This window comes from Anser anser (assembly GCF_964211835.1).
Source record: "Anser anser genome assembly, chromosome: W".
Classification (NCBI taxonomy): Eukaryota; Metazoa; Chordata; class Aves; order Anseriformes; family Anatidae; genus Anser; species Anser anser.
The window spans coordinates 8,201,833-8,346,011 of NC_139731.1; the positions used below are offsets into that span (position 1 = coordinate 8,201,833).

General features: G+C 46.6%; 2 long non-coding RNA genes across 2 annotated transcripts; one reads left to right on the forward strand and one right to left on the reverse strand.

Annotated features, from left to right (window-relative positions):
- Positions 1–2,536: 2,536 nt before the first annotated feature.
- On the reverse strand, positions 2,537–69,245 carry LOC310888737. The gene is made up of 3 exons (XR_014576111.1): positions 61,215–69,245; positions 10,564–10,724; positions 2,537–9,729 (listed from the first exon to the last, which is right to left on the reverse strand). It is a non-coding gene; the product is annotated as an uncharacterized lncRNA (long non-coding RNA).
- Positions 23,944–61,285, forward strand: LOC310888738. Its single transcript, XR_014576112.1, has 3 exons — positions 23,944–27,293; positions 58,916–59,020; positions 61,150–61,285. It is a non-coding gene; the product is annotated as an uncharacterized lncRNA (long non-coding RNA).
- Positions 69,246–144,179: the final 74,934 nt, after the last annotated feature.

The following is a 144,179-nucleotide window of genomic DNA, read 5'->3' on the forward strand; positions in this document are numbered from 1 at the left end:
TAGAACCCTGATCCACCGTGGTACACCATGGGCTGCAGGGGGGCAACCTGCTTCACCATGGTCTTCACCACAGGCCGCAGGGGAACTTCAGCTCCGGCGCCTGGAGCACCTCCTCCTTCTTCACTGACCTTGGTGTCTGCAAGGCTGTTTCTCACTCCTCTCTCTCTCCCAGCTGCTATTGAGCAGCAGTTTTTTTCCCCTTTCTTAAATATGCTCTCACAGAGGCGCAAACAGCATTGCTTATTGGCCTGGCTCTGAACAGCGGCGGGGCCCTTCTCTAACACGGGGCAGCTTCTGGATTCTTCTTGCAGAAGCTACCCCTATGGCCCCCCGCTACCAAAACCTTGCCACGTAAACCCACTACAGACCTAGGAGTATTGGTCAATAGCCAGTTGAATATGAGCCAGCAGTATGCTCAGGTGGCCAAGAAGGCCAACAGCATCCTGGCTTGTATCAGAAATAGTGTATCCAGCAGGACTAGGGAAGTGATTGTCCCCCTGTACTTGACTCTGGTGAGGTGTGGTGGTTTTACTCAGGTGGGTGGCCGAGCTCCACCACAACCGCTCTCTCACTCCCCCTCCTCAAAGAGGAACGAGGAGAAAATACGATGAAAAGGGCTCAAGGGTTGAGATAAGGACAAGGAGATCGCACAGTAAGTATCGTGGCGGGCAAAACAGACTCAGCGTAGGGAGATAGTAAGATTTATTACCAATTACTAACAAGCTAGAGAAGCGAGAAACAAAGGAAAGAAACCAAAAGCACCTTCCCCCCCCAACCACCCTCTTCCACCTCCTCCCCCCGAGCGGCGCAGGGGAACGGGGGAATGGGGGTTATGGTCACTCTATAGCGCTGCTTCGCCGCCGCTCCTTCTCGGTCACTCTCGTCCCCTGTGCTGTGGGGTCCCTCCCACGGGATGCAGTCCTTCCCGAACTGATCCAGCGTGGGCTTCCCAGAGGCAGCAGCTCTTCAAGAACTGCTCCAGATATGAGTCCGTACCATGGGGTCCATCCCTCAGGAGCAAACTGCTCCAACCTGGATTCCCCCACGGGCAGCAGCTCCTGCCAGGTCACCTGCTCCTGCGTGGTCTCCTCTCCACGGGCTACAGGTCTGGCCCGGAATCTGCTCCGGCAGGGGTCTTCCACAGGCCGCAGCCTCCGTCGGTGCAGGTCCACCTGCTCCACCGTGGTCTCCTCCACGGGCTGCAGCGTGGAACCCTGCTCCACCGTGGTACTCCGTGGGCTGCAGGGGGACAGCCTGCTTCACCATGGTCCTCACCACAGGCCACAGGGGACTTCTGCTCCGTCACCTGGAGCACCTCTCCTCCTCCTTCTTCACTGACCTTGGCGCCTGCAAGGCTGTTCCTCCCTCCTCTCACTCTCCCAGCTGCTGTGTGGCACAGCATTTTTTTCCCCCGTCTTAAATATGCTCTCACAGAGGCGCAAAACAACATCGCTTATTGGCTCAGCTCTGGTCAGCCGTGGGGCCCTAACCAAACATGGGGCAGCTTCTAGATCCTTCTCACAGAAGCCACCCCTATGGCCCCCTGCTACCAATGCCTTGCCACGTAAACCCACTACATGAGGCCACACCTTGAATGCTGTGTTCAGTTTTGGGCCCCTCACTACGAGAAGGACACCAAGGTGCTGGAGCGTGTTCAAAGAAGGACAACGAAACTGGTGAAGGGTCTAGAGAACAAGTCTCATGAGGAGTGGCTGAGGGAGCTGGGGTTGTTTAGCTTGGAGAAAAGAAGGCTCAGGGGACACCTTGTTGTACCTTACAGTTACCTTAAAGGAGCTTGTAGCGAAGTGAGGATTGGGCTCTTCTCCCAGGCACCAAGTGATAAGATGAGGGGAAATGGCCTGAACTTGCACCAGGGGAGGTTTAGGTTGGATATTAGGAAATCCAGTTAGCTCTCCCAGGCTATCTGTCCTTGCTCCCTCTCTCTGTAGGCCTTCTCTTTCTGTTTGAATGTTGACATAGTTTTATTGCTTTAATCATCTTGAGATTTAAACACCAAAATATCTATTTGCCCTGGTTTTATTTTACTGATTAAAGCTTCTCACAAAAGAAGAGCCAATCTGCATTGTTTCTGAAACCGTTTAAATATTCTTTGGAGACATATGCATTCACATCTCCTTTCACTCAGTTATTTTGCTCAGGTAACCAAACTAGCTGGTGCCAGGAACATGTGAAAAGATGCAAATCTAGTTCCTCCTGCCTTTGACATCTCAGCCAGGCATGTTGCTGACCTTGTCTCGGTCATCCTGAATGCTGTCCAGCATTTCCATATTCCTGGCACATCCCCCCTCAACTCTCCACATTTCCACCACTTTTGCTGTGATATATTTTAGGAATCGGCATATACATGCATATACAAACTAATTCCTGGGTCCCCCAGCAAGTGCAGACAAAACAGAAATATAGTCCTTCAGTCTCCTAGCAACAGAGTGGCTCAAAATGAAAGCCAGAGACCTGTTTCCCTGGCAGTATTCTGTATGTAAGATGTGCGTTTTGCTTTTGTTGCACCTGAGTGCTATTTCTAATTTGGCTCTTTTTTTTTTTTTTTTAAGTGAGTTATTTTCAGCAATTAAATTATTTTATTAAGAGCACTGCTGACATCCCCAGTTTCTATAATTAACATTTTAAAAAATCACAGCTGGGAACTGCAAGTCTTTTGGAGACAAAATAGGATGAACATATGGAACTCATATTCCCTGCTCCCCTCTTTTTCCCCATCATCCCCGAACCAGAGTGTTGGGAGGAATGGGTTAAAAACCAAAGATTGACAAGGAGGGTGGGAACAGAATGGCGAGGAGAAAGCCAATTCATCCACCGTGTGTTCCTCTCCATCTTTCTCACTCATTACTGCCAATGAGTTGGCATATGACGATGGTGCACTCTGTACAAACTTCTGCTACATGGGTCATATGCACTTGACTTCATTAATTAATTAATTGCTGAAAATAACTCACTTAAAAAAAAAAAAAAAAGAGCCAAATTAGAAATAGCACTCAGGTGCAACAAAAGCAAAACGCACATCTTACATACAGAATACTGCCAGGGAAACAGGTCTCTGGCTTTCATTTTGAGCCACTCTGTTGCTAGGAGACTGAAGGACTATATTTCTGTTTTGTCTGCACTTGCTGGGGGACCCAGGAATTAGTTTGTATATGCATGTATATGCCGATTCCTAAAATATATCACAGCAAAAGTGGTGGAAATGTGGAGAGTTGAGGGGGGATGTGCCAGGAATATGGAAATGCTGGACAGCATTCAGGATGACCGAGACAAGGTCAGCAACATGCCTGGCTGAGATGTCAAAGGCAGGAGGAACTAGATTTGCATCTTTTCACATGTTCCTGGCACCAGCTAGTTTGGTTACCTGAGCAAAATAACTGAGTGAAAGGAGATGTGAATGCATATGTCTCCAAAGAATATTTAAACGGTTTCAGAAACAATGCAGATTGGCTCTTCTTTTGTGAGAAGCTTTAATCAGTAAAATAAAACCAGGGCAAATAGATATTTTGGTGTTTAAATCTCAAGATGATTAAAGCAATAAAACTATGTCAACATTCAAACAGAAAGAGAAGGCCTACAGAGAGAGGGAGCAAGGACAGATAGCCTGGGAGAGCTAACTGGATTTCCTAATATCCAACCTAAACCTCCCCTGGTGCAAGTTCAGGCCATTTCCCCTCATCTTATCACTTGGTGCCTGGGAGAAGAGCCCAATCCTCACTTCGCTACAAGCTCCTTTAAGGTAACTGTAAGGTACAACAAGGTGTCCCCTGAGCCTTCTTTTCTCCAAGCTAAACAACCCCAGCTCCCTCAGCCACTCCTCATGAGACTTGTTCTCTAGACCCTTCACCAGTTTCGTTGTCCTTCTTTGAACACGCTCCAGCACCTTGGTGTCCTTCTCGTAGTGAGGGGCCCAAAACTGAACACAGCATTCAAGGTGTGGCCTCATGTAGTGGGTTTACGTGGCAAGGCATTGGTAGCAGGGGGCCATAGGGGTGGCTTCTGTGAGAAGGATCTAGAAGCTGCCCCATGTTTGGTTAGGGCCCCACGGCTGACCAGAGCTGAGCCAATAAGCGATGTTGTTTTGCGCCTCTGTGAGAGCATATTTAAGACGGGGGAAAAAAATGCTGTGCCACACAGCAGCTGGGAGAGTGAGAGGAGGGAGGAACAGCCTTGCAGGCGCCAAGGTCAGTGAAGAAGGAGGGGGAGAGGTGCTCCAGGTGACGGAGCAGAAGTCCCCTGTGGCCTGTGGTGAGGACCATGGTGAAGCAGGCTGTCCCCCTGCAGCCCACGGAGTACCACGGTGGAGCAGGGTTCCACGCTGCAGCCCGTGGAGGAGACCACGGTGGAGCAGGTGGACCTGCACCGACGGAGGCTGCGGCCTGTGGAAGACCCCTGCCGGAGCAGATTCCGGGCCAGACCTGTAGCCCGTGGAGAGGAGACCACGCAGGAGCAGGTGACCTGGCAGGAGCTGCTGCCCGTGGGGGAATCCAGGTTGGAGCAGTTTGCTCCTGAGGGATGGACCCCATGGTACGGACTCATATCTGGAGCAGTTCTTGAAGAGCTGCTGCCTCTGGGAAGCCCACGCTGGATCAGTTCGGGAAGGACTGCATCCCGTGGGAGGGACCCCACAGCACAGGGGACGAGAGTGACCGAGAAGGAGCGGCGGCGAAGCAGCGCTATAGAGTGACCATAACCCCCATTCCCCCGTTCCCCTGCGCCGCTCGGGGGGAGGAGGTGGAAGAGGGTGGTTGGGGGGGGAAGGTGCTTTTGGTTTCTTTCCTTTGTTTCTCGCTTCTCTAGCTTGTTAGTAATTGGTAATAAATCTTACTATCTCCCTACGCTGAGTCTGTTTTGCCCGCCACGATACTTACTGTGCGATCTCCTTGTCCTTATCTCAACCCTTGAGCCCTTTTCATCGTATTTTCTCCTCGTTCCTCTTTGAGGAGGGGGAGTGAGAGAGCGGTTGTGGTGGAGCTCGGCCACCCACCTGAGTAAAACCACCACACCTCACCAGAGTCAAGTACAGGGGGACAATCACTTCCCTAGTCCTGCTGGATACACTATTTCTGATACAAGCCAGGATGCTGTTGGCCTTCTTGGCCACCTGAGCATACTGCTGGCTCATATTCAACTGGCTATTGACCAATACTCCTAGGTCTGTAGTGGGTTTACGTGGCAAGGTTTTGGTAGCGGGGGGCCATAGGGGTAGCTTCTGCAAGAAGAATCCAGAAGCTGCCCCGTGTTAGAGAAGGGCCCCGCCGCTGTTCAGAGCCAGGCCAATAAGCAATGCTGTTTGCGCCTCTGTGAGAGCATATTTAAGAAAGGGGAAAAAAACTGCTGCTCAATAGCAGCTGGGAGAGAGAGAGGAGTGAGAAACAGCCTTGCAGACACCAAGGTCAGTGAAGAAGGAGGAGGTGCTCCAGGCGCCGGAGCTGAAGTTCCCCTGCGGCCTGTGGTGAAGACCATGGTGAAGCAGGTTGCCCCCCTGCAGCCCATGGTGTACCACGGTGGATCAGGGTTCTACGCTGTAGCCCGTGGAGGAGAACACAGTGGAGCAGGTGGACCTGCACCACTTGGGGGGAAGAAGTGGAAGAGGGTGGATGGGGGGAGAAGGCGTTGTTGGCTTCTTTCCTTTGTTTCTCATTTCTCTAGCTTGTTAGTAATAGGCAATAAATTTTATTATCTCCCTACTCCGAGTCTGTTTTGCCCATCACGATAATTCTTGCGCAATCTCCCCATCCTTAACTCAACCCTTGAGCCCTTTGCATCGTATTTTCTCCCCCTTTCCCTTTGAGGAGGAGGACTGAGAGAGTGGCTGTGGTGGAGCTCGGCTGCCCACCCGAGTAAAACCACCACAGATCTCCATTTTAGAGAAAAAAAAAAAAAAGGAAGAATAAAAAAGAGCCTAACAAACCACATTCATATTGGATATTTCTTTTTTTTTCTATTATTAAGGGACTCTGCTTTCCTCACCTAGAAATTGTGACCTCTTTTTTTAATCAGGGTTTTGGAGTGCGAATATGTCATCTTTCTAAGCATACTAAACTATCCCTTATTTTCACCCTTTCCAAAAGGAATGGAGGTAAACAAAGATATAAAAAAATAAAGAGGTCGTACAACGCTTCATTAAAATTGTATGTCTTTTAAAGTAACCATTGTATCTTTCTTTGGGTTTACACTGTTTATTGTAAGACGTCATTTTTATTAAATACACTATAATACAAGAGACTTCCCATGTCATGTCAAGAGAAGCTGGTCACAGGATTCACAAGCAAAACTTTTAATGCTAACACCTAGGCATCATTTCAAAATCAGCCAAGATGCAAAGTTTTAAAGCAATGACTTGCTATAACAAACTGCAAAACCAGGACCAGTAAATGTTTGCACGAAAATATTACATTAAGAACAGAAAAAGAAAAAAGAAAGGAGAACAATAGTTCCACACACCAGGTCACAGTTTGGTGGCAAAATGGAAATCTATATTTATATGAGATAGGAATGGAAGACATGTTTTTAAGCAGTAATTTGGGGAAAAAGTTCTTGTTGTTATTTCTTTGGCATTCTAGCACTTCCTCTGCTGCACACCAGTTAAAGAAGTTGAATTTCACAAACACAGAAAAATAAATATCAAAAGAAAAAACAAATGTTTTGGTTACTCAGCAGACTTTATATATTTATTAATAGCACTCTAATTACAATTTGTAGTAACGTAGGTTTATATAAATTTATACATATACACACAGCTCATACATAATGTGCATACATCTGCACATATATAAAGTACAACAGACATAGGCATACATGTATATGCTATGTGTATATATATCTATACACACACCATATGTAACCACTATATAATATATATTTATGATCACCTCATAGCATAGTCTAGAAAGATTTTTTTTAAATGAGCCTGATTGTCATATTTACTCAGTATACATGATTTAACTGACAGTGCAAGTATGATGAATATGCACTTTGCTGTGATTGGAGCATATTTCTTCCCCTTCTCTGTTCATTCTACAACACTTACCCACCTTTTTATTCAGTACTTGCAACAAAACCCACATGCTTACTTTCAGGCTGGAACCTGCTTAGAAACAGAAGCATTTCAGTTGCTTCTTTATTAAGTTCATAAGAAACTAATACAGAATACACCAGGCAGAAGCTTAACTCCTCCCCTTCCACCACCTGAAACCCTCTCCCACTGCACAGTATCAGCACACTGACACCATCTTTCTCCACCACTATGACAAAAATGTTTTTCAAATTCCTTTAAAACATACAAATCAGATTCTCAAGAGAATGGATTTCAATGGATGTAAATCTTTATATAGCTTTATATGTGAATTTCCAAGACAGTCTAGATAAAATCTTAAGGCCTGTTTTGTGGGAATCTTCCTCAGACTTTTTGTGTGTTTCCAGTTCAGTGCTAGTTAAGAAATAACATTTAGTTTATTAAAGAAAAACTGAGTATGTCTTTATAGTTATAGTATCATGTATATTTGTAATACTGCCTTTTCAATGACATTGAGAAGGGTAAAAATCCACCACTGTCCAGTGAAATGTTTTCTTTTAAAAATGTTCAAAATCTTTATGAGCTAGCTCTAAAAGCGTCTGTAGAAAAGAAAAAAAAAACACAAACAAACTAAAGTATCTAAATAAATAATATATGCAAGTACATTATATATTAAGACTACTATGGGAACATTTGCAAAAACAAAATGATTAATTTATTAAATAAAATACTCCCAACACAAAGATTATGGGCCATTTAGATCTGGATCATGTCAATAAGAAAAAAGAAAAAAGAGAATAAGAAAAGAAAGACTGTTTTTTTTGCAACAATGTCCCCTCACAGAGGGAGGCAAAAGTCTTGGGACCTAGATAAAGTAGGTTTCCATTTGTAAGAATTCATATTAAAAATAATCCTACCTCTGAATTTGAAAACTTCAACTTCCAGTTTGAAAAAATAACAGATATGCCCATGCATTTGTAACCAACACAGTGGCCATGCAAATACTGTACATGTACAATGCCCATCCAATCCAAAAGAATTTTTAAAAGAGTGGATGTTGGGAGTGACAGCACTAGTACCAATATAAACATGATACTGAACTAAGGGTCTTTGCACTCCAAATAGGAAGCCATAACCTCAGAATCATATTTGTTTTCTCCAGGGATCTCACTCCATCCGCCAACATGGCTCAAACATAGCCAGTGATCTCTGTGCTTTAGATTATTCATGTAATATCAATCTATTCTATCTGTAGCACTGTATATATATCCTCCATTAGCCCCTTCCAATTAATTATAAATTATGCTATTATGAGTTAGCTATGCCTACAAGGCTGTACTACAAGATGAGAGATTAATTTCTGCACAAAGGCTATTAATCAACACAGACCACGTACAGTTTTGCTTGCACAATTGAAAAAAAAAGTATTGAGGAAGGAAGGAATATGCTTCTGGACAAGCACAATATAAGATACGCCTACTCCAACATCTGTAGTTTATTCTATCTTATCATTAGTTTAAACATTTAATCCTGAAATTAATCTTGCACATCAATAAGTTTAGCTTCAGCCTTTATTACCAAAAACTAGCTGTAGAATATTTTTTTACTAGTAGCATGGCAATATCCTACCAGAAGATAAAATAGGGGTATGTGTTTTGTTCATCATTTTGTAACGTAATTCTGTGTAGTACCAGGGATATCTTTTTCCCTTATAATAAACTTGTATCTGGCAATGAAAAATGCTGGCCGTGCACCTCCTTGAATAATCCTTTCACTCCTCAGAAAGGTTCTCCAAGGAAAGTACTAAAGTTCCTCTTGCCTTTCATGTAATTGTTTCAGTTTTTTGTTGTTGTTGTTGGTGGTGGTGGTGGTTTTTTTGTTTGTTTGTTTGTTTTTTAGTGGGGTTAGATGCCATCTGATCCCATAGTTCCTCCAGATGGTGGAAAACACAGTTCTGTTTTCATTCTATCTGTCTTTGACTCTGCAAGAAATATGCTTCATGTAGAGAACACTAGCCTTTTTCCACCCACATGCTGAAGCAAAAAAAATAAAAAATTGAGGTGAATACAAAGAGACTCCCAGTATCCGTACAGCAGAAATCACAAAGTTTGAGTCAAATATATTTCTCCCTTTTTTCATCCACATCAAAGGTATGAATACAACAAGGCATTGTTAGTTGTGGTGGATTAACTGGAGAGTCTGCTGATATAACAAAGCAGGTTTTTAAGACCTTTTTCTATGCAGAGATACAATAATGCAGAAGCCAAATTGATTGGAAAGAAAGGAGAGAGGAAAAATTGAGAAACTGAGAGCGAAGATACATTTCAGTATTGTCTAAAAAGTCAATACTGTGTCTGCAGATGGAGAAGTGCTCACTGCTTACCCTTTGAAAGCTTCTCCACATCTTTGTCATTAATACTGTCAAAGTTATGAACACATTTTAATGGAGTTCAGTGGCAGCGAACACATTAATTCACATAGACCATAAGAAGAAACACTAGGATGATTTAGCCTAAAATATCCAGGTAGACTGGAGAAGTCCTGGCCAAGTTCTGGAGGAGGGAATGGATTTCTCTGATGTTGAGCCTAATGTGAGGCTCCCTTTGCCAACAGCCCAGCATCAACTCATATATTTCCTTGGAGCACGTGCGAGGTCGCTGCAGGACTCGACCCTGAGTGATGCACTCAATCACCTATGAAAAATCACAAAGAAAGGATAATTGCAGCCATGCCAATTACATGGGTCTCACCCCATCTGCAAATAGCCACAGCAGCCTCGCTGGCAGCAGTCACCTGGCCACCTCTGTAGAACTGCCTTTCTAGGTAGATGCATGGGCAGTGGGATGTGATCTGGAAAAATTGCCATAATGTAAGATGTCAAGGAGCAATACCTTCACTGATGTTGTATGTTGACCCTTGTTACTCCTTCCATTCATAGGGGAACGGTGGTAGGGAAGTCATTCCATACCTCCCCTACCTGTCTATCAAGCTCACCTCTTCTCAGAAGCAAGCTCTTTCAATTGTCTCAGAGCACCCTTCCCTCCCTCCTTACACTTTATGAGTATGAACATGGCTAATCTCTGGAAAGGGATTATTTTCAGTTTCCTGGGTTTGAAGAGATCTCCTGATTCCTTCAATCTATTCAAGGATGATTTAGAATAATCAATTAATGACAATGACATTTCCTAATATGTAACTGAAATCACCCAATGCCAGTTTGGGAGACAGGTAAGCTCCTTTTCATTTCCTCATGATCTTTCTCAACATCCAGAGCGGACTATCCTATACAAAGGCAGAAGCTACATCCCAGCTTGGTATAGTCCTAATTGGATAAATTCCATCCACCTTGGATAGAAAAGAATGAAAAAGAATTTCAACCACAAAATTTTCAACAGTACCATAAATACTTAATATCAGGGTTATTGCTTTTACTAAATATGTTTGCTGCTGTCCTTTCCCCAAAGAAGCCATGCCATCAGTTGAAATGCCCCCCTCCCTTATGCAATTTGAAAAAATATTACACACACCTCATTGTTTGAGAGCTGATACCACGGCTGTTTGCCATAGGTAAAGATTTCCTATAATACGACCCCTAGGCTCCACGCATCGCTTTCTGTGGTGAACTTCCTGTACATGATACTCTCTGGAGGCATCCAACGAATGGGCAGCATTGTGTGACCCCCCCAACCTGAAGAAAAAAAAAAAAAAAAGAAAAAAAAAAAAAGAAAAAAAAAAAAGAAAAAAAAAAAAGAGAGAGTCAGAAAAAATTCCTCCAGAGCTCCAGGAACAGTACTCAGATGCTAAACCAGGTGAATCCACAATTTCTTTTTGCCCCCATCTGCTGCCATTCACTTAAAAGAGCTCATAAGAACTAGGGAGCCATGATCCAAACTCCTCTCTCCCAAATGACAATCACTACCATGATATATTTCTCAATAGAATCTCCAAAGAAATTGTTTCTGAGGTATAAGCTCATCTTTGACATTTATTTGGCATCCCCTACCCAAGTAACTGAATGCTCTATAAAATTAATAATTAACTAAACCTATCAACCCATTTTAAATTAGACCAGTTTTACTTTTCATTTTAAAACTGAGGAACCTGTAAAAGATTCATGCAATGAAAATCACAGTGATGTTTCTCCTAAACAGTGATATCAGCTGAGATCCATGAAGACACAGCAACTGCAGGACACAGTTGGATCAGTATCTATATGGTTTAAACTCTTAATTTTGAATGCAGCTTTCCAAATTTTCAGTCCTTTGAATATATACGTGATAATAAATAACTTGCAATACGTGGACTCCTGTCTCCAGTCATCACATGTTGAATTCCCTGGGAACCTTTTCCTGAACGAACGCCTTTCTGAAGGTCTCTAACACGTTTTTTGTTTTCCCCAAAATGTTATACTTTCTTAAAATTGGGTTACTTAACCTGAATGTAAATAAATAAATAAATAAACCCTTGCTTTTCTTTCTAGTTTCTAAACAACTTACTGTTCCTAATACATCACATTCTGACTGGATCACATCAATGAATAAATCCACTCAAGTGCTTTTAAAATAGTCTAACCAGCTGAGCTACTGCGATATAGATATATAAATATTCTGAATTACTTTTGCATTGAGGCAGCTGTAAATATTTCCCAAGGAAGGGGGAAAAAAAAAAGTAAACTTCTTCAAGGACATATAAATTTTGGTTAATTCCCATTTTCCTGTCTAAAATTATATTTAGTTATGAAACCACGCTTGTACTTTCAAGATTCTGTCAATTCAAAATATCATTTTTCTTTGTGGGACTTTACATATCTTGTTATAAATAATACCCTCCTTGTTCTAATGTTGAAATAGGAAATGGAAGGAAAACCCAATAGAGGTTCAGTCAGCGTTCACATTATTTCTAAATCACTCAACACATCCATTTCCAACTATCTGTCAGTAATTCAGTGTTAGCACAGCATACCAAAAATGCAGCTACTGCTGTTAGAGCTCAGTCTTGTTCTGTACATTGCCAAAAGTCAACTCTTGTTACCAATTGCATAAAAATAGAAAGTGATGCTAAGATGCTCATAGATGTCGTCTATTACTAGCCATTTCTTCTCCTCTCCCTACCTGAGATGTTGTGTTAACGAACAAGGAGTGCTTTTGTCAGAGACATTGACTGAAAGGCATGACTCAGTTCAATTCCTGGCTACCTTGTGGATTTGCTTCTGACTTAATATAGGTTACTGTGCAAAGGTTGCTTTGCCATTCAAAAGAGGATTCAATCCCTGCAGCTTTCAGCCTAACTTAAAAATATTCACATAAACACACTGCTGATGAAGGATGGATGCATGTTTTTAAGTGCTTTGCTCAATTAGACCATCCATTTGTGTTAATTTACCTCTCTAGCAAGAAGAATTGCTGTAAGGCTCTGCACATCATTTTTTTAAATGATCTTTGACTGAGAAGTCACTCAGTGATATGAAGAGTTTGAAGTAACATATGAATATGTTGAGATGCAAAGAAAGCTTCAGTTTCCCACCTTATCATAAACTAAACTGACACGGCAACCTGTTGTGGTTTAACCTGGCAGGCAGCTAATCACCACACAGCCCTTCGCTCACACTGCCCAAGTGAGACAGAGGAGAGAACTGGAAAGGTAAAAGTGAGAAAACTCATGGGTTGAGATAAAGGCAGTTTGCTAGGTAAAGCAAAAGCCGCATGCACAAGCAAAGCAAAACAAGGAATTCATTCACTGCTTCCCATCGACAGGCCACTTCCAGGAAAGCAAGACAGAGAAATGAGAAAAGTAAAAGAGTAAGAACTCACGGGTTGGAATAAGGACAGTTTAATAAGAAAAAACAAACAAGCAAACAAACCAAAGAAAATAAAAGAATTAAAAAAAAAAAAAGTGATGCACAATGCAATTGCTCACCACCAGCTGATTGGTGCCCAGCCAGTCCCTGAGCAACGGCAACAACCCCCTGGCCAACTCTCCCATTTTATTGTTGAACATGACATCTTATAGAAGAAACATCCCTTTGGTCAGTTTGGGTCAGCTGCCCTGGTTGTGTCCCCTCCCATCTTCTTCTGCACCCCCCAGCCTCCTTGTTGGGCAGGGCAGTATGAGAAGCAGAAAAGTCCTTGACTTAGTGTAAGCACTGCTCAGCAACAACTAAAGCATCAGCGTGGTATCGACATTATTCTCATCCTAAATCCAAAACATAGCACCATACACTTTTATTCCTGTCTCAAGTATAATTTCATTAGAAAGTAAGAAAAGATATTCCCTTAAAAACATGCAGCAACATATCACAGAATCACAGAATCGTCTAGGTTGGAAGAGACCTCCAAGATCATCTAGTCCAACCTCTGCCCTAACACTAACAAGTCCTCCACTAAACCATATCACTAAGGGCTACATCTAAACGTCTTTTAAAGACCTCCAGGGATGGCGACTCAACCACCTCCCTGGGCAGCCCATTCCAATGCCTAACAACCCTTTCAGTAAAGAAGTTCTTCCTAACATTCAACCTAAACCTCCCCTGGCGCAACTTTAGCCCATTCCCCCTCGTCCTGTCACCAGGCACGTGGGAGAATAGACCAACCCCCACCTCTCTACAGCCTCCTTTAAGGTACCTATAGAGAGCGATGAGGTTGCCCCTGAGCCTCCTCTTCTCCAGGCTGAACAACCCCAGCTCCCTCAGCCGCTCCTCAGAAGACTTGTTCTCCAGACCCCTCACCAGCTTCGTCGCCCTTCTCTGGACTCTCTCGAGCACCTCCATGTCCTTCCTGTAGCGAGGGGCCCAAAACTGAACACAGTACTCGAGGTGCGGCCTCACCAGAGCTGAGTACAAAGGGACAATCACCTCCCTAGACCTGCTGGCCACACTGCTTCTTATGCAAGCCAGGATGCTGTTGGCCTTCTTGGCCACCTGAGCACACTGCTGGCTCATATTCAGCCGACTATCAACCAGTACTCCCAGGTCCTTCTCTGCCAGGCAGCTTTCCAGCCACTCATCTCCCAGCCCGTAGCGCTGCTTGGGGTTGTTACGCCCCAGGTGCAGGACCCGGCACTTGGCCTTGTTGAACTTCATGCAGTTGACCTCAGCCCATCGGTCCAGCCTATCCAGATCCTCCTGCAGAGCCTTCCTTCCCTCGAGCAGATCGACACACGCACCTAACTTGGTGTCATCTGCAAACTTACTGAGGGTGCACTCGATCCCCTCATCCAGATCATCGATAAAGATGTTAAAGAGGACCGGCCCCAGCACTGAGCCCTGGGGGACTCCACTAGTGACCGGCCTCCAGCTGCATTTGGCTCCATTCACCACAACTCTTTGGGCCCGGCCATCCAGCCAGTTTCTAACCCAACAAAGTGTACGCCAGTCCAAGCCACGAGCAGCCAGTTTCTCGAGGAGAATGTTGTGGGAAACGGTGTCAAAAGCCTTACTGAAGTCAAGGTAGACCACATCCACAGCCTTCCCCTCATCCACCAAGCGCGTCACTTGGTCATAGAAGGAGATCAGGAGAGCAGGACCTACCTTTCATAAACCCATGCTGACTGGGCCTGATCGCCTGGTTGCCCTGCAAGTGCCGCGTGATGACACTCAAGATAATCTGCTCCATGAGCTTCCCTGGCACTGACGTCAAACTAACAGGCCTATAGTTCCCCGGGTCTACCCTCCGGCCCTTCTTGTAGATGGGCGTCACGTTTGCTAGCCGCCAGTCGACTGGAACCTCCCCTGATAGCCAGGACTGCCGATAAATGATGGAAAGCGGCTTGGCCAGCTCCTCCGCCAGTTCTCTCAGTACCCTCGGGTGGATCCCATCCGGCCCCATCGACTTGCGTACATCCAAGCTCCGTAGCAGGTCGCCAACCATTTCCTCATGGATAGCGAGGGCCACATCCTGCTCCCCATCCCCTTCCACCAGCTCAGGGTACCAATTATCCAGAGAACAACCGGTCTTGCCGCTAAAGACTGAGGCAAAGAAAGCATTGAGCACCTCAGCCTTTTCCTCATCTTTTGTGACTAAGTTTCCCCCCGCATCCAGTAAAGGATGGAGATTCTCCTTAGTCCTCCTTTTGGTGTTGATGTATTTGTAAAAACGTTTTTTATCTTTAACGGCAGTAGCCAGATTGAGCTCCAGATGAGCTTTGGCCTTTCTAATTTTGTCCCTGCACAGCCTCGCAACATCCTTATAGTCCTCCTGAGTAGCCCGCCCTCTTTTCCAAGAGGAAAAGGCTGCAACATGCAGCCACATATGCTCAGCCAAAGGGAAAGTGCCGTTAAAAGACGTTAAGTGATGAAGTCTCATTAAATATTAAAATGACTCTTTTAAATGACTTATCATATAGACTCCACAATTGTTTTTTTTCAGCAATTTCTTTGAACCATTCCTTAAAAATTAAGGAAAGATATAAAAAAGTCTCTCTTTTTTATTTGTCACAAGAAAGATTAATAAAAATAAAACCAAACAAATAAATAAATAAAACCCAAACCTCACTCTCTCGGTCTTCTTTTCCAAGGGTTCCTTGATACAGAATCACAATGTGCTGTGTTTTCTGTGTCATTCATTCATTTTTGGTATGCATTAAGCATAGCATAGCCAGCCAGTCAAAAGAGGTGAGTCTCCTGCTATATTTAGCATTGGTGCAGCCTCACCTTGAATATTGTGTGCACTCCTGGGCTCCACAATATAAAAAGGATGTTAAGATACTTGAAAGCATCCAGAGGAGGGCAACAAAGCTGGTAAAAGGGCTAGAAGGCATGTCCTATGAGGAGAGGCTGAGGACGCTTGGGTTGTCTAGTCTGGAGAAAAGAAGGCTAAGAGGTGACCTCATTGCTCTCTACAACTTCCTGAGGAGAGCAAGCAGAGAGGGAGGTGCCAGTCTCTTCTCCCTGGTAGCCAATGATAGAATGCAAGGGAATGGCACAAAGTTGCATCAGGGGAAGTTCAGACTGGACATCAGGAAAAATTTCTTTACCATGAGGGTGGTCAAACACTGGCATAGGTTTCCTAGTGAGGTGGTTGATGCCCCATGCCTGTCAGTGTTCAAGAGGCTTTTGGATAATGCCTTCGGTAATATGTTTTAACTTTGGGTTAGCCCTGAAGAGGTCAGGCATCTGGACTAGATGATCTTTTAAGGTCTTTTCCAATTGTACTATTCTATTCATACAGTAAAATAAATACCCCTAAGAAAGATGTTGATAAGATGATGATAAATGATCACCAAATTATGGATGTTGCAATGAACAGAACTGGAACGTCACAGATATAGTTGTATCTACTTGCTACTGTAATCATAGCAAGATTAACTTGTCACCACTGACACCCAGAACTAGATTTACAGGTAAGCACAAACCACAGGGCTGTTTGGTGTTCTCCAAAGAGCTGCAAAATCCAACACTGCCTTGGCTGGGTTGTGGCCATTTCTGTTCCTGAAAGCAGAAGACTTTACTGGGCAGAGTACTGGGCTGGGACTGAGAAGTCCCAACTCTATCATTTCTCTATAATCTTAGACACGTTACTTCCAATATCTCAGAGTTTTGTGAAGATAATATTTAGCCCCTTTGCAAAAACACTGATAAAAGGTATTAGCTGTTATAATAAGGGGTTCTCCTCTTCCCACATGGCACTGCGATGAAGACAGAAAACCTGTGAAACACCTGTGGCAGGCTGATCATCTTCCATCCTTCCTGGTTCAAGAGTACCTTGAACTTCAGCTCAGATTTCAGTTCAGCCACATCAAAAACACGGGTTAGGGCCTGGCCAAAGGCATTTTTTCTAAATACACATTTCTTTTTCTATTAACAATCAGTGGTTACTGTGAGAAACTAAGTTGTGTTTTTGCAGTAGAGAATTACTTTTCTGTATTCCAAGGTAGTTGTGTAGTCATAATAAGGAGAAATGCTAAGTAGATAAGTGGACAGTAGAAGGCCTCACTGTTCCAGAATAAGGTGGAAGCTTGAGAAAAACAGGATGAGCACTGTGGGAACAGTAAAACAAAGATCACAGGTTCTCAAAACATAAGAAAGGGGAAAAAAAAAGGAAAAGGGAGAAATTAAAGGGTTGGGAAAAAAAGAAAAATTGTACATATATGGTATAGAGGAGCGTCGAGTAGCTTGTGAACCTGTAGTACTCAGCGAATGAGGAAACAGGGGAGGTGATCAGGTGTCAGGTAATAGGGAATATAAGGTTATGCTTTGTTTACTAAAATGCGCTCCTGATTGACAGGGCATCCGCCATTGCAATCACAAATAAAATAGCTTCACAGAAGATCCTGTCTGAAGAAAACTATTTGAGATTTTTCTCACAGTTACCTAGTCAACAATTACTCCATCCAGAAAAGCACTAAAGGCAGTGTTAGGTACATGTTTAAAATGAAGCACGTGCGTCAGTGCTTTCATAAACCAAAACCTAGGACTTGACATCACAGTTCTCAGTATGTCTGAAACGAATCTCCAGTCAGTTGTGAGCTTCCTTTGGTGTTTATTGAACTGGTGAGTCCAAGGACCCACAGCTGTGACATAATAGTAGTGAATAGAGCTAGAGTGCATTTTTGTTGCTGTTTCCAACCTCGTAGCAAGGTTAAGGGGAGTTTCCCAAGAAGGATAAATGAAAGAAAGCACAAGTACACTGATCAAACTTGAAAGGTGCTAAGTGCTTCAGAGGGATGCTTTCTGCTCATGCTTTATTAAGAAATGCAAGTATTACACAACTCTCAGCTATCAGCATCCTGCAAGATGAAGTCCCTATTGCATACATTGTAGTGCTGCTTGATACACACCGTTTTACAACGGCCATGTGCTAAGCAGACTATTGCAGGTAAAGACCTTTAATAGTCAATCTAGCTAAAGTTATGACAGGTTTAAAAGGATTGCAGCTTTAAATTACTAAGCTATCACTTTAAAATCTGTATTGTAGTTGTAGCAATGCTGCAAAAATGATAATTTTATGTATACAAATTATGGTATAGTTTCTTGATGCTTACTTGAAGGCAGTTGTGTTATGATGGTTCATTTCCACAAACCTTGGTCCTCAGGGGGGAATAGAACCACCTTGAAATCTGTTGGAGGGACAACACAGCGGGGTACAGGCAATCCAGGAGGTTCCTGGAATGCATTGATAACATCCTTCTCCAAGTGATAGAGGAGCCAATGAGGAGAAGTGCTATGCTGGACCTTGTTTTCACCAAGAAGGAAAGGCTGGTAGGAAACGTGAAGCTCAAGGGCAGCCTTGGCTGCAGTGACCATGATCTTTAGGGCAAAGAGGAGAGCACACAGCAAGCTCACTACCCTGACCCTCAGGAAGGCATACTTCGCCCTCTTCAGGGATCTGCTTGGTAGAATACCATGGGATAAAGTCCAGGAGGGAAGAGGGGCCCAAGAAAGCTGGTTAATATTCAAGGATCACCTCCTCCAAGCTCAGGAGCGATGCATCCCAGCAAAGAGGAAGTCAGGCAAAAATCCCAGGAGGCCTGCATGGATGAACAAGGAGCTCTTGGCCAAAATCAAACGCAAAAAGGAAGCCTACAGAGGGTGGAAGCAAGAACAGGTAGCCTGGGAGAAATACATAGAAATTGTCCAAGCAGCCAGGGATCAGGTTAGGAAAGCTAAAGCCCTTTTTGAATTAAATCTGTCCAGGGACATCAAGGGCAACAAGAAAAGCTTCTATAGGTACATCGGTGATAAAAGGAAGACTAGGAAAAAAGTGGGCCCTCTCTGGAAGGAAACAGGAGACCTGGTCACCCTGGATACGGAGAAGGCTGAGGTACTCAATGACTTTTTTGCCTCAGTCTTAGCTAATAAGCCACACCGCCCAAGTTGAAGAAGCTCACCGGCTTCACTCACCAGCTCTGTCAGGAAGTTATCTTCCACACACTCTAGAAACCTCCTAGACTGTTTCCTCTCCGCTGTGTTGTATTTCCAGCAGACATCTGGGAAGCTGAAGTCCCCCATGAGAACAAGGGCTAGTGATTGCAAGACTTGTCCCAGCTGCTTGTAAAATATTTCGTCTGCCCCTTTGGCCTGGTTAGGTGGTCTATAACTGATGCCCACCAGGACATCTGCTTCATTGTCCTTCCCCCTGATTCCTACCCATAAACACTCAACCCTGTCATCGCTATTATTAATCTCAAGACAATCCAAACACTCGGTAACATATAGGGCTACCCCACCACCTCTCCTTCTTAGCCTATCCCTTCTGAAGAGTGTGTAGCCATCCATTGCAGCGCTCCAGTCATGCAAGCCGTCCCACTGATTTCGGTGATAGCAACTGTCATAGCTTTCCTGCTGCACAATGGCTTCCAGCTCCTCCTGTTTGTTGCTCATACTGCGTGCACTGTAGATGCACTTCAGCTGGGCCAGCGATCCTGTCACACTTCAGCTGGGCCAGCGATCCTGTCACCTTTTTGGGGGGAGAAGCCCTAATTCCTACATGACAATTCCTGGGCACTTTTGTGATTTCTGACCCATCAATGTCCCTTCTGCCTTTGCTGCTGCATAGTTCTCCATCCCCTACCTCAATCGGGATGGTAGACCGATGGACCTTGCGAGCACACCGTCCCTTAACCATTGCCATACCACTGCCAGGCTTGTCTCTGTCAAGCCTGTTTTTGTTGTTGTTGTTGCTGTTGTTTTTTCCCTTTCCCCCTTCAAAACTAGTTTAAAGTCCTATCGATGGGCCCTGATAAATCCTGAGCAAAGATCTTTTCCCCCCTTAGAGACAAGTGAACCTCATTCGTTGCCAGCAGGCCTGGTGTCTTGTAAAATGGCCCATGATCAAAAACCCAAAGTTCTGCTGGTGACACCAGGCTCTGAAGTCTCTTCTGATTGCCCTCAGACTTCTTGGAGCTTCAACACTGCCTACCTGAAAAAACAATAACAGGTAATAATCCAAGGGTCAAACTAGGGCAGGAAGCTTTCTCTTCATGTCCCTAACTCAGGCCCCAGGAAGGCAGCAGACCTCCCTATGAAGTGGGTCCAGTCTGCATATTGGGCCTTCTGTTCCCTTCAGAAGGGAGTCTCCCACGACAACAACCTGTCTTTTTTTCTTGGTGGGAGCTGTTTTAATGCAGGGCACAGGTCGACGTGATCTCAGTGACACCTCCAAGCCAGATGTACCGTGCTCCTCAATATTTTTCAGATCAACCTGCAAAACTTCATACCTATTGCGCACAGGCACCTGGGAAGGTGGGGAATTCCTTAAGGGACGCGCCTGCCGCGCTGGGCAGGGACTTGTTGCCACTGCCCCTTATCCCCTAGGTCAGTGCTTTCAGCTGGGTGGAGAGAGGATAGGGAAACCCCTCTACTGAGTGTCCCTTCTGCCTGCTGGGCCTGTCTCAGGGAAGGTAGGGAGCGACTCCAGTGGTTTATCTCCTTCTCAGACTCCCTGATACTCCTCAGCCTAGTCACCTCTTCCCAGAGCTCTGTCACTAGGTGGAGGAGTGCCTCAACCTGGGTGCACCTCCCACAGGTGTGCTCACTCCTGCTGTCCTGAACTGGTGTAAGAGTAGGGCACACTCTGCAGCCTGACACTTGGGTGGCAGTGTGTTTCCCCCAGGGCTCTGTCTGGGAGGCTGCGTCACTTGTGGGGGGTGTTGAGCTCCGAGAGGCCATAGCCTTCTGTTGGGTGGATACCATTGCTCCCTAATTGAGCTAGCCAAGCTTCTGGGCACTCCCTGTGCCCTCCCACGTGAGCTGCCGCACAAATTGCCATGCCACATCCTGACTGACGCGCCACATCTTGTTTGCCCATCCTGGTATCCTGGTCGCTGCGCTCCTGGTTGCTCGTGCTCCCTAGGGACTGCCTTTGTACAAGAGGCCCACTCCTGGCTCTGCCCAAGCCTCATCAGCCACCCTTGTGAGGGCTGCCGGCTCCTGGCCGCTCCCTTGGCTGCCTCAAGTTGCCTCGATGAAGGAAAACCCTTGCACACTGCAATCCCCCGCTCCGCTGCAGAACGTGTCTGCCCTGGAGCCGATTGCCTCTGGACTGGACTGCTGTTCAGGGATGGACTGGTCATCAGTCAGCGAGTGGTGAGCAATTGCATTGTGCTTCACTTGTTTTGTACACATTATTATTATTACTATTATCATTATTATTATTTTTCTTTCTTTTCTGTCCTATTAAACTGTCTGTATCTCAACCCACAAGCTTTTAATTTTTTTCCTGATTCTCTCCCCCATCCCACTGTTGGGGGGGGGGAGGGAGGGTGAGAGAACAGCTGTGTGGTGCTTAGCTGCCATCTGGGTTAAACCACAACACCACTGTAAGAGAAGATCAGGTCAAGTCCATCTATGGAACCTGAAGTTCCATGGGACCTGGTGAGATGCATCTGAGGGTCCTGAGGGACTAGGCAGATGTAGTTGCTAAGCCACTATCCATCATATTTGAGAAGTCATGGCAGTCCGGTGAAGTTCTCACTGACTGGAAGAGGGGAAACATTTTCAAAAAGGGAAAAAAGGAAGACCTGGGGAACTGTAGGCTAGTCAGTCTCACTTCTGGGCACAGCAAGGTCATGGAGCAGATCCTCCTGGAAACTATGCTAAGGCACATGGAAAACAAAGAGGTGATTGGTGACAGCCAACATGGCTAAAAGGGCAGATCATGCCTGACAAATCTGGTGGCCTTCTATGATGGGGTTACAGCATTGGTGGATAGGGGAAGAGCAACTGACATCATCTACCTGGACTTGTGCAAACCATTTGATACTGTCCCACACAACAGCTTTGTCTCTAAATTGGAGAGACAAGGATTTGATGGATGGACTACTCGGTGGGTAAGGAATTGGCTAGATGGTCACACTCAAAGAGTTGCAGTCAATGGCTCAATGTCCAAGCAGAGACCAGTGACGAGTGGTGTTCCTCAGGGGTCAGTATCGGGACTGGTGCTATTTAACATCTTTCTTGGTGACACGGACAGTGGGATTGACTGCACGCTCAGCAAATTTGTGGATGAAACCAAGCTGAGTGGTGCAGTTGATGTGCTGGAAGGAAGGGATGCCATCCAGAGGGACCTGGACAGGCCTGTGTGAACATTGTGAAGTTCAACAAGGCCAAATGCAAGGTCCTTCACCTGGGTCGGGGCAATCCCAAACATGAATACAGGCTGGGTGATAAGTGCATAGAGAACAGAGCTGCGGAGAAGGACTTGGGAGTGCTGGTGGATGAAAAGATACTCCATTCCCGTGAGAACTCACGTGGAGTCCTGCATTCAGCTCTGGGGCCCCCAACATAAGACAGACATGGACCTGTTGGAGTGAGTCCAGGGGCAGGCCATGAAGATGATCAGAGGGCTGGAGCACTTCTCCTATGAAGACAAGCTGAGAGAGTTGGGGTTGTTTAGCCTGGAGAAGAGAAGGCTCTGGGGAAACCTTATAGCTGCCTTCCAGCACTGTACTGGGTCTGGCTGGGATGGAGTTAACTTTTCCTGCAGCGGCCCATATAGCACTGTGCTCTGTACTTGTAGCTAGAACAGCATCGGTATCACACCAATGTTTTGTCTATTGCTGAGCAATACTGACACAGCATTGAAGTTTGGAGCTCCCTCAACCTCCCCCCCCCCAAGAACCAGGTGGCTGGGGGTGGGCAAGAGGTGGGCAGGGGACATCACCAGGGCAGCTGACCTAAACTGACCAAAGGGATATTCCATACCATATGACATTGCACTCATATGGTGGAAAAGGGGAAGGGGGGGGGGGCTCTCATTATGAAGTCCTCTGTCCTCCCAAACAACTGCTAGGCCTTGCTTCCCGGGACGTGGCCGAACACTGCTCGTTGATGGGAAGTAGTGAATAATTTCTTTTTTCTCTCTCTGTGCTTCTGCTCGGCCTTTGCTTGTTGGTTTGTGGTTTTTTTTTTTTTTCTCCCCTCTTACTTTTCCTTTTAATTAAATTATCCTTATCTCAGCCCATGAGCCTTTTTTTTTCTTTCCAGCATACTTTCTTTTCCCCTTCTTCTTCTGAGGAGGGGAAGTGAGAGAGTGGTTGTGGTGGAGTTCAGCAGCCCAGCAAGGTAAAACCACCACAGTCCTTTTTGGCACCCAACGTGGGACTCGAAGGGCTGAGATATCAGTATATTTGATCAAAATGCTTACAATTAACATGCTTGCTAGTCACCATGTCGTCTGTTTTGCTGTTAATATTTTCTATGTGGTCCTGTTTTATGCGATCCGTGCCACATTCTCCTTCTGCTGTATATCAGGTCGGAGAGCTTGTTAAAGACTGTGTTTGGATTTTTTAGTTCACTGTGCTGTAAAGCACAGGCCTTGAGCCTGATCTGGTATTCAGGCCCTGCATTGCTATCATTCCTATCCCCTGGAAACTATCTCTTTGAGAATGTTAAAAACTACACTCTCTTCTTTTCCTCCTCTGGAAGTCAGTTTGTGGACAATATCAGGAATGGTACCTCCTTCTTCTTTTCCTGTGGGCTAATTACAGCAGATTTTGAGTACTTTGAATATCCATGGGTAATCACATGCTCCTATTGCTAGGTCTGCAGAATGTATTTTCTTTTCTTTTCTTTCTTTTCTTTTCTTTTCTTTTCTTTTCTTTTCTTTTCTTTTTTCTTTTCTTTTCTTTCTTTTCTTTTCTTTTCTTTCTTTTCTTTCTTTTCTTTCTTTTCTTTTCTTTTTCCTTCTTTTCTTCTCTTCTCTTTCTCTTCTCTTCTCTTCTCTCTCTTCTCTTTTTCTTTTCTTTTCTTTTCTTTTCTTTTCTTTCTTTTCTTTTCTTTTCTTTTCTTTTTTTTTTCTTTTCTTTTCTTTTCTTTTCTTTCTTTTCTTTTCTTTTCTTTTTTTCTTTTCTTTTCTTTTCTTTTCTTTTCTTTTCTTTTCTTTTCTTTTCTTTTCTTTTCTTTTCTCCTAAGGTTAAACAATTAGTTAAGAATAGCACCCAGGAATCTGCCCTGAGACTGTGTGGTGGTGGGTTGCAAGGTGTATGGGAGGATATGGGCAGGTACCTGTCACGGTTGTCTCCTCCAATGGTTTTGCACTTCACCTCTGAACAAATGCCAAATCCTAAAAAAACGATAGAATGTTTGAAAGATGTATGCCCTGACCCTGGCAGTGCCAGAGAACTCCAGCTTGCTGCACTGTGCTGGGGCCTGGCCTGTGCCTATCAAATGGTAGTTAACACTACTCAGCACCCTCAAGGGGAGGAAGAGGTCTCTGAATCTGATGATCAGATAACACACACTGTGGCTAACCCAGAGGACCAACCATCAGTGGTATCAGTCACCCTCATAGTCAAAACAAAACAATGGAAGCAGAAGTCAGCTCATTTAGTAAGGGAAGAAGCTCCTCCTGAGAAGTCCCAGGAGGGAGAAGTGGAAGGGGCAGGGAGCTCTAAAGCAGAGCCATCACAAAAACAGGAGGAAGAAGAGACGGAAATCATAAATGAGTCAGAAACCACCCGATCCCCATCCCTGAGTGAGTTGCGAGATATACAAAGGGATTTCAGTCGTCACCCAAGTGAGCACATTCTCACCTGGCTGCTTCGATTCTGGGACACTGGGGCCGGTAGCCAGGAACTAAGAGGCAAGGAAGCCAAGGGGCTGGGATCCCTCTCTAGGGAAAGGGTCATTGACATATGGGATTTTCCATACCATGTGATGTCACAGTCAGCAATAAAAGGTGGGAAAGGGGAAAGGGGCTCTCATTATGAAGACCTCTGTCCTCCCAAACAACCGCTACATGTATTGAGGCCCTGCTTCCCGGGTTGTGGACGAACATCCCTCGTTAATGGGAAGTAGCAATTTATTTTTTTTCTCTTTCTCTGTGCTTCTGCGCAGCCTTTGCTTTTTTTTTTCCCTCTTCCTTTTCCCTTTAATTAAATTATCCTTATCTCAACCCGTGAGCCTTTTTTTTTTCTTTCCAGCATTCTTTCTTCTCCCCTTCTTCTTCTTCTGAGGGGAAGTGAGAGAGTGGTCGTGCTGGGGTTCAGCAGCCCAGCAAGGTAAAACCACCACAAGTACTTAAAGGGGGCCTACAGGAAAGCTGGAGAGGGACTCTGTCAGGGAGTGCAGTGATAGGGCGAGGAGTAATGGCTTTAAACTGAAAGAGAGTAGATTTAGCCTAGACATTAGGAAGAAATTCTTTACTATGAGAGTGGTGAGGCAGTGGAACAGGTTGCCCAGAGAAGTTCTGGGTGCCCCATCCCTGGAAGCGTTGAAGGCCAGGTTGGATGGGGCTTTAAGCAACCTTATTTAGTGGAAGTTGTCCCTGTCCATGGCAGGGGGGTTGGAACTAGATGATTTTTAAGGTCCCTTCAAACCCAAACCGTTCTATGATTCTGATTCTATGATTTTTATTCAGAATTGCACTTCTATAGATCATTCTGTGACGTAAATACTTCCAAATGTCAAGTTATGCAAGCTAGCAAGCAAGCACTCACTAGCCCTGCTGTAGTCTTATATTATTTTTACTAGTTATATTTACTAGCAATACTGGGCTACAATCTAAAAGAGAAGGCTTGATAAATTATCTTCTGCAATGTGCAAACTATCTACAGGGAGGAGACTGCTATGACAAACCAATGAACTATAACGCTGCTCTCCAAAGAAACATTTTCAAGGGGAAACCACCACACTGTTTCACATATGATGTATTGTTACTTTTCAACAGTGCAATGTGCAAGGGTATGTAGAAGGAGAGTTTCTGCTCCTTTAAGGGTATCTGGTCAAGGACCTTTTCCAGCGCAACAAAGGGATAATAAGAAAGGGAAGAAGTGATGGAAACCAAGTCTAGTCAGTTCTACTAATTGATAAGGAAGGTGATGGAATATGGAAATGTTGATTCAGGCAAGGTTGTCTCAGTGAGGATTTCTGGATCGGAATGATAAGAAGTAAAGAAGGGGGAACAATAAGCAAAATGCTGAGATACAGACCTGACAAAGCAAAAATAGAGACAATGACGAGAAACAAACCTCTCAGTCACACTAGTTGATGAGCTATCAAACTACAGGCACCACTTCCAGGAAGATCAATCTGGACTTTGAAGTTGATAAGACTGTGAACCAGGGGGGGACCCCAGACTGGGAGGGTGCAGGAAACTGCAGAGCTCTGCAAATCCATGGGGGTTGTGCAGGGGGAAGGGGGAGCAAGAGGAACAAAGAGGGGATAGGTAGTAAGGGGTATAAAAGGGCCGGTCACGTGTAAAACAGGGCTGGTCAGTATGCTTCTCTGGCTGAGCTCTGCACCTTATCACTGCAGTCTGTCCTATCTTCTTATATTTCCTCATTAAATCTTTTCTTAACTAGCTCTCTGCATACTCACACTCTCTCTCCTGTGTGCATGTGTGCTGCAAGGACTAAGTGCCAGCTACTAGTGAGACCTGTTTGTGTGTGAGTGAAGATTGGTGCCAGATACTGGAGTCAGGGTGAGGGAGCGGGCACCCCTGGCTTGTGGTGCCAGCTAATGGAGCGAGTGAGGGTCCTAGCATCAGTAGTTGCAGGGGCCATAGCTCTGGATCTGAAAGGGTCCTACAGACTTTGTGCCCAGAGTGCCAGCTACTGTGGGACTGGCATAAGCGAACTGTGTGCCAGCTACTGTGGGACTGGCATAAGTGAACTGTGTGCCAGCTACTGGAGCATGTGGGGGTCTTCTACTCCCAGCCACTGGGGCAGGAGCACAGCGTGTTCACAAACCAGCTACTACCTGGAGGGGACTGGCATGAGTGAGGCGAGTACAGGGCTCCGCACTGGTGGCTAGAGAAAGGCCGCAGGTCACAGCCCATGTGCCTGGTGATGGATGCTGGCAGGGGCCAAGCCAAGGCAATTGGCTCTGGGGCAAACACGTTCTGCAGTGGAACAGGGGATCACAGGGGGTTCCCTGTGGGAAAGGAATTCGCAGGTAGCTTTGTGCTGTTTCACACGTCCCTGAGTTAGAGATAATGAGGAAAACAGCGGTAGAACCAAAAACTTGAGCAAGGGCGAGATAAAGTAAATTGGCTACAGTGTTAAAGATGAGCTTTGGGCAGTGGCCAATTGCTGGCTGGCTCGAGGCGCGTGTCTGAGGGTCTCTAACCAATTGTATGACAGATTCAGGCGCGTGGACAGCACGTGGGGCTACGGGGAAAGTATATGTAGTGGTGAAAAATGACAATAAAGGTCTCCCGTTCAAGAGCCATCAGGAGTCCGTGTCTTGCATCCCTTCAAATGGTGACCCCGACGTGATAGGGGAGGAGCAGCGCTGCACGAGTGTCCGAAGGGAACCCAGCCGAACGAGTCAAGCTCGCAGCTGGACTGCAGCTTCAACCCCGGGACATCACCTGAAGGACAGGTGAGCGGCTGGGCATTAATCGTGGGAGCTAGCCTTTCGGCAGAGGAAGAGGCTATAGTGAAACTGCTAACGCAACTCCTAATAGACAGGGGAGTAAAAAATATTCCGTTTAAGATAAAGCTATTATTGAAATTTTTGCGAAAACAAGGGCTCCCCTCAATGGCTTCCACAGTATTTGATGTAAAAACTTGGGACCAAGTGGGGGAAAAAATATGGGAAGCAGCGTCCAGTGGGGATACTAATGCTGCTGAGGTGATGACTACGTGGCGGCTGGTGACTGAGACTTTAAGATCGTGGCAGGCAGAAAAGGAAGTACAGAACGTTGCTGCCCAGGCAATAACAGCAGCCGAACTGAGATCAGAGCCTGCAAGGTCACCAGAGCAGTGCAATTTGATAGACCTGGGGGATGACAAGGAAGAGGGCCGCGGACCGCCGCCGCAGAGCCCCTCCCCGCTGACCCCCTCGGCTCTCGCCTTGCCTGCCCCCGATAATGCTTCCCTGCGGGCCCGAGCTTTCGACCCGCGGGAACAATGGGAGCTGGTGCGCCGGGAAGCGCTAAAGGACGGGGACCCGGTAGGAATGGCTTTCCCGGTGCAGGTGCGACCCAACGGTCCAAATGAATATAATGCCTTCCACTGTGACCTAATTAAAGAATTAAGAAAGACTGTGACTACATATGGATTACACGCACCATTTATTCAGTCACTGTTAGAAAATGTTATGACTGGTCAATTGTTGGTGCCGTACGATTGCCGCCAGCGCCGCCGCCTGCCCCGCTGTCAGCTTCGGGCAGCCGCCCGCCCGCCCCGCCGCCGGCTGCTGCGTTTCTCCGGTTTGAGCGCCCGCCCGCGCACACCGGGCGCTGCCATGTTCCGCCTGCCGCTGCGCCCGGGCCCGTGGCCCCGCGGGCCCCCGCTCTGTCCGTCCTGCGAGGCCGGGCAGAGCCGCGCACCGCCCCCGCTCCGCGACAGCCGGCACGGCCGCAAGCGCCGCCGCCGCCTCCCCGCTCGCCGCCGACCGCCGCCGCTGCTGCCCACCCCCCCCCGGGCCGGGCCCCCCCCCTCAGCCCGCCGGCCCCTCTGCTGGCGCTGCGGGCCGCCGCCGGCAGCTCGGCCAAGGATGGGGGTGGATCCCCTGAAAAGGCAGCCACAGATCTCAGCAGTGAACACAAACTCAATAAATCCCAGCAGCTGAAAAAAGTTTTCAAAGAATATGGTGCTGTAGGAGTTTCATTCCATGTTGGAATTTCATTAGTATCTCTAGGAATCTTCTACCTGGCTGTGTCAAGTGGTGTGGATATGACTGCAGTTCTCTTCAAACTTGGTTTCAGTGAATCATCGCTGCAGTCTAAAAGGGCTGCTGGTACAGGCACATTTCTGTTGGCATATGCTATTCACAAATTGTTTGCTCCAGTACGAATCAGCATTACTAGAGTTTCTGTGCCATTTATTGTCCGATACTGCTGGAAGATTGGTTTCTTTAAACCTCCTACCCCAAATCCGTGATAACTTCTTATGGTTTTTTATTCGCCCAACATGGGGCTCAAGGAATTTGAGATAAGGATGATAGTCGAGAGAAGTAACGGGCAAAACATGGACTGGATTTTTTTTTTATGAATGTAATAGTTGTGAAGAATTTAAGAAAGCAGCAATTGTGAGGAATATGTTTCATATTAGTGTGGTGAAGGGACAAGGGGTGGTGTGTGTGTAAATTGTCCACCTCGTCGGTGTCGTGATGATGTTATGTTTATTTTGGTGTGGGGAATTCTTTTTTTTTTTTTTGATTAAGTGAAGTTTGTGAAGATCGTGATAATTGTAAATTAAGAGTATATTGGAATGTAGTGGGTTTACGTGGCAAGGTATTGGTAGCAGGGGGCCATAGGGGTGGCTTCTGTGAAAAGAATCTAGCAGCTGCCCCATGTTAGGTAAGGGCCCTGGTGCTGACCAGAGCCGAGCCAATAAACGATGTTGTTTGAGCCTCTGTGAGAGCATATTTAAGAAAGGGGGGGAAAAAAATGCGATACACAGCAGCTGGGAGAGTGAGAGGAGTGAGAAACAGCCTTGCAGGCGCCAAGGTCAGTGAAGGAGGAGGGGGAGAGGTGCTCCAGGCACCGGAGCAGAAGTCCCCTGCGGCCTGTGGTGAGGACCACGGTGAAGCAGGCTGTCCCCCTGCAGCCCATGGAGTACCACGGTGGAGCAGGGTTCCGCGCTGCAGCCCCGCTGCCACGGTTACCACGGTGGACACCCTCTCAGCAAGAACCAGAGGGAGTGCCGGAGTGGATACCTCCACAGTAATAGACGCCACCTTGTGCGGTACTCACGTTCATAAAATTCCATTGAACATCAAAGGACCAATTGGGAATGACTGTAGTGTATTGCTGCTAGGACGATCAAGTGCAACTCTGACCGGATTGTTTGTTTTGCCGGGGGGTAATTGATGCTGACTACAATGGACAAATCCAAGCTATGGCTTGGACACCATCTCCACCATTGTCAATACAAAAGGGAACTAGAATTGCTCAATTGATTCTTTTCCGAGCAGTAGTCTGCAGGAGTTGGTTCAAGAACAACTCCAACAAGGACATATTGTTCCGACAAACAGCTCATGGAATTCATCAGTGTTTGTTATCAAGAAGAAGAGCGGGAAATGGAGATTACTGCATGATTTGCGACGAATCAGTGCAGTTATCGAGGACATTGCAGCCAGAAAACAAAAAAAAAAAAAAAAAAGAGAGGAAAAAAAAAAGGAAAAAAAAGAGAAAAAAAGGAAAAAATTAAAAAAACAGTACCTTTGAATACTGTATCGGACTCGCAATATGCTGTAGGTGTTGCTCAGCGCATTGAGAGGGCACATTTGAGACATCCCAAAGGAAAACTTGTTTCTAAAATTTAAAGAGCTGTTATTTTTGGTAGAGCAGCGAGTGCACCTGTATTGTATTATTCACATGCAGAGCCACACCATGTTACCTGGTATTTTTGCAGAGGGTAACACACACGCTGACCAGCTAACTAATATGACCCTGACTGCCCCGGTGCCTAAGGTGCTGGAGCAAGCTCGGTTATCCCATGCCTTTTTCCATCAATCCGCCAAAGTCTCGGCGAAACAATTCGCTATATCGATCATTGACGCCAAATTGATTGTCCAAATATGTCCTGACTGTCAACAACATGTTTCGACCCCGTCTTTAATGGTAAACCATAGAGGTCTACGGTCCTTACAGTTATGGCGGACCGACGTAATGCATATTCCAGAATTTGGTCGCTTGAAATATGTTCACTTATCTGTAGATACTTTCTCTCATGCTATTTGGGCGACAGTTGCGGTGGGTGAAACTAGTCGCCATGTCCAGGCTCACTTCCTGGGTCTCCATCCAACCACGCCGCAACATCTGGGTCACCCTCGCCAACATGACAGGATAAGAAGCGGTGTGCCTGTCCCGGGCTAGTGCTAACGACCCATTCACAACATGTCTGGTGGGGAACCCGGCAGATAACAAAGACTGGACTGTCTACTTGCCGCAAGCGCCCCTAGAGCCAGAGGAATTAGATATCCTGGGATGTGAAACAGCAACAGCATGTGTAAGGTTTAATTGCTCAGGCAAAAAAACAAATCGTGAAACGAATGGTCAACGCCACACTTGCTCCTTATCGCAATGCATCTCTTTGCTGTAATTATACAAAACTATAATAGCATCCTTCCTTGTGCCAGGAGCTGCTCTGCTCGGCTGTGGGATCGACTGTGGAACGGACGCCCCTAGGTGCACCCCGAGCATTTTCCTCGGAGGAGTCTCCACTCTCAGCCGCTCACCGCGGGAGTAGACAAGGACCTCCTGAAGCCGCAGACAAATTATTTTAAGTGATATTTTCTTGTGGTATGAATGAGAAGTGCAAGAGGCCTCTTTGCATGATCGTGTGATTGTGCTGTGTGAGTGAGAAGCAGCATCACTGCGAAGCAACATCCCTAGCGCTTAGTGGCTTGTTGACTGATGTAGATTCTAGTAGGCACGCTACTTTACAATCGTAATTCTGCTTGTGATTTTCACCCTGTTGCTTATTGTATCTTGCTTATTGCAGTGTCTGCGGTGATTGATAGAAAAATCTATAGAAAGCGTTTGGTTGATTGATTGAAAATAAAAAAGGGGGAATTGTGGGAAAGGAATTCGCAGGGAGCTTTGTGCTGTTTCACACATCCCTGAGTTAGAGATAATGAGGAAAACAGCGGTAGAACCAAAAACTTGAGCAAGGTCGAGATAAAGTAAATTGGCTACAGTGTTAAAGATGAGCTTTGGGCAGTGGCCAATTGCTGGCTGGCTCGAGGCGCGTGTCTGAGGGTCTCTAACCAATTGTATGACAGATTCAGGCGCGTGGACAGCACGTGGGGCTACGGGGAAAGTATATGTAGTGGTGAAAAATGGCAATAAAGGTCTCCTGTTCAAGAGCCATCAGGAGTCCGTGTCTTGCATCCCTTCAGTTCCCTACATCGAGGCCGATCGAGGAAGCTGAGGGAGCCGCCAGGACCCGGCAGCCCTCTCGAGGGCAGCCGACGAGGCTTGGGCAGAGCCAGGAGTGCCCCTCCTCTGTTGTACAAAGACAGCCCCTAGGGAGCATGAGTGAGCAGGAGTTCGACAAACAGAGGGGGCAAACAGGGCATGGCATGGCAGTTTGCACTGCAGATCGTGCAGGGAGGGCAGAGTATCCCTCCCCACTCAAGAGACCAGCTCACCTATTGGCTGCCTCCCAGACAACAAGTTCAGCCATGGTCTCCACCAGACAGAAAACTCTTGCCAAAAATAATGTGGCAACCCAGACCGACTGCCTGCCCAAAAATGTGGCTGTTCAGGTCTCCAGCATTGGAACTGTTTGCCCAGGGAGGTGGCGGAGTCATCCATCCCTGGGGGTGTTTAGGGAAAGGTTGGACATGGTCCTTAGGGACATGGTTTAGTGGGTGACATTGGTAGTAGGGGGACGGTTGGACCAGATGGAGGTCTTTTCCAACCTTAATGATTCTGTTTCCTAAACCCCGGTGTGCGTGGGGTGTGCATTTGTATTCACAAGCAAGCTTTAAGTTGGACTAGCTGGCATGTAGCGGGAGCCTCAGGTCCAGGTCGGGTATCAGGCAGGTGGGGGCTCCATGGTGGTGTAAGGAATGGTCCAGCAATTCGTGCCACTAAGGGGTTTGAAGGGTTAACATTGAGGCCTGGGTTTAGGCGAGAAGAGAACAAAGGGATTTCTTCAGAGAAAAACTGCTGACTTTGCACGGACGTGCAGTAACTTCTGACAGCCGGCCAAGAGACCACTAGATAAGGAGGAAGAATATGAGCCTCCCTGTCCAAGCGGCCCCCGAGAAAGTAACAGAGACTGATAAGCAGGCGCACCTGGGAGGACTTTGGATTCGGGAAACCAATTATAATAACCCTGCCTCTTCTAGAAGTAGTAATGAATATGTATTAGCCTAGGAGCATAAAAACCAACCGCCCTACGTAACAGGGGTGCGTCCTGGTGAAGCAGAGACTCCTGGCACACCCAGCGCTGTTTGCTTGCCTCTATTCGTTTAATAAATTGTAAACTTTGATTGTAATCCTATTTGGGACTCAGTCATTTATAACAATTGGGGGCTCGTCCGGGATGGTCTTGGTTCCTGAATTCTGACTTGATCTAGAAGGGGCGCCCCCACCATTTGGTGGCTCCTGTTCGAGTCAGGTCGGGGCTAATGCCATCTCGAACCTGAATAAGGGCAAGCAAAGATTTAGATTTTTTTATGAGCTCCCTTTGCCGGCTGCAGCACTATATTTTGCCCGTAGTTCTGCACGCGAAGATCCAAACGAAGACGATGGAGTATACTGTTCGGTTGGGTGGGATTCGGTTGCCTGTGTGTGTGAGAGTGTGACTGAGACGGAACGTAGTTCCGAAGCGATTGTGGAGGTCTTCTAACCGCGGTTCCAATCTCCCGCGAGGGACTTGGCCGGTGAAGGACCGAAGCGATTCCTATAGGATTGGTGGGTGGGTGATAGGTCCTAAACCCCCTGCAAGACACTCTCACTAAGGCAACCAAGGGCTGTAGGAATTGCCACAGTAAAATTCCTAGATGGGTCAGACAAAATTGAAGACCCGGGACCAGAGAAAAGGGAGCAAATTACCAGACATACCACCAGAAAGTCCATTAGGGATAATGATTAGAAATTGGAACGATAGGGGCCCCAGAAAAGGAAAAAAGTAAATTAAAAATGGTTCAGTATTGTATGACAGAATGGCCGAAGGAGCCTTTAAGACCACATGTCTTTTGGCCCGTTTTCGGATCCTTTGAAGACTGGGTTTGCCAGGCCTTAAATATACATGTTAATTCAAAGGAACCTTTTAGCCAGGAGGAAAGTGATTATGCAGGATTATGGATCAGGATCTCACGTCCTTTTCCAGCCTCAATATTTACACTAAAAGCAGACGAGAAGTTTGAAGAAGAAGAGAACAAAAAAATAAAAAATAAAAAAAAAGGAAAAAGAAAAAGATGATGAATGGGAGTCATTGGATAACCTACCACCTCTATATCCTAACAATCCACCCCCGGTGGTGCATCTTGTAATCCTGTTTTGTTCTTAAATGTTTTGACTGTGTCAAGGAGGAAGGTGGGAGCATTATCTAAGTAACAGTTTAGAAGTTTTGGTATATTCGCGGTGGTGTTTGGTCAGTTTCCCAAGTATCGGGGGAGAGGGGCTGACTGATTATCAAAATGTTAGAACGGAGAGTCACTTCTTCGGTGGTTCGGGCCTGAGCCCTGGGAATTTGGTAAGAAGGGGGAGAGCGAATTTATTTAGGCCTCAATACCTTTTTAAACCCCCATCTTGACGGATACACAGGAGTGATTCCTTGTTTTGTGTAGGCTTACTAACAAAGTGCATGAGAAAAATTAGCATTCGGCTTGAAATTCGGTCTTGTTGAAATGTAAATTTTGTGAAAAAGGTGGTATTGTTTGTCTAGAAGACAGAAGGCTGAGTGCTTCTGGTGTTTTTCCGAAATCCTGTGGATTTATGATTGGAACGGGGCTCATCAATAATCTGAAATACTGAAGTTTGTATGTGGAAAGAAGAGTTTAATCCCAGAGAACTGGGACATTTGGGAAGAAGATTAGGAAAAGATAGTAAAAACCTTCAATAAAAAGGTTTGCGTGGAAATTGAAACAAGGGACAGTAACTAATATAAATAAATAAAAGGGAATGGGAAATCGAGGAAATGGGTAAAATCCAAAACAAAGACGTCCTAAAAAAAAAAAAAAAAAAGCCTCCTTGGGTGCATATTGGCACATTGGAAGGATATTGTTAGAAATGGGGGCACAGAAAGCAAGAGGACTTTCACTAAGTATTGCAATCAATGGTGGCCACTATATAAACTAAATGGCCACTTTATGGATCAATCGACTATAACAGTGTCTTGCAATTAATGTTTTTGAGGAGAGAAGGAAAATAGGATGAAATGTTGTATACTGATATGTTGTTTCAGCATCTTGGAGGGAAAAGGTTTGGAATTAAGTTGGCCCCTGACTGAGCCTTTGGTGTTGGCATTAGAAAAGTACAGGCTGGAGAAAGATAAAGGAAGTGTTAAAAGGGTTGTTGAAGGTGTTAAAGGTTGTGTGGCATGTAGTATTTAACAGAGCTGTTTGAAGTTGAATGAGCAGGGAAAGAGGATGTAGGAATGTTAATAGTTCCGTCTCAACCCGAGGCTGAGATCTCTAAATCGCGGGTGTGAGCCCTCTGGGGCAGAGGGACCATGATGGGTCCGAGAGAGTTGTCATGGAAACAGAAAAGCAGCTAACTCTTAAAACAACCTGAGTTCCTGTGTGAGCTCAGATTGCCAATGGGACCGCTCAGGGAACTTTCAACGATTGCATTCCCCTGACCGACCCCCTCACTGAGACCCTAATCACCCCGGAAATTATGTAAATACCAAAATCTGGTTAAATTGGCTATTGGGAATTGAGAATCTGTTCCAACAAGGTCCAAAAGAAACCCCTATGGAATTTATGGAATTTTTGAATTTTTGGACCAACTTTGAAATGCAATGAGAAAAAAAAATGGACCTGGCTTTAAAAAAAAAAAAAAAGAGAGAGAGAGAGGCAACTGGCTAGCCTCTTTCCAGGGCAATCGGCCCCTGATATCAGAAAGAAATTGTCTTAGGCTGCAGGACAAACTTACAACTGTAAGAAATGGTCCAGCAATTCGTGCCACTAAGGGGTTTTGAAGGGTTAACATTGAGGCCTGGGTTTAGGCGAGAAGAGAACAAAGGGATTTCTTCAGAGAAAAACTGCTGACTTTGCACGAATGTGCAGTAACTTCTGACAGCCGGCCAAGAGACCACTAGATAAGGAGGAAGAATATGAGCCTCCCTGTCCGAGCGGCCCCCGAGAAAGTAACAGAGACTGATAAGCAGGTGCACCTGGAAGGACGTCGGATTTGGGAAACCAATTATAATAACCCTGCCTCTTTTAGAAGTAGTAATAAATATGTATTAGCCTAGGAGTATAAAAAATTAGATGCCTTACGTAACGGGTGTGCATCCCGGTGGAGCAGAGACTCCCGGCGCACCCAGCGCTGTTTGCTTGCCTCTATCCGTTTAATAAATTGTAAACTCTGATTGTAATCCTATTTGGGACTCAGTCATTTATAACACAACAGTCAGGAATGATGGGGACCTGGGGCATCTACCCTAGCAGGTCCACTAGTTGAAATAAAGCTAGGAAACGAAGACAGAGGCTTGAATTTTTTGTTTGAATTTTCTGTTTGTAGATGGCTCCTCCTGAGTAGTGGAAGGGAGGAGGAAATCAGGATATGCAATAATTAATAAGAACTTAGAACCTGTGGAATCCGGACCTTTGAGCCCATCATGGTCAGCTCAGGCTTGTGAGCTGTATGCCCTATGTAGGGCCCTGGAACTATTAAAAGGGAAAAGTGGGACGATATATACAGACTCTAAATATGCATATGGGGTGGTCCATACTTTTGGAAAAATTTGGGAAGAAAGAGGTCTAATTAATACTCAAGGGAGGAATCTTATACATCAAGAGTTAATAATAAAAATTTTAAGGGCATTAAGAGAACCAAAGGAGATAGCAGTGGTACATGTAAGAGGACACCAAAAGGGATTGGATTATCGAATCAGAGGAAATAATCTAGCAGATAAGGAGGCCCAGGAAGCAGCCCTGAGGACTCAGGTTGTTAAAATCAATGTGATACGAGAGGAAGAAAGGCGAGAAAGAGAAGAAAAGAAATTTACCCCTGAAGAACAAGCAAAATTGGAGAAAATAGGGGCTAAGTTAGAACAAGGAGAATGGACACTGCCTGACGGGCGAGAGATATTGCCAACAGCCTATGCGAGGCAAATACTGGAACGTTTACATGCACAAACACATTGGGGTATGAAGGCATTAAGCGATCATTTCCTTAAACAATTTGGTTGCATTGGAATTTTTGAAATAGCGAAACAAATTACATAAGGTTGTTTAACTTGTCAGAAAATAAATAAGAAAGTGTTTCGACAAGCAGCTATGGGAGGGAGAAAAACAGCTTATAGGCCTTTCGAGAAAGTACAAGTTGATTTCACTGAATTGCCCAAGGTAGGGAGAATGAAATATCTATTGGTAATCGTAGATCATTTAACACAATGGGTAGAAGCTTATCCTGTAGCACGAGCTACTGCACAGACAGTGGTAAAAATTTTATTGGAACATTTAATACCAAGGTATGGGATAATCCAGTACATTGATTCTGATCAGGGCACACGCTTTACTTCTAAAATAATAAAATTGTTGTGTCAATCATTAGGTATTCAGTGGGAATACCACACTCCCTGGCACCCACAAAGCTCAGGGAAAGTAGAAAGGATGAATCAAACAATAAAACAACAATTGGCTAAGTTAATGATCGAGACACAGCTGCCCTGGACGAAATGCTTACCATTGGCACTTTTAAACATAAGAACTAAACCACACAGTGAGACTGGATTATCATCATATGAAATGTTATATGGTATGCCTTATTCTCAAGGGATGCCCCTAGGGAACAATGTAATTGAGGATCATAGTATCCAGAAATACATAATTACCATTGGAAGGAGATTACAGGAGCTAAGAGAAATTGGGATGATGACTCAGACACCACCTTTAGGATTTGCTATTCATAAAATACAACCAGGAGACAAGGTCTTAATAAAAACCTGGAGAGAAGAATCATTGAACCCCCGATGGGAGGGACCGTACCTTGTTTTACTTACTACTGAAACAGCTGTGAGAACAGCAGAAAGGGGTTGGACCCACGCATCCAGAATAAAAGGACCAATAACTACCGAAGCCTGGAGGGTTGAGTCCACTCCTGGGGAACTGAAACTGAGACTAAAGAGGAACTGATATCCCAGCAATGAGGTTCTGCATGAATTAAGGGCACTGGATAAAGAGGACAAGGCTGAAGGGAGGAAAGGGAGAAGGCAAGACCGGGGTAGGACCCTCCACTGCGGTGTGTATGGTCTACCGAGGGAGGCAACCCCTATGGGTATTGACCGCCGAGTGAGAGGGCCTCGACCGGACTTCTCCCGCGCTAAGATCAGGTTGTCCTGAGAAAAATAACATGAGAACCTCTTAAACCCATAATGAAATTGTGATTAGTTTTTCCAGGAGCTGGATCACTCCGAAGGGCTGAATGGTAACACAAGCTCTGAAAGCGGGCCCAACCTCATGATTAAAGGCGTTTCCCACACTCTCAAGATTGGACGACGAAAAAGGATAAGAAATGCTATACTTTCTGGTATTGTTTTTACAGGGGCAATTGGGCCATGGGCAAGAATGGAGGAATAACTTTTTCACTTTGGGGGAGGAAGTGGCTAGGGCCTTTAACCTTAGTAACTGCTGGATTTGTGGAGGACCGGGGGGAACTGAAAGTTGGCCCTGGGTAGCAGGCCCAGTTGAACCCAAGTGGTGGGTCAGTAATCTGAGCGAAGTTCATAATGGGACGCAATTTTGGAAAGAGGAAGGAGGCCCATGGCAGTTGCACTCGTCAGCTCGGGGTGTATATTGCTTGAACAGAACAGGAACAGTGGCGGTGGGAAAAAGCATTTGCAATTGGACTCTGTCCCCCGGATATGATTGTACCGATCCTGGATGTAGTCCTATAAACTGTACAGCACGTAGTGGGAAATGGAACACCACACATGTTCAGCTGAGAAATGGGACTTGGCTGAAATGCTCATATTGAGAATTTTTTGGATCCGGATGTAAAACTGTGGCAAGAGCACAAGCGGGGGGACAATTTGATGGTCAAATCTTGAGCTGTCAGCGCGATAACACCACTAAGGAATAGCATGTGGTGCGGGTCTATCGCTGGAGATGGCAGAATGAGAATGGGAGGCGAGTGTTCTTTAAGCATTTCTGGTCAGCTTATAATATAACTGGCCACCAAGGAGAACTGAATTGTGACTGTAAGTGGAAACCCGATGCGGGAGCTTGGAAGTGCGCATATACGAGTACGAACGGGGCAGACATTGTAACAGGACCACTCGGTAACAAGGACACTGTATTATCACGCCCCAAGGGCTAAAAAGGAATGGAATGGTCCTTTTCCAAATGGGACATGGGCCCTAAAGGGACATTATTGGGTGTGTGGCAAACATGCTTACAAGAGGCTACCTGAAAATTGGTCGGGAATATGCTATGTGGGGTACATAAGACCCTTGTTCTTTTTATTGTCACAAACACAAGGAAATCATTTAGGAATAAGATTATATGATGACCTGAACAGAGTGAAACGATCTATTGATACTTCCTTAACCGGGGGTAGTGCCCAAAAATGGGGAAAGGATGAATGGCCTCCTGAAAGAATCATACAGCATTATGGGCCAGCCACCTGGAACCCGAATGAGTTGATATCAGGAGCCCGAGAACCTATTTATAATTTGAACCGAATAATTAGGTTGCAAGCTATCCTCGAAGTTGTAACAAATCAAACAGCGACGGCCTTGGATCTTTTGGCTGACCAATCCACTCAAATGAGAAATGCTATATTCCAACATAGAATGGTCTTAGACTATTTACTAGCAGAAGAAGGGGGAGTATGTGGAAAACTGAACGATTCTAATTGTTGTCTACAGATTGATGATAATGGAAAAGTGGTCAAGCAGATAACAAAGGAAATTAGAAAGCTAGCCCACGTCCCAGTACAAACTTGGAAGGGTATGGATTGGGATTTCTTTTCATGGTTGCCTGGTGAACCATGGGTTAAAAGGATGCTGTTTTTATTTTTATGTGGTATAGTGACATTATTGTTTATACCTTGTATGATACCTTGCTTTACGTTGTTGATACGGCGGATAATAAATAGCACCCAATTTGTGATGACTTCGGGAGAGAAAAGGTGACGTGTCGATAATGATGCTTAAGAAGTGGACACCCCGAGAACTGACTGATGAAATCCAATTGTTACTGACAAAGGTTGAAGGAGAGACACGAATTGATGATTAAAAAAAAAAAAAAAAAAGGAGGAATTGTAAGAAATGGTCCAGCAATTCGTGCCACTAAGGGGTTTTGAAGGGTCAACATTGAGGCCTGGGTTTAGGCGAGAAGAGAACAAAGGGATTTCTTCAGAGAAAAACTGCTGACTTTGCACGAATGTGCAGTAACTTCTGACAGCCGGCCAAGAGACCACTAGATAAGGAGGAAGAATATGAGCCTCCCTGTCTCCCTGTCCGAGCGGCCCCCGAGAAAGTAACAGAGACTGATAAGCAGGTGCACCTGGAAGGACGTCGGATTCGGGAAACCAATTATAATAACCTTGCCTCTTTTAGAAGTAGTAATAAATATGTATTAGCCTAGGAGTATAAAAAATTAGATGCCTTACGTAACGGGTGTGCGTCCCGGTGGAGCAGAGACTCCCGGCGCACCCAGCGCTGTTTGCTTGCCTCTATTCGTTTAATAAATTGTAAACTCTGATTGTAATCCTATTTGGGACTCAGTCATTTATAACACAACAGTCAGGAATGATGGGGACCTGGGGCATCTACCCTAGCAGGTCCACTAGTTGAAATAAAGCTAGGAAACGAAGACAGAGGCTTGAATTTTTTGTTGGTTGTGGGAGCTTCTTTCTCTGTGTTAATTAGGCTGTAAATGTAATAGGAGCAACATATTCAGTGTTAAATAGTTTTAAAGGACAATTAGGAGCTAAGACAACTACAATAATTGGAGCCACAGGGAAAGAGGAGGAATGGCCATTCTTACAACCCCTTGATTTGCGTTTTGGGGGTAAGGAACTAACCCATGAATTTTAGTATGTACCAGAATGCCCGATTCCACTCTTGGGATGGGATCTATTAGCCAAATTAGATGCAACAATAACCTTTGAGGATGGAGAATTAATAATGAAGGTACCTGAGTCCAAAGTAGGGCAAATCCTAATGATCAAAGATAAACCCTTTGTTAATAGTCCAAGAGAAGTTTGGGACTCAGTCATTTATAACACTGGTATGCCCAGGGGGACTTGCGAATGTGGTGTGCATGAGGGACGAGTGTGTGAGTGAGCGCGTGCTTGCAGCAAGCTTCAAGATGGACTAGCCGACAAGTAGGTGATCCATGAAGTGGGTATGAGGGCCTGGGATCCAGACAGGGATGCCAGATGGACAGAGGGGCCATGCAAGTACTTGAGGGATCCAGGCGGGGGTGCTGGATAGACAGATGGACTGTGCCAGGTATGCGAAGGATCCACAAATGTGTGTGTGATTGTGAACCTGGAGAGTACTGTGTGTGTGTGCCTTCACTAGCGAACTTCTACCTCTACCAGCCAGAGAGGGGGAGGGGGTTTCAGCTATCTATGTCTATGCTTTATGTGAACCCTTATGAAGGCAGCCCTTGGCTGGAACAACCTGTGTGACCGGTTATATTAGTGCCCTGTCTTTGTCTGTGTTTGTATGTCTCTGGGATATGTGCTCAGCTTTGCTACTGGTTGAGACTGCTAAAGGGAAAACAGCAGCCTTGTTCCACCCCCCCACACCCATCCTGAGCTGAGACTCCAGGTCCCCAGGCACTGGTCTGGGCACAAGCAGCCAGGCAGAATCAGTCCTGGGCCACAGTGTCTGGAGGAGGCAGCCATACTCTTCACCTCAACACAATGTCATAGAATCATAGAATCATTAAAGTTGGAAAAGACCTCCAAGATCATCTGGTCCAACCATCCCCCTGCTACCAATGTCACCCACTAAACCATGTCACTAAGCACCATGTCCAACCTTTTCCTTAAACACCCCCAGAGACGGTGACTCTACCACCTCCCTGGGCAACATGTTCCATCGCTTGACTACTCTTTCTGAGAAGAAATTTCTTCTAATTTCCAACCTGAACCTCCCCTGGCACAACTTGAGGCCATTCCCTCTAGTCCTATTGCTGGTTATTTGCGAGAAGAGGCCGACCCCCAGCTCCCCACAACTGCCTTTCAGGTAGTTGTAGAGAGCAATAAGGTCTCCCCTGAGCCTCTTCTTCTCCAGACTAAACAACCCCAGTTCCCTCAGCAGCTCCTCATAGGACTTGTGGTCCAGGCCCTTCACCAGCTTCATAGACCTTCTCTGGACATGCTCCAGGGCCTCGATGTCTTTTCTGTAGTGAGGGGCCCAAAAGTGAACACGGTACTCAAGGTGCGGCCTCACCAGAGCAGAATGCAAAGGGACGATCTCCTCCCTGATCCTGCTGGCTACGCTATTCCTGATACAAGCCAGGATGCCGTTGGCCTTCTTGGCCACCTGGGCACACTGTCGGCTCATGTTCAGGCAAGCATCGACCAACACCCCCAGATCCTTTTCCTCTGCACAGCTTTCCAGCCACTCTGCCCCAAGCCTGTAGCGTTGCATGGGGCTGTTGTGGCCAAAGTACAGGACCCAGCAGGACTCTATTTATCTTTTGGTTTTGTGATTAATTCTCCCATCTCAGGATGATATAACTGCAAAGAAATTTTCTCTGCTGGCTATCATGCCTTATTGCTAAAGCTGAAAACCTCTCTTCTCTTGGACAGCTTCCCATCATCCATGGTCATCCAGGCCTGATGCAATAACTGCAGGAGAAAGTCATGGTCCCAGAGACTATGTCTTGGCCCTAGAGAAAGCAGGGAAGACATTTCCTTGCTAAACAAACCTAATATGGATTACCCTCCCTAACAGGCACTTACACAAATAAGGGCATATTTAGGCTCAGTAGGACCACTTTAATGAAGAAACATATAGTAGAATAAGTAACAATTCAACTGCCTAGCCATGGGGAATGGGGAAAAGGAATCAAGATGAATACTAACAGAAGAGAAAAAAGAGGAGATGGGGGGGGGGGGGGAGTTGGGGGGGGGGGGGGGAGAGAGGGAGAGAGAACAGATGGTGAACAGGAGTTGGAAAGAAAGCAAAATGGTCACAAATGTAGGCCACGGCATGCAGAAGTGAATGACCAGCCAGCTTTCCATCTATTGCAAAGCATCTCCAACAAGCAAGTACACAATTGATCATCACAAGTTCTGTGTCCCATATCATAGAATCATAGAATAGCTTGGGTTGGATCATCCAATTCCAACCCCCCTGCCATGGGCAGGGACACCTTCCATGAGACCAGGTTGCTCAGAGCCCCATCCAACCTGGCCTTGAACACTTCCAGGGAGGGGACATCCATCAGCTTCTCCAGGCAACCCATTCTAGTGCCTTACCACCCTCGTAGCAAAGAATTTCTTCCTAATATTTAATCTAAATCTACCCTCTTTTTGTTTAAAACTGTTACCCCTTGTCCTATCACTACGCTCCCAGATAAAGAGGCCATCTCCAGCTTTCCTGTAGGCCCCCTTTAGGTACTGGAAGGCCTCTATAAGGTCTCTCTGGATCCTTCTCTTCTCCAGGCTGAACAACCCCAACTCCAGGTCCCTCTGGATGGCTTCCCTTCCCTCCAGTGTGTCAATCGCACCACACAACTTGGTGTCATTGGTAAACTTGCTGAGGGTGCAGTCAATCCCACTGTCCATGTGTGGTGGTTTTACCTTGCTAGGCAGCTGAACTCCACCACAACCGCTCTCTCACTCCCCCTCCTCAGAAGAGGAGGGGAAGAAGAAAAGGAAAGAAACAACTCATGGGTTGAGATAAGGATAATTTAATTAAAGAAAAAATAATTATTAAGGGGGAAATATTATTAATTAAATAATTTAACTAAAGGGGAAAGAAAAAGGGGAAAAGGAAAAAAAGAAAAAAAAGCAAAGGCCGTGTGGAAGTGCAGAGGAAAGAAATTACTCCCTAATTCCCACCAATGAGCGATGCTTGACCACATCCTTGAAGCAGGGCTTCAACGCACGTAGATGGTGTTCGGGAGATCAGACGTTTTCGCAACGAGAGCCCACTCCTCCCCTCTCCTTCCTTTTTCCACCTTTTAGTGCTGAGTGTGACATCATATGGTATGGAATATCCCTTTGGTTGGTTTAGGTCAGCTGCCCTGGTGATGTTCCTTCCTCACCTCTTGCCCACCCCCAGCCTGCTGGCTCTGGGAGGGTTAGAGGGAGTCCTGATGCTGTGCCAGTATTGCTCAGCAGTAGACAAAACACTGGTGTGTTACCAATGCTATTCTAGCTACAAGTGCAGAGCACAGCACTGTATGGGCTGCTGTAGGGAAAGTTAACTCCATCCCAGCCAGACCCAGTACACCATGTCACTGACAAAGATGTTAAACAGTGCTGGTCCCTGAGGGACACCACTCGGCATTGTTCTCCACTTGGACATATAACCCTCTTACTTACTCAGTCTCCTTATTGATGGTCCGAAGGCTGGGAAAGCCCTAGTCTTGCTTGTGTCTTTCAGTTCAGCTTCGCTGTTCCATATGTAACTACCTAGTAACATAACAATCTCCTATAGAAAGTGACATCTGGTCAAAACGCTACCAAGTTACAAGAAGCTTCAAACCTTTTCTGCTTTAGCAAAAGAATGCAATATTCTGAATGAATACTGTTGAAAAGGATGCAATATTCAGACTAAGCATAAATATCCATTCACCTCTCCAACATGTATGAAAAAAACCTGCAGTGTCTTTGCTTATTTGGTGTTAGTCTGGGAGAGATGGAGGGAGAAAAAGAGAGTAAGGCAAAATTGGTTCCTTGTCTAAAAGAATACAGCTTTAGAGCTTTTCACTACCCTACAGGAAGGACCCCACAGGCCCTTACTGGCAGGATACAAGGCCAACTTTGACTGACTCCTGAGGATTTCACAAGTTGTGAGCGGCTGTCAGAAAGCCCTGAGGGGTTTGCGCTTTTCAACTATGTTGTGGTTTAACCCGGCAAGCAACTAAGCACCACACAGCTTTTTGCTCGCTCACCCCACAGTGGGACGGGGGAGAGAATTTAAAAAAGAAACGGGCAAAAGCTCATGGATTTAAATCGAGACAGTTTAATAGGACAGAAAAGGAACGGATAATAATAATAATGATAAAAGAATACACAAAACAAGTGATGCACAATGCAATTGCTCACCACCCGCTGACCGATGCCCAGCCCCACCCTGAGCAGCAGCTCCCCCGATTTTATTATTCATCATGACGTTATATGGTACGGAATATCCCTTTGGCCAGCTTGGGTCAGCTGTCCTGACTGTGTCCCCTCCCAGCTTCTTGTGCACTCCCAGCCTCCTCACTGTCAGGGCAGTATGAGAAGCTGAAAAGTCCTTGACTTAGTGTAAGCGCTGCTCAGCAACAACTGAAACATCAGTTTTATTCTCATCAGCATTATTCTCATCCTACATCCAAAACACAGCACCATACCAGCTACCAGGAGGAAAATTAACTCTATCCCAGCCAAAAATCACCACTAGGTGATAGTTCCTCTGAGTCAGGAAGCACAGCCTCTCAGAATGAGCCTCTGGGCTCTCCCTAGGTGAAACTCAGGCAGGGGGTTGGGGAAAGGACCCCAAACACTCTGACCGACCCTGCATTTCTAGGGATCTGGAGACTATACCTGCCACCACAGGGTGTAGGTGAACATCGCAGCCACAGCCTACGATGACTTAAAAGCCGTTCTCTCCAGAACAGTTACTGCTTTTGTGTTCTACCTTGCAACAGAATTACAGCTTTTGGTCATTCTGCATTTCCATCAGGAACTGCCTCTGCAATGTCTAACATTGGGCCAATGATCCTTTACCATTATTCTTCTTCTTTCCCAAACAACATCCTTGTCTCTAAATTGGAGAGACATGGATTTGACGGATGGACCACTCGGTGAGTAAGGAATTATCACAGAATCAGAGAATCACAGAATGGTTGAGGTTGGAAGGGACCTCTAGAGATCATCTAGTCCAACCTCCCTGCTCAAGCAGGGTCCCCTAGAGCACATTACCCAAGATTGTGGCCAGATGGCTTTTGAATATCTCCAAGGAAGGAGACTCCACCACCTCTCTGGGCAACCTGTTCCAATGTTCAGTCATCCTCATAGTAAAGAAAATTTTCCTCATGTTCAGATGGATCTTCCTGTGTTCCGGATTGTGCCCGTTGTCTCTCATCCTGTCGTGCACCACTGAGAAGAGTCTGGCCCCATCCTCTTGACATCCTCCCTTCAGGTATTTATATACATTGATAAGATATGTTCTGAGCCTTCTCTTCTCCAGGCTGAACAGGTCCAGTTCCCTCAGCCTTTCCTTATATGAGAGATGCTCCAATCCCCTAATCATCTTCATAGCCCTCTGCTGGACTCGCTCCAGGAGCTCCATGTCCCTCTTGTACTGGGGATACCCAGAACTGGACAGAGTACTCCAAATGAGGCCTTACCAGGGCTGAGTAGAGGAGGAGGATAACCTCTCTTGACCTACTGGCAACATTCTTCTTAATGCAGGCCAGGATACCATTGGCCTTCTTGGCTGCAAGTGTGCATTGCTGGTCAGCTTATCATCCACCAGGACCCTCAGGTCCTTCTCCGCAGAGCTGCTTTTCAGCAGGTCAGCCCCCAGCCTGTACTGGTGCATGGGTTTATTCTTTCCCCAGTTCAGGACTGTCCTGGTTTTGGCTAGGATAGAGTTAATTTTCCTCCTAGTGCTATTTTTGGATGTAGGATGAGAATAATGTTGATAAAATGCTGATGTTTTAATTGTTGCAGAGCAGTGCTTACACTAAGTCAAGGACTTTTCAGCTCATCATACTGCTCAGACTGTGAGGAGGCTGGGGGTGCAGCAGGAGCTGGGAGGGGACAGAACCAGGACAGCTTGCCCAAACTGGCCAAAGGGATATTCCATGTCGTATGACGTCATGCTGAAAAATTAATATGGGGTGGCTGGCCAGGGGTGTGTGTGAAGGAACAGAGGACCAATTGCATTGTGCCTCACTTGCTTTGTGCATATTATTATTACTACTACCACTATTATTATTATTTCTCTTTCTTTTCTGTCCTATTAAACTGTCATTATCTCACCCCACAAGATTTAACTTTTTTTTTTTTTCCCATCCCACTCTTGGGGGGGAGGGTGAGCGAATGGCTGTGTGGTGCTTAGCTGCCTGCTGGGTTAAACCACAACAAGGACCCTGCACTTGCCTTTCTTGAGTTTCAAAAGGTTCCTCTCTGCCCATCTTTGCAGCCTGTCAAGAGCCTTCTGAATGACAGCACAGCACTCTGGTGTATCAGCCATTCCTCACAGTTTTGTATCATCAATAACTTGCTGGAAGAAACACTCTAGTCCTTCTTCCAAGTCATTGATGAATAAGTTAAACAACACTGGACCCAGTATTTACCCCTGGTGGACACTGCTAGCTACAGGCCTCCAACTAGACTGTGCTACTGATCACAACCCTCTGAGACCTTCTGTTCAGGCAGTTCTCAATCTACCTCACCATCCACTCATCCAGCCTGCAGTTCCTGAGCTTGCCTATGAAGATATCATGGGAGACAGTGTCAAAAGCCTCACTGAAGTCCAGGAAGACAACATCCACTGCTCTCCCCTCATCTACCCAGACACTCATTCCATCATAGAAGGCTATCAGATTGGTTAAACATGATTTCCCCTTAGTGGATCCATGCTGACTATTCCTCATCACCTTGTCTTCCACATGCTTAGAGATACCATCCAGGATGAGCTGTTCCATCACCTTTCCAGGGACTGAAGTAAGGCTAACTTCCCTGTAGTTTCATGGGTTTTCCTCCTTGCCCTTTTTGAAAACTGGGGTGACATTTGCTTTCTTCCAGTCCTCAGGCACCTCTCCTGATTGCCATGACCTTTCAAAGATGATCGAGAGTGGCATAGCAATGATGTCTGCCAGCTCCCGCAGCACTCATGGCTGCATCCCATCAGGGCCCATAAATTTTAAGTTATCAAGTTGATACCTCAAATGATCTCTAACCCAATCCTCCTCAACCAAGGGAAAGTCTTCCTTTCTCCTGACTTTCTCCCTGGTTTCCTGGGTCAGGGATTCCTGAGGGCTGGCCTTGGCAGTGAAGACTGAAGCAAAGGCGGCATTAAGTATCTCTGCCTTCTCTGCATTCTCCATTGCCAGGGTCCCTGCCCCATTCAGTAGTAGGCCTACATTTTCCCTAATTTCCCTTTTGCTATTGATGTATTTGAAGAAGCCTTTCTTGTTGTCATTGACATCCTCAGACAAATTTAATTTCAAATGGGCCTTGGCCTTCCTTGTTGTATTTCTGCATACTCTGACAGCATCCCTATATTCATCCCCAGTGGCCTTTCCCTGCTTCCACCTCCTGTACACATCCTGCTTCTGTTTGAGTTTTGTCAGGAGTTCCTTGTTCATCCATGTAGGTCTCCTGCCCTCTTTGCTTGACTTCTTACTCATAGGAATGCACCAATCTTGAGCTTGGAAGAAGTAATGCTTGAATATTAACCAGCTCTCTTGGACCCCTTTTCCTTCTAGGACCCATTCCCATGGAATTCTTCCAAGAAGGTCCCTGAAGAGGACAAAGTTAGCTCTGCTGAAGTCAAGGATTGTGATCTATCTTATTGCCTTGCTTCCACCTTGCAGGATCCTGAACTCTATGATCTTGTGGTCACTGTAGCCAAGGCTGCCCCCAACCTTCACATCTCCAACCAGTCCCTCTTTGTTTGTTAGTACAAGGTCCAGCAACATACCATTCCTCATTGGCTACTCCATCACCTGCGTCAGAAAGTTATTAACAGTGCTTTCCAGGAACCTCCTGGATTGTTTGTGCTTTGCTGTGTTGCTCCTCTGGCAGATGTCAGGGTGGCTGAAGTGCCCCATGATAACTAGGGCCTGTGATGGTGAGGCTACTTCCAGCTGTCTGTAGAAGGCCTCATCTACTTCCTCCTCCTAATCAGATGGCCTGTAGCAAACACCCAAAACACTGTCACCCTTGTTAGTCTGTCCTTTAATCCTTCCCTATAAATTCTTGATCCACTCATCATCCACCACAAGGTAGACCTCCATACATTCCAGGTGTTCTTTCACATAAAGGGCAACTCCACCACCTCACCTATCTGGCCTGTCTTAGAAAGGGCACAAGAGTTGAGATAAGGACAGAGATATCACTCAACAATTAGCCTCATGGGCAAAACAGACTCAACAGAGAGATTAATATAATTTATTGCCTATCACTAGCAGACTAGAACAGTGAGAAACTAAAAGCAAACTAAAAGCATCTCCCCCCCATCTACCCTCTTCTACAACCTCCCCCCGAGCGGTGCAGGGGAACGGGGAATAGGGTTTGTGGTCAGTCCATAACGCTTCATCTCCACCACTCCTTCATGGTCACTCTCTTCCCCTGCTCCAATGTGGGGCCCCTCCCATGGTCAAAAGTCCTTCCCAAATTGAACCTATGTGGACTTCCCACAAACAGCAGATGGAACAGGTTGCCCAGAGAAGCTGTGAATGGCCCCTCCTTGGAAGTGTTCAAGGCCAGGTTGGATGGAGCTTTGAGCAACCTTATGTAGTGGAAGGTGTCCTGGCCCATGGCAGGGGGGTTGGAACTAGATGACCTTTAAGGTCCCTTTCAACCCAAACAATTCTATGACTGTATGATTCTGCAATTTTGTCTTTGTTCTCAACTAAAGCTGAAATGCACAACTGTCAACATCACCATTTACTAATATCTTTATTATTTCTGCCCAGGGCTTAAATTCTGTGATCATATTTGTGCACTAAGTGTGAAATTCATCTCTGTGGGACCACTCCAAGGCCACGCCACTGAAGTCACTCACAGTGTTGTCAATTAGAAAGCAAGGGAAGAAATACCGTACACCTTCTGCTAGCTCTATGTACTGGGATGGATGCCAATCACTATAAAGTATTTGATAGACATCAATCTCCAAAAAAGTTAATGTTAAAATGCTACAATCATGGAAACATCTTGTTTTCATTAATATTGTCAAGAAAGTTAATATTTAAAGCTATTTAATATTTAACATTTTATGTTAATGTTAATGCTATATCATATTATTTCTAATATTAATTATTAGAAGAGGTATTATATACGTAGAAAATGATAAAAATGCATTTAAATGAAAGATATAAGTACATCTGTAAGCAAGACCTGGTATGCAGATAACAAAATTCACTCTTTTTCTACTATTGTGAAGACATGAAGAGTATTTTTATATTTATGGTGGTTTAACATTGGCAGGTGTATTGGGTTTACGTGGCAAGGTTTTGGTAGTGGGGGGCTGCAGGGGTGGTCTATGTGAGAAGAGTCCAGAAGCTGCCCCATGTTAGATAAGAGCCAGTTTCAGCCAGCTGGAAAAGGGACCTGCTGCTGGCCAGAGCCGAGCCAATAAGCAATGTTGCTTGCGCCTCTGTGAGAGCAGATTTAAGAAATTGAAAAAAACTGCTGTTGCACAACAGCAGCTGGGAGAGTGAGGAGTGAGAAACAGCCCTGCAGGCACCAAGGTTAGTGAAGAAGGAGGGGGAGGAGGTGCTCCAGGCGCTGGAGCAGAAGTTCCCCTGTGGCCTATGGAGAGGACCATGGTGGAGCAGATTTACATGCTTCAGCCTGTTAAGGAGCCCACAGTGCAGCAGGTGGATCTGACCTGAAGGAGGCTGTGGCCTATAGAGAGCCCCCCCACCAGAGCAGACTCTGGACCAGACCTGTAGTTCGTGGAGAGGAGCCCAAGCAGGAGCAGGTGATCTGGCAAGAGCTGCCGCCCGTGGGGGACCCATGTTGGAGCAGATTGCTCCTGATAGATGGACCCCGTAGTAATGCTTTCTACCTGCTACTCCTTCACATTCTCTTCCCCTGCTCCACCGTGGGGTCTCTCCCACAGAATGCAGTCCTTCCCCAAATGATCCAAGTTCTTCAAGAACTGCTCCAATATGGGTCTGTACCATGGGGCCCATCCTTCAGGAGCAAATTGCTCCAGCATGGGTCTCCCACGGGTGGCAGCTCCTGCCAGTTCTCACGCAGGCTCCTCTCCACAGTCTGAAGGTTCTGGCCTGGAGTCTGCTCCTGCAGGAGCTCTCCATGGGATGCAGCCTCCTTCAGGCCAGATCCACTTGCTCCACCGTGGGCTCCTCCATTGGATGCTGCGTGAAGATCTACTCCACTGTGGTACACCATGGGCTGCAGTGGGACGACCTGCTCCACCATGGTTCTCTCCAAGGACCACAAGTGAAATTCAGCTCCAGCACCTGGAGCACCTCCTTCCCCTCCTTCTGCACTGTCCTTGGTGTCTGCAGGGTTGTTTTTCTCTGCATTTTCTCACTCCTCTTTCACAGCTGCTGTTTTGCAGCAATTTTATTCCCTTTCTTAGATATGTTCTCAGAAAGGTGAGAGGTGAGATGCTTATTGACTCAGCTTTGGCCAGTGGTGGGTCCCTTTGAAGCCAGATGGAACTGGCTGTTATCTAACATGGGGCATCTTCTAGAGTGTCTCACAGAGGCCAAACCTTTGCCACATAAGCCCAGTACAATATTGTGCAATGGTATCCAGAAGCAGTTTTTGTGAAACTGATACCTAGAACCTATTTTTCCATGTTGGCACAAGAAAAGGAAGAGAGAGCTATGATGTTATGTAAAGGTAGAGATGGGTGTGTTTAATCTAGAGACTAATTGCTAAAAGAATCATAGTAACTTTTTACTATCATTTTAATACACTGTGATTTAGAAGTTTAAAAGCAGAGTGAGAGGATGGGATAAACAGAATAAGATTTAACAAAACAGAAGAAAATACACCAATTACTTATTATGGACTGAAAAGTTCTCCCCCTAAACTTCTCCTTCCCAAAAAAATCCATGCAAGCTTTTCCTTAGGCTACTGTTACCATAAAAGCTGGTCAAAGAAACTCTCTAAGACTCAATTTTGTAGTTTTAGAAAGCAGGCATTCTTTTTATTGCAGCACTGGATGCACGGGGGATAGTTCTTCCTAGTGTGCATACCTGGCTCAAAAACTCTTAAGCTTATATACACTGCAGACATTACATATGCAAAAGCTTTCCCGCAATGCATATACATATTCATTATTTTACCCCCAAATCATTTACATAGTGTCTGCCCCTTTTGGGCATGCGCTGTTATGGGTTGGTGGTCTTTAGAGGTCTCTGAGACCCTCTGGTGGTTGTTTTCTTGGTGTCCTCTAGTTGAACTCTACCTTAATGCATGCACAGTGTGGGTCATCCCAGATGGTTCATCTCTTTTTCCCATTTATATGGTCCTAAACTGGTCCTAGCGGGTTTTAATCACAAAGCTTAGCAAGGCCCAAGGCTTCTGATCTATTTGTGCATGCTATCAACAAAGCTCAAGGTTTTCTTATCCTTTTCGTACATACCAAATTTTCAAAGTTGCTCAAGTAAGCATAATTGAAGTACTACAGAGATACAGTAGAATCTTTGTTCAAAGCATCGATTCCCCCCTTTTATTGAGACTTTGTACTCACAAATCCAAAGCCTCAATATTTAAACTTTACTTCCATGTACAATTGACTGCAACAACTACAGCATTTAATCATTATACAGGCTAAGATGTGCAGACAAATTATAACTATTATAATAACAATAAGTTTATGCCATAGCTCTTCAAATCCCCAGGACATATTGTCCTTCATAACTTGATGCAAGATTTTTGTTTGCTCCCAAATTTCTGCTAAATCCAGAGAAATTCTGCTGGCTTGGTTGACATATATATAGCAGCTCATATTAATAATCTTTCAAACACCTCCCTGTAAAGCCAATAGTAAGTCAAGAGCCATTTGGTTTTGCATCACTTCCTTGGATAAACTAGATATTTCAATTTGTAGTGCCTGTGTAGCATCAATGGTTCTTTCCACTTTTCAGTTAGCGGCTCTGAATTCCACGACGTGATGTAGACCCAGTCTCCAGGTTGAAATGAATGGGCTGATGTATCCAGTTCCAAGGGCCTGCTTGTCATGTACTTTTGCAGTTCCTGTAAAGTCTTTCCCCAAGACATTAAGTAATTATTTAAATCTATTTCCCGTCTCATATGGATTGCCCCTGGTATATGTGGGGTCTGATAGTCTCATATAGCAACTCATAAGGACTTAAATTATTTTTCATAGGGACTTAAATTATTTTTACCATGAGGTTGTATTATAATTCCTAATAGCGCTAAAAGTAGTGCTTGTATCCAAGTCATCGATGCTTCCTGATGTATTTTTGCAATTTGCAATTTAGGCGTATAGCTCATTCTTTCTACTTTTCCACTTGATTGTAGCCTGTAGGGGATATGGAGGTCCTATGCTATGCTTAAGCTTTTGCTCAATTGTTTTATAACTTCAGCAACAAAATGCAGTCCTCTGTCTGAGGACATTCCTAAAGGATCACCAAACCTTGGGATAATTTCTTTTAACAAGATTTTAGTTACTTCTCTAGCTCTGTTGGTTCGACAGGGAAAAGCCTCTGGCCATCCAGTAAAAGTATCACCCAGAACAAGGATGTACCTATATCCCCCCTTTCTAGGTAGTTCTGTAAAATCAAATTTTCCCCAGTCTCCAGGGGAATTTCCTACTTTTGTAACCCCAAAAATTAACTTATTGCTGGCATTTTTTTACATATATTTTACATACATATATTTTACAACATATTTCACATTTTTTCTGTAATGGAGCAGATTATTTCTGTCATTGCCCAGCTTATAACTATTTTTCAAAGATGTTTTTCTAAATTTTCAGTTCCACAATGTACTTTATTATCTTCTCATCTGGTAATTTCTTTCATTAATGAGGGCAGGATTACTATTTGCCCTGTGGGCGTAACAGCCCACCCATCTGTTTGTTGCTGTGCCTGTAAGGCCCTTTATTAATTTGGCTTCTTTATTATCATATTTAGGTGGTGTTTTCGGTAGAACTATTTCTGGTAATAATGCCATGACACCTGTTTCTGCAGCCTCTTTGGCAGCTTTATTTGCCAATTGATTACCTATTTCTTGTGGGGCCTTTCCTGTTTGATGGGCTTTGCAGTGCATTATTGCAACTGCCGTCGGTTTTTGAATGCTCTCTAATAGTTCTTGTATTTGTGTAGCATGCTTGATTTCACTTCCTTGTGCTGATAGTAGTCCTCTCTCTTTCCAGATGGCTCCATGGGCATGTACAACTCCAAAAGCATACTTAGAATCTGTCCAGATATTAACCTTTTTCCCTTCACTTAGTTCCAATGCTTGAGTTGAAGCTATTAGCTCTGCCTTTTGGGCTGATGTTTTGGGAGATAAGGCTCATGCCTCTATTATGCCATCTAAGGTCGTCACAGCATATCCTGACAATCTCTTCCTGTCATGAACAAAACTGCTGTCGTCAGTATACAATTCCCAGTCTAGGTTTTCCAACGGAACATCTTTAAGATCTGGGCAGCTAGCGTAAGTTTCTTCCACTGTCTTTAAGCAATCATGTTCTGGTGGACTCTCCACTCGATCAGTGGAGAGAAACACTGCAGGACTGACAACTGAAGTAGTCTTAAGATTAATGTCATCTTGTTTCAGTAGTATTACTTGGCATTTCAGCATACTGCTGGGGGACAACTAATCCCCTCCTTTTTGTTCTAAAACTGTGGATACCATATGTGGTATGTACACAGTTATCTTTTGTCCTAAAGTGAGTTTGCATGCCTCTTGAATTAATAATACTGTGGCTGCTACTGCTTTGAGGCAGCTGGGCCATCCCTGGCTTGCATTGTCCAATTGTTTGGAAAAATATGCTATGGCTCTCCATTGCCCTCCTAGAAACTGGGCTAGGACCCCTAGTGCCACTCCTCATCACTCATAAGTGAAAAGTTCAAAAAATGTTTGGTAATCCCAGGGCATGGACTTTCATCAGAGTTTCTTTCAGTTGTTTAAACACAGCTCTGCTGCCATTTGTCCATTCACGAGTCCCATTTTGTGAATCTTTTGGTAATTTGCATAGAGGTTTTACCAACAGGCCATAATTTGCAATCCACAGGTGATACCATTCTGTCATTCCTAGAAACGCTCACAGTTTTCTTGGTGTATGCGGCTTGGGGAGGTTTCAAATAGCTTCTTTCTGTTCAATTCTTGTTCAATTCTTGTTCAATTTTCAATGTTTTCATAAACAATTTGGATGTAGGACTAGAAGGTGTTTTGAGTAAATTTGCTGATGATACTAAACTGGGAGGAGATGTTGACTCTGTTGAGGGTAGAAAGGCCTTGCAGAGAGATCTGGACAAACTGGAGAGCTGGGCGATCACCAACCGCATGAAGTTTAACAAAAGCAAGTGCCGGGTCCTGCACCTGGGACAGGGCAACCCTGGCTATACGTACAGACTGGGCGATGAGACGCTGGAGAGCAGCCCCGCAGAGAGGGATCTGAGGGTTGTGGTTGATAGCAAGCTGAATATGAGCCAGCAGTGTGCCCTGGCAGCCAGGAGGGCCAACCGTATCCTGGGATGCATCAAGCACGGCATTGCTAGTCAGTCGAGGGGAGTGATTGTCCCGCTCTACTCTGCGCTGGTGCGGCCTCACCTTGAATACTGTGTGCAGTTCTGGGCACCACAGTACAAAAAGGATGTGAAACTATTGGAGAGTGTCCAGAGAAGGGCTACAAAGATGGTGAAGGGCCTAGAGGGGAAGACGTATGAGGAGCGGCTGAGGTCACTGGGCTTGTTCAGCCTGGAAAAGAGGAGGCTGAGGGGAAACCTCATCGCAGTCTACAGCTTCCTCATGAGTGGGAATGGAGGGGCAGGCGCTGATCTGTTCTCTTTAGCGACCAGCAATAGGACCCGAGGGAATGGAGTCAAGCTGCGACAGGGGAGGTTCAGGCTGGTCATCAGGAGAAAGGTCTTCACCGAGAGTGTGGTCACGCACTGGAACAGGCTCCCCAGTGAAGTAGTCACTGCACCAAGCCTGTCGGAGTTTAAGAAGCGCTTGGACTATGATCTTAGTCATATCATCTGAATTTTTGGGTAGACCTGTGTGGAGCCAGGAGTTGGACTTGATGATCCTTGTGGGTCCCTTCCAACTCGGGATAGTCTATGATTTTTTGAATTCCTAATTGCCTTTGCCCTTTTGGAATTTTGAAGCTCAGGTTAGTTGACTATATCCCAGACAATTTGTGCCTTTTCCTTTGATACTTGGTATCTGCTAAGTCCCCAAAAGTTCAAGAGGTTTTTGGTCAAGGAAAAACACTGTTTCAAAGTTGCTTTAGCAAGCATAATTTAAGCACTACAGAGATACAGGGGAGAGTTCAAGGCATCACTGCTTACAGTCATCTTATTAACCTATTCCACAAGACTATAGTGATCAGAAAAAGTTGTTCTGCTTTTTGTGAGAATTATTCATGTTTTGAAATGGCTTTGACTCTATATCAGACTGAAGTACTGAACACAATTCAGAACATGAATTTTTTATTTTTTTCCAGTAAATCTAAATAAGCAGATTCTCCTGAAAAATTTCATTGTAAATGTAAATTTTAAAAAATGTATACAGATACTAAAATAAAATGTGGCAGATATTAAATTTAGGTCACATTTTCTACAGTGAATTTTTTGAATTAGCACATTTTTGAAATTGGTTCTTGTGGTGATCAAGCTCTCGATCCACTCATCATCTACCCCAAGGCAGACCTCCATGCATTCCAGGTGTTGTCTCACATAAAGGGCAACTCCACCACCTCACCTATCTGGCCTATTTTACCTAAAAAGCATGTATCCTGTGGTGATTTTACCCTGCTGGGCAGCTGAGCTCCACCACAACCGCTCTCTCACTCCCCCTCCTCAAAAGGAAAAGGGGGAGAAAAAATGCGATGAAAAGGACTCAAGGGCTGAGATAAGGACATGGAGATCACTCAACAGTTATCATCACAGGCAAAACAGTCTCAGCATAGGGAGATTAATGACATTTATTACCTATTACTAACTTGCCATAGCAGCGAGAAACTAAAAACAAACTAAAAGCATCTTCCCCCCCATCTACCCTCTTCTACAACCTCCCCCAGAGCAGCACAGGGGAATGGGGAATGGGGGTTGCATTCAGTACACAACGCTTCTTCACGGTCACTCTCTTCCCCTGCTCCAATGTGGGGTCCCTCCCATGGGATACAGTCCTTCCCAACCTGACCCTACGTGGGCTTCCTACAGGCAGCAACTCTTCAAGACCCAAATATTGGTCCATACTACGGGGTCCATCTATCAGGAGCAATCTGCTCCAACATGGGTCCCCCACGGGCGGCAGCTCCTGACAGATTACCTGTTCCTGCTTGGGCTCCTCTCCACGAACTACAGGTCTGGTCCAGAGTCTGCTCTGGTGGGGGGGCTCTCTATAGGCCACAGCCTCCTTCAGGTCAGATCCACCTGCTGCACTGTGGGCTCCTTAACAGGCTGCAGCATGTAAATCTGCTCCACCACGGTCCTCTCCATAGGCTGCAAGGGAACTTCTGCTCCAGTGCCTAGATGACCAGATGACCTCCTTCTTCACTGACCTTCGTGTCTGCAAGGCTGTTTCTCACTCCTCACTCTCCCAGCTGCTGTTGTGCAACAGGTTTTTTTTTTTTTTTTTCCTCTTTTTCTTAAATCTGCTCTCACAGAGGTGTAAACAACATTGCTTATTGGCTCGGCTCTGGCCAGCAGCAGGTCCCTTTTCCAGCTGGCTGAAACTGGCTCTTTTCTAACATGGGGCAGCTTCTGGACTCTTTTCACAGAGGCCACTCCTGCAGCTCCCCACTACCAAAACCTTGCCACATAAACCCAATACAGTTCTGAAGTGAAGCAAAACCTACATAGAAGCCAAGAAAATCCTCTGCTGGAGGCCCTGGGGAGGTGGAGGCGATTGTTATGTTTTTGTAGGTCAGGTTCCTGCAGAGTGACACCTCCTTGGGTATGAGGGAGCCCAACATCCAGAGGACTCCTAGAGTGTTTCAGGTCTCATGAAGTATTAGACAGCGAGAGGCTGGAAGGAGCATGAAGTCCAGCTCCTACGCAATACTGTTTCTCTCTGCATTTTTTCTATTTTTACTTCCTAATAGGAATTTCTGGGGGAATTCTTCCCCTTCACAAATCTTTTCCACAAACAACTCAAATACTCAAGAACTGTACTGACAGAAGGGTTGTTTTACAGGGATTCATTGGGAAAAACAAAGAAACAATGCTTCACACAAGATCAGTAAGTCATGTCTTAAAACAAGTAAATCCCAGATAAAACATTGAAATATAGGGAGCATACATATTTTGGGAAGGGGATAGATTGTCTGACAGACTAAATAAAAATAATCAACAACAAAATGATTAATAGGTGACTCCTGAAATTTCTCTAGGCAGATTCTATGCACTGAATGTGAAATGATTGGAAAAGTGATGTGCACTTCCTGAATTAAAAAAAAAAGAAACTGAAATACCAACAGTGAATAGAATAGAATAGAATAGAATAGAATAGAATAGAATAGAATAGAATAGAATAGAATAGAATAGAATAGTTCAGTTGGAAGGAACCTACAAAGATCTTGAAGTCCAACTGCCTAACCTCTTCAGGGCTTACCAAAAATTAGAGCGTATTATTCAGGACATTATCCAAATGCATCTTCAACATTGACAGGCATGAGGCATCAATCACCTCTCTAGGAAGCCTGTTCCAGTGTTTAACTACCCACACAGTGAAGAAATTTTTCCTAATATCTAGGCTGAACCTCCCCTGGCACAGTTTTGTGCCATTCCCTTGCATTCTATCATTTGTCACCAGGGAGAAGAGAGGGGGCTCATCTGGGATATCATATTAAGATACCTAGAATGTTTTCCTTTTAATAATAACTATTTAGCACTTTCCTTTTAATGATAAATATTGAGATAAATATTGCCATGGAATTAATCCCTGTAACAATCTTAGATTTATTGCATTGCATTGTTTATTCAGAAACATTACAAAGCATTTATAGCTCCTGTACAGCTGTATAAAATACATGCAGCCCTGACTGAAATGTTGTCAGTCCAGGACAAAATATTGTAACCACTTGTAGGTGAATGTCTGGCACAATGCCTTCCCTTAGTGGGCATGCTTCTGCCAGTGCAACAGGCAGCTGTTATTCAGCTCCCCTCAGCTATAGCCAAATACTGGTAACTCCATCTTCCCCTGGTCTGCCCTGCTGTCAGGACAGCCCCACCACTGCTTGCCTTTTCAGGCACTCCCTGCAATTACATACAGCCTTGGCCCTGCATACTAATTGACACATTTAAAGACTTCTTGCCCCCTCATGTCCCCTCCTGAACTACAGGTTCCAAGCAGAGAAGCCTGGTTGCCATGGAAATCGAGACTCCAAAATGCCCTGAACCCACCATATCAACATTTGGAGCAGATTCCAGCAGTGAAGTTTAAAAGGGTATGTTTGGAGGGTGTAAAGGCAGAGGCTTGGGAAGGAGTAATGCTGACCGTGGTGGGAGCTGGGCTAGGCTATTCTGTCTGTTCAAAGCACTGTACAAAACTCAGTATATAATGGGCATAAAAAACAGACATTTAGTGGACAAATAGATTCAAACTGTCATATATGCTTTTGCTGGTGTTGGCTGGAATAGCCAGTTTTCTTCATAGTAGCTTGTATGGTGCTATGTTTTGGATTTGTGATGAAAATAGTGTTGATAACACACCAATACTTCAGTTTCTGCTGAGCAGTGTTTACATAGAATCAGGGTCTTTTCTGCTTCTCATACTGCCCTGCCAGTAAGTATGCTGGAGGTTCCCCAGAAGTAGGGAGGGGACATAGCCAGGACAGCTGACTCAAACTGATGAAAGGGACATTTCATACCATATGATGTTATGCTCAGTAATAATAAAAAATAGGGTGGAAGTTGCTCTGGGACTGTCTGGATATTGGTTGGCTGGTGGTGAGCAATTGTGTTTTGCATCACTTGTGTTTCTTGTTTTTGTTTTTATGTTGTTTCCTTTTTATTTTTAAACTTATTAAACTGTCTTTATCTCAACCCATGATTTTCCTAACTTTTCATAGAATCATAGAATGTCTCGGGTTGGAAGGGACCTTAAAGATCATCTAGTTCCAATCCCCTTGCCATAGGCAGGGATGCCACCCCCTAGATCAGGTTGCCCAGGGCCTCATCCAACCTGGTCATGAACACCTCCAGGGATGGGGCATCCACAACTTCTCTGGGCAACCTGTTCCAATGCCTCACCACCCTCTGAGTGAAGAATTTCCTCCTAACCTATAATCTAAATCTCCCCTCTTTTAGTTTGACTTTTGCCTGTCCAATTTCTCTTTCCCTATCCCACTGGGGGTGGGTGGGAGGAGTAAGATAGCAGCTCTGTGTTGGTGAGATGCCTACCTGGATTAAACCAAAACAGTCCTTTTTAGTGCCCAACGTGGGGCACGAAGGGTTTGAGAGAATGACACAGTTGACCAGAGAGTATTAGAAGGAGTTTGTCATTATTATATCTGTTTAGCAGTTGTTGGTCATGATGTTGACTTATTTGTTTCTTGACATTGTTTTATTTGATTCATGCCTTTTTTGGCTTTTTCAGTTTGCTTTGCTGTGTAGCACTTGGTTGTGTTTTGCCTGGGAAACTGATGATAAAAGAACTGGCCTTGAGCCAAATCTGGTATTTGGGCCCTGCATTGCTGTTCTCCCTGTACTTTGGGAATCATCTCTTGGAGACAATTAACAATTACACTTTTCCCCTTTTCTCCCCTGATAGCCAATTGGTGGAGAAAACAAAGAGTGGCAACTTCCCCTTCTCCTGCAGGGTAGATATTTCTTGCCTTGTTACATTAACTATTCAGTATCTTAAGCATCCTTGGTTAACTTAAAATGCTCCTACTGCTATGTCTCCAGAATGTTTCCGACTTTTCCTAAAGTTAATTATTTAAGAATCCCTCAGAGATACCACAGAATCAGAGAATCATAGGTTATCTTGAGTTTGAAGAGACCCATGAGGATCACAGTCCTACTCCTGACTCCACACAGGGGAACCTAAGCGTTAAACCATTTATCTATGAGAGTTGTCCAGACACTTCTTGAACTCTAGCAGGCTTGGTGCTGTGACCACTTCCCTGTGGAGCCTTTTCCAGTGCCTGACCACCCTCTCAGTGAAGAATATTTTTCCTAATATCAAATCTGAACTTCCCATGAAGCCGCTCCTCATCCCCTCTAGTCCCTTCACCATCTTTTCCCAGAGGCAGTGTGGTTATGGGTGGCACAGTGCGTGGGAGAACATGGGCAGGTACCTAGAATGGTGAGTACCTCTGATTGTATGGGACTTCTCCCCCAAACAAGTGTGGAATCCTGATGAACATCTGAAAAAAAGAATGCCCTGACCATTGTAATCTCAGAGAGACATAACTTCTTGCACTGTGCTAGGGCATGGCCTATGTCTACTGATCCCTATTCAACACCATTCAGCACACTCAAGGGGAAGAAAGGGTCTCTGCATCTGAAGACAAAACACACACTGTGGCTAAACCAGGGAGCCAAACCTCAACTGTATCACTTGCCTTTGTAGTCAAGAAGAAACAATGGAAGTGGAAGTCAACTCATTCAGTACTGGAAGAAGATGCTTATACTTACCCTATGAGGGATCAGGAAGAAGAATTGGAAGAGGCAGCCTGTTCTGCAGCAGGGTCATCAGGATGGGGAAGAGACAGAAATAATAAACGAGTCAGAAACCACATCATCCCTATCCCTGAGTGAGCTGCAGATATGCGAAAAGATTTCAGCCGTCACCCTGGCAAGCACATTGTCACCTGGCTGCTCCAATGATGAGATAAAAGGGCCAATAGTCAGGAATTAGAGAGCAAAGAAGCCCAGCATCTGGGATCCCTTGCTAGGGATAAGGCCATTGACAAAGGGATTGGAAAAGGGGCAAAAGTCCTCAGCCTATTGAGGCAGTTCCTTTTGAGTGTGAAGAAAAGGTATCCCTTCAAGGAATATCTTGTAAGTTACTGAGGCAAGTGGACCACCATGGAGAGAGGTGAATTAATTGTTGTGGAGGTGATCTACAGCAGCCTGGACAACAACCAGGCATCCAAAGATCAGGATGAAGTCCAATGCATGTGGTCCATGTTGCAGAAGTTTGTACAGAGCGCACCGATGTTACTTATATCACATGTATTTAAGGTTTCGTATTTGTTGTTCTGAAGTGAAAGATTCCAGCAATTACAGCTTCACTGGCAATCTGAATATGCATTATGGAAAACATTTTTAATTACATGATTTAATAATATTTTTCTGCAGCACTTCTGTTTAATTCTGCATATGTGCAGGCTGTGCTCAGGAAATAAGGTAACTGTTTAATATTTCTTCTTAATCTAATCACTCAAGTGTATGGCCACCTGCCTACCTCTTGCACATCTATCTTTATGCAAACATTAGAGTTTCTCCCCTAACATGACTGCAATAGGAATTGACACTGGAAGGTTCAGAACTGCAGTGGAGACAGATGAGTCCTTGGCTATCAGACTATGTTATCTCCAAATTGTTTTCCTGTAGTATTAAACTGAAGAAAACAAGGATACCTTGAAGAAAACGGGGAGACTGGTAGCCTTGAGCTAGCAGAAGCAAGGGAGATAAGGGATGAAAGGTAAAAAACAAGAAGGGGGAAAACAGCTGAAGGAAGATTCCAGACCGACCTATGGCAACCTTTTGCTCATTAAGAGTCGCTAGCTGTCCTTGTTTCAGCTAGGATAGAGTTAACTTTCCTCCTAGTAGCTGGTAGGGTGCTATGTCTTGGATTAGGATGAGAAGAGCGCTGATAACATGCTGATGTTTTAATTGTTGCAGAGCAGTGCTCACACCAGGCCAAGGACTTTTCAGCTTCTCGCTCTGTCCTGCCAGCGAGCAGGCTGGGGGTGCAGCAGGAGCTGGGAGGGGACAGACCCAGGACAGCTGACCCAAACTGGCCAAAGGGGTATTCCATACCATCTGACGTCATGCTAAACAATATATAGGGGTGGCTGGCCGGGGTGGGGGGGCCGGCTGCTCGGGGATAGGCTGGGCATCGGTCAGCAGGTGGTGAGCAATTGCATTGTGCATCACTTGTTTCGTACACATTATTATTAGTAATATTATTATTATTATTGTTATTATTATTTTCCTGTCTTAATAAACTGTCTTTATCTCAACTCACAGGCTTCTCTTTTCCATTTCTCTCCCCCATCCCAGAGAGGGAGGGGGGAGGGTGAGCTGTGTGGTGTTTAGCTGCTGGCCGGGTTAAACCACAACACTAGCATATCAAAAAACATACCCATCAAAATGCAAATGTATGGAAATGTGGGATTTGGTGTGTCCCGTCCTGTCCCCCACCCCCGCTGGTCCTCTGTAATGCACAGGCTCGACAGAGATAAGTTAGGTGAGCTAAAACAACCCATCAAAATTAGCCAGAGAGATAGTTTCACAAGTTTTCTGTGTATAAATAATGGTGACTCAAGCCAGAGGTGTGCTTGCTTTGTGAAAGATTGCCAAGCACCTGATTCTGCAGAATAATATAATTAATTATTTAATTAAAATACCTTTGTGTGGATTCCGAGTCTGTGTGCTTGTTGTTGAGGCGCACTGGGCACAAACCTAAAGATAACAGTTTTGGTGACCCAGATGGGACCCCTAAATTAGCCTTGCCCAGTCCAACTTGTCGGCGTCAGAGGTGAGGATGCCAGAGACCAAGCACACACCAGTGATTTTATCAGGGTCTGACCTTGACCCTACGAAAGTCTGGCGCCAGTGAGCGGTACAACAATGCAACACTTTAAGGAATCCACCAAACATCAGGGGATAAAGAAGAAGTCACTGGTGAGTATGATATATATCTTTCTATGGGTATTTGGAGAGCAGATTGTCAGCCTCACACATAGGCGCTGTGGTTTGGCAAGAACAGGATATGGCCCTGTGAGCTACCTGACCCCACTGATGCATTAAAGTCAAAGACCGGTGTGAGCAACTGTCGAAGGGAGAATGAGAAGCGGTCAGTCCAGAATCGCCCCTTCCTCTCCCAAGCCTTAAAAACTGATCTAAATTTGGTGGTGAATATATGACAAAGGGTAAAATGAGGCAATATTGTAATCAAGAGTGGCCTCAGTACAAACTAGATGATGGGGAACAATGGCCAGTGAACAGATAGTTCAATTATGATACCATATTGCAATTATTTTGCCAGTGAGAAGGAAAATGAGATGAGTTGATGTTTGTTATTCCTTTTATGTCATTGTATCAGGACCTGAGAAGGCTGAGTGTGTATTGTGGGAAGATCATATTACGCATAGCACCAAAAAGGAAGGGAAGAAAGGGAGTGATTATACCCCCTAAAATTTATCCAGATCTAGAACAAAAAGAGGTGCAGTTATTGGCATCCTCAGCACCACCGCCATATAACCCAGAGGTTTCCCTTATTTCTGAGGCTTCTGTGGGGACATCAGAGGCCTCTCCCAGGGGTCGGATTTCTGCTGGAACATAGGAAGCCTCTCCTGAGGCTTGAGCTGCAGAGTTTTCTCCAAAGGTTTCTGTGAGGATGGAGACCTCTCCTGAGGCTCAGGCTTCAGAGGCTTCTGCAGGGGCATTGGATGCCTCTCCTAAGGCCCAGGATGATTCTAATTTTATCCCAATAGCACTTCGCACCTGACAGAAGATGAAGGGCGAGTTATCCAGGCTCTGCTAAGACAGGCGGTGGGACCAGAGGGAGAACCCATTTTTGCTTGTGTTCTGTTTACAACATTGGACTTGTTAAATTCGAAACAATCTGTGGAATCTTATAGGGATAATCCAGCAGCAGTGCATCAGCTGTTAGAAACTATTGTGATTTCTCATAACCCTAACTGGGGAAATATGCAAGCTATATTAAACACCTTTTTGACTGCAGAGGAAAGGAGAGTGGTTTTAGAAAAAGCTCAGGCAGAAACAAGGAAGAGGCACCCACGAGAGGAAGTAGAGGAATTATTACCTGTTAAGAAAGATCCTAAGTGGAACCCAAATACTAGCAGTTAATAGAATAATATCATCAGTTAATCCTTTATGGGATTCAACATGGGGTACCAAAATGAAAAAACCTCTCCAAATTATATGAGATCCACCAGGGCCCGGATGAGAACCCTTCTGCTTTTTTTGAATGCCTCTGTCAAACAGGCAGAAAATGGATAGATTTAGACCCAGAGGAGGAGGAAAATAGAAAAATGTTTGCCATGCTGTTTATAAGGCAGTCAGCCCCAGACGTTAGGAAAAATCTGCAAAAGATAGAGGGGGGATGGAGGAATGACGATCTCACAGCTGATTGACAGATCCTATAAGGTTTACAATAACTGAGAAGTAAAGAGAAAGAAAATGAGAGTACAGGCATCACTTATGAAAGACAGAGGTAGGAGTAAAGGTGAAGGAGGAATTTTTAGGGAGGCAAGGGCGAGAGAAGTCAGGGGAAGACTGCTCAATTGAGCCCCAATCAGTGTGCTATCTGCAAGAAGGAGGGGCACTGGAAGAAAGAATGTCTGCTGAGAAAGAAAAAGAAAGCAAGCAGTGAGGAAAGAGAGCGTGCTTTGATTATGCTGGAGGACTCAAGACTGACAGGAGCTGGGGGATGAACTTCCAGTTTCCCCAGCAGATGCCCTGGTTCCAGTGAAGCTGGGGGGAGAATTTCCTTTTAGATAGCAGAGCAACTCATTCAGTAGTAACAAATTGCAAAGGACCTTTAAGTAAAGCAAAAATCCTGATTGTTAGAGCAACTGGGAAACAGACTTTAAGACACTTTTTACAACCCATGGATTGTGAGATTGGAGGGAAGGTTTTGATGTACTGATTTTTATATATGCCTGAATGTCCTCTCTCTTTGTTGTGAAGAGATTTGCTGTGCAAATTATGTGCACAGGTAATCTTCTTTACAACCAGAATAAAATTTGAAATTCCATCTGAAAATGCATGGAAGACACAAATTTGTTTATTGACAGAGCCAAAGACAGGAGAAAGACAGCAGATCCCTGAAGAGGTGTTGAACGCAGTGGCTCCTTTCATATGGGCAGGTGTTGGGAGGAATGGGTTAAAAGCGGAAGATTGGCAAGGAGGATGGGATCAGAATGGAAGACTAGTGAGGAGGATTGTAAGTATGCTCAAGTGACCTTGCAGCTGGGAATGCGTAAAGTCTGGGGAGCAGCAATGGAGAAAAACATAAATTATGTCTTCTGCTGTTTGTGCTCTATGTGTTTGACAAGTAGCACATCTGTGCATAGATAACATAGGTGTTTGATGGACATGGAGGTGCCCTATCGGATGTGCTTGAGCTCCCGGCCATGGTACAAAGAAGATCAAAGAAGCACAGTGAGAATCACAGCATGGTGGTTAAAAACTGTGCCTGCACGAACTATTGATAAAAACAGGTGAAACCAGCAGGCTGGCGGTCTCCTAGCACAGACCCTGTTTAGTGGTTCCTGCATTCCCGCTTGCATGCCTGTGCTCGTGTACCTCTGCTCGGGTGCTGCTTTGGGGATCCCCCGGTTGGCTAAGTAACAAGAATAAATCTACTCTTTGCATTTTAGCTGCGAGTCTGTGGTTGTTCCTGTTGCTTGCCTGTGCTGACTCACAGAAGGAATACAGCCTGTGAGAGCAAAAAATTCGCTTCCAGTTCTGGTTGAGCTAAAACTAGGAGCTATACCTGTACAGGTGCCACAATATCCAATTAGCCTTACAGCAAGGAAGGGGCTGGAACCTCTAATAGACAACTTCCTATCTTATGGGCTAATCCGTGAATGTCAATCTAGTTTTAACACGCCAACACTCCCAGTAAAGAAACCGAATAGCAGTGAATATAGGTTTGTGCAAGATTTGTGAGCCATAAACAAAATAACTTAAGACATCCACACAGCAGAGCTGAATCCGTACACCCTTCAAACAGCACAATCTTAAAGAGACTCTTACTTTACAGTGTTGGATCTTAAAAACGCCTTCTTTTGTATACCCCTGGAGCCTGATAGTCCGACTGTATTTGCTTTTGAGTGGTAAAACCCCACGACAGGGAAAAAGACCAAATGTGCTGGACAGTACTACCATAAGAATTCAAGAACAGCCCCATGTTATTTGGGATTGCTGTGGGGGCAGATTTAAATAACTGGCAAAGCAAGAATGAAGGGTCATTATTGCACTATGTCAATGATTTGTTGCTAGGAGCCCCAACCAAATAAAAATGTGTACAATTGACTATCAGCTTGTTAAATTACCTGGGAACAGCCAGATACCAAGTATCCCAGAAAAAGGCCCAGATAGCCCAGGAGAAAGTGCAGTAGCTGGGGTTTGATATTTTTCAAGGACAGTGAGCATTAGGTCCAGAGCGAAAAGAAGCTATATGGCTAATTGCTGTCCCCCAAACCAAAAAGCAATTGTGAGGATTCCTAGGGATGGCAGGTTTTTGTCGAATCTGTATCCCCAAATTTGGACTAATAACAAAGCCTCTGTATGAAGCAACAAAGGGATCAGAAAATATGTTGGAGTGGACTGCTGAGTGCTGTAAAGGATTTGATGATATAAAGAGGGCCCTAATGTCATTCCCATCCCTAGTGTTGTCTTTCTTTCCTTATTTTCTCAGCTAAAAGACTACACAAGCTATAGAAAGACTACACAAGCTACAGGCCTCCCTGTTTTCTTCAAGGTTTCCTTGTTTTTTCCCAGCTTTGGGACTACACTAGGGCTGCCAAACCTGGAAAAACTCTTTCAATTGTTTGTTCATGAAACAAGCAAGGTGGCAGCCAGTGTGATGACCCAGATGTTGGGAAGCTGGAAAACACCAGTGGCCTACTTTTCCAAACAGCTAGACAAAATGAGTAGTCAAGGTCGGCCGCCTCGGAGCTGGCGCAGCCGCAGCCACAGCACCTGATCGCGAGTTACAGGGGGATTTTGGGCCCTTGCTTCGCCAGGGGTGGCCCGGGACAGCAGCATGACCAGGCAGCACCCACCAGCTCTAGGAAGAGAGGCTGACAGGGAGTGGACGTTACCAGGGCAATGGCAACTGTGCCCATGCCCTCTGCCTAGAAAAAGCCTCCAGGAGAGCAATGACTAGTTGCTGCCCACCACGAGCAGGGAGGAGTCAGCAGCACGTGCACACTGGTGTGCAGCTGGCGCGGCAGGGCGCGGGAGCTCTGCACCAACTCTTGGCAGTCTGCGAGATCGCACACCTATCATGGTGTTCACTAGGCAGAGAACTCACTCCAAAAAGACTGTGGTGACCCAGACGGAGGGTCTGGGCCTGACCAGCAACAGGGCTGTTCAGGCCTCTGGCTGCAGGGAGCGCCTGAGCCTGCCGCTGCCAGGGGAGGGCAGCAGGGAAACTACCTGTTCTCAGGTGGAAGGTCTGCTCACCATGGTGGCTGAGCTCAAGGAGGAGGTGGAGAGACTATGGAGCAGCAGGGTGTGTGAGCAGAAGATTGACTGGTGGAGTAAGTCCTTGGTGTGCCAGAGAGAAGGGTGCCGGGGATGCCCTCCAGAGGGTGGTGGAGCCCCTGCCCTGTCGCTGTCAGGCAGAGAGAGGGGACCAAAAATATGAGGAGGGTTGGAAGCGAGTCCCGGTTCGGCCCCGCAGGCAACCCCCCTACCTACCTACCTCGCTTCCCCAGGTGCCCCTCCATAATAGGTTTGAGGCCCTGGATCTTGAAGGAGAGCTAGGTGAGGATGTGGTGGAAGTCCTGCCTATGAGGTCACATTAGAAGAGGCAGTTGACACCATGCCTCAAGACTGCCTCCGAAAAGAAAGAAAGAAGGGTAATTGTAGTAGGAGATTCCCTTCTGAGAGGAACAGAGGGCCCAGTATGCAGAGCTGACCCTCATCGAAGGGAAGTCTGTAGTCTACCTGGAGCCCAGATCAGGGATATCACCAGGATACTCCCCAACTTGGTGCGCTCCACAGGCTACTACCCACTACTGATCTTCCAGATAGGTGGGGAGGAAGCTGCATCCTGTAGTCTGAGGGGAATGAAGAAAGATTTCAAGGCCTTGGGACGGTGGTTGGTGAAAGAGTCTGGTGCACAAGTCATTTTCTCTTCCCTCCTTCCATTCTGGGGTGATGATGTGGGACAGAATAGAAGGATCCGGTCCATGAATGATTGGCTATGTGACTGGTGCTACAGGCAGGGCTTTGGGTTTTTGATAATGGCTAGTTTTATAAGACACCAGTCCTGACAGTAATACACGGGAAAGGTTTATCTCACAGGGGCAGAAGGATTCTGGGACAGGAATTAGCAGGGCTCATTTGGAAAGCTTTAAACTAGATCCGAAGGGGAATGGGGAAGAAGCTGGGCTTGCAAAGGTGGGGCAGCACTCTAACAGTGAGGAAGACTGGGAGGCCTCCCACCCCCCTAGGGTGAAATCGGTGTGCTCAGCTCCCTGAAGTGCCTGTACATCAATGCATGTAGCATGGGGAATAAGCAAGAAGAGTATTGTGGTTTAACACCACACAGCCATTCGCTCACCCTCCCCCCTCCCTCTCTGGGGTGGGGGAGAGAAACGGGAAAGTGAAGCCTGTGAGTTGAGATAAAGACAGTTTATTAAGACAGGAAAATAATAATAATAATGATAATAGTACTACTAATAGTAATGTGTACGAAACAAGTGATGCACAATGCAATTGCTCGCCACCCGTTGACCGATGCCCAGCCTATCCCCGAGCAGCCGGCCCCCCCACCCCGGCCAGCCACCCCTATATATTGTTTAGCATGACGTCAGATGGTATGGAATACCCCTTTGGCCAGTTTGGGTCAGCTGTGCTGGGTCTGTCCCCTCCCAACTCCTGCTGCACCCTTAGCCTGCTCGCTGGCAGGACAGAGCGAGAAGCTGAAAAGTCCTTGGCTTGGTGTAAGCACTGCTCTGCAACAATTAAAACATCAGCATGTTATCAGCGCTCTTCTCATCCTAACCCAAAACATAGCACCCTACCAGCTACTAGGAGGAAAATTAACTCTATCCTAGCTAAAACCAGGACAAGGAGTTAGAAATCCATGTTTGGTCAGGAGATTATGATCTCGTGACAATTACAGAGACATGGTGGGACAGCTCACATGACTGGAATGTGGTCATGGATGGGTATGTCCTTCTCAGAACAGACAGGCCAGCAAGGCGAGGTGGCGGAGTTTCTCTTTATGTGAGAGAGCATCTACATTGTATTGAGTACTGTTCAGGGGTGGATGAGGAGCGAGTTGAGAGTCTGTGGGTGAGAATTAAGGGGTAGGCTGGCATGGGGGATACTGTTGTGGGTGTCTATTACAAGCCACCAGATCACAATGAGGAAGTTGACGAGGCCTTCTACAGGCAGCTGATAGCAGCCTCGAGAACACAGGCCCTGGTTATTGTGGGGGATTTCAACTACCCTGACATTTTCTGGAAGGCCTACTCAGCCAGCCATCCGCAGTCCAAGATGTTCCTTCAGTGTATTGATGATAACTTCCTGATGCAAATGGTGGATGTGCCAACTAGGAGAGGAGCGCTGCTGGATCTTGTCCTCACTAACAAGGAGGGGCTGGTTGAAGCGGTGAAGGCTGAAGGCAGACTTGGTTGCAGTGACCATGAGATGGTGGAGTTTAGGATCTCATGTGGCAGGAACAGAATACCGAGCAGAATCGCAACCCTGGACTTCAGTACAGTCGGCTTTGGCCTTTTCAAGCATTTGCTAGGGGAAACCCCATGGGACAAGATATTTGAAAGAAAAAGAGCCCAAGATAGCTGGTTAGCTTTCAATGACTGCTTCTTCCGAGCTCAAGAACAGAGCATCCCAACAGTCAGGAAAAAGAGCCAGGAGACCTGCATGGTTAAACAGGGAACTGCTGGGCAAACTCAAGTGGAAGAGGAGAGTCTACAGATCATGGAAGAAGGGGCTGGCCACTTGGGAGGAATATAAGGCTGTTGTCAGAGGATGTAGGGAGGCAACTAGGAAAGCTAATGCCTCCTTACCTTGTGAGAGGGGTGAAGGACAACAGAAAGGGATTCTTCAAATACATTGTGGATAAAACTAACACTAGAGGCAATGTAGGCCCACTGATGAATGAGGTGTGTGCCCTGGTGACAGAAGATAAAGAGAAAGCGGAGTTACTGAATACCTTCTTTGTCTCTGTCTATAATGCCAGAGGCTGTCCTGAGGAGCCCCGTACCCCTGAGTCCCGAGAGGAACTCGGGATAAAGGAGGAGTTTGCCTCGGTTGATGAGGACTGGGTTAAGGACCGATTAAGCAAGCTGGACATCCATAAGTCCACGAGTCCTGATGGGATGCACCCATGGGTGCTGAGGGAACTGGCAGAAGTCATTGTTAGGCCATTCTCCATCATCTTTGGTAAGTCGTGGGCATCGGGAGAGGTGCCTGAGGACTGGAGGAAAGCAAATGTCACTCTGGTTTTCAAAAAGGGCAAGGAGGACCCAGGTAACTATAGACCGGTCAGCCTCACCTCCATCCCTGGTAAGGTGATGGAACAACTTATCCTTGGCATCGTCTCTTGACATATCAAGGATAAAAGTGTCATTAGGGGCAGTCAACATGGCTTCACCAAGGGGAAGTCGTGCTTGACCAACTTGATAGCCTTTTATGAGGATATAACCAGGAGGATAGATTATAGCAAAGCAGTGCACGTGGTCTATCTTGATTTCAGTAAAGCCTTTGACACCATCTCCCACAGCATCCTCGCAGCTAAACTGAGGAAGTGTGGTCTGGATGATCCGGTAGTGAGGTGGACTGTAAACTGGCTGAAGGGAAGAAGCCAGAGGGTTGTGGTCAATGGGACGGAGTTGAGTTGGAGTCTTATATCTAGTGGAGTCCCTCAAGGGTCGGTACTGGGACCAGCATTGTTCAATATATTCATCAGTGACTTGGATGAGGGAATAGAGTGTGCCATCAGCAAGTTTGCTGATGACACTAAACTGGGAGGAGTGGCTGACATGCCAGAAGGCTGTGCTGCCATCCAGTGGGACCTCGACAGGTTGGAGAGTTGGGCGGGGAGAAACTTAATGAAATATAATGAGGGCAAGTGTATAGTCCTGCATCTGGGCAAGAACAACCCCAGACATCAGTATAAGTTAGGGACTGCCCTGCTGGAGAGTAGTGAAGGGGAAAGGAACCTGGGGGTCCTGGTGGACAGCGGAATGACCATGAGCCAACAGTGTGCCCTCGTGGCCAAGAAGGCCAATGGCATCCTGGGGTGTATCAGGAGGGGTGTGGTTAGTAGGTCGAGAGAGGTTCTTCCCCTCTACTCTGCCCTGGTGAGACCGCATCTGGAATATTGCGTCCAGTTCTGGGCCCCTCAGTTCAAGAAGGACAGGGAACTGCTTGAGAGCATCCATCTCAGAGCCACAAGGATGATTAAGGGAGTGGAGCATCTCCCTTATGAGGAAAGGCTGAGGGAGATGGGTCTCTTTAGCTTGGAGAAGAGGAGACTGAGGGGTGACCTTATTAATGTTTATAAATATGTAAAGGGTGAGTGTCAGGAGGATGGGGCCAGGCTCTTCTCAGTGACATCCAATGATAGGACCAGGGCCAGTGGGTTTAAGCTGGAACACAGGAGGTTCTGCTTAAATATGAGACAAAACTTTTTTACGTTGAGGGTGACAGAATACTGGAACAGGCTTCCCTGAGGGGTTGTGGAGTCTTCTTCTCTGGAGACATTCAAAACCTGACTGGATGCTTTCCTGTGTGACGTGATTTAGGTGTTCCTGCTCCGTCAGGGGGATTGGAGTAGATGGTCTTTCAAGGGCCCTTCCAATCCCTAACATTCTGTGATGTGTGATTCTGTGGAACTGAAATGCAAACTATCGCAAACCAAGTACAGAATGGCTTGGGTTGGAAGGGACCTTAAAGACCATCTAGTTCCAATCCCCTTGCCATAGGCAGGGATGCCACCCACTAGAACAGGTTGCTCAGGGCCTCATCTAACCTGGTCTTGAACCCCTCCAGGGATAGGGCAACCACAACCCCTCTGGGAGACCTGTTCCAGTGCCTCACCACCCTCTGAGGGAAGAATTTCCTCCTAACCTCTAATCTAAATATCCTCTCTTTTAGTTTAAAACCATTCCCACTTGTCCTGCCATTATCTGACTAAGCAAAGAGTCGCTCTCCATCTTTCTTATAAGTCCCCTTTAAGTATTGAAAGGTTGCAATGAGGTCACCCTGGAGCCTTCTCTTTAGGCTGCACAACCCCAGCTCTCTCAGCCTTTCTTTGTAGGAGAGGTACTCCAGCCCTCTGATCATCTTTGTGGTCCTCCTCTGGACTCGTTCTAACAGGTCCACATCCTTCTTGTGCTGGGGGCCCCAGAGCTGGATAAAGTACTCCAAGTGGGACCTCACAAGGACAGAGTAGAGGGGGAAAATCACCTCCCTCGACCTGCTGGCCACGCCTTTTTTTGATGCAGCCCAGGATGCAGTTGGCCTTCTGGGTTGCAAGCGCATGCTGCTGGCTCATGTTGAGCCTTTTGTCCATGAGAACCCCTAAGTCCTTCTCTGCAGGGCTGCTCTCAATGGGTTCTTCTCCCAGTCTGTACTCATGTCTGGGATTGCCCCAACCCACGTGCAGCACCTTTCACTTGTTGAACCTCATTAGGTTCACGTAGGTCCAGTTCCCGAGATGTTGAGCCTTTTGTCCATGAGAACCCCCAAGTCTCTCTCTGCAGGGCTGCTCTCAATGAGTTCTTCTCCCAATCTGTATTCATGTCTCAGATTGCCCCAGCCCAGGTGCAGCACCTTGCACTTGGACTTGTTGAACCTCATGCAGCTCACATGGGACCACTTCTCCAGTTTGTCTGGGTCCCTTTGGATGGCATCCCTTCCTTCTGTTGTATCAACTGCACTACTCATCTTGGTGTCATCTGCAAACTTGCTGAGGGTGCACTCAGTCCCATTATCTGTCATTGATGAAGATATTGAAAAGCACCTTTCCCAAGACAGACCCCTGAGGGACACCACTCGTCACCGGCCTCCACTTGGACATAGAAACATTGTCCACTACTCTCTAGGTGCAGCCATCAAGCCAATTCCTTATCCACCGGATGGTCCACCCTTCAAATACATATCTTTCCAATTTAGAGATTAGTATGTCATGCAGGACCGTGTCAAAAGCCTTACAGAAGTCCAGGTAAATGACATCACAGAATCACAGAATGGTCAAGGTTGGAAGGGACCTCTGAAGATCATCTAGTCCAACCCCCCTGGCACACCGTACCCTGTAAATGAATTACTGACAGAAGGGAGTCAAATGCATATAAGAGGGGAAGGTTGAGTCAGGCAATATTTGCTGTCTTTGTCTGCTGTGTTGTCCTCTCTCCATAGATATGCATAGGAGCGACTACTGATTCCATTGGACATTCCGGTATACCCATTCAGACCTGGCCATCAGGTGCTGATCCGAAAGTGGAAAGATGGGCCTCCAAAGGAAAAGTGGAAAGGACCCTATACCATCTTGCTCCACACCTACACTGCAATCAAAGTAGAAGTGATCAAATCGTGGATTCACTATACTTGTATAAAAGCAGCACCAGAAGAAGAGAAGCGAGGCCTACCATCAGGAGAAACACAAGAGATTTCGTGGCAAGTTGAACGTACTGAGGACTTGAAATTGTTGTTTAAAAGGACAAAATGATTTCTATTTTGGTTATATTTTCCTTAAAAGAGCTGACCTATGTTTCGACTTCTTGGACATAGAATTCTATAGTTCAGTTAGCTTTAAACTTAACCCATTTTGCGACTATATCATCTTGTTGGGTGTGTACCCATGTACTTGTCTTGGCACATGACAGAACTCCTATCTATGCTATACCACTCACATTGCACAAGACAGATGTATGGCAATTAGCAAATACGAGCAATGCTAGTATCTTCTCTCAGTCACAGTTTCCCTCTCTCCCTGTGTATCCTATTGAGAGAGAAACTCTGTCATGGGCATGCTCAATAGAAGTAGAGAGAATGCTGCCCAGCGATCGTATGTAGGTTCCTGGAATCTGACTGGACAATGTAAAACTATTATTACAGTTGAAACTACCAATTACGCTATCATAAGAAATTATGGAAATAGAAGTGGACCTATTGGCCACCACTGGTGGATATCTGGCATGGTTAAACAAGGAGCTGCTGGTCAAACTTAGGCATAAGAAGGAAACGCACAGACAGTGGAAACAGGACCATGTGCTCTGGGAAGAGTACAGAAACGCTGTCCGGATGTGCAGGGATGGGATCAGAAAACCCAAGGCATGGATGGAACTGAGCTTGGCAAAGGATGCAAAGAATAACAAGAAGGTGTTCTACAGGTACGTTGGCTGCAAAAGAAAGACTAAGGAAAGTGTATCGCCTCTGACAAAAGAAGATGGAGAACAGGTAACAGCAGATGTGGAGAAAGCAGAGGTACTTAACTTTGCCTCGGTCTTCACTAGTGGTCTAGCTTCCCATGTCTCTCGAGTACCCAAACATCTAGGCGGGGGTGAACAGAGTACCTCCCACTATAAGCAAATAGCAAGTTTGGGACCTCCTGACGCAACTTAACTACACGTCTATGGGGCTTGATGACATGCATCTCAGGGTCCTGAGGGAATGGGATGATGCATTCGCCAAGCCACTCTCCATCATATGTGAAAAATCATGTGTCCTGGTTCCAGTTAGGACAGAGTTAAGTAGCTCATAGTAGCTGGTAGGGTGCTATGTTTTGGATTAGGATGAGAAGAGCGCTGATAACATGTTGATGTTTTAATTGTTGCAGAGCAGTGTTTACACCAGGCCAAGGACTTTTCGGCTTCTCGCTCTGTCCTGCCAGCGAGCAGGCTGGGGGTGCAGCAGGAGCTGGGAGGGGACAGACCCAGGACAGCTGACCCAAACTGGCCAAAGGGGTATTCCATACCATCTGACGTCATGCTAAACAATATATAGGGGTGGCTGGCCGGGGTGGGGGGGCCGGCTGCTCGGGGATAGGCTGGGCATCGGTCAGCGGGTGGTGAGCAATTGCATTGTGCATCACTTGTTTTCTTACACATTATTATTGTTAATACTATTACCATTATCACTATTATTATTATTATTGTTATTATTATTTTCCTGTCTTAATAAACTGTCTTTATCTCAACTCACAGGCTTCACTTTCCCGTTTCTCTCCCCCATCCCAGAGAGGGAGGGGGGAGGGTGAGCGAACGGCTGTGTGGTGTTTAGCTGCCAGCCGGGTTAAACCACAACAGTCCTTTTGGCGCCCAACGTGGGGCCCGAAGGGTTGAGATATCGACAAATCTGACCAGAGTGTGTTAAACTAAAATTGGTATAAGTATTGGACCTGCTTAATAGTTGCTAGTCACGATGTTGATTGCCTTAATCTCCAGTCTGCTGTACCTGTATTCCAAATTGAGTTTTATGGTGCGTTACTTTCTGTATGTGCTCCCTGTTGCACTGTTTATCCTTTCCGGGCCCTGGTTTAAGATTGTTATGGTACTGTGCGGTGTAGCAATGGCTTATGAAATGATGAAATATCTGGTCACGACTTTAACCTGGTATTTGTACTCAGCACTGACGTCGACTCTATACTTTGGAACCCATATCTCGGAAACTATTAGCAATTACACCTATTGCCTGTTTTCGTTAGGGAGCCAATCTGTGAAGGGGACAGGGGAAGACATGTTTCCCTACCTGTTCACTCTCCCTTTCTCCTTCACCACCACCCTCTTATCCCCCGAGCTAGTTACGGTGGTTCTCCGAGATGTTGAATATCCTTAGGGTACTCAGACCAGCCTGCTCTTGTTGTTATGTCTCCTGAATGCGCTTCAGATTTTGTGGAGGGTTAAACAACTACTTAGGAATCTCATCCGGAGATCTGTCTTGAGGCGGGATAGTTGCGAGTGGCAGGGAGTGTGGGAGGATATGGGCAGGTTTCTAGAGCAGTGGTCACCTCCAGTGTTTTGGACATTCACCCCTGAACAACTGCAAAACCCTAAAAAGCTGGCAGAATGCTTGAAAAAAAGGTGTCATGACTCTGGCAGTTCCAAAGTGACACAAATGACTGTAGCGTGCTGGGGTCTGGCTTGTGCCTATCGAGCTGCAATTGATGCTACTAGCAACCTAGCTCCAGCTCCTGCAGCCGCTCCAGCTCCAGCTCCTGCAGCCGCTCCAGCTCCTGCAGCCGTTCCGGCTCCAGCTCCTGCAGCCGCTCCAGCTCCAGCTCCTGCAGCCGTTCCGGCTCCTGCAGCCGCTCCAGCTCCAGCTCCTGCAGCCGCTCCAGCTCCTGCAGCCGTTCCGGCTCCAGCTCCTGCAGCCGCTCCAGCTCCAGCTCCTGCAGCCGTTCCGGCTCCTGCAGCCGCTCCAGCTCCAGCTCCTGCAGCCCCTCCAGCTCCAGCTCCAGCTCCTGCAGCCGTTCCGGCTCCTGCAGCCGCTCCAGCTCCAGCTCCTGCAGCCGCTCCAGCTCCAGCCCCTGCAGCTGCCCCAGCTCGTGCAGCTGCTCCCACTCCTGTGGCTGGGTCAGAGAAACGAGCTGTAGCAGTGCAAGTTGACCCCGCAGAGGGTATTCCAACCCCTGTGGCAGACCCTGTGTCTGGGTCAGAGAAACGAGCTGTAGCAGTGCAAGTTGACCCCGCAGAGGGTATTCCAACCCCTGTGGCAGACCCTGTGTCTGGGTCAGAGAAACGAGCTGTAGCAGTGCAAGTTGCCCCTGTAGACAAGGTGAAAAAATGGTATAGAGGCTCAGGTCGTTTAAAACGCAGACAGTCTTCTGCTAAGTCTGGGCGTAGTGAAGACGAGGCTGGGCCATCAAAGGTGCAGGAGACTGAAGATGAGGATGAGGATGGCGAAAAATCAACAGTAACTACCCGGACTCCATACCAGCCATCAAAGGTGCCGGAGACTGAAGATGAGGATGAGGATGTCGGAAAATCAACAGTAACTACCCGGACTCTACACCGGCCATCAAAGGTGCAGAAGACTGAAGATGAGGATGAGGATGTCGAAAAATCAACAGTAATCACCCGGACTCTATACTAGCATGAGCTACGAGATGTGCGAAAAGATTTTGGTCGCTGTATAGGCGAGCAGCTTGTCACCTGGCTGCTCCGGTGCTGGGACACGGGAGCCAATTATGTGGAATTGGAGGGCAAGGAAGCCAGGCGGCTGGGATCCCTTGCTAGGGACGCATGCATTGACAAAGCAATTGGAGATGGAGCACAATCTCGCAGCCTCTGGAGGCGTCTCCTGTCAGCTGTGAAGGAAAGGTATCCCTTCAAGGAAGAACTTGTATGTTTACCAAGCAAATGGACCACCATGGAGAAGGGAATTCAGTACCTGAGGGAATTTGCCGTACGGGAAGTAATTTATAAGGACCTAGACGACGCACAAACATCTGCAGATCCAGATGCAGTCCGGTGTACACTACCCATGTGGCGGAAGTTTGTACAGAGTGCCCCATCATCATATGCCAACTCATTGGCAATACTAGCCTGGAAAACTGAGGAGAATCCCACAGTGAATGAAGTGACTAAAATACTCCGGCAGTACGAAGGAAATCTCTCCTCTTCCCTAAAGGCCTGTGTCTCAGCTGTGGAGAAACTCTCTGAAGAGGTCCACCAACTTAAAGAGAATTTATCTTCCCCTCCACCTGAACGAACCAGTGTCCACCAGCTAAAAGAGAATGCTTTAGAGAAACTTTCTGAAAAGATCCACCAACTTGAAGAAAGATTATCTTCCCCTTCACCTGAACGAACCAGTGTCCACCAGCTAAAAGAGAATGCTTTGGAGAAACTTTCTGAAAAGATCCACCAACTTGAAGAAAGATTATCTTCCCCTTCACCTGAACGAACCAGTGTCCACCAGCTAAAAGAGAATACCTTGGAGAAACTTTCTGAAAAGATCCACCAACTTGAAGAGAGATTATTTTCCTCCCCACCTGTACAAACCAGTGTCTCAGCTATTAGGGGTAAACGTTCATCTATGCAAGGAAGACAATATGGTGGGCACACACACCGCGCCACCCTGTGGTTTTACCTACGTGACCATGGAGAGGACATGAGAAAATGGGATGGAAAATCTACTGCGACCCTAGAGGCACGGGTACGTGAATTGCAAAGGAAAACAATTGGGAAAAAGGAGTTCTCTGAAAGGTTTGCTGCTCCAACTTCCAGCAGGCAGTCCTTTAAACACAGAAATGAAGATTCTGACCAGGACTAGAGGGGCCCTGCCTCCAGCCAGGGGGAGGAAAGGGACAATCGAGTTTATTGGACTGTGTGGATTCGATGGCCTGGCACGTCAGACGCACAGAAGTATAAGGCTTTGGTAGACACTGGTGCACAATGTACTCTAATGCCATCAAGCTATAAAGGGCCAGAGCCCATCTGTATTTATGGTGTGACGGGGGGATCCCAGCAGTTAACTGTATTGGAGGCTGAAGTAAGTCTAACCGGTAATGAGTGGCAAAAGCACCGTATTGTGACTGGCCCAGATGCTCCGTGCATCCTTGGCATAGACTATCTTAGAAGAGGATATTTCAAGGACCCAAAAGGGTTCCGGTGGGCTTTTGGCATAGCTGCTTTGGAGACAGAGGACATTAAACAGTTGTCTACCTTGCCCGGTCTCTCAGAGGACCCTTCTGTTGTGGGGTTGCTGAGGGTTGAAGAACAGCAAGTGCCGATCGCTACCACAACTGTGCACCGGCGGCAATATCGCACCAACCGAGACTCCCTGAGTCCCATCCATAAGCTAATTCGTCAACTGGAGAGCCAAGGAGTGATCAGCAAGACTCATTCACCTTTTAATAGTCCCATATGGCCAGTGCGAAAGTCTAATGGTGAGTGGAGACTAACGGTGGACTATCGTGGCCTGAACGAAGTCACGCCACCACTGAGTGCTGCAGTGCCGGACATGCTAGAACTCCAGTATGAACTGGAATCAAAGGCAGCCAAGTGGTATGCCACAATTGATATCGCTAATGCATTTTTCTCCATCCCTCTAGCAGCACAGTGCAGGCCACAGTTTGCTTTCACTTGGAGGGGAGTCCAATATACTTGGAATCGGCTGCCCCAGGGGTGGAAACACAGCCCTACCATTTGCCATGGACTGATCCAGTCTGCGCTGGAGCAGGGGGAAGCTCCTGAACACCTGCAGTACATCGATGACATCATTGTGTGGGGTGACACTGCAGAAGAAGTTTTCGAGAAAGGGAAGAAAATAGTCCAAATCCTTCTGAAGGCCGGTTTTGCCATAAAACAGAATAAAGTTAAAGGACCTGCACGAGAGATCCAGTTTTTAGGAATTAAATGGCAAGATGGACGTCGTCAAATCCCAATGGATGTGATCAACAAGATAACAGCTATGTCTCCACCAACTAGCAAAAAAGAAACACAAACTTTCCTAGGTGTCGTGGGGTTTTGGAGAATGCATATTCCAAATTACAGTCTGATCGTAAACCCGCTCTACCAAGTAAACCGTAAGAAGAATGCTTTTGAATGGGGCCCTGAGCAACGACAAGCCTTTGAACAAATTAAGCAGGAAATAGTTCATGCAGTAGCCCTCGGGCCAGTCCGAACAGGACCAGATGTAAAGAATGTGCTCTACACCGCAGCCGGAGAGAATGGTCCCACCTGGAGCCTCTGGCAGAAAGAACCTGGGGAAACTCGAGGTCGACCCCTGGGGTTTTGGAGTCGGGGATACAGAGGATCTGAAGCCCGCTATACTCCAACTGAAAAGGAGATATTGGCAGCATATGAAGGAGTTCGATCTGCTTCGGAAGTGGTCGGTACTGAAGCGCAGCTCCTCCTGGCACCCCGACTGCCGGTACTAGGCTGGATGTTCAAAGGAAGGGTCCCCTCTACGCATCATGCAACTGATGCTACATGGAGCAAGTGGGTTGCACTGATTACTCAGTGGGCTCGAATAGGAAACCCCAGTCGCCCAGGAATCTTGGAGGTGATTATGGACTGGCCAGAAGGCAAATACTTTGGGATATCATCAGAGGAGGAGGTGGTTCGTGCTGAAGAAGCCCCCCTGTACAACAAGCTACCGGAAAATGAGAAGAAATATGCCTTGTTCACTGACGGGTCCTGTCGTATTGTGGGAAAGCATCGGCGATGGAAAGCTGCTGTATGGAGTCCTACACGACGAGTTGCAGAAGCTGCTGAGGGAGAAGGTGAATCGAGTCAGTTTGCAGAAGTAAAAGCCATTCAGCTGGCTTTAGATATTGCTGAACGAGAAAAGTGGCCAGTTCTCTATCTCTATACTGATTCATGGATGGTACCAAATGCCCTGTGGGGGTGGTTACAGCAATGGAAGCAGAACAACTGGCAGCGCAGGGGCAAGCCCATCTGGGCTGCGGCATTGTGGCAAGATATTGCTGCCCGGGTAGAGAACCTGGTTGTAAAGGTACGTCATGTAGATGCTCATGTGCCCAAGAATCGGGCTACTGAAGAACACCAAAACAACCAGCAGGTGGATCAGGCTGCTAAGATTGAAGTGGCTCAGGTGGACCTGGACTGGCAACATAAAGGTGAATTATTTATAGCCCGATGGGCCCATGACACCTCAGGCCATCAAGGTAGAGATGCAACCTACAGATGGGCTCGTGATCGAGGGGTGGACCTGACCATGGACACTATAGCACAGGTTATTCATGACTGTGAAACATGTGCTGCAATCAAGCAAGCCAAACGGTCAAAAGCTCTTTGGTATGGAGGACGATGGCTGAAATATAAATATGGAGAGGCCTGGCAGATTGATTACATCACACTCCCTCAAACCCGCAACGGCAAGCGCCACGTACTTACAATGGTGGAAGCAACCACCGGATGGCTGGAAACATATCCTGTGCCCCATGCCACCGCCCGGAACACTATCCTGGGCCTTGAAAAGCAAGTCTTATGGCGACATGGCACCCCAGAGAGAATTGAGTCAGACAACGGGACTCATTTCCGAAACAACCTTATAGACACTTGGGCCAAAGAACATGGTATTGAGTGGGTGTATCACATCCCCTATCATGCACCAGCCTCTGGAAAAGTTGAACGATACAATGGACTGTTGAAGACTACACTGAAAGCAATGGGTGCTGGGACATTCAAAAATTGGGATACACATTTGGCAAAGGCCACCTGGTTAGTCAATACCAGGGGATCTGCCAACCGAGCTGGACCTGCCCAATCAAACCTGTTACGCACTGTAGAAGGGGATAAAGTTCCTGTAGTGCACGTAAGAAACATGCTGGGTAAAACAGTCTGGGCTACTCCTGCCTCAGGAAAAGGCAAACCCATTCGTGGAATTGCTTTTGCTCAGGGACCTGGATGCACTTGGTGGGTAATGCAAAAGAATGGGGAGGTCCGGTGTGTACCTCAAGGGGATTTGATACTGGGTGAGAATAGCCCATGAGTTGAATTGTAGTATGTTAATTATTATATAATAATGTATATCATCACTACCATGATTGCTATATATCATAGATGAAAATGGTGATTAATTAGAATGTATTGGACAGAGTGTAACCTGAGCATGACATAAATGGTATGGAATAAGGGGTGGATATCTGTCCTGGTTCCAGTTAGGACAGAGTTAAGTAGCTCATAGTAGCTGGTAGGGTGCTATGTTTTGGATTAGGATGAGAAGAGCGCTGATAACATGTTGATGTTTTAATTGTTGCAGAGCAGTGTTTACACCAGGCCAAGGACTTTTCGGCTTCTTGCTCTGTCCTGCCAGCGAGCAGGCTGGGGGTGCAGCAGGAGCTGGGAGGGGACAGACCCAGGACAGCTGACCCAAACTGGCCAAAGGGGTATTCCATACCATCTGACGTCATGCTAAACAATATATAGGGGTGGCTGGCCGGGGTGGGGGGGCCGGCTGCTCGGGAATAGGTTGGGCATCGGTCAGCGGGTGGTGAGCAATTGCATTGTGCATCACTTGTTTTCTTACACATTATTATTGTTAATACTATTACCATTATCACTATTATTATTATTATTGTTATTATTATTTTCCTGTCTTAATAAACTGTCTTTATCTCAACTCACAGGCTTCACTTTCCCGTTTCTCTCCCCCATCCCAGAGAGGGAGGGGGGAGGGTGAGCGAACGGCTGTGTGGTGTTTAGCTGCCAGCCGGGTTAAACCACAACATCATGGCAGTCAAGGGAAGTCCCCTGTGACTGGAAAAAGCGAAACATCACTCCCAGTTTTAAAAAGGGCAGAAAAGAGGACCCGGGGAACTACAGACCGGTAAGCCTCACCTCTGTGCCTGGCAAGATCATGGAAGAGATCCTCCTGGAAGCAGTGTCGAGTCACATGCAAGAGAAAGAGGTGATTCGGGACAGCCAGCATGGTTTCACCAAGGGCAAATCGTGCCTGACCAATCTGGTGGCCTTCTACGATGGAGTGACTGCATCAGCTGACAAGGGAAGACCGACTGATGTGTATAAATATCTCGGGGAGGGTGTCGAGAGGATGGAGCCAGTCTCTTTTCAGTTGTGCTCAGTGACAGGACGAGAGGCAACTGGCACAAACTGATGCACTTCTTTACTGTGAGGGTGACACAGCACTGGAGCAGGTTGCTCAGAGAGGTTGTGGAGTCTCCTTCTCTGGAGATGTTCAAAACCTGCCTGGATGCCATCCTGCATAATCTGCTCTAGATATCCTGCTCAGCAGGGGGGTTGGACTAGATGATCTTCAGAGGTCCCTTCCAACCTTGACCATTCTGTGATTCTGTGATGTCATTTACCTGGACTTCTGTAAGGCTTTTGACACGGTCCTGCATGACATACTAATCTCTAAATTGGAAAGATATGTATTTGAAGGGTGGACCATCCGGTGGATAAGGAATTGGCTTGATGGCTGCACCTAGAGAGTAGTGGACAATGTTTCTATGTCCAAGTGGAGGCCGGTGACGAGTGGTGTCCCTCAGGGGTCTGTCTTGGGAAAGGTGCTTTTCAATATCTTCATCAATGACAGATAATGGGACTGAGTGCACCCTCAGCAAGTTTGCAGATGACACCAAGATGAGTAGTGCAGTTGATACAACAGAAGGAAGGGATGCCATCCAAAGGGACCCAGACAAACTGGAGAAGTGGTCCCATGTGAGCTGCATGAGGTTCAACAAGTCCAAGTGCAAGGTGCTGCACCTGGGCTGGGGCAATCTGAGACATGAATACAGATTGGGAGAAGAACTCATTGAGAGCAGCCCTGCAGAGAGAGACTTGGGGGTTCTCATGGACAAAAGGCTCAACATGAGCCAGCAGCATGCGCTTGCAACCCAGAAGGCCAACTGCATCCTGGGCTGCATCAAAAAAGGCGTGGCCAGCAGGTCGAGGGAGGTGATTTTCCCCCTCTACTCTGCTCTTGTGAGGTCCCACATGGAGTACTGCATCCAGGCCTGGGGCCTCCAATGTATGGATGTGGACCATACAAAAAGGATGTGGACCTGTTAGAGCGAGTCCAGAGGAGGGCTAAGAAGATGATCAGAGAGCTGGAGTACCTCTCCTACAAAGAAAGGCTGAGAGAGCTGGGGATGTTCAGCCTAAAGCAGAAAAGGCTCTGGGGACACCTCATCACGGCCTTTCAATATTTAAAGGGGGTCTTATAAAAAAGATGGAGGACTCTTTACTTGTGTAGATAATGAAAGGACAAGGGGGAATGTTCTTAAACTAAAACAAGATAGATTTAGACTAGACGTTAGGAGGAAATTCTTCACTGTAAGGATAGTGAGACATTGGAACAGGTACCGAGAGAAGTTGTGGATGCCCCATCCCTGGAGGTGTTCAAGGCCAGGCTGGATGGGGCCTTGGCCATCCTGATCTAGTGGGTGGCATCCTTGCCTATGGCAGGGGGGGTTGGAGTTAGATGATCATTAAGGTCCCTTCCAACCCAAGCTGTTCTATGATTCTATGATTCTATGATTCTATGATTCTATGATTCTATGATTCTATGATTCTATGATTCTATGATTCTTTACCTGGGAGGAGTATATTCGTAGTGTGGTCCACAGGCACGTAAAACACTTCCTCCTGGATGGTATGGGACTTGTGTCCTGGGAGCCATAGTCCCAGATGTTAGACTCCATAAACACTCACACATAAGGGGTTGGCTAAGATCACCGGCTATCTTTATGACACCTAGAGAAGAATGAGGAATTTATAATCCCCTTTCAGATAGAAATACCTAGAATCATAGAATCATAGAATATCCCGAGTTGGAAGGGACCCATAAGGATGATCAAGTCCAACTCCTGGCACCGCACAGGTCTGCCCAAAAGTTTAGACCATGTGACTAAGTGCACAGTCCAATCGCTTCTTAAATTCAGACAGGCTTGGTGCAGTGACTACTTCACTGGGGAGCCTGTTCCAGTGTGCGACCACCCTCTCGGTGAAGAACCTCTTCCTGATGTCCAGCCTAAACTTCCGCTGCCTCAGCTTGACACTGTTCCCGCGGGTCCTATGACTGGTGATTACGGAGAATAGGTCACCTGCCTCTCCACTCCCCCTCGTGAGAAAGTTGTAGACTGCGATGAGGTCCCCCCTCAGCCTCTTCTTCTCCAGGCTGAACAGGCCCAGTGACCTCAGCCGCTCCTCATACGTCTTCCCCTCTAGGCCCTTCACCATCTTCGTAGCCCTCCTCTGGACACTCTCCAACAGTTTCACATCCTTTTTGTACTGTGGTGCCCAGAACTGCACACAGTACTCGAGGTGAGGCCAGACCAGCGCAGAGTAGAGTGGGACAATCACCTCCCTCGACTGACTAGCAATGCCGTGCTTGATGCATCCCAGGATACGGTTGGCCCTCCTGGCTGGCAGGGCACACTGCTGGCTCATATTCAACTTGCTGTCAACCACAACCCTCAGATCCCTCTCTGCGGGGCTGCTCTCCAGCGTCTCATCGCCCAGTCTGTACGTATAGCCAGGGTTGCCCTGTCCCAGGTGCAGGACCCGGCACTTGCCTTTGTTAAACTTCATGTGGTTGGTGATCGCCCAGCTCTCCGGTCTGTCCAGATCTCTCTGCAAGGCCTTTCCACCCTCATCCGAGTCCACAACTCCTCCAAGTTTGGTGTCGTCGGCAAATTTGCTCAAAACACCTTCTAGTCCTACATCCAAATCATTTATAAAGACATTGAAGAGGACTGGCCCTAAAATGGAGCCTTGAGGGACCCCACTAGTGACCATCCGCCAGCCAGATGTGGCCCCATTTACCACAACCCTTTGAGCCCTGCCTGTCAGCCAATTGCTCACCCATCGTATGATGTTTTTGTTAAGTTGTATGCTGGACATTTTGTCCAGTAGGATCCTATGGGAAACCGTGTCAAAAGCTTTGCTGAAGTCCAAAAAGATCACATCAGCTGGTTTCCCTTGGTCAGCTAGATGGGTGATCTTATCATAAAAGGAAATCAAATTTGTTAGGCAGGACCTTCCCTTCGTGAACCCATGTTGGCTGGGACCAATGACTGCATTGTCCCCCAGGTGCGCCTCAGTAACTTCAAGAATCATCTTCTCCATAATTTTACCTGGCACTGATGTGAGACTGACAGGCCTGTAGTTGCCAGGGTCTTCTTTCTTACCCTTCTTGAAAATTGGGACAACATTTGCCAGCTTCCAGTCTCCTGAGACCTCTCATGCTACCTCATGCTTTGTGTAGATTTTTAATCCCTTCATTGGGAATAACAGAACTTGAAAGGGTGATAGTAAACATTTCTGTGACACTCGAAACTACAAGCAATGCCACTAGTGATGCTCTTGGTTGAATACAATTAGAACAGGTATCTCAAATAGCCTTGGAAAACCGTCTTGCCTTAGATGCACTACTCGCAGTCCAGGAAGGCCTTTGTGCTGTGAAAAACTGCAGCTGCTGTGTCTGTGTAAATGAGAAGAAGCAAATTCAGACAGATATCAACTGAATCTGGAGAGCATCCCATTTGTTTCACCAAGTGTCTCAGGATGCAGCCATTAATAGTGGATCAGATTGTTTCTAGCTCTGGTCATGGTTGCCAGACTTTGGATGGCTGAAACAACTGTTTTTAATTATCATAGTATTTGTAGCTATAATAGGCATATGTAGTTCTGTTTTGTGATGCATGTCTAGTTATCTAAATTCATATAGTGCTTTATTCAGCAAACCTCACCAAATAATGTTAGCAAAACGAGATACGGATAATATAAAGTACTTCTTCAAATTAGCAAAAATGGACAAGAATTATGTGGGGAGAACTATGAAGCCTAAAAGTGAGGTTCATAGTCTCAAAGGGGAGAAACAGTAGTCTTAAGCTGAAGAAAACAAGGACACCTTGAAGAAAACATGGAGACTGGTAGCGTTGAGCTAGCAGAAGCAAGGGAGATAAGGGATGAAAGCTAGAAAACAAGAAGGAGGAAAACAGCTGCAGGAAGATTCCAGACTGATTTACAGTAACCTTTTGCTCATTAAGGGTCATTAGCATACTGAAAAAAAAGCACACACCTGTCAAAATGCTAATGCATGGAAATGTAGGATTTGGATTAACATAAGGCCATTTCCTCTTGTCCTATCACTTGTTACTTGGGAGAAGAGACTGAACCCCCAACGTGCTACAATCTCCTTTGAGGTAGTTGTAGAGAGCAATAAGGTCTCCCCTGAGCCTCCTCTTCTCTAGACTAAACAACCCCAGTTCCCTCAACTGCTCCTCATAAGACTTGTTCTCTAGACCCTTCACCAGCTTCATTGCCCTTCTCCAGTACCTTGCTCCCCTCTTCCTTATATCTAATCCTTATATCCATCCTTTTTTAGTTTAAAGCTATTACTCCCTGTACTATCACTACACTTCCTGACAGAGTCCCTCACCAGATTTCCTGTAGGCCCCCTTTAGGTACTGGAAGGTTGCAATGAGGTCTCCCAAGAGCTTTCTCTTCTCTAGGCTGAACAACCCAAGCTCTCTCAGCCTGTCTTCATAAGAGAGATGCTCCATCTCTCTGATCGTCTTTGTGGCCCTCCTCCAGACTCCGGACTTGTGCTGCTTCAAGAACTGCTCCGAATATGGGTCTGTACCACGGGGTTGTGGTGGTTTTACTCGGGTCGGCAGCCGAGTTCCACCACAACCGCTCTCTAACTCCCCCTCCTCAAAGAGGAATGGGGAGAAAATACGATGAAAAGGGCTTAAGGGTTGAGATAAGGATGGGGAGATCACACAGTAATTATCATGATGGGCAAAACAGACTCAGCATAGGGAGATAGTAAGATTTATTGCCTATTACTAACAAGCTAGAGAAGCGAGAAACAAAGGAAAGAAACCAAAAGCACCTTCCCCCCCATCCACCCTCTTCCACCTCCTCCCCCCGAGCGGCGCAGGGGAACGGGGGAATGGGGGTTATGGTCACTCTATAGCGCTGCTTCGCCGCCGCTCCTTCTCGGTCACTCTCGTCCCCTGTGCTGTGGGGTCCCTCCCATGGGATGCAGTCCTTGGTGAACTGATCTGACGTGGGCTGCTCACAGGCAGCAGCTCTTCAAGAACTGCTCCAGATATGGGTCTGTACCACGGGGTCCATCCCTCAGGAGCAAACTGCTCCAACCTGGGTCCCCCACGGGCAGCAGCTCCTGCCAGGTCACCTGCTTCTGTGTGGTCTCCTCTCCACGGGCTACAGGTCTGGCCCGGAATCTGCTCCGGCAGGGGTCTTCCACAGGCCGCAGTCTCCATCGGTGCAAGTCCACCTGCTCCATCGTGGTCTCCTCCACGCGCTGCAGTGTGGAACCCTGCTCCATCGTGGTACTCCGTGGGCTGCAGGGGGACAGCCTGCTTCACCATGGTCCTCACCACGGGCCGCAGGGGACTTCTGCTCCGGCGCCTGGAGCACCTCTCCCCCTCCTTCTTCACTGACCTTGGCACCTGCAAGTCTGTTCCTCCCTCCTCTCACTCTCCCAGCTGCTGTGTGGCACAGCGTGGGTTTTTTTTTTTCCCCCCATCTTAAATATGCTCTCACAGAGGTGCAAAACAACATCACTTATTGGCTCAGCTCTGGTCAGCAGTGGGGCCCTTACCAAACATGGGGCAGCTTCCAGATCCTTCTCACAGAAGCCAGCCCTATGGCCCCCTGCTACCAAAACCTTGCCACGTAAACCCACTACAGGGGTCCATCCATCAGGAGCAAACTGCTCCAACCTGGGTCCCCCACGGGCAGCATCTCCCTCCAGATCACCTGGTCCTACGTGGGCTCCTCTCCACAGAAAGGTTCTGGATTCTTCTCACAGAGGCCACCCCTGCAGCGACACTCCCCACTGGGGCTGCCACTCCATGTCCCCAGGTTCAACCAGTATCAGGGCTGAAGATGCACTACCAGCAGGCATACACACAAAAACACACATATGCACTACAGGTATATATATCAATATGACCAGCCACATGGATCACAGACAGACACTAAGAGCACTCACACAAACATAGACAGCACCAATGACCTCATCCTACTCCCCTTTCTGACTGGACAGGATGGAAGTCCACTAGTGAGAAAGTATCACATGTATCTCCTCAGGAGAGGATATTTCAAGGACCCAAAAGGGTATCAGTGGGCTTTTGGCATAGCTTCCTTAGAGACAGAGGACATTAAACAGTTGTCTACCTTGCCCAGTCTCTCAGAGGACCCTTCTGTTGTGGGGTTGCTGAGGGTTGAAGAACAGCAGGTGCCGATCGCTACCACAACTGTGCACCAGCGGCAATATCTCACCAACCGAGACTCCCTGATTCCCATCCATCAGCTAATTTGTCAACTGGAGAGCCAAGGAGTGATCAGCAAGACTCATTCACCTTTTAATAGTCCCATATGGCCAGTCCGAAAGTCTAATGGCGAGTGGAGGCTAACAGCGGACTATCGTGGACTGAATGAAGTCACGCCACCACTGAGTGCTGCAGTGCCAGATATGCTAGAACTTCAGTACGAACTGGAGTCAAAGGCAGCCAAGTGGTATGCCACAATTGATATTGCTAATGCATTTTTCTCCATCCCTTTGGCAGCAGAGTGCAGGCCACAATTTGCTTTTATTTGGAGGAGTGTCCAATACACCTGGAATCAACTGCCCCAGGTGTGGAAACACAGCCCTACCATTTGCCATGGACTGATCCAGTCTGCCCTGGAACAGGGGGAAGCTCCTGAACACCTGCAGTACATCGATGACATAATTGTGTGGGGTGACACAGCAGAGGAAGTTTTCGAGAAAGGGAAGAAAATAGTCCAAATCCTTCTGAAGGCTGGTTTTGCCATAAAACAAAAAAAAGGTTGTGGTAAATGGGGCCACATCTGGCTGGCGGATGGTCACTAGTGGGGTCCCTCAAGGCTCCATTTTAGGGCCAGTCCTCTTCAATGTCTTTATAAATGATTTGGATGTAGGACTAGAAGGTGTTTTGAGCAAATTTGCCGACGACACCAAACTTGGAGGAGTTGTGGACTCGGATGAGGGTGGAAAGGCCTTGCAGAGAGATCTGGACAGACCGGAGAGCTGGGCGATCACCAACCACATGAAGTTTAACAAAGGCAAGTGCCGGGTCCTGCACCTGGGACAGGGCAACCCTGGCTATACGTACAGACTGGGCGATGAGACGCTGGAGAGCAGCCCCGCAGAGAGGGATCTGAGGGTTGTGGTTGACAGCAAGTTGAATATGAGCCAGCAGTGTGCCCTGCCAGCCAGGAGGGCCAACCGTATCCTGGGATGCATCAAGCACGGCATTGCTAGTCAGTCGAGGGAGGTGATTGTCCCGCTCTACTCTGCGCTGGTCTGGCCTCACCTCGAGTACTGTGTGCAGTTCTGGGCACCACAGTACAAAAAGGATGTGAAACTGTTGGAGAGTGTCCAGAGGAGGGCGACGAAGATGGTGAAGGGCCTAGAGGGGAAGACATATGAGGAGCGGCTGAGGTCACTGGGCCTGTTCAGCCTGGAGAAGAGGAGGCTGAGGGGGGACCTCATCGCAGTCTACAACTTTCTCACGAGGGGGTGTGGAGAGGCAGGTGACCTATTCTCCGTAATCACCAGTCATAGGACCCGCGGGAACACTGTCAAGCTGAGGCAGCGGAAGTTTAGGCTGGACATCAGGAAGAGGTTCTTCACCGAGAGGGTGGTCGCACACTGGAACAGGCTCCCCAGTGAAGTAGTCGCTGCACCAAGCCTGTCTGAATTTAAGAAGCGATTGGACTGTGCACTTAGTCACATGGTCTAAACTCTGGGCAGACCTGTGCGGTGCCAAGAGTTGGACTAGATGATCCTTATGGGTCCCTTCCAACTCGGGATATTCTATGATTCTATGATTCTAAGTCAAAGGACCTGCACAGGAGACCCAGTGTTTAGGAATAAAATGTCGAGATGGACATCGTCAAATCCCAATGGATGTGATCAACAAAATAACAGCTATGTCTCCACCAACTAGCAAAAAGGAAACACAAACTTTCCTAGGTGTCGTGGGGTTTTAGAGAATGCGCATTCCAAACTACAGTCTGGTTGTAAACCCACTCTATCAAGTAACCCATAAGAAGAATGATTTCAAATGGGGCCCTGAGCAACGACAAGCCTTTGAACAAATTAAGCAGGAAATAGTTCATGCAGTAGCCCTTGGGCCAGTCCGAGCAGGACCAGATGTAAAGAATGTGCTCTACACTGCAGCCGGGGAGAATGGTCCCACCTGGAGCCTCTGGCAGAAAGAGCCTGGGGAAACTCGAGGTCGACCCCTAGGGTTTTGGATTCAGGGATACAGGGGATCTGAGGCCCCCTACACTCCAACTGAAAAGGAGATATTGGCAGCATATGAAGGAGTTCGATCTGCTTCGGAAGTGGTTGGTACTGAAGCGCAGCTCCTCCTGGCACCCTTACTCCCGATACTGGGCTGGATGTTCAAATACTCCCGATACTGGGCTGGATGTGGAAAAAGGAGGAAGAGGGGAGGGGTGGGCTCTCGTTGCGAAAACATCTGTCCTCCTCCCGAACACCGGCTACGTGCGTTGAGGCCCTGCTTCAAGGACGTGGTCAAGCATCGCTCATTTGTGGGAAGTAGAGAGTAATTTCTTTCCTCTGCACTTCCACATAGCCTTTACTTGTTTTGTTTAGTTTTCCCTTTCCCCCTCCCTTTTCCCCTTTCCTTTTTTCCCCTTTAGTTAAATTGTTAATCGTTTAGTTAAATTTAGTTAAATTGTTTAATTAATAATAATCTTTCCTTAATAATTATTTTTTTTCCTTTAATTAAATCATCCTTATCTCAACCCGTGAGTTGTTCTTTCCTTTACTTCTTCCCCTCCTCATCTAAGGAGGGGGAGGGAGAGAGCGGTTGTGGTGTTCAGCTGCCTAGCACGGTAAAACCACCACAGTCCTTTTTGGCGCCCAATGTGGGGCTCGAAGGGTTGAGATAACAGTAGAATTGATTAAAACGCTTACAACTAATATACTTAATTGCTAGTCACCATGTTCAGTGTCCTGTTAATATTGGCTTGTTTGATCATGTGTCATGCAATCCCTGTCATGTTCTCCTTTCTCCTCTATATCCGATCCGAGAATGTGCTATAATCTGTGTTCGTTCTTTTAAATTCGCTGTGCTGCCAAGCACTGTCCTTGAGTTTAATCTGGCATTCAGGCTCTGCACTGTTATCATTTGGGTCTCATGGAAACTATCTTTTAGAGTATGTTCAGAATTACACTGCCTTCCTTTCCTCATCTGGAAGTCAGTTTATGAATAATATCAGGAATGGTACCTCCTCCTTCTTTCACAGTGGGCTAATTACAACAGTCTCTGAGTATTTTGAATATCCATGTGTAACCCATATATTACTATTTCTAATTCTGAATAACGGGTTTCCTCTTCTCTCTAAGATTAGTCGATTGTTTAGAAAGCTTACCCGGGAATCTGTCCCGAAACAGTCTTGTGGCAGGTGGCAAGGTGTGTGGGAGGATATCGGCAGGTACCTGTCACGGGTGTCTCCTCCAATAGTTTTGAACTTCACCCCTGAACTAGTGCAAAATCCTAAAAACCTGATAGAATGTTTGAGAGTCGTATGCCCTGACCCTGATAATGCCGGAGAACGACAGCTTGCAGCACCCTGCTGGGTCCTGGCTTACTCCTATCAAACACTGTTTAACATCATCCAGCACCTTGAAGAGAGGGAGGAAGTCTCTGAACCTGATGACCAGATAACACATGCTGTGACTGACCCAGAGGATCAACCAACTATGGTATCAGTCGCCCCCATAGTCAAGTCAAAACAATGGAAAGAGAAGTCAGCTCGTTTAGTAAGGGAAGAAGCCTCTCCTAAGAAAGAGGGAGAAGAGGAGAAGGCAGGCACCTCTAAAGCGGAGCCATCACAAAAACAGCAGGAAGAAGAGATGGAAATCATAAAGGAATCAGAAACCACTCGATCCCTATCCCTGAGTGAGTTGCGAGAAATACGAAAGGATTTTGGTCGACACCCAGGTGAACACATCCTCACCTGGCTGCTTTGATGCTGGGACACTGGGGCCAATAGCCAACAAGTAGAAGGCAATGAAGCCAAGCAGCTGGGATCCCTCTCTAGAGAAAGGGTCATTGACAAAGTAATTGGGAGAGGGGCACAGGTTCTCAGCCTCTGGAGGCGACTCCTGGCAGCTGTGAAAGAAAGGTATCCCCATAAGGAAGATACTGTCTATCAAGTTGGCAAGTGGGCCACTATGGATAAAGGTCTCCAGCATCTGTGGGAATTAGCTGTGCTGGAGATGATTTATAGTGATTCGGACAATGCCCAGACACCTCAAGAGCCCGATGAAGTCTAGTGCACAACATCCATGTGGCGTAAATTTGTGCGGAATGCACCATCATCACATGCCAGTACACTGGCAGGAATTCATTGGGATGAGGGGATGGGTCCAACAGTGTATACTATGTCCTGCCAGCTTCAAAAATATGAAGACAACCTCTCTGCTCCGCTACGGGCCTGTGTCTCAGTTGTGGAGAAACTGTTCGAAAGACTTGACCACCTCGTAGAATGAGCATATCCCTCCTCATCCAGACGGAGTGATATTTCAGCCACTAAGAATCAGTATTTTCCTGCTCGAGAGAGAGAGTATCCAAGACGCACACCACATGGCACCTTGTGGTTTTATCTGCGTGACCACGGGGAAGATATGAGGAACTGGGATGGTGTACCTACTTCAACCCTAGCTGCTCGGGTACGTGAACTGAAAGGAAATACAGCAGAAAGAAGAGGGGCTCCTAAGAAAAATGCTGCTCCAGTTTCTGTTGGGCAGTTCCCCAGAGGCAGTAGAAGGGCTGATGTTATTCTTGACCCTGATGAAGGGACCTCTGCTTCTCATTTGCAAGAATTAAGTGGCAGACACTCCAACCAGGACTAGAGGGGCCCTGCCTCTGGCCAGGTAGAGGAGAGGGATAACCGGACTCCCTGATCCCCATCCATGAGTTAGTTCATCGGCTGGAGAGCCAAGGAGTGATCAGCAAGACTCACTCACCCTTTAATAGTCTTATATGGCCAGTGCGAAAGTCTAATGGCGAGTGGAGGCTAACGGTGGACTATCGGGGCCTGAACGAAGTCACGCCACCACTGAGTGCTGCAGTGCCGGACATGTTAGAACTCCAGTACGAACTAGAGTCAAAGGCAACCAAGTGGTACGCCACAATTGATATTGCTAATGCATTTTTCTCCATCCCTTTGGCAGCAGCATGCAGGCCGCAGTTTGCTTTCACCTGGAGGGGCATCCAATACACCTGGAATCGGCTGCCCCAGGGGTGGAAACACAGCCCTACCATTTGCCATGGACTGATGCAGTCTGCGCTGGAACAAGGGGGAGCTCCTGAACACCTGCAGTACATTGATGACATCCTTGTGTGGGGTGACACAGCAGAAGTTGTTGAGAAAGGGAAGAAAGTAATCCAAATTCTCCTGAAAGCTGGTTTTGCCATTAAACAGAGTAAGGTCAAGGGACCTGCACAGGAAATCCAGTTCTTGGGGGTAAAAAGGTAGGATGGACGTCTCCATATTCCGATGGATGTGATCAACAAAATAACGTCAGTGTCTCCGCCAACTAGCAAAAAAGAAACACAAGCTTTCCTAGGCCTTGTGGGATTCTGAAGAATGCATGTTCCAGGCTGTAGTCAGCTTGTGAGCCCTCTACATCGAGTGACTCGAAAGAGAAACTGTTTCAAGTGGGGCCCCGAGCAACAACAGGCCTTTGAACAAATCGAACAAGAAATAGCTCGTGCAGTAGCCCTTGGGCCTGTCCGTACAGGACCAGCTGTGCAAAACATACTTTACACTGTAGCTGGGGAAAATAGCCTCACCTGGAGCCTCTGGCAGAAAACCCCAGAAGAAACTCGAGGTCGACCTCTGGGGTTCTGGAGCCGGGGCTATCGAGGATCAGAAGCCAATTACACCCGAACTGAAAAAGAGATACTAACAGCATATGAGGATGTTCGAGCTGCTTCAGAAGTTGTGGGTACAGAAGCACAGCTCCTCTTGGCACCACGGCTACCTGTGTTACACTGGATGTTCAAAGGGAAAATTCCCACTACACACCATGCAACTGACGCTACGTGGAGTAAGTGGATAGTGTTAATTACACAGCAGGCTCGAATGGGAAAACCTAATCGCACAGGAATCCTGGAAGAGATCATGGACTGGCCGGAAGGCAGAGATTTCGGAGTGCCGACAGAAGAGGTAACCCGTGCTGAAGAGGCACCAGCATATAATGAGTTGCCTGAAGACAGAAAGCAGCATGTGTTGTTCACTGACAGATCCTGCCGTGTGGCAGGGAGCCATCGGAAATGGAAAGCTGCCGTGTGGAGTCCCACACGACGAGTCGTGGAGGCCATGGAAGGGGAAGGCGAGTCAAGTCAATATGCAGAAGTAAAAGCCATACAACTGGCCCTACAAATTTCTGAAAGAGAAAAATGGCCAGTGCTTTATCTCTACACTGAGTCATGGATGGTGGCAAATGCTCTGTGGGGGTGGCTGCAGCAATGGAAACAGAGCAACTGGCAGCGCAGAGGTAAACCTATCTGGGCTGCCACCCTGTGGCAGGATATTGCTGCTCAGGTAGAAAACCTGGATGTAAAAGTACGTCATGTAGATGCCCACATGCCCAAGAGCCGCGCAACGGAAGAACATCAGAACAACGAAGTGGATCGAGCTTGAAAAATTGATGTGGCTCAGGTGGACCTGGACTGGGGATGTAAGGGTGAGCTGTTTGTAGCTCGACGGGCCCATGAAACATCAGGACATCTGGGGAGGGATGCCACATACAGATGGGCTCGTGATCGAGGGGTGGACCTGACCATTGAGGCCATCACACAGGTTCCCCATGAGTGTGAGACCTGTGCTACAATTAAGAGAGCCATGAAGGTAAAATCTCCCTGGAACAGGGGGAGGTGTCTAGGGTTTCAATATGGTGAGGCCTGGCAAATTGACTATATCGGACCGCTCCCACAAACCCGCCAAGGCAAACGGTATATACTCACCATAGTAGAAGTAACTACTGGGTGGCTGGAAACATACCCCGTAAACCATGCCATGGCCCGAAACACAATCTTGGGCTTAGAAAGGCAAGTGCTGTGGCGTCATGGTACACCAGAGAGAATGGAGTCTGACAATGGGAGTCATTTCCGAAGCAATTTGGTCACCTCCTGGGCCAAGAGGCATGGTATTGAGTGGGTGTATCACATCCCTTATCACCCACAAGCCTCTGGGAAGGTTGAGAGGTACAATGGACTGTTAAAGACTGTGTTACGAGCATTGGGTGCTGGGACATGGAAACATTGGGACATAAATCTACCAGAAGCCACTTGGCTAGTTAACAACAGGGGGTCTGACAGCCGTGCTGTTCCTGCTGAAACAAAACCCCTACACATGGTGAAAGGAGCTAAAGTCCCCGTAGTGCATGTAGGAAAGTGGATGGGGAAGGCGGTGTGGGTTGTTCCTGCCTCAGGAAAAGGCAAACCCACTCGTGGGATTGTCTTCGCCCAAGGACCAGGGTATACCTGGTGGGTCATGCAAAAGAATGGGGATATCAAGTGTGTGCCTCAAGGAGATTTAACCTTGAGAGAAAACTAATCTATAATCTAAGTTATATGTTGTAGGAAGACACTGCAGGATCAACAACAGGTCAACTTCACAAGGAACCGGGCAAGTGCAACAAGGACTTGAGCTAAGCTGGTGCTGGCGTCCAGACATCCAACTCCGCCTGCTGTGAGTGACCATTTTGGCAGATGAAGACCAAATTGTCAACAGTTCTTATGAACATTTTCTGAGAAAGACCTAGAGAATGAAAAGACATACCTACCCATCGATCTGTTAAAGGACAAGGGACAACGGTGATGAGAATACTTATATGCTAAAGTATGGGGGACCTGAGAGTGACACAAATGTTATGGAATAAGGGGTGGAGGTTGTACTGGGTCGGGCTGGGATGTTAACTTTCCCTGAAGCAGCCCATACAGTGCTGTGCTCTGCACTCGTAGCTAAAACAGCAATGGTATCACACCAGTGTTGTGTCTGCTGCTGAGCAGTGCTGGCACAGCATCAGGACTCTCCCTAACCCCCCTAGGGGTGGGGAAAGATGTGAGAAAAGAAACATCACCAGGGCAGCTGACCTAAACCAACCAAAGGGATATTCCATACCATATGATGTCACAATCAGCAATAAAAGGCGGAAAAAGGAGGAAGAGGGGAGGGGTGGGCTCTCGTTGTGAAAACGTCTGTCCTCCTCCCGAACACCGGCTACGTGCGTTGAGGCCCTGCTTCAAGGACGTGGTCCAGCATCGCTCATTTGTGGGAAGTAGAGAGTAATTTCTTTCCTCTGCACTTCCACATAGCCTTTACTTGTTTTGTTTTCCCTTTCCCCCTCCCTTTTCCCCTTTCCTTTTTTTTCCCCCTTTAGTTAAATTGTTAATCGTTTAGTTAAATTGTTTAGTTAAATTGTTTAATTAATAATAATCTTTCCTTAATAATTATTTTTTCTTCCCTTTAATTAAATCATCCTTATCTCAACCCATGAGTTGTTCTTTCCTTTACTTCTTCCCCTCCTCATCTAAGGAGGGGGAGGGAGAGAGCGGTTGTGGTGTTCAGCTGCCTAGCACGGTAAAACCACCACACACATCCCCTATCATGCACCAGCCTCTGGGAAAATCAAGCGATACAATGGACTTTTAAAGACTACACTGAAGGCAATGGGTGCTGAGACTTTTAAAAACTGGGATACGCATTTGGCAAAGGCCACCTGATTAGTGAATACTAGGGGATCTGCCAACCGAGCTGGACCTGCCCAATCAAACCTGTTACGTACTGTAGAAGGGGATAAAGTTCCTGTAGTGCACGTAAGAAACATGCTGGGTAAGACAGTCTGGGCTATTCCTGCCTCAGGAAAAGGCAAACTCATCCGTGGGATTGCTTTTGCCCAGGGACCTGGATGCACTTGGTGGGTAATGCAAAAGAATGGGGAGGTCCGGTGTGTACCTCAAGGGAATTTAATACTGGGTGAGAATAGCCCATGAGTTGAATTGTATTATGTCAATTATTATCTAATACTGTATGTCATCAGCATTGTGATTGCTATATGTCAATATCCCATTAATGGTATCACAGTCCCGCAGATAGCAATGAATTTAGGTTAGTAGAATGGGACAAGCACAGCGGTGTAATGGAACGAGGATGAGCTTCAGTGTGCAACAATCCAACATCACACACCATCTCTTCTGCCCTGAAAGACTGCTGGGACAGATGGAGCTCCAGGTCAGTCACAGACTAAACAAACTTAGTGGACATTTTATATACATATATGAAGATGGTGACTAGTTGGAATGTATTGGAAAGTGTGGGACCCGAGCATGACATAAATGGTATGGAATAAGGGGTGGATATATGTCCTGGTTTCAGCTAGGATAGAGTTAATTTTCCTCCTAGTAGCTGGTAGGGTGCTGTGTTTGGGATTTAGGATTAGAATAATGCTGATATCACACTGATGTTTTAATTGTTGCAGAGCAGTGCTTACACTAAGCCAAGGACTTTTCAGCTTCTCGCACTGACCTGCTAGTGGGCAGACTAGGGGTGCAGCAGGAGCTGGGAGGGGACAGACCCAGGACAGCTGACCCAAACTGGCCAAAGGGGTATTCCATACCATCCGACGTCATGTTGAACAATTAATATGGGGGGGCTGGCCGGGGTGGGGGGACCGGCTGCTCAGGGATGGGTTGGGCATCGGTCAGCGTGTGGTGAGCAATTGTCTTTGCGCATCACTTGTTTTGTACACATTATTATTAGTAGTACTGTTATTATTATTGCTATTATTTTCCTTTCTTTTCTGTCCTAATCAACTGTCTTTATCTCAACCCACAGGCTTTCATTTCTTTTTAATTCTCTCCCCTATCCCAGAGAGTGAGGGGGGAGGGTGAGCGAATGGCTGTGTGGTACTTAGCTGCTGGCTGGGTTAAACCACAACAGCATGTACAAGGTGGATCCCTCCAGCGTCTGGGCTCAGATACTCAGTCTTCACAGTAACTGGTCCTTGGATCCCAGTCTCCTCAGTTGCTGGCATCTAGACATATGAGCCCCTGAAGCCACAGCCCCACTCCAATTACTGGTACAGACTGTTACGTACAGATGCAATTGGCCAGGACTTTCCATGTCCCAGTAGCCGACCCCCCTGCGTTCTTGCACTTAGAAATACACAAAGCTCTCACACCCAGAGTTGACCAGGACTCCCTTGGTCCAATAGCCAACCTCTTGTGCTCTCACCCTTAGAGACATGTGGCGTAATGACCACACGGACACCAGGGTTCTTTCAGGATCAGTAACTGCTGCTACTTTATTGATGACATAACTTCATTCTCCATGTTGCATCCCCATATTGAGGACAAGCCCCTTATGCCATTCGCCCCACAGCAGTACCTTTCCACTAACTATTCATTGGTCAATAACTTTGCCCGGCAACTGCAAACACCTAGCGACTTCCATGTCTTAATGGCTGGAGAACAACCAACCCGAGATGGCAAGGTGTCTCCTGAATCACCCTTCTTTGTTCCCTCTAAACTCTTTACATTCCTGATGGCCTCATCGTTAAGAGTCCGATGTTATCATCAACCATGGGGCTCATCGACCCCCATGGCCACACTCCCACAGAGACACAGAGAATTCTCACTCCCAGAGCTGGCCCTTAGAGATCCGTACTCCCCCTTGCTCCTAGGCCATTTCACTTACTCACCAGCTAGTCTGGTTTGATCTTCACTAGCACTCACACACTCAAACACCTTCGCTCACTCCAGTTGTTGGCACTATGGACAAATGGGCCCTCTGACCTGTGGTCTGACTCCAGTTCCTGACACTCAGACTCCCAATGACACAGAACAGAGAGCTCTCACCCAGGAAAGATCTAGAAAGGTATTTAGCAAGATAAGACAGACTGTACTGATCAGCTGCAAGGCATAGTCAAACAAGCGTACTGACCAGACAAGTATATGCAACCTGATGCAGTGAAAACTCAATAACCAAAGTTATTAAGCAGGTATTCTTTATTACGGCACCAGGTATGTGGGGGATCACTCCGCCTAACACACACACACCAAGGGTTACTGGCAGTATCACAGTATCACAGTATCACAGATTTCTAGGTTGGAAGAGACCTCAAGATCATCGAGTCCAACCTCCGACCTAACACTAAGTACTCCACTAAACCATATCGCTAAGCTCTACATCTAAACGTCTTTTAAAGACCTCCAGGGATGGTGACTCCACCACCTCCCTGGGCAGCCCGTTCCAATGCTTAATAACCCTTTCGGTAAAGAAGTACTTCCTAACATCCCACCTAAAACTCCCCTGTCGCAACTTTCGCCCATTCCCCCTTGTCCTGTCACCAGGCACGTGGGAGAACAGACCAACCCCCACCTCTCTACAGCCTCCTTTAAGGTAACTGTAGAGAGCGATAAGGTCGCCCCTGAGCCTCCTCTTCTCCGGGCTGAACAACCCCAGCTCCCTCAGCTGCTCCTCGTAAGACTTGTTCTCCAGACCCCTCACCAGCTTGGTCGCCCTTCTCTGGACTCGCTCGAGCACCTCCATGTCCTTCCTGTAGCGAGGGGCCCAAAACTGAACACAGTACTCGAGGTGCGGCCTCACCAGAGCCAAGTACAGGGGCACAATCACTTCCCTAGACCTGCTGGCCACACTGCTTCTTATACAGGCCAGGATGCTGTTGGCCTTCTTGGCCACCTGGGCACACTGCTGGCTCATATTCAGCCGACTATCAACCAGTACTCCCAGGTCCTTCTCGGCCAGGCAGCTTTCCAGCCACTCATCTCCCAGCCTGTAGCTCTGCTTGGGGTTGTTGCGCCCCAGGTGCAGGACCCGGCACTTGGCCTTGTTGAACTTCATACAGTTGGCCTCAGCCCATCGCTCCAGCCTATCCAGATCCTCCTGCAGAGCCTTCCTGCCCTCAAGCAGATCGACACACGCACTTGGCTTGGTGTCGTCTGCAAACTTACTGAGGGTGCACTGGACGCCCTCATCCAGATCATCGATAAAGATATTAAAGAGGACCGGCCCCAGTACCGAGCCCTGGGGGACACCACTAGTGACCGGCCTCCAACCAGATTTGACTCCATTCACCACAACTCTCTGGGCCCGGCCATCCAGCCAGTTTCTAACCCAGCGAAGCGTACGCCAGTCCAAGCCCCGAGCAGCCAGTTTCTTGAGGAGAATGTTGTGGGGAACGGTGTCAAAATCCTTACTGAGGTCAAGGTAAACCACATCCACAGCCTTTCCCTCATCCACCAAGCACGTCACTTGGTCATAGAAGGAGATCAGGTTCGTCAAGCAGGACCTGCCTTTCATAAACCCATGCTGACTGGGCCTGATCGCCTGCTTGCCCTGCAAGTGCCGCGTGATGACACTCAAGATAATCTGCTCCATGAGCTTTCCTGGCACTGAGGTCAAACTGACAGGCCTATAGTTCCCCGGGTCTGCCCTGCGGCCCTTCTTATAGATGGGCGTCACATTGGCTAGCCGCCAGTCAACTGGGACCTCCCCCGATAGCCAGGACTGCCGATAAATGATGGAAAGCGGCTCGGCCAGCTCCTCCGCCAGTTCTTTCAGTACCCTCGGGTGCATCCCATCCGGCCCCATCGACTTGCGCACATCCAAGCTCCGTAGCAGGTCGCCAACCATTTCCTCATGGATAGCGAAGGCCACATCCTGCTCCCCATCCCCTTCCACCAGCTCAAGGCACTGGGTATCCAGAGAACAACCGGTATTGCCGCTAAAGACTGAGGCAAAGGCGGCATTAAGCACCTCAGCCTTTTCCTCATCCTTAGTAACTAGGTTTCCCCTCGCATCCAGTAAAGGATGGAGATTCTCCTTAGTCCTCCGTTTCGCGTTGATATATTTGTAAAAGGGTTTTTTGTTGTCTTTAACGGCAGTAGCCAGGTTGAGCTCCAGATGAGCTTTGGCCTTTCTAATTTTCTCCCTGCACAGCCTCGCTACATCCTTGTAGTCCTCCTCAGTGGCCCACCCTTTTTTCCAAAGATTATAAACCCTCTTTTTTCTGCTAAGCACAAGCCGCAACTCTCTGTTGAGCCAGGCCAGTCTTCTTCCACGCCGGCTCGTCTTTGGGCACGTGGGGACGGACCGCTCCTGTGCCATCACGATTTCCTTCTTGAGGAGCGCCCAGCCTTCCTGGACTCCTCTGCCCTTCAGAACCGCCTCCCAAGGGACTCGGCCAACCAGCATCCTGAGCAGCTCAAAGTCAGCCCTCCGGAAGTCCAATACAGCAGTTTTACTGGTCCCCTTCCTGGCCTCGCCAAGAATAGAGAACTCTACCATTTCGTGGGCGCTCTGCCCAAGACAGTTTCCGACCACCACATCTCCCACCAGTCCTTCTCTGTTTGTGAAGAGAAGGTCTAGCGGGGCACCACTCCTGGTAGGTTCACTGACCAGCTGCGTCAGGAAGCTATCTCCCACGCTCTCCAGAAACCTCCTAGACTGCTTTCTCTGTGCCGTGTTGTGCTTCCAGGATATGTCCGGGAAGTTGAAGTCCCCCACGAGGACAAGCGCCGACGATTTTGCAACTTCTGTCAGTTGCCTATAAAACTCCTCATCCATCTCCTCATCCTGGTTCGGCGGTCTATAACAGACCCCGACCAGGATGCTAGCCTTGCCGGCCTTCCCGCGGATCCTAACCCACAGGGATTCAACCTTATCATTCCCAGCCTGGAGTTCCACAACATCAAAAGATTCTCTAATGTAGAGAGCCACGCCACCACTCCCTCTGTGCTGCCTGTCCCTCCTGAAGAGCCGATAGCCAGGCATTGCAGCACTCCAGTCGTGGGAGCGGTCCCACCACGTCTCCGTGATGGCAACCAAGTCGTAGCCTGCCTGCTGCACGATGGCTTCCAGCTCCTCCTGTTTGTTACCCATGCTGCGTGCATTAGTGTAGATGCACTTCAGCTGGGCCATTGTTTCCCCCGGCACAGCTCCAACAAGCCTTGTTTGAGCCCCATCCCCCTTCTTACCTAGTTTAAAGCGCTCTCTATGAGCCCCGCCAGCTCCTGACCTAGGATCCGTTTTCGCCTTGGAGATAGGGACCCGTCTGGGGCCATCAGGCCGGGTGCCAAGTAAAGCTCCCCATGGTGAAAAAACCCAAATTTTCTGTGCTGGCACCAGCCTCTGAGCCACCTATTAACCACGCGAGCTTTCCGTGTCCTCTCCGTGTCTCTCCCTTCCCCCGTAGGGATAGACGAAATATTCATTTCATTTCCCGTAAGTCTCTTGCATATTAAATAGGTCTCTGAAGAATCATCAGCATAGGTTCCCACCCTTATTCACATGCATACTAGAGTCCTTTGGTGGTCATCCGGTGTACTCTGGTGGTCTTTTGATGAAGGCCAGAAGTCTTCCTTGCTGCTAAACTTCTGACCCTTCCTTTCTTTGACAGACTTCAGCAGTCCAAGCCAGTTCTTGCTGGTTCTATTATCTATGCATACAGTCTTTTACTCCCTTATCTCTGGGGTCGTCCTGTCCTTGTGGTTAATATACAGCTGTGTTAGCTAAGACCTGCAAAATCAACATCCTTTATCTTGTTCCCTGTCTCAAGTCCCCCCCTTTTCTTTATCCTAAGCAAATTCTTTTGCTTATAACATTCCTTCTTGATTCAAAGTTTTCATAGATTTCTTACCAGTTTCTACTTGGTGCTCGATTCCGTTACGCTTCCAGGATTCATAATCATCGAGTCCTTTTATACAGCACCAAAATGCACACTGTACCAATACACAGGTTGAGAATAGTAGTAAAAGCAAGATCAATATTCCTACAAACAATTGTTTAAGCCAAGAAAAGTTGGGTAGCCAAGAGGTCATTTTGTTTCATAATTCTCGAAAACCCCACGAGGTGTCATCTTGAGCTACCTTATGTAAGATCTTGGTCTTTTCCCAAATATTTTTGAGATCAGTATCAATTCGTCCTGCCTCATTTACGTACATACAGCAACTAATATTTATTAATGTACATACTCCCCCTTGGGAGACTAATAAAAGGTCTAGTGCCTAAAACGTTCTTAATGATTTGTTCTAGTTGCTTGCCCAAAACTATAATATGTTGTTGTAAATATTGGTTTCCTACTTGTGTTAGATCTTCTCCTTTGTATGGCATTTGGTAAGGCTTGCCATACAATATCGCAGAATGGCTTAGTTTTTCCTTGTTCCTAGGCCTAGTTCTAATTCAAAGAAGTGCCATGGGTAGTGCCTGATACCAATACATATTGGTTTCTTGACAGATTTTAGCAATCTGTTTTTTTATCAAATGATTCATTTTTTTCCATTTGGCCACTCGCCTGTGGCTTATATGGAGTGTGTAGTTGCCATTCAATTCCTAGCACTTTGCTTACTTGTTGGGTTAGTTCTGCAGTGAAGTGTGGTTCCCTGTCAGATGACATTACTGAGGGTACACCAAATTTCGGTATAGTTTCACAGTATCACAGATTTCTAGGTTGGAAGAGACCTCAAGATCATCGAGTCCAACCTCCGACCTAACACTAAGTACTCCACTAAACCATATCGCTAAGCTCTACATCTAAACGTCTTTTAAAGACCTCCAGGGATGGTGAGAAGACCTCCAGGGATGGTTTCATTCAACAATACTTTGGACACTTCTCTGGCTTTGTTAGTTCTACACGGGAATGCTTCTGGCCATCTCGAAAAGGTGCCTGTTAGTACCAATAGGCATCTAACCCCCCCCTTTTCTTGGGAGTTCGAAAAAATCAATTTGCCACTGTTTCCCAGGAACATTTCCCTTCCCTATTGTTCCCATTTGGGGCTTGATTCCTGTCTGTGGGTTATTTTTAAGACATATGACACATTGTTTCGATACCTGTCTGACAATGGCATACAAATTAGGTCCTATCCATATTCTACTTAAAAACTGTTATAATATTTCAGCTCCCCAGCATGCTTTATTATGTTCTCCAATTACCATATAATATAATATGGTATCACGATTCTCCCATCATTTATTTGTGCTAAACCTGTAGGTAATATTTTCCATTTACATCAATTAATTGCTTATCGATCTTAGAATATTCTACTTCATTCTCTAAGGCTTTTGCTAATGCCTGGTTTTCTGTTCCCAGTACTAGTGCCAAAATTTGACTCTCAGATGTCCGTTCTGCCACCTCTTTGACTTCTGTGTCAGCCAATCTATTTCCTCTTCCAATATCAGTATCCTGTTTGATGTCCTTTACAGTGCATAATGGCAAATTTGGTAGGCAGGTATACTGCTTGGAGTCACTTCAGTATCTCTTCTGCATGTTTAATTGAGGATAGTAAGAGTCCTCTCTCCTTCCAAATTGCCCCGTGTGCATGCACCACACCAAAGGCCTATTTTGAATCTGTCCAAATGTTAATTCTATTCCCTTCTATCAGCTCAAGAGCTCTTATCAAGGCGATGATTTCTGCCTTTTGGGCTGATGTTCCAGGGAAAAGAGGCTTCGCCTCAGTTACCTTATTAAGCGTTGTTACTGCATACCCTGCGAGGCAAACTGCCTGGCAGACAAAGCTTCTGCCATCTATATACCAATCCTCCGCATCTTCTAAGGGTATATCCTTTAAGTCTGGTCAGCTGGAGCATACTGTTTCCATGGTCTTGATGCAATTGTGAATGGGTGATCTTGAAACTTTGTTACTACAGAAAGAGGCTGGGTTCACAGTGCTAGTGCCAAAAAAAAAATTAGTAAACTAATAGTCCATTCTACACATTCCTTTCCTTCTTCAGTAGCTATCAACAGGTCATCTACGTATTGCAACAGTGTCCCCTTTCATGAAGGGGCTTTCCAAGCTTCAAGATCACAGACTAGTTTGTTCCTGAATATGGTGGGGCTATTCTTGAACCCCTGTGGTAACACAGTCCAAGTAAGCTGAGTTTTTCGTCCTGTATTGGGATTTTCCCATTCCAAGGCAAAGAGTTTCTGTCTTTCAGTCGCCACGGGCAGGCAGAAAAAGGCATCCTTTAAATCTAGTACTGGGAATCAAACTTGACAGTTTTCTAATTTTGTCAAAAGGTTATAGGGGTTGGCTACTACAGGGTATAAATCTTTTGTGATACTATTGATGGCCCTTAAATCCTGGATTATACGATAGGTTCCATCTGTGTTTCTAACTGGGAGGATAGGAGTATTATATTCTGACTCACATTCTACTAATAGTCCATATTTAAGAAAGTTATTGATTATTCCTTCCATTCCCCTTCTGTCTTCCACCTTTAGTATGTATTGCTTTTGGCATACCCTGGGAGCGTTTTCCTTTAAATTTCCAGAATCTATTTTTGGTTTTACACAGAGAAAGAAGATCCCATAGCCAAAAAAAAATCCATGCCTCTCTCTTCGTTCCCTAGCTTTATTTCAACCAGTGGATCTGCTAAGGTAGATGCACCAGGTCCCTGTCATTCCTGCTCTGCGACGGTGACTGTTGCAAGTTTATCCTGCAACCTAGGGCAATCTTTTTTCAATGTCCTTCCTTCGCAGTACGCATACTGGTTCTGTCCTAATGTTCCTCTAAACCCTCCTAAAGTCCTTTCTTTACCTTTTTCAATTCCCCCTTGACCCCCCCTTGCCCCCCCCCCCCCACTTTCTGATCTAGTGCAGACACTGTTTGCTGTGGCTATCACCTTAGATAACTTCTGACCTTCGCGTCTTCCCTATTCCTAAATACTTTCCACGCTGCACTCAATAACCTTTCTGGGTCTCTCAAGTCTGGTCTCTCCAATTTCTGTAATTTCTTTCCAATATCAGGGGCCTATTGCCCTAGAAAGAGGCTAGCCAATTGCCTCTGTCCGTCTTCCGAAACCAGTTCCAGATTGGTGTATTTTCTCATTGCATTTTGAAGTTGGTCCAAAAATTCCATAGTTTTTTTTTTTTCAGACCTTGTTGGATACTATACAAGGTTGAATGATTTATAGCTTTCGGAACCACGTTCTCAATTCCCAATTTAATCAGATTTCGGTATTTACATAACCATTCATAATTTCCGGGGTGATTAGGGTCTCAGTGAGGGGGTCGGTCAGGCGAATGCAATCGTCTACAGTTCCCTGAGCGGTCCCATTGGCAATCTGAGCTCACACATGAACTCGGGCTGTTTTAAGTATTAGCTGCTTTTCTGTTTCCATCATCTCCCCCAACATTAGATCAATGTCTCCCCAGTCTGGATCTTATTTTTTTTTTTAGTCCACCATTGGTTACAATGCTTAACTAAGATCTTACGATTAACATTTCCTCCAGGTGGCCCACCAATATCCTTCCAATGGGCCAAGATACAACCCAGAGGGGTCTTTTTATCAATAGTACTCGAAGTTGCTCCCATTATGATGTCTTTTCTTAATCTCTTACGCTTCGTCCATCTCCGGCAGTATTCCTTGCGGAATAGCGGAACTGCGGATCGGGACTCTGCACTCACTTTGCAGCGATGCTGCGTCTCACTCACACAACACAATCACACAGTCACACAAAGAGGCCCCTTACACTTTTCACTCAAGCAACACAAAACAACAATCACTACTATAAATAGTAACACACTTATTGCAACAAATTTCCCAGCATAAATCGTGATCCATTAAACGTATTCCATTATTCAATGTCAAGAACAAATTCAGAGTCAAAGAGCCAGAACAAATCTAAAACTAAAACAAAGTTAAAACAACGTACCAACTAAGACACATATACTTCAAGTGACTAGTAGTACAGCACCCAACACAGAACGTCTACAAAACAATGTACTAACTAAATCACATGGACTCCCAGTGACTAGTAGTATGGCACCCAACGTAGAATGTCTTCTACGCTTTATGGATACCTTCCATAACAATGGTATACCAACCAAACCAAATTCCAAAAAGAATACCTTTGCAAAAGATGGTCCTTGTCTGTCCCCACAGTGAGCCAGCTGAAGTGAGGGGTCCCTCCAAGAATTTCCCAGGCTTATAAAAAGCCTTCAGCTGTGCCTTCAGACTGTGATAATTCAATACACACACCTACAAGGATGCCTTGACAAGCAGTTTAACTGCTCAGAAACACTTTCTTGTTTTCTGGAGTGCAACTTCCACCAAACTCCCTCACACAGGTATTAAGCTCTGTAGTGACAGCTGAGACCTGCAGGTGTTTGCGGCTATTGTCCTTTCAGAATAGACAGATACTTGTTCCTCATTGTAAACATTTGTACAGTGGTACTTACCTGGCTAGTTACAGCCCAAATAATGATAATCCAGCATTTTCTTTTTTCAGTCCCTTGCTATTATGCATTAATTAACTTTGCAAATAATAAGCACTTGATACTGGAAATACCTTTAGTAAGATCACTCTCTGGTGATTATTTTAGTGGTATTATTCTTTAGCAAACATTTCATATACAGTCACCAGAAAACATATATTATGCAGTTGCCAGAAATACAACACCGTACAATAATAGGTGTTAGACTCATAGTTGAAAGAACTGGGCTTAGTGGGCAATGTGATGTATAAGAAATGCTTGTTCATTATTTTTCATGGCTATATTAAGAAGGGAACAAAAGGAGTTGCTCAAGCGGCGGTAAAAACCTTGAGACATCCTGCCTGTTGATGTCTCGGATATACGGTTGAGAGAACTTTGTGTAAACAGTACAATTGCCAACCCGATAACCCACTGCCCTATCTTAAGAAAAACTAACATGACCAAATAAGGAGGAGAAACGCTGCAAACTAAGCAGAGGAAGACTACTGCCTTCATCCGCGCGACCGCCAGAGGGACAGAGATGACCCCCTAGCAACAACCGACGCAGCCGCAGTACTAGAAAGGGGCCACGTAACCCCGAAAGAACCTGATGATAAAAGGGGACTGCGAAAGGGGAAGGGTGCGCGCCGTTTGGAGGAGCATGGACTCCCCAGCCGCCCAGCGCTGTTTTGCTTGCTGATCGCTTACTCAATAAACTAATCGACTTACTATAAATTCTTTCTGGCTAAAGAATAATTTATAACAGGCAAGTTATTCTTTCCTCTTTCACTACTCTAATACTAATATTATTTCATTTCTTCAAAGCTGGATTTGCTGAGCAACAGTGGAGATCAGAACCTGGCCTGTTTGCTAAGAATTATAATACTTCCAGGGTCAAAATGGTTTCTCAAAAGAGTTTTTGCCCTTAGCATGTAGGGAGAAAGTCTGAAAGCTGGGTATTCTTAAAATTTGCTTGGAATATGAAATTGTGTAACCATTAGTTTTTCTTCTTGGGAGGCTCAGAAACAGAATAATTTCCAGCATCTTAACTGAAAGTTCATGGGAACTCCATGCTTCAAAATTATATCCTTTTTTAAAATGCTCATTTAACATTAATATTAAATAGAAGTGATCAAGAAACAAAACAAAGAAACAAACCCACAAAAAAAACTAGGAAACTTCTTTAAAAATCTTTCTCACTCCCTCATCTGTTTACTTTTTGGTCCCATGATTCTGTTTCCTTAATTCTTTACTCATCATGAAATTATACAAGATTTGAATTTTCATTTAAAAAAATCAGCCCCAAAAGAAGCTAAAAATAAGAGAGACAAAGGTCTTTCTCAACCACTGGAGATACAAAATATGCCAGTATGAACTGCAAAGTCATTCACAAAGTCTTTAGTTAATTTAATCAGGAAACCCCAGCAATGCCAGCTTTGTGCAGCTGGCTTGTGCACTCTGATTGTTTAGCTGCTTGCCTAGTCAGAAAGTAATTGACATTGAGAGAGACTGTCAAGGATTGTTGTCATCTCCTGTTGTGTGTCACGTATGACTGACTTCCTAGAATCTCTCAGGATTTTTTGCCAATCATAATTTCTTTTTAGGGGTCTAAGTTTCTGGTGATCTCTCACCAGAGACTTGATTTCTCCTCCCTTTTTTCATTGGCAGACTGGAATTTTTGTGGGTTTTGATGCTTTATATAAAAGGACCTAAAAGCGTTAATGGGTGTTGGGATTTTCCATGTGGCTTGAGGAGGCCTAAGGTTCTTTTGCCTCCTCCTGACCTTAACAACTAATGCATGGCTTTCTGTAATAGCAGAAGGCTTGGACTCAGAAACCTGTGTCACCTCTTCCAATCTTACAGCCTTTTCCCTCTTTAAATAGTAAAAGAACAACAACAAACATGGTACAAGATATGCAGGAAATATAAAGGAAAACCAGGTCTTCTGTGACTTCTAAACCTTCCCATTCCTTCTGGGTGAGTTGGGCCTAAGGGAAGACGGAAACATTTCTAATAGTTCCAGGCCTCTTACAGATCCTTGCATGGTTTGTACAAGTGGAAGCAAGGACTCCTTATTTCTTCCACTGTTCCTTGGACTGTTGCATAATGGCAAATAATTTATACAATAGCTAAATAGGTATTACACAGTTAAGCTTCATAAATCTAAACCAGAAACAGAGTCTCTATGCCACACTAGACAGAAATAATGAAGTGGAAAGGTAAAATGGTGGTCCTAATAATGTTAATGGCAAAGCTGTTGCTTGCTCTGCTGAGATCATGGTTTAATCCAAAATCTTGATGCATGCCTGTGGCTGGCTAATGAGGCTAGATTTGTAAATCAGTAAAGCATATCCATTTTTTTTCCAAGTATGGGGTGAGGCTGGCCCTTTTTTTTTTTTTATAGCTTTTGCTTATGCTAAAGAAACAAAATTATTTTAAAACCAATTGAGCAAGCACATACAAACTTGAATTGCAAGCCTACAAAAGGGTCAGAAGTAGTATTTCCGCATGCAAGAACAAATATGTTGTTCCCATGTGTATTGGATTTATGTGGGGCAAGGTTTTGGTATCAGCAAGGTGGGTGTTTCAGGGGTAGCTTTTGTGAGAAGAAATCAGGGGCTACTCCCATGTCAGGCAGAGTCACTTCCATCCAGCTCCAAAACAGACCTGCCGCTGGCCAAAGCTGAGCCAATGAGTGACACTGGTAGTGCCTCTATGATAACATATTTAAGAAAGAATTAAAAAATGCTGCACAGCAGCTGTGAAAGAGAGGAGTGAGAAAAATGTGAAACAGCCCGGCAGATGGCAAAGTCAGTGAAAAAGGAGGGAGAGGAGGTGCTCTACGTGCTGGAGCAGAGATTTCCCTACAGCCTGTAGAGAAGACCATGGTGAAGCAGTTTTCCCCCCTACAGCCCATGGAGGACCACACGGAGCAGATATCCAGACTGCAGCCTGTGGAAGACCCCGCGCTGGAGCAGGTGGATATGCTCTTGAAGGAGGCCAGTGAGCCTCACCTCTGTGCCTGGGAAGATCATGGAGCAGATCCTCCTGGAAGACATGTTAAGGCATGCACGAGATAAAGAGGTGATCCGAGACAGCCAGAATGGCCTCACAAAGACATATCTTGCCTAACCAATCTGGTGGCCTTCTATGATGGAGTAACGGCATCGGTGGACAAAGGAAGGGTGATGGATGTCATCTACCTGGACTTGAGCAAAGCCTTTGATATGGTCCCTCACCACATTCTTCTCTCTAAATTGGAGAGGTATGGATTTGAAGGATGGGCTGTTAGGTGGATAAAGAATTGGTTGGCTGGTCGCAGCCAAAGGGTTGTGGTCAACGGTTCTATGTCTGGGTGGAGGCCGGTCACAAGTGGTGTCCCTCAGGGGTCGGTCTTGGGACCGGTGCTCTTCAACATCTTTATCAATGACATAGACAGCGGAATCGAGTGCACCCTCAGCCAGTTTGCAGATTACACCAAGCTGAGCGGTGCAGTTAATACAATAGAGGGAAGGGATGCCATCCAGAGGGACCTGGACAGGCTGGAGAAGTGGGCCCATGAGAACCTCATGAGGTTCAACAAGGCCAAGTGCAAGGTGTTGCACTTGGGCTGGGACAATCCCAGGTATTTATATAGACTGGGAGAAGAAGAACTTGAGAGCAGCCCTGCGGAGAAGGACTTGGGGGTCCTGATGGATGAGAAGCTGGACATGAGCCAGCAGTGCGTGCTTGCAGCCCGGAAGGTCAACTATGTCCTGGGATGCATCAAAAAAGGGGTGGCCAGCAGGGAGAGGGAGGTGATTGTCCCCCTCTACTCTGCTCTTGTGAGACCCCACCTGGAATGCTGCGTGTAGGCCTGGGGCCCCCAGCACAAGAAGGATGTGGAGCTCTTGGAACGGGTCCAGAGGAGGACCACTAAGATGATCAGAGGGCTGGAGCGCCTCTCCTATGAAGAAGGAACTGGGCTTGTTTAGCTTGGAGAAGAGAAGGCTCCGGGGAGACCTCATTGCGGCCTTCCAGTACTTGAAGGGAGCGTATAAACAGGAGGGGGAACGCCTGTTTACATGTGTTGATAGTAATAGGACAAAGGGGAATGGTTTTAAACTAAGACAGGGGAGATTTAGGTTAGATATTAGGAGAAGGTTTTTCACTCAGAGGGTGATGAGGCACTGGACCGGGTAGCCCAGAGAGCTTGTGGATGCCCCATCCCTGGAGGCATTCAAGGCCAGGCTGGATGCGGCTCTGGGCAGCCTGCTCTAGTGGTTGGCAATCCTGCCCAGAGCAGGGGGGTTGAAACTAGATGATTTTCAAGGTCCTTTTCAACCCAGGCCATTCTATGAAGCTGTAGCCTGTGAAGAGACATCGCAGGAGCAGGTTCCTGGCAGGATCTGCAGCCTGTGGACAGGAGCCCATGCTAGAGCAGTCTGTTCCTGAAGGACTGCACCCCATGGAGAGCACCCAAGATGGAGCAGTTCTTGAAAAACTGCAGCTTGTGGTTAGGACCCACATTGGAACAGTTTGTGAAGGACTGGATCCTGTGGGAAGGACACCATGCTGGAGCAGGGGAAAAGTGTGAGGAAGTAACAGCAGAGAAGAACTGTTATGAACTGACCACAACTCCATTCCCTGTTCCCCTGTGCTGCTTGGGAGTGGGAGAGGAGTAGGCAGAAGAGTCCGGAGCTAAGGAGTAAAGGTGAGCGTGAGAAAAAGGGTGGGGTGAGGGGAAGGTGTTTTTAGTTTTGTCTTTGTTTCTCACTACTGATACCGAGTCAGAAGGACGAGGTGATCGGCTCTGGGGCAGACGCGTTCTGCAGCGGAGTGGGGGATCGAGACAGGCAGGGCTATTTTTTGGCATCAAGGCCACTCGAAGCAGCCGAGGGAGCCGCCAGAACCCAGCAGCCCTCGTGAGGGAGGCTGACGAGGCATAGGCGGAGCCAGCAGCACCCCCTCCAGGGCCGTTCAAAAGCAGCCCCTAGGGAGCGCGAGCGACCAGGAGCGCGGCAAACAGGGCGGGCAAACAGGGCGTGGTGCGTCAGAAGGGCGTGGCACGGCAGTTTGCGCGGCAGTTTGTGCGGCAGTTTGCGCAGGCAGGGTGAGCAGGGAGGGCTCCTCGCCGCTCTTTTGCAGCGGTCTTTCCCATCAGTACTTGTAACCTGCTTGCGAGGAACCTGGCCATGGTATCAACCGGGCAGAAAACCATGGCCTCCGCATCTCCTGCGGCCTCTCCAGCCACAGTCACTGATGTGGCTACTCAGATGGAGGGCTTGGGGAAACACACCACTGTCCAGGTCTTCGGCTGCAGAGGTGCCTGTGGGAGGTGTGCCCAGGTTGAAGAGCTGCTCAGCCAGGTAGCGGAGCTTCGAGAGGAGGTGAGCAGGCTCAGGAGCATCAGGGAGTCAGAGAGGGAAACTGACTGGTGGAGGTGTACTCTACCCTCTCTGAGACAGACTCAAGAGCCTGCCACAGCACAGGTGTCTCCTGCTACGCAGAAGACAAAAGTTCCCTCATCCCGCCAGGCAGTAGGAGGAGACCTAGGCCAAGGGGGGGAATGGAGGCAGGTTCCTGTTCGGGGTGGTAGGCGAGCCCTCTCCCTGCCCACCTCACCTTCCCATCTACCCTTATATAACAGGTATGGGGCTCTAGAACACGACAGTCAGAACAACGAAGTAGACGAAAGCCCGTCCCAGTTGGAGAGGGTGCCTAAGGCAAGGCAACCTATCCCCCGCATTGCTACATCAACTGTCAAAAAAGAAAGGAGGGTTATTGCCATGGGGGACTCCCTTTTGAAAGGGACAGAGGGCCCAATTTGCCATCCGGACCCAACCCACAGGGAAGTCTGTTGCCTCCCTGGGGCTCGGGTGAGAGACTTCGCTAAGAAAGTCAAGCGCCTGGTACGGCCCACTGACTACTACCTGCTACTGGTCTTTCAGGTTGGTAATGACGAGGTAGCAACGAGAAGTCCGAGAGCCATCAAAAGGGACTTTAGGGCTTTGGGGCGACTACTTAAAGGATCAGGGGCACAGGTTGTGTTTGCCTCTGTCCTTCCGATAGGGGGGATCGAGGCTGACAAGCAGACTCATCACATTAACACGTGGCTTCGGGACTGGTGCAACCGGCAGAATTTTGGGTTTTTCGATCACGGGAAGGTCTATGCGACACCGGGCCTGCTGGCACCAGATGGGATGCGCCTCTCTCGGAGGGGGAAAAGGATTTTTGCTAAGGAGTTAGCGGGGCCGACAGATAGGGCATTAAGCTAGAGTCGAAAGGGGAAAGGGATAAAACCAGGCCTGCCAGTGATAAGCTATGGGATGGCGCGCTAGAATCAGAGGGACTAGTGTGCTAGCGAGGTCCTTTGGTCTGCTCCACAAGGTGCTGCGTGCAATGAGGCGCATTTGAAGTGCTTCTACACCAATGCACGCAGCATGAGTGTCCTGGTTCCAGTTAGGACAGAGTTAATTTTCCCTCATAGTAGCCGGTAGGGTGCTATGTTTTGGATTAGGATGAGAAGAGCGCTGATAACATGCTGATGTTTTAATTGTTGCAGAGCAGTGTTTACACCAGGCCAAGGACTTTTCGGCTTCTCGCTCTGTCCTGCCAGCGAGCAGGCTGGGGGTGCAGCAGGAGCTGGGAGGGGACAGACCCAGGACAGCTGACCCAAACTGGCCAAAGGGGTATTCCATACCATCTGACGTCATGCTAAACAATATATAGGGGTGGCTGGCCGGGGTGGGGGCCGGCTGCTCGGGGATAGGCTGGGCATCGGTCAGCGGGTGCTGAGCAATTGCGTTGTGCATCACTTGTTTCTTACACATTATTATTATTAATACTATTATCGTTATCACTATTATTATTATTGTTGTTATTATTATATTCCTGTCTTAATAAACTGTCTTTATCTCAACTCACCGGCTTCACTTTCCCGTTTCTCTCCCCCATCCCAGAGAGGGAGGGGGGAGGGTGAGCGAACGGCTGTGTGGTTTTTAGCTGCCAGCCGGGTTAAACCACAACAATGAGGAAGAAGCTAGAGGAGCTAGAAGTCTTGGCCCAGTCCCAGAGCTACGATAACATTGGCATAATAATGAATATGGCAGAATAATGCCTGTTACAGGCCAGTGAGGTTTTCTGGGCAGATGCTGGGATCACCATTCTGAGGCCAATGAAAGGTGTATAGCTGCTGTGTGCTATCGAGACAGGGGCTATATAGAAAGCTGCTGAAACACTTGCTGTGACAGAGACACAAAAGGAATCACTTACACTATTGCTAATTAATTTGATGTAAATTGGTAATAAATACCAGACCCTAATGCTCTGGAAGGAAAGTAAACTGCCACTTGCTTTGTGCTCACTGAAGGCCAGTTTTGGACAGCCTCTTTCCTGTGCTGAAGCTTTCTGTCCTTCAAGCAATCCTCTTCTAAAAGCCAGATGCTAACTCCTGAGCACATGTGAAAATTAGGTTGTCAGGACCCAAAACCTGTTTACCCAGGAAGATAATGCAACGCTTGGCAAAGAGAAGTCAGTGGATTGTTAGTTCATCAGTTTCCCACATCATCCTTTTCAGGTGTAGGTGAGCCTTGGGACTTTGTTTTCTAAGCCCAATTTCAAGGATGGGAGATGCTTGGAGATAAAGAGGAGCCAGCCTGGGACTCAGTGCAAATCCAATAAATCTTTAGCTGGGCTGCAGGACCATCTAACTAAGAACTGAGTAAACAGTGAAAACAAATATGCAGATATTTATAATCCCAAAATATTTACCTCTGGCCAGTCCACAGTCACTTCCAAGATTCCTGGGTGACTGGGGTTTCCTATTCGAGCCCGCTGAGTAATCAGTGCAACCCACTTGCTCCATGTAGCATCAGTTGCATGATGTGTAAAGGGGGTCCTTCCTTTGAACATCCAGCCCACTACCGGCAGTCGGGGTGCCAGGAGGAGCTGTGCTTCAGTACCGACCACTTCCACCCCTTCATATGCTGCCAATATCTCTTTTTCGGTTGGAGTGTAGCGAGCCTCAGATCCTCTGTATCCCTGACTCCAAAACCCTAGGGGTCGACCTCGAGTTTCCCCAGGCTCTTTCTGCCAGAGGCTCCAGGTGGGACCATTCTCCCCGGCTGCAGTGTAGAGCACATTCTTTACATCTGGTCCTGCTCGGACTGGCCCAAGGGCTACTGCATGAACTATTTCCTGCTTAATTTGTTCAAAGGCTTGTTGTTGCTCAGGGCCCCATTCGAAATCATTCTTCTTACAGGTTACTTGGTAGAGCGGGCTTACGATCAGACTGATTTGGAATATGCATTCTCCAAAACCCCACGACACCTAGGAAAGTTTGTGTTTCTTTTTTGCTAGTTGGTGGAGACATAGCTGTTATTTTGTTGATCACATCCATTGGGATCTGACGACGTCCATCTTGCCATTTTATTCCTAAAAACTGGATCTCTCGTGCAGGTCCTTTGACTCTATTTTGTTTTATGGCAAAACCAGCGTTCAGAAGGATTTGGACTATTTTCTTCCCTTTCTCAAAAACGTCCTCTGCAGTGTCACCCCACACAATGATGTCATCAATGTAATGCAGGTATTCAGATACCCCCCCTCATGTTCCAGTGCAGACTGGATCAGTCCATGGCAAATGGTAGGGCTGTGTTTCCACCCCTGGGGCAGTCGATTCCAAGTATATTGGACTCCCCTCCAAGTGAAAGCAAACTGTGGCCTGCACTCTGCTGCTAGAGGGATGGAGAAAAATGCATTAGCGATATCAATTGTGGCGTACCACTTGGCTGCCTTTGATTCCAGTTTGTATTAGAGTTCTAGAATGTCCAGCACTTCAGCACTCAGCGGTGGTGTTGTGAGAAAAAGCTCAATAATTTTCTTCAGACAGGATCTTCTGTGAAGCTATTTTATTCGTGATTGCAATGGCGGGCATCCTGCCAATTAGGAGCACATTATAGTAAACATATAAACTTTTATTCCCTGTTACCCAGCACCTGACCACCTCCCCTGTTTCCTCATTGGCTGAGTACTACAGGTTCACAAGCTACTCGATGCTCCTCTATACCATATATGTACTTTTTTTTTTGATCAACCCTTTAAATTCTCCTTTTTCCTTTTTTTTTTTCCTTTTTTATGTTTAGAGAACTTATGATCTTTGTTTTTTTACTGTTCTCACAATGCTCATCCTGTTTTTCTCAAGCTTCCACCTTATTTTGGAACAGTGAGGCCTTCTACTGTCCACTTATCTACTTAGCATTTCTCCTTATTATGACTACACAACTACCTTTGAATACAGAAGGTTAGTTTTCTACTGCAAAAACACACTCTACTTCGAAAACATGTTCGACTGCAAAAGCACAACTTAGTTTCTCACAGTGTGACTTCATTCAGGCCACTGTAGTCCACCATTAGCCTCCACTCGCCATTACACTTTTGCACTGGCCATATGGGACTATTAAATGGTGAGTGAGTCTTCCTGATCGCTCCTTGGTTCTCCAGTTCACGAATTATCTTATGGATGGGAATCAGAGAGTCTCCATTGGTGCAATATCACTGACGGTGTACAGCTGTGGTAGCAATTGTCACCTGCTGTTCTTCGACCCTCAGCAACCTCACAACATGAGGGAGACCGAGAGACCTCCGAGAGACCGGGCAAGGTAGACAACTGTTTAATATCCTCTGTCTCTAAGGGAGCTATGCCAAAAGCCCACCGGAACTCTTTTGGGTCCTTGAAATATCCTCTCCTGAGAGAGTCTATGCCAAGAATGCATGGAGCATCCAGGCCAGTCACAATGGTGTGCTTTTGCCACTCATTTCCAATTAGACTCACTTCAGCCTCCAATACAGTTAACTGCTGGGATCCCCCTGTCATTCCAGAAATATAAATGGGTTCTGGCCCTTTATAGCTTGATGGCATTAGAGTACACTGTGCACCCACATCTACTAAATCTTTATACTTCTGTGCGTCTGACGTGCCAGGCCATCGGATCCACACAGTCCAATAAACCCGATTGTCCCTTTCCTCCCCCTGGCTGCAGGCAGGGCCCCTCTAGTCCTGATCATAATATTCATTACTGCGTCTGAGGTACTGCCCGCTGGAAATTGGAGCAGCAGTTTTCTCAGAGAACCCCCCTTTTGCGATTGTTTTTCCTTGCAACTTACGTACCCGTGCCTCTAGGGTCGAGGTAGATTTTCCATCCCATTTTCTCATGTCTGCTCCATGGTCACGCAGGTAAAACCACAGGGTGGCACGGGGTGTGCTCCCAATATATCCCGTTTCTTGAACAGAGAGATGCTAACCCCTGATAGATGAGACACTTGTTCATACAGGTGGGGAGGAAGATAAATTCTCTTTAACTTGGTGGACCTCTTGAGAAAGCTTCTCCACAGCTGAGACGCAGGCCTGTAGGGAAGAAGAGAGCCTTTCTTCATACTGCCGAACTTGTCTAGTCAATTCATCCACCGTGGGTTCGTCTCGGTTTTTCCAGGCCATTACTTTAAGTAATGTGCTCTATAACTCAATTTGGAAAACAAGCACAGCAGACCTGAGATAAAAGAAATCAACATTGTGATTAGCAACTATTAAACTAGTCTAATGCTTATAAAATTTTTCTTTTAACGCGCTCTGGTCAGATCTTTTGTTATCTTGACCCTCCAGGCCACACGTTGGGCACCAAAAGGACTGTTGTGGTTTAACCCGGCCAGATGCAAAGCACCATTCAGCCGTTCACTCACCCTTCCCCCCCAGCAGTGGGATGGGGGAGATAATCTTAAAAGAAGTAAAAGCTTGTGGGTTGAGATAAAGGCAGTTTCTTAGGACAGAAAAAAAAAAAAAAAGGAAAATAACAATAATAATGATAATAGTACTACTACTAATAATGTGTACAAACAAGTGATGCACAATGCAATTGCTCACCACCCACTGACCGATGCCCAGCCTATCCCCGAGCAGCGGTGTGTATGTGTGTGTGTGTGTGTGTGTGTCCCCGGCCATCCCCCCCTTATTAATTGTTCAGCATGATGTCAGATGGTATGGAATACCCCTTTGGTCAGTGTCCTGGTTCCAGTTAGGACAGAGTTAAGTAGCTCATAGTAGCTGGTAGGGTGCTATGTTTTGGATTAGGATGAGAAGAGCGCTGATAACATGCTGATGTTTTAATTGTTGCAGAGCAGTGTTTACACCAGGCCAAGGACTTTTCGGCTTCTTGCTCTGTCCTGCCAGCGAGCAGGCTGGGGGTGCAGCAGGAGCTGGGAGGGGACAGACCCAGGACAGCTGACCCAAACTGGCCAAAGGGGTATTCCATACCATCTGACGTCATGCTAAACAATATATAGGGGTGGCTGGCCGGGGTGGGGGGGCCGGCTGCTCGGGAATAGGCTGGGCATCGGTCAGCGGGTGGTGAGCAATTGCATTGTGCATCACTTGTTTTCTTACACATTATTATTGTTAATACTATTACCATTATCACTATTAGTATTATTATTGTTATTATTATTTTCCTGTCTTAATAAACTGTCTTTATCTCAACTCACAGGCTTCACTTTCCCGTTTCTCTCCCCCATCCCAGAGAGGGAGGGGGGAGGGTGAGCGAACGGCTGTGTGGTGTTTAGCTGCCAGCCGGGTTAAACCACAACAGTCTTTTTGGCGCCCAACGTGGGGCCCGAAGGGTTGAGATATCGACAAATCTGACCAGAGTGTGTTAAACTAAAATTGGTATAAGTATTGGACCTGCTTAATAGTTGCTAGTCACAATGTTGATTGCCTTAATCTCCAGTCTGCTGTACCTGTATTCCAAATTGAGTTTTATGGTGCGTTACTTTCTGTATGTGCTCCCTGTTGCACTGTTTATCCTTTCCGGGCCCTGGTTTAAGATTGTTATGGTACTGTGCGGTGTAGCAATGGCTTATGAAATGATGAAATATCTGGTCATGACTTTAACCTGGTATTTGTACTCAGCACTGACATCGACTCTATACTTTGGAACCCATATCTCGGAAGCTATTAGCAATTACACCTATTGCCTGTTTTCGTTAGGGAGCCAATCTGTGAAGGGGACAGGGGAAGACATGTTTCCCTACCTGTTCACTCTCCCTTTCTCCTTCACCACCACCCTCTTATCCCCCGAGTTAGTTACGGTGGTTCTCCGAGATGTTGAATATCCTTGGGATACTCAGACCAGCCTGCTCTTGTTGTTATGTCTCCTGAATGCGCTTCAGATTTTGTGGAGGGTTAAACAACTACTTAGGAATCTCATCCGGAGATCTGTCTTGAGGCGGGATAGTTGCGAGTGGCAGGGAGTGTGGGAGGATATGGGCAGGTTTCTAGAGCAGTGGTCACCTCCAGTGTTTTGGACATTCACCCCTGAACAACTGCAAAATCCTAAAAAGCTGGCAGAATGCTTGAAAAAAAGGTGTCATGACTCTGGCAGTTCCAAAGTGACACAAATCACTGTAGCGTGCTGGGGTCTGGCTTGTGCCTATCGAGCTGCAATTGATGCTATTAGCAACCTAGCTCCAGCTCCAGCTCCTGCAGCCGCTCCAGTTCCAGCTCCTGCAGCTACTCCAGCTCCAGCTCCTGCAGCCGTTCCGGCTCCTGCAGCCGCTCCAGCCCCTGCAGCCACTCCAGCTCCAGCTCCTGCAGCCGCTCCAGCTCCAGCTCCTGCAGCCGCTCCAGCTCCTGCAGCCGCTCCAGCCCCTGCAGCCACTCCAGCTCCAGCTCCTGCAGCCGCTCCAGCTCCAGCCCCTGCAGCCGCTCCAGCTCCAGCTCCTGCAGCCGCTCCAGCTCCTGCAGCTGCCCCAGCTCCTGCAGCTGCTCCCACTCCTGTGGCTGGGTCAGAGAAACGAGCTGTAGCAGTGCAAGTTGACCCCGCAGAGGGTATTCCAACCCCTGTGGCAGACCCTGCGTCTGGGTCAGAGAAACGAGCTGTAGCAGTGCAAGTTGACCCCGCAGAGGGTATTCCAACCCCTGTGGCAGACCCTGTGGCTGGGTCAGAGAAACGAGCTGTAGCAGTGCAAGTTGCCCCTGTAGACAAGGTGAAAAAATGGTATAGAGGCTCAGGTCGTTTAAAACGCAGACAGTCTTCTGCTAAGTCTGGGCGTAGTGAAGACGAGACTGGGCCATCAAAGGTGCAGGAGACTGAAGATGAGGATGAGGATGGCGAAAAATCAACAGTAACTACCCGAACTCCATACCAGCCATCAAAGGTGCAGGAGACTGAAGATGAGGATGAGGATGTCGGAAAATCAACAGTAACTACCCGGACTCTACACCGGCCATCAAAGGTGCAGAAGACTGAAGATGAGGATGAGGATGTCGAAAAATCAACAGTAATCACCCGGACTCTATACCAGCGTGAGCTACGAGATGTGCGAAAAGATTTTGGTCGCTGTATAGGCGAGCAGCTTGTCACCTGGCTGCTCCGGTGCTGGGACACGGGAGCCAATTATGTGGAATTGGAGGGCAAGGAAGCCAGGCGGCTGGGATCCCTTGCTAGGGACGCATGCATTGACAAAGCAATTGGAGATGGAGCACAATCTCGCAGCCTCTGGAGGCGTCTCCTGTCAGCTGTGAAGGAAAGGTATCTCTTCAAGGAAGAACTTGTATGTTTACCAAGCAAATGGACCACCATGGAGAAGGGAATTCAGTACCTGAGGGAATTGGCCGTACGGGAAGTAATTTATAAGGACCTAGACAACGCACAAACATCCGCAGATCCAGATGCAGTCCGGTGTACACTACCCATGTGGCGGAAGTTTGTACAGAGTGCCCCATCATCATATGCCAGCTCATTGGCAATGCTAGCCTGGAAAACGGAGGAGAATCCCACAGTGAATGAAGTGACTAAAATACTCCGGCAGTACGAAGGAAATCTCTCCTCTTCCCTAAAGGCCTGTGTCTCAGCTGTGGAGAAACTCTCTGAAGAGGTCCACCAACTTAAAGAGAATTTATCTTCCCCTCCACCTGAACGAACCAGTGTCCACCAGCTAAAAGAGAATGCTTTAGAGAAACTTTCTGAAAAGATCCACCAACTTGAAGAAAGATTATCTTCCCCTTCACCTGAACGAACCAGTGTCCACCAGCTAAAAGAGAATGCTTTAGAGAAACTTTCTGAAAAGATCCACCAACTTGAAGAAAGATTATCTTCCCCTTCACCTGAACGAACCAGTGTCCACCAGCTAAAAGAGAATGCTTTGGAGAAACTTTCTGAAAAGATCCACCAACTTGAAGAAAGATTATCTTCCCCTTCACCTGAACGAACCAGTGTCCACCAGCTAAAAGAGAATACCTTGGAGAAACTTTCTGAAGAGATCCACCAACTTAAAGAGAGTTTATTTTCCTCCCCACCTGTACAAACCAGTGTCTCAGCTATTAGGGGTAAACGTTCATCTATGCAAGGAAGACAATATGGTGGGCACACACACCGCGCCACCCTGTGGTTTTACCTACGTGACCATGGAGAGGACATGAGAAAATGGGATGGAAAATCTACTGCGACCCTAGAGGCACGGGTACGTGAATTGCAAAGGAAAACAATTGGGAAAAAGGAGTTCTCTGAAAGGTTTGCTGCTCCAACTTTCAGCAGGCAGTCCTTTAAACACAGAAATGAAGATTCTGACCAGGACTAGAGGGGCCCTGCCTCCAGCCAGGGGGAGGAAAGGGACAATCGAGTTTATTGGACTGTGTGGATTCGATGGCCTGGCACGTCAGACGCACAGAAGTATAAGGCTTTGGTAGACACCGGTGCACAATGTACTCTAATGCCATCAAGCTATAAAGGGCCAGAGCCCATCTGTATTTATGGTGTGACGGGGGGATCCCAGCAGTTAACTGTATTGGAGGCTGAAGTGAGTCTAACCGGTAATGAGTGGCAAAAGCACCGTATTGTGACTGGCCCAGATGCTCCGTGCATCCTTGGCATAGACTATCTTAGAAGAGGATATTTCAAGGACCCAAAAGGGTTCCGCTGGGCTTTTGGCATAGCTGCTTTGGAGACAGAGGACATTAAACAGTTGTCTACCTTGCCTGGTCTCTCAGAGGACCCTTCTGTTGTGGGGTTGCTGAGGGTTGAAGAACAGCAAGTGCCGATCGCTACCACAACTGTGCACCGGCGGCAATATCGCACCAACCGAGACTCCCTGAGTCCCATCCATAAGCTAATTCGTCAACTGGAGAGCCAAGGAGTGATCAGCAAGACTCATTCACCTTTTAATAGTCCCATATGGCCAGTGCGAAAGTCTAATGGTGAGTGGAGACTAACAGTGGACTATCGTGGCCTGAACGAAGTCACGCCACCACTGAGTGCTGCAGTGCCGGACATGCTAGAACTCCAGTATGAACTGGAATCAAAGGCAGCCAAGTGGTATGCCACAATTGATATCGCTAATGCATTTTTCTCCATCCCTCTAGCAGCACAGTGCAGGCCACAGTTTGCTTTCACTTGGAGGGGAGTCCAATATACTTGGAATCGGCTGCCCCAGGGGTGGAAACACAGCCCTACCATTTCCCATGGACTGATCCAGTCTGCGCTGGAGCAGGGGGAAGCTCCTGAACACCTGCAGTACATCGATGACATCATTGTGTGGGGTGACACTGCAGAAGAAGTTTTCGAGAAAGGGAAGAAAATAGTCCAAATCCTTCTGAAGGCTGGTTTTGCCATAAAACAGAATAAAGTTAAAGGACCTGCACGAGAGATCCAGTTTTTAGGAATAAAATGGCAAGATGGACGCCGTCAAATCCCAATGGATGTGATCAACAAAATAACAGCTATGTCTCCACCAACTAGCAAAAAAGAAACACAAACTTTCCTAGGTGTCGTGGGGTTTTGGAGAATGCATATTCCAAATTACAGTCTGATTGTAAACCCGCTCTACCAAGTAACCCGTAAGAAGAATGCTTTTGAATGGGGCCCTGAGCAACGACAAGCCTTTGAACAAATTAAGCAGGAAATAGTTCATGCAGTAGCCCTCGGGCCAGTCCGAACAGGACCAGATGTAAAGAATGTGCTCTACACCGCAGCCGGAGAGAATGGTCCCACCTGGAGCCTCTGGCAGAAAGAACCTGGGGAAACTCGAGGTCGACCCCTGGGGTTTTGGAGTCGGGGATACAGAGGATCTGAAGCCCGCTATACTCCAACTGAAAAGGAGATATTGGCAGCATATGAAGGAGTTCGATCTGCTTCGGAAGTGGTCGGTACTGAAGCGCAGCTCCTCCTGGCACCCCGACTGCCGGTACTAGGCTGGATGTTCAAAGGAAGGGTCCCCTCTACGCATCATGCAACTGATGCTACATGGAGCAAGTGGGTTGCACTGATTACTCAGCGGGCTCGAATAGGAAACCCCAGTCGCCCAGGAATCTTGGAGGTGATTATGGACTGGCCAGAAGGCAAATACTTTGGGATATCACCAGAGGAGGAGGTGGTTCGTGCTGAAGAAGCCCCCCTGTACAACAAGCTACCAGAAAATGAGAAGAAATATGCCTTGTTCACTGACGGGTCCTGTCGTATTGTGGGAAAGCATCGGAGATGGAAAGCTGCTGTATGGAGTCCTACACGACGAGTTGCAGAAGCTGCTGAGGGAGAAGGTGAATCGAGTCAGTTTGCAGAAGTAAAAGCCATTCAGCTGGCTTTAGATATTGCTGAACGAGAAAAGTGGCCAGTTCTCTATCTCTATACTGATTCATGGATGGTAGCAAACGCCCTGTGGGGGTGGTTACAGCAATGGAAGCAGAACAACTGGCAGCGCAGGGGCAAGCCCATCTGGGCTGCGGCATTGTGGCAAGATATTGCTGCCCGGGTAGAGAACCTGGTTGTAAAGGTACGCCATGTAGATGCTCATGTGCCCAAGAATCGGGCTACTGAAGAACACCAAAACAACCAGCAGGTGGATCAGGCTGCTAAGATTGAAGTGGCTCAGGTGGACCTGGACTGGCAACATAAAGGTGAATTATTTATAGCCCGATGGGCCCATGACACCTCAGGCCATCAAGGTAGAGATGCAACCTACAGATGGGCTCGTGATCGAGGGGTGGACCTGACCATGGACACTATAGCACAGGTTATTCATGACTGTGAAACATGTGCTGCAATCAAGCAAGCCAAACGGTCAAAAGCTCTTTGGTATGGAGGACGATGGCTGAAATATAAATATGGAGAGGCCTGGCAGATTGATTACATCACACTCCCTCAAACCCGCAACGGCAAGCGCCACGTACTTACAATGGTGGAAGCAACCACCGGATGGCTGGAAACATATCCTGTGCCCCATGCCACCGCCCGGAACACTATCCTGGGCCTTGAAAAGCAAGTCTTATGGCGACATGGCACCCCAGAGAGAATTGAGTCAGACAACGGGACTCATTTCCGAAACAACCTTATAGACACTTGGGCCAAAGAACATGGTATTGAGTGGGTGTATCACATCCCCTATCATGCACCAGCCTCTGGAAAAGTTGAACGATACAATGGACTGTTGAAGACTACACTGAAAGCAATGGGTGCTGGGACATTCAAAAATTGGGATACACATTTGGCAAAGGCCACCTGGTTAGTCAATACCAGGGGATCTGCCAACCGAGCTGGACCTGCCCAATCAAACCTGTTACGCACTGTAGAAGGGGATAAAGTTCCTGTAGTGCACGTAAGAAACATGCTGGGTAAAACAGTCTGGGCTACTCCTGCCTCAGGAAAAGGCAAACCCATTCGTGGAATTGCTTTTGCTCAGGGACCTGGATGCACTTGGTGGGTAATGCAAAAGAATGGGGAGGTCCGGTGTGTACCTCAAGGGGATTTGATACTGGGTGAGAATAGCCCATGAGTTGAATTGTAGTATGTTAATTATTATATAATAATGTATGTCATCACTACCATGATTGCTATATATCATAGATGAAAATGGTGATTAATTAGAATGTATTGGACAGAGTGTAACCTGAGCATGACATAAATGGTATGGAATAAGGGGTGGATATCTGTCCTGGTTCCAGTTAGGACAGAGTTAAGTAGCTCATAGTAGCTGGTAGGGTGCTATGTTTTGGATTAGGATGAGAAGAGCGCTGATAACATGTTGATGTTTTAATTGTTGCAGAGCAGTGTTTACACCAGGCCAAGGACTTTTCGGCTTCTTGCTCTGTCCTGCCAGCGAGCAGGCTGGGGGTGCAGCAGGAGCTGGGAGGGGACAGACCCAGGACAGCTGACCCAAACTGGCCAAAGGGGTATTCCATACCATCTGACGTCATGCTAAACAATATATAGGGGTGGCTGGCCGGGGTGGGGGGGCCGGCTGCTCGGGAATAGGCTGGGCATCGGTCAGCGGGTGGTGAGCAATTGCATTGTGCATCACTTGTTTTCTTACACATTATTATTGTTAATACTATTACCATTATCACTATTAGTATTATTATTGTTATTATTATTTTCCTGTCTTAATAAACTGTCTTTATCTCAACTCACAGGCTTCACTTTCCCGTTTCTCTCCCCCATCCCAGAGAGGGAGGGGGGAGGGTGAGCGAACGGCTGTGTGGTGTTTAGCTGCCAGCCGGGTTAAACCACAACAGTCAGTTTGGGTCAGCTGTCCTGGTTCTGTCCTCTCCCAGCTCCTGCTGCACCCCCAGCCTCTTCACTGGCAGGACAGTGTAAGAAGCTGAAAAGTCCTTGGCTTAGTTTAAGCACTGCTCTGCAACAACTAAAACATCAGCCTGTTATCAATATTTTTCTCATTCTAAATCCAAAACCAGCTACTAGGAGGAAAATTAACTCTATCCTAGCCAAAACCAGGACAACGTCCTCAGACATCTCTTCTTTAAGTTAAAGTAAATTTAATTTCTTCCTGTTTTTCCTCAGGTCTCTGAGCATTCTTACAGCTTTCCATGTCATGTTTTCAGTTGATTTGCTTGGATGGGAGAGTCCTGTTGACATTGCCTCTGAACTCCAAGAAATGTATCAGGAGGTGTTTAAAGGAGGGAAAAAGTTTCATTAGCAAAGGTATTTGTTTTAGCAAATATAAACTATGTATCAGTGTATTGTGTTTATGTGGCAAGATTTTGGTAGTGGAGGGGTGGTGCAGAGATGGCCTCTGTGAGAAGGGATCACGGGCTGCCCCATGTTCAGCCAGCTCCAAAAATGGACCTGCCATTAGACAGAGCTGTGCCAGTCAGTGACGCTGGTGGCACCTCTGTGATAACATATTTAAGAAAGGATTAAAAAAATGCTGTGTAGCAGCTGTGAGAGAGAAGAATGAGAAAAACGTGAGAGGAAAAAAACAGACTGCAGACACCAAGGCCAATGAAGAAGTAAAGTGTGTTATCGGCATTGTTTTTGGTCACAAAACTAAAATATAGCACCCTCTAAGCTGCAAGTAAAAAGAAAATTAACTCTATCCCAGCCAGACCCTGTAAAACCCTATGGAAAGAACCCATGCTGTAGCAGTTTGTGGAGAAAATCCAGCCTGTGGGAAGGATACAAGTTGGAGCAGTTTGTGAAGGACTGTATCCCATGGGAGGGACCCTGTGCTGCAGCAGGGAAAAAGTGTAAGGATAAGGAGCATCAGAGACAAAGTGTTATGAACTGACCACAACCCCTATTCCCCATCCCTCTGCGCTACTCAGTATGTGTGTGGGCAGGTAGAAGAATCAGGTGTGAAGTTGATACTGGGAAGAGCGGAGGTGGGAGGGAAGGTGATTTTAGTTTTGATTTTAGTTCTCACTGCCCTACTCTGATATTAATTGGCAATAAATTAAATTAATATTCCCCAAGTCAAATCTGTTTTGCCCATGATGGTAATTGGTGAGTCATCTCCCTGTCCTTATCTTGACCCATGATTTTTCATCTTTTTCCTCTCTCTGTTTTGCTGAGGTAGAGAAGTGAGAAAGCAGCTTGGTGGGCACCTGGCAGACAGCAAAGATTAACCTACCGCAGTCAGTGAGCATTTCACCATGGTCTTCCATATTTACATAGTTTCTAACAATGTCTAACCATATCAATCTAAACACAATTTGCAAAACTGTTCTAGTTAACTACTCTTAGTTTTGCTAATTCTCTCAGATAAAGACGGACTGCCTAAAAAGCATAGGGAACCTTGTGTTGCTTATGCACACCTTATATTTATCTTCCAGGCAACAGAGGAACCCATTCCAAACCCTAGAAACGGGAGTATTAACCCTTAGATCATTTATGAAAAGTGTGTAAGGAAGAGATTGAGTTAAATAGTCTTAAAATGAAATGAAAGGCAACGAGTATTTAATTTTGGCTGAATTATTCTTTTTGCTTGATGCCAAAAAGTGCATTCAAGCTGAACTTTATTATTGCTGTGCTTTTTCACTGAAGTATTTTTGAAGGATTTAAATTTTACCCACATCTCCTAGATCTCCAAACCTGCAGGTGGCTGTAATGAATAGTCTTGGTGATGTATATTAAAAAAATAATTTTTTTTTCTTTCCTCCTTTCTTTCACATTTTTGGCTTCTCTGTATCCTTACTTCTCTAGCTTGCATACTTCTATGGATTAATACACCACATCCCTTCTGGATTTTGTCTCAGATCTGTTTCATATGACAACCAATAATGAGAGGCCATAAATTCTTCATTCTTTATGACAGGGCACATCATCTGAACAGTAGATGTGCAGATGTGTCCATAAAACAGTGGGCAGCTTTATAGCCACCATTTAGTCTTGTCAGAAAATTAGATTTTACACAACTCTAATGTAGCAGCAATTAAGGATTTATTATATTCCTTTATAGCAAATAACAAGGTTAGATTATATGATTTTTAACAGCACTTAATCAGTATCTAAGTATTAGTCAATTAACACAATGATCTAAAGGAATTTGCTACAATAGAAACAGCAACTTAGTTAAAGATTCAAGAATGGCAAGGTTCACCCAAAACTTACTGCAAGGTCTTGGGGGAGGTTCTAAATCCAGTTGCCCGTTTCCAAAATTCCCCCTTAGAGTGACTTACTCACCCTACTCCCTCATCGGAATTTCTCTGCAGATGAATTTGTTCCTCGAGGAGTCAGCCCTGAGATGTGCTTCCTCTCAGGGGTACCCTGAGAGACATCCCAGCTCAGGGGGAGATCAAGGATGTAGCCTACTGTGGTCCCTGGAGAGCTAAAAGAATTCTTCCTTGGAATCACTATTTATAGGATTGCGAGACCATTGTCTTTTGGTCAGTAATTTTCCAGGGTTCATGTATTTTGCCAATTTGTTTATGATCCAGGCTGTGCACTCCCCTTCCCCTTAGCACTTAATCATGTCCTTGTCAATTAGTCATACCACAGGGGCTGGATACAATAAGACGGGAGACCTGATCTACTGGTGCCTATATCACATAAATAACAGGGGAATGAGACAGTGTCAGGCTTCACCACACTCAGTAGATTACAGAGAAATGATGCTGTGATAGCTTTTCCTTTAATTAGGATGAAGGGCCGTATTTATTAGATAAAGTGATTGACTTGCAGTCAAGCTCAGATTCCTTATCATGTTGTTTCCTGGACTCTGATGTACATCATTATTTTCCATGAGAGATTTCATGGTACAGAGGTCTGCCTGGGGCTCTGTTGTTAACGAGCTGTCTGGTTCAAGGAGTCATCACATTGAGGCCTACCATGGCTCATAAGCCTGAGCAAGATTTATGTCAAGTACAGGAACAGAGCGTACCTGTCATAGGCCTATAACTGGAAGAGGGATATAACTCAAGTGGCTCAGCGGTTTGGCAGCAGAGGCTAGTAGTCCATCCCGAGTCCTGGTTGTGACGTTGACAAAGATACTGTCTGCACTGCTGGACAAATCAGCAAGCTGTGCAGAGCTCCTTTTTATGCTTCCCAAACAGGAATAATTGTAATATGTGCCTCACGGAGGACAAACTGTGAGGATTTATTGGTTATACTGCTTAAGGCTTTGAAAATGCATACCAGATCGTATTTGTGCCATGTTATACAAATGCCTCCTGGCTGAAAGTAGAAGGAAATCAGTAACCTTTGCAACACAGGTTAAGGCTTCGCTGATGACATCCCTGGAGAGTATGTTGTGGAGCAGGGCTGGAGGAGAAGGGGTCATTCATCTTCCATACTGCACAAGCAATACTGAGAAAAACAATATGCATAAGAGACTTCACCACATTTCCTACAGGGCTTTTCTGTGCTGTGAAGTAGTTTTTTCAGTCAATTGCCTTCCCAGTCTGTCCCAGTGACCTAGTGACCTGCGCATCTGTCCTTGCATCCTGTAGATCTGTTGTGGTTTATTCTGACGGCATCTAAGCACCACACAGCCGTTTGCTCACCCTCCCCCCTCCCTCTCCGGGATGGGGGAGAGAATCAGAAAGAAATGAAATGGGTTGAGATAAAGACAGTTTATTAGGACAGAAAAGAAAGGAAAATAATAATAATGATGATGATAATACTACTAATAATAATGTGTACAAACAAGTAATGCACAATGCAATTGCTCACCACCCGCTGACCGATGTTCAGCCTATCCCTGAGCAGACGGTCCCCCCCACCCTGGCCAGCCACCCCATAGTAATTGTTCAGCATAACATCAGATGGTATGGAATACCCCTTTGGCCAGTTTGGGTCAGCTGTCCTGGGTCTGTCCCCTCCCAGCTCCTGCTGCACCCCTAGCCTGCTCGCTGGCAGGACAGAGCGAGAAGCTGAAAAGTCCTTGGCTTGGTGTAAGCACTGCTCTGCAACATTTAAAATATCAGTGTGGTATCAACATTATTCTCATCCTAAATCCCAGACACATTACCCTACCAGCTACTAGGAGGAAAATTAACTCTATCCTAGCCGAAACCAGGAGAAGATCATACAGCTTTCAGTGAGCAGCTTGCTTTATTAAGGGATCCCTTAGGGGATTCTTAGGAGTTTTCCCTACTCAACTGCCCCGCCCCATCCTTGCAGATATTATGACTTCTGGAACGCTCTAGGTATGTGCATAAAGGGATATGTGGATGTGTGCATACATAAATATATAGAGAGATGAGTTTGTGAGGGAAAAAAAAACTCAACAGTTAATTAGAACTTATTGCTCCAGAAAATAAAAATATGCAGCTGTTGACTCTTAGATTCAAAGCAACAACAATAAAAAAAGACCTGATGGAATTATTTGATTAGCTAATATCTGTGTGCAGTCATGTTAATTTAAATTACCCAGATTACATTCCTTGTTCTCTGGAGGAATCACATATTTGAAGTAAAAAGCTTACTGGGAAAAAGAACGTGTTTTAGGTGAAAGGCATTTAAGTAAGTGTGAATGACCTCTTGACACCTAGCAACCCTGAAAATTTAGTACTGTAAAGCTGACTAACACGTATATTTTTTAATTGTCCTTGAGAGTACATATTTCATAAATTATTCTATGTAGCATATTTTCTTTGGATCAAGGCAACAATATGAAAACATAATTTAGTCTTCTCATGAAGCTGCAACAAATAAGGAAAGAGAAAACATTCATTGTAATGTGAAAACAAAATGAAAACTCCTTAAAAATTTGATTGCCCAAGTAAAATGTGATGTCAGAGTGGTTTGCCTCAATCACAGTTTTCAAACAAATCTCTCCAACTTGCCTTGCGATGGTTGCAGGTGAACAGACTCTTACAGGCTGATTATTGAGTTTAAATCTCTATTCCTATCCAAGTTCTCCTGCCAAAGATCTCCAAGGAGCCTTCTTCCTTCTGTGATTCAGAGACTGTTGGGAGTAGAGGCATTTGGCTGCTGAGTGTAGGGAAGTAATCCAGCTCTCTGGAACAACTGCCTTTCTGGTTCCATTGAATTCCTGGGAACGTGCTTTTGGATGGGAATCCATAACAATCCGATATCTGTTGGAGGGACAGCACAGCAGGGTACAGGCAATCCAGGAGGTTCCTGGAATGCATTGATGATGTCTTCCTTATACAAGCGATAGAGGAGCCAACAAGGAGAAGTCCTATGCTGGACCTCATTCTCACCAACAAGGAGCTCTACACCCTCCAGCAACAAGGATTTCTGTACCCTCCCAGTCTGGGGCCCCTTGGTTCACAATCTTATCAGTTGCAAGGTTCGTCCTTCCTGGAAATAGCACCTGTAGCATGTTAGCCCACTAATTAGTGTGACTGGGAGGTTTGTTTCTTGTGATTGTCTCCCAGCTTAGAAGTCCTCCATCAGATAACCCTGTTGGCATAAACATTCCTACATCCTCACATGCTCTCATAAATTAATGTGACTGACCAGACTTGTTTCCCATCACTGCCTCCCTTTCTTCTTTTTCCTCATTGTCTTGGAAAAGGTCCTTGACCAGGTGCCCTTAAAGGAGCAGACGCTTTCCTTCTACATACCCTTACAGGGAATGCTGACCTAAACTGACCAAAGGGATATTCCATACCATATGACATCATGATCAGCAATAAAAGCTGGGAGGGAAGAAGGAGAAGGGGGGATGTTTGAAAGTGTTTGTCTTCCTGAGCAACTGCTATGTATATTGAGGCCCTGCTTCCCAAGAAGTGTCGGCTGAACATTGCTTGCTGATGGGAAGTAGAATTTTTTCTCCTTTTGCTTTCATGTGGTCTTTGCATGTTTTTTTTTTCTTTTCTTTTTATTAAAGTGCTCCTTATCTTAACCCATGGGCTTTTATTTTTATTCATCATACTTTCTTCCCCTGTCCTTCTGAGGAGACAGGGCTGAGAGAGTGGAATAGTGGTGTTTAGCTGCCCATTGGTTGTTAAACCACCACAGGGTAATTAAACAGAAACTTTTAAATGGAAAACAAATTGCACAGGGGTATTCTTTGTATTTAGGAAAAATATGTGGTCTATGCATTTCAGTTATTGTCTATTTCTCTAAACCTCAATGTATCTCTGTATAAATAATAATCTCTCTAGGGATTTTTTTTTTTTATTTCTGCATTGTAGGAATCTACATTACATTTTCAGAAGTCAGCTGGGCACATGAAAGGAGAATCTCAAATGTATTCAGCTGTTAAAGTATTCAAATCAATGACTAACTGGTTTTCAAAAAAGCACCTTGTCCTGGTTTCGGCTAGGATAGTTAATTTTCCTCCTAGTAACTGGTATGGTACTGTGTTTTTGGATTTAGAATGAGAACAATGCTGATAACTCGCTGACGTTTTAGTTGTTGCAGAGCAGTGATTACCCTAAGTCAAGGACTTTTCAGCTTCTCATGCCGCCCTGCCAGTGAGGAGGCTGGGGGTACACAAGAAGCAGGGAGGGGACAGAACCAGGACACACCTGAACAGATATGAAGTGTAAATTCTATTGTAGTCAATAGAAATATTATTCTTAATCAGCTTAATACTTTGGACAATTCCAGTAAATGATTTCTTCAACCTTAGATACCAAAATGCCTTTGAAATCTGGTTGCTGGAAACTCCATTGAAATTCAGAAACTGTATGGAAGACAAGGTGCAAGAAAAGGCTTTTGATCACCAAGAGGACTTCCTTGAGCAGCACTGAGTTGTATGTGAGGGTTGGAGTAAGAGTTAAGGAGATGGGAAGCTCTCTTCACAAAGGCCCTTCCTTCCCAACTTACTTCCTCCCTGCCCCCATTTGTTTCCCATAGCACTGGAAAGAAAGATAGAAAACTGGATGACTGTTTCTATCATGTGGTTGTTTGTTCCCAAGACTGTATAATGAGAAGACAAATCTAATTTCAAACAGTCCCTCAGTGTTTTGGGTTTACGTTGCAAAAGCTTGGTAGCAGGGGGGGCTGCAGGGGTGGCCTCTGTGAGAATACAGAAGCTGACCCATATTAGATAAGGGCCAGTTCAAGCTGGCTCCAAAAGGGACCCACCAGAGCTGAGACAATAAGCAATGTTGTTTGTGCCTCTGCGAGAGTATATTTAAGAAAGGGAAAAAACCTGAGGCACAACAATAGCTGGGAGAGCAAGGAGTGAGAAACATGCTTGCAGACGCCAAGGTCAGTGAAGAAGGAGTGGGAGGAGGTACTCCAGGTGCCAGAGCTGAAGTTCCCCTGCAGCCCGTGGACAGGACCATAGTGGAATACATTGTCTCCCTGCAGCCCACGGTGTACCACAGCAGAGCAAATATCCATGCTGCAGCTTGTGGAGGTGCCCACAGTGAAGCAAGTGGATCTGGCCTGAAGGAGGCTGCGGCCTATGGAGAGCCCGCACCAGAGCAGACTACGTGCCAGACCTGTAGCTCATGGAGAGGCGTCCACACAGGAGCATGTGATCTGGTGGGAGCTGCTGCCCATGGGGGACCCATGTTGGAGCAGTGTACTCCTGATGGATGGACCCATATTTGGAGCAGTTCTTGAAGAGCTGCTGCCTGTGGGAAGCCCACGTAGGACCAGTTCGGGAAGGACTGTATCCTGTGGGAGGGACCTCCCTTTGGAGCAGGGGAAGAGAGTGACCGTGAAGGAGCAGCAGAAATGAAGCTTTATGGGCTAACCCCAACCCCCATTCCCCTGTGCTACTCAGGGGGAGAATGTAAAAGAGGGTGGATGGGGGGGGGGGGGGGGGGGAAGGTGTTTTTAGTTTGATTTTAGTTTCTCCCTGTTCTAGTAGGTAATAAATTATATTAATCTCCCTGCACTGAGCCTGTTTTACTCATGACAATAATTGTTGAGTGATCTCCTTGTCCTTACCTCTACCTGTGAGATGTTGTGGTTTTTTTTTCTTTTTGTCATATTTTCTCTCCCTTTCACTTTGAGGAGGGGGAATGAGAGCGCAGTTCTTATGGAGTTTAGCTGTCCAGCTGGGTAAAACCATCACACTCAGTTTATATCCTTTTGAGGGAAACACAGATCTGACAGAATTTTGAACTGTCATTATGAATATTTTTTTCAGATATAGTTCCAGTTTTAATCTTTCTAAAATGAAGCCATTCTTACACAGCCCTTCTCATTTCTGAGTATTGTTTAGGATTTGTTTAGATTTCATTTCTTAGACTGTCTTTCAAGGATATACTCTCATTTTTTGGCACGCACAGCTTGAAGGCCTGTGGCAGCCTTAATAAAAAATAGCTGAAAAGAATACTCATCAAGGGGAACACGTCCTGCACAAAGTGTGGAGGAACAGAGAAAGGGAGAAACAAATGGAAAAGGAAAAAAACACAAACATACAGGCAAAAACCACCTCAGTCTCAAAATTTGTCAAAGAATGAATGATACATGATTAATATGCTCCAATCAGTTGCTGAGTGCCTGCTCAGCAACTCTTCCTTCTCCGTATCCTTTGTCACCGGGGCACTCGCCCCATTCAGCTGCAGGCCGACATTTTCCCCAACCTTCCTTTTTCTACTGATGTACTTGAAAAAGCCCTTCTTGTTGTCCTTGACATCCCTTGCAAGATTTAATTTCAATTGGGCCTTGGCCTTCCTTGTCACATTCCTGCATACTCTGACAGTGTCCCTATATTCCTCCCAAGTGGTCTGTCCCTTTTTCCACATGCTGTCAACTTCCTTCCTCTGTCTGAGCTTTGACAGGTGCTCCCTACTCATCCATGTAGGTCTCCTGCCCACTTTGCTTGCCTTCTTACTCATAGGGATGCACCGATCTTGAGCTTGGAGGAAGTGATACTTGAATACTGACCAGCTGTCTTGGATCCCCTTCCTTCCAGGACCTTAACCCATGGAATTCTTCCAAGTAGAAGCATGGGTTCACCAAGGGGAAATCATGCTTGATCGTGCTTGTTCCTTCTATGATGGAATGACTAGCTGGGTGGATGAGGGGAGAGCAGTGGATGTTATCTACCTTGACTTCAGCAAGGCTTTCAACACTGTCTCCCATAACATCCTCCTAGGAAAGCTCCGGAACTGTGGGATCCATGAATGGACAGTGGGGTGGATCGAGAACTGTCTGGATGGCAGAGCTCAGAGGGTTGTGCTCAACGGTTCCGAGTCTAGTTGGAGGCCTGTAGCTAGCGGTGTCCCCCAGGGGTCAGTACTGGGTCCAGTCCTGTTCAACCTATTCCTCAGTGGCCTGGATGATGGAATAGAGTGCACCCTCAGCAAGTTTGTGGATGACACAAAACTGGGAGGAGTGGCTGATAACCCAGAGGGCTGTGCTGCCGTTCAGAGGGACCTGGACAGGCTGGAGCATTGATTCTACTGGTCAAAGGAAATGGCTTTGAAAGGACCAGTCAAATCTGGCAGATCAATGCATGGTTGTGGGACTGGTGTTATAGCCAGGGATATGTTTTTTTAGACCATGGGACTCTCTTTGAGAAAGTTGTCCAGGGAAAGGAACCTCAATCCACCTGACTCTTATTGGTTCGATGCCAGCATGAGCAATAGATGCCCAGAGCCTGGAAAGGGATCAGAGGTCAGCGGGAGATCACCTGAAGAGAAGCACAAAGGAATACCAACCACTCCAGCCAATAAAAGTTTCATCAGAGGCCCAACTTAAATGCCTCTACACAAATGTGTGTAGCATGAGGAATAAGACAAGAGGAAATGGCCTTAAGTTGCTCCAGGGGAGGTTTAGGTTGGATATTAGGAAACATTTCTTCACTGAAAGGGTTGTGAAGTATTGGAATAGGCTGCCCAGGGAAGTAGTTGAGTCATCATCCCTGGGGGTCTTCAAAAAATGTGTGGATGTAGTGCTTAGTGACATGGTTTAATGATGGACTTGGCAGTGCTAGGTTAAAGGTTGAACTAGATGATCTTAGAGGTCTTTTCCAACCTAAATGATTCTATGATTCTATGAGTTAGAGATGTGCGCATGCCTGCAGGGCTATGATCTTACTGGCATCATGGGGATGTGGTGGGATGGCTTCCATGACTGGAGTGTTGGAATGGAAGGATAAAGGCTCTTTAAGAAAGACAGGCAGGGGAGAAGAGGAAGGGGTGTCACCCTCTATGTCAAGGACCAGCTGGACTGCATGGAGCTCTGCCTGGGGACGGATGAGGAGCCGACCTAGAGTTTATCGGTAAGGATCAAAGAGAGGCGAGGGACAAGTGACATTATAGTGGGGGTCTGCTACAGGCCACCAGACCAGGAAGACTGAGCAGATGAGGCACTCTATAGACAGATAGGAGCAGCCTCACATTCACAAGCCCTGGTCCTCATGGGGGACTTCAACCACCCCGATATCTGTTGGAGGGACAGAACAGCAAGGCATAGGCAATCCAGGAGGTTCTTGGAATGCATTGATGATAAATTCCTTCTCTAAGTGGTAGAGGAGCCAATGAGGAGAGGTCCTGTACTGGACCTTGTTCTCACCAACAAGGAGGGATTGATGGGGAATGTGAAGCTCAAGGGCAGCCTTGGCTGCAGTGTCCATGAAATGGTGCAGTTCAAGATCCTTAGGGTAGCGAGGAGGGAACACAGAAAGCTTACTACCCTGGATTTTGGGAGAGCAGACTTTGCCCTCTTCAAGGATCTGCTTGGTAGAGTACTGTGAGATAAAGTCCTGGAGGGAAGAGGGGACCAAGAAAGGTGGTTAATATTCAAGGATCACCTCCTACGAGTTCAGGAACGATGCATCTCAGCAAAGAGGAAGTCAGGCAAAAATGCCAAGAGGCCTGAAAGGATGAACAAGGAGCTCCTAGCCAAAAGCAAAAACAAAAAAGGAAGCCCACAGAGGGAGACATACAGGGATGTCAAGGGCAACAAGAAAGGCTTTGATGGGTACATGAGTTATTAAAGGAAGACTAGGGAAAATGTGGGCCTTCTCTGGAAGGAAACAGGAGACCTGGTTACCTGGACTATTGTGGTGGTTTCACCCTGTGTTGGTTTTACTCAGCTGAGACAACTGAGCTCCACCACAACCACTCTCTCACTCCCCCTCCTCAAAGTCAAAAGGGGGAGAAAATACGATGAAAAGGGCTCAAGCCCTTTGAATTTTAGCTTTTTTTGTTTGTGTGTGAGTTCTATTTGTGCCTTTTAATTCAGTGTCCTGTATTCAGCATGCAACATTTAAGAGACCAATATTATGCAATTATACCAACATTTTTTTATTACTTTTTATTAGGCTGGGCTGTCTTATTCAGTCTAATAGAATTGCATAAACATTTAATAACACATTTGTCTGTAGTTGTTAAATTTAGATCATTCAAAATAAAGCATCTCAGTTGGGGGGGTAAAAAGTGTGCCAAGTCATGAATGATGAGTTGTCTTCTGGAAGGAATGAAAGATAGGCAGAGATTCAAGAGTTAATCTAAAAAGGAAATGTATATACTGGTAAGAAACTTGGATCCTATCTTGATAACAATAAAGTCTGAGTCTCTGTTCTTAATGAAGTATAAAACCTTCATTTTAATCATGCAGAAAAAAAAAAAACAAAACAAAAAACTTGAGGTGGACTAAAAACTGTCTCGGGCCCAGAGTTTAGTGGTCAGTGACACCAAGCCTACCTGGAGGCCAATAACTAGCTGTGTACCCCAGGGGTCAATACTGGGTCCAGTCCTGTTCTGCGTCTTCATTAATGATCTGACATTATTATTACAAAAACATGCTCACCCCAATGAATTTTTGGCCTCATCAGACCAGTCATCCCATCCAAATGCCCATAAAAGCCTTTAAGAAACATTTTCTATGCTCTATTAGAGCATTTTCTATGTGACTATTGTACACAAACATGCATGTTAAAATCCATACTTTTTGTTAGCTAAACCATTTCAAGAGCTGTGTTTTTGAAACTTTGATTCTTTCATGAATTCAACCAAAGGCTGTGCTGGGAGACATTCAGGTAGGTGAGACAAGAGCATTTGCACTATGCTAAAAAATAAATACCTCTGTAGACTACAGAAAATCTGTGTTGGAATGGTCTCCTGAATTTCTCCTGTCTTACTGAGGGCCTTTTAAAGTACCACCCTGTGGTGGGTTGACATTGGGTAGCTGCCAGACCCCCATTCAGCCGCTCTGTCAATCCCCCTCCTGTGGTGGTTTTACTCGGGTGGGCAGGCAAGCTCCACCTCAGCCACTCGCTCACTCCCCCTCCTCAAAGAGAAAGGGGCAGAAAATACAATGAAAAGGGCTCAAGGGTTGAGATAAGGATGGGGAGATCACACAGTAATTATCATGATGGGCAAAACAGACTCAGCATAGGGAGATAGTAAGATTTATTGCCTATTACTAACAAGCTAGAGAAGCGAGAAACAAAGGAAAGAAACCAAAAGCACCTTCCCCCCCATCCACCCTCTTCCACCTCCTCCCCCCGAGCGGCGCAGGGGAACGGGGGAATGGGGGTTATGGTCACTCTATAGCGCTGCTTCGCCGCCGCTCCTTCTCGGTCACTCTCGTCCCCTGTGCTGTGGGGTCCCTCCCACGGAATACAGTCCTTGCTGAACTGATCTGACGTGGGCTGCTCACAGGCAGCAGCTCTTCAAGAACTGCTCCAGATATGGGTCTGTACCACGGGGTCCATCCCTCAGGAGCAAACTGCTCCAACCTGGGTCCCCCACGGGCAGCAGCTCCTGCCAGGTCACCTGCTCCTGTGTGGTCTCCTCTCCACGGGCTACAGGTCCGGCCTGGAATCTGCTCAGGCGAGGGTCCTCCACAGACCGCAGCCTCCTTCAGTGCAGGTCCACCTGCTCCACCGTGGTCTCCTCCACGCGCTGCAGCGTGGAACCCTGCTCCACCGTGGTACTCCATGGGCTGCAGGGGGACAGCCTGCTTCACCATGGTCCTTACCAGAGGTGACAGGGGACTTCTGCTCCGGCTCCCCCTCCTTCTTCACTGACCTTGGCACCTGCAAGTCTGTTCCTCCCTCCTCTCACTCTCCCAGCTGCTGTGTGGCAGCAGTGTTTTGTTTGTTTTTGTTTTGTTTTGTTTTTTTGTTTGTTTTTGGTTTTTTTTCCTGTCTTAAATATGCTCTCACAGAGGCTCAAACAACATCGTTTATTGGCTCGGCTCTGGTCAGCAGTGGGGCCCTTATCTAACATGGGGCAGCTTCTAGATCCTTCTCACAGAAGCCACCCCTATGGCCCCCTGCTACCAATACCTTGCCACGTAAACCCACTACACCTCCTCAACAGTATGGGGGGGAGAAAATAATATGGAAAAACTCATGGGTTCAGATAAAGGCAGGGAGATCACTTTCCAATTACTATCACAGGCATGACAGACTCAACTTGGGGAACATGAATTTAATGTATCGCCAATTAAAAATAGAGTTGGATGGTGAGAAACGAAGACAAAACCTAAAACACTCCCCCCCCCCCTTTTTTTCCCAGGCTCAACTTCACTCCTTCATTCCCAACTCCTTAATTTAATTTCCTCCTCCACTCTGTGCCAAGTAGCACAGGTGGGATGGGGAATGGGAAATGGGGGGTGAGGTGGGGGGGGGGGGAGGCATTTAATATTTATTCTACTGGCCCACCCCTGCATTCTTTTTACCAGTAAAATTGGTATCTTGATCACTCTGTATGTCTTTGGGAGTTCCATACATTTGAATAAGCTCAGTGATGGCTTTCATAGTGGTCTCATGGTTAGCCTTGTAGGGTAGGTAAATAAATAACAGGCCAGAGAAATGATCAACAGCATTAAGAACGTACCACTTTTGTTGGCTACCTGGAAAGAAAGCCTATATAATCTACTTGCTATATTTCTCCAGCCTTTGTGCCCTGACAAAGCTGCCCCCTAGGTCCTGCCAAACATGGTGAGTCCAGCTCAGTACATACAGTGCATTTTTGGTGTGTTTCTTTCTGGGCAGCAGTTGTGCTGCCCAAGATGCAGTTCTTTGTATTACCATAATTTCTAACTCAAAAGGAACTCCTCATCGTCCAAGATTCAGAATTGCATGCTGACAGAAGACATCTTTAGCTTGGTTAAAAACAGCACATTGAAGAGCCGCCCCCCCCCCCCCCCCCCCCCACACACACACCTCCTAATCGAAAGGCGTATTCTTTTTTACTAAAGCCTGAATAGGTTGCAGTATATATCTTAAATGAGGTATAAAAGTATGCCAATACCTCTTCAATCCCAGAAACAATTGCACTTGCTTCACTGTTGTGGGCTGTGAAAAACAAGCAATCATTTCTATGGTTTTGCAGGGAATATTTTGTTGAGGTCCTGACCGTAATACCCTCAGAAATATTACTTCTTTACAAGGGCCTTGGACCTTATTAGGTCCACCATAGTGTTTGTAAACTGTCTAATATAGTGGTTTTTTTCTGATTTAACAGCTTGCTCTGTAAGGTCCCTCAATAACATGTTGTCAACGTGGCTGAGGTGATCGGCTCCGGGGCAAATGCTGCAGTGGAGCAGGGGATCAAGGCAGACAGGGCTTTTTTCCTGCATTTAGGCCACTCGAGGCAGCTGAGGGAGCGGCCAGGACCTGGCTACCCAGACAGAGGTCTTGGGGAAACACGCAACCATCCAGGTCTTGGACTGCAGGGTGTGCCCGAGTCTTCTGTCAGTGTCTGACAGCAGCAGCAGTGGGTATGCCTGTGGGCAGTGTGCCTAGGCTGAAGAACTGCTCAGCCTGGTGGCAGAGCTTCGGGAGGAGGTGAGTAGGCTGAGGAGCATCAGGGAGTCAGAGAGGGAAATTGACTGGTGGAAGCATACTCTACCATCCCTGAAACAGACTCATGAGTCAGCCACCACACAAGAAACAAAGGTTCCCCCATCCCACCAGGCAGTAGGAGGGGACCTAGGATATGGCGGGGAATGGAAGCTGGTTTCTGCTCGGGGTGGTAGGTGAGACCTTCCCTGCCATCCTCACCTTCCCGACTACCCTTATGTAACAGGTATGGGGCTCTGGAATTTGACAGTCAAGCAAACGACAATGTAGACGAAAGCCCGTCCCGGTTGAAAGGGGTGCCTAAGGCAAGGCAGCCTACCGCCCCCCCCCCCCCCCTCCCCCCCTGCATCACTACATCTTCTATCAAGAAAGAAAGAAGGGTTATCGTCATAGGGGACTCCCTTCTGAAAGGGACAGAAGGCCCGATTTGCCATCCGGACCCAACCCACAGAGAAGTCTGGGGCTCGAGTAGGAGACATAGCTAGAAAAGTCACTCACCTGGTACGGCCCTCTGACTACTACCCGTTACTGTTTTTTCAAGCTGGTAATGATGAAGGAGCAAGGAGAAGTCCAAGGGCAATCAAAAGGGACTTTAGGGCTTTGGGGCGACTACTTAAAGGATCAGGGGCACAGGTTGTGTTTGCCTCTGTCCTTCCGATAGGGGGGAATCGAGGCTGACAAGCAGACTCATCACATTAACACGTGGCTTCGGGACTGGTGCAACCGGCAGAATTTTGGGTTTTTCGATCACGGGAAGGTCTATGCGACACCGGGCCTGCTGGCACCAGATGGGATGCGCCTCTCTCGGAGGGGGAAAAGGATTTTTGCTAAGGAGTTAGCGGGGCCGACAGATAGGGCATTAAGCTAGAGTCGAAAGGGGAAAGGGATAAAACCAGGCCTGCCAGTGATAAGCTATGGGATGGCGCGCTAGAATCAGAGGGACTAGTGTGCTAGCGAGGTCCTTTGGTCTGCTCCACAAGGTGCTGCGTGCAATGAGGCGCATTTGAAGTGCTTCTACACCAATGCACTCAGCATGAGGAAGAAGCTAGAGGAGCTAGAAGTCTTGGCCCAGTCCCAGAGCTACGATAACATTGGCATAAGTGAAATCCGGTGGGATGAGTCCTGTGACTGGTGTGTTACAATAGATGGTTACAGGCTCTTCAGGAGGGACGAGTAGGGCAGGCGAGGTGGGAAGTTGTCACTGTATGTAAAGGAGGGGCTGGACTGTGTGGAGCTTGAAGTTGGCGACGGCAAAGTCGCTGGCTGACATCATCGCAGGACCTCTCTCAATTATTTTTCAAGGATCTTGGGAATCCGGAGAGGTCCTGGTTGACTGGAAGCTGGCAAATGTGCCAATTTTCAAGAAGGGCAAGAAAGAAGACCCTGGCAACTACAGGCCTGTCAGTCTCACGTCAGTGCCAGGTAAAGTTATGGAGAAGATGATTCTTGAAGTTACTGAGGTGCACCTGGGGGACAATGCAGTCATTGGTCCCAGCCAACATGGGTTCACGAGGGGTAGGTCCTGCCTAACAAATTTGATTTCCTTTTATGATAAGATCACCCATCTAGCTGACCAAGGGAAACCAGCTGATGTGATCTTTTTGGACTTCAGCAAAGCTTTTGACACGGTTTCCCATAGGATCCTACTGGACAAAATGTCCAGCATACAACTTAACAAAAACATCATACGATGGGTGAGCAATTGGCTGACAGGCAGGGCTCAAAGGGTTGTGGTAAATGGGGCCACATCTGGCTGGCGGATGGTCACTAGTGGGGTCCCTCAAGGCTCCATTTTAGGGCCAGTCCTCTTCAATGTCTTTATAAATGATTTGGATGTAGGACTAGAAGGTGTTTTGAGCAAATTTGCCGACGACACCAAACTTGGAGGAGTTGTGGACTCGGATGAGGGTGGAAAGGCCTTGCAGAGAGATCTGGACAGACCGGAGAGCTGGGCAATCACCAACCACATGAAGTTTAACAAAGGCAAGTGCCGGGTCCTGCACCTGGGACAGGGCAACCCTGGCTATACGTACAGACTGGGCGACGAGACGCTGGAGAGCAGCCCCGCAGAGAGGGATCTGAGGGTTGTGGCTGATAGCAAGCTGAATATGAGCCAGCAGTGTGCTCTGGCAGCCAGGAGGGCCAACTGTATCCTGGGATGCATCAAGCACGGCATTGCTAGTCAGTCGAGGGGAGTGATTGTCCCGCTCTACTCTGCGCTGGTGCAGCCTCACCTCGAGTACTTTGTGCAGTTCTGAGCACCACAGTACAAAAAGGATGTGAAACTGTTGGAGAGTGTCCAGAGGAGGGCTATGAAGATGGTGAAGGGCCTAGAGGGGAAGACATATGAGGAGCGGCTGAGGTCACTGGGCCTGTTCAGCCTGGAGAAGAGGAGGCTGAGGGGGGACCTCATCGCAGTCTACAACTTTCTCATGAGGGGGAGTGGAGAGGCAGGTGACCTATTCTCTGTAATCACCAGTCATAGGACCCGCGGGAACAGTGTCAAGCTGAGGCAGTGGAAGTTTAGGCTGGACATCAGGAAGAGGTTC